This window comes from Kryptolebias marmoratus, linkage group LG5 (assembly GCF_001649575.2).
Source record: "Kryptolebias marmoratus isolate JLee-2015 linkage group LG5, ASM164957v2, whole genome shotgun sequence".
NCBI classification, from domain to species: Eukaryota; Metazoa; Chordata; class Actinopteri; order Cyprinodontiformes; family Rivulidae; genus Kryptolebias; species Kryptolebias marmoratus.
In genome coordinates, this window is record NC_051434.1 from 2,587,841 (window position 1) to 2,705,393 (window position 117,553).

The 117,553-nt window shown below is 36.7% G+C and overlaps 6 protein-coding genes and 3 long non-coding RNA genes across 14 annotated transcripts in view; 3 read left to right on the forward strand and 6 right to left on the reverse strand.

Annotated features, from left to right (window-relative positions):
- The window catches only part of col11a2 (collagen, type XI, alpha 2), a 39,539-nt gene extending 4,223 nt beyond the window's left edge, over window positions 1–35,316 (reverse strand). The window contains exons 1-54 of the mRNA XM_017427629.3: window positions 34,812–35,316; window positions 23,260–23,421; window positions 21,507–21,717; window positions 21,158–21,320; window positions 20,871–20,993; window positions 16,201–17,136; window positions 14,773–14,889; window positions 13,116–13,331; window positions 12,129–12,182; window positions 11,687–11,728; window positions 11,486–11,548; window positions 11,254–11,328; window positions 11,086–11,172; window positions 10,708–10,764; window positions 10,442–10,495; window positions 10,303–10,356; window positions 9,944–9,997; window positions 9,748–9,801; window positions 9,606–9,659; window positions 9,443–9,487; window positions 9,042–9,095; window positions 8,574–8,618; window positions 8,379–8,432; window positions 7,624–7,668; window positions 7,076–7,129; window positions 6,920–6,964; window positions 6,711–6,764; window positions 6,439–6,483; window positions 6,258–6,311; window positions 6,026–6,133; window positions 5,605–5,658; window positions 5,465–5,518; window positions 5,301–5,345; window positions 4,963–5,016; window positions 4,623–4,667; window positions 4,425–4,478; window positions 4,173–4,226; window positions 3,903–3,956; window positions 3,535–3,732; window positions 2,971–3,024; window positions 2,648–2,755; window positions 2,432–2,539; window positions 2,114–2,167; window positions 1,950–2,003; window positions 1,747–1,854; window positions 1,550–1,603; window positions 1,390–1,443; window positions 1,112–1,165; window positions 973–1,026; window positions 745–852; window positions 605–658; window positions 432–485; window positions 302–355; window positions 157–210 (exon numbers count right to left, since the gene is read on the reverse strand). Of these exons, the coding sequence (XP_017283118.1) occupies window positions 157–210; window positions 302–355; window positions 432–485; window positions 605–658; window positions 745–852; window positions 973–1,026; window positions 1,112–1,165; window positions 1,390–1,443; window positions 1,550–1,603; window positions 1,747–1,854; window positions 1,950–2,003; window positions 2,114–2,167; window positions 2,432–2,539; window positions 2,648–2,755; window positions 2,971–3,024; window positions 3,535–3,732; window positions 3,903–3,956; window positions 4,173–4,226; window positions 4,425–4,478; window positions 4,623–4,667; window positions 4,963–5,016; window positions 5,301–5,345; window positions 5,465–5,518; window positions 5,605–5,658; window positions 6,026–6,133; window positions 6,258–6,311; window positions 6,439–6,483; window positions 6,711–6,764; window positions 6,920–6,964; window positions 7,076–7,129; window positions 7,624–7,668; window positions 8,379–8,432; window positions 8,574–8,618; window positions 9,042–9,095; window positions 9,443–9,487; window positions 9,606–9,659; window positions 9,748–9,801; window positions 9,944–9,997; window positions 10,303–10,356; window positions 10,442–10,495; window positions 10,708–10,764; window positions 11,086–11,172; window positions 11,254–11,328; window positions 11,486–11,548; window positions 11,687–11,728; window positions 12,129–12,182; window positions 13,116–13,331; window positions 14,773–14,889; window positions 16,201–17,136; window positions 20,871–20,993; window positions 21,158–21,320; window positions 21,507–21,717; window positions 23,260–23,421; window positions 34,812–34,929 (4,935 nt within the window). The 5' untranslated portion in view covers window positions 34,930–35,316. The remainder of the gene's footprint in view (window positions 1–156; window positions 211–301; window positions 356–431; window positions 486–604; window positions 659–744; window positions 853–972; window positions 1,027–1,111; window positions 1,166–1,389; window positions 1,444–1,549; window positions 1,604–1,746; window positions 1,855–1,949; window positions 2,004–2,113; window positions 2,168–2,431; window positions 2,540–2,647; window positions 2,756–2,970; window positions 3,025–3,534; window positions 3,733–3,902; window positions 3,957–4,172; window positions 4,227–4,424; window positions 4,479–4,622; window positions 4,668–4,962; window positions 5,017–5,300; window positions 5,346–5,464; window positions 5,519–5,604; window positions 5,659–6,025; window positions 6,134–6,257; window positions 6,312–6,438; window positions 6,484–6,710; window positions 6,765–6,919; window positions 6,965–7,075; window positions 7,130–7,623; window positions 7,669–8,378; window positions 8,433–8,573; window positions 8,619–9,041; window positions 9,096–9,442; window positions 9,488–9,605; window positions 9,660–9,747; window positions 9,802–9,943; window positions 9,998–10,302; window positions 10,357–10,441; window positions 10,496–10,707; window positions 10,765–11,085; window positions 11,173–11,253; window positions 11,329–11,485; window positions 11,549–11,686; window positions 11,729–12,128; window positions 12,183–13,115; window positions 13,332–14,772; window positions 14,890–16,200; window positions 17,137–20,870; window positions 20,994–21,157; window positions 21,321–21,506; window positions 21,718–23,259; window positions 23,422–34,811) is intronic.
- A 12,920-nt stretch (window positions 35,317–48,236) lies between these two features.
- Window positions 48,237–67,013, reverse strand: rxrba (retinoid x receptor, beta a). 5 transcript variants are annotated; one of them, XM_017427633.3, is made up of 13 exons: window positions 66,743–67,012; window positions 65,700–65,850; window positions 64,337–64,569; window positions 63,762–63,915; window positions 63,469–63,648; window positions 61,463–61,483; window positions 59,416–59,576; window positions 59,053–59,182; window positions 58,318–58,450; window positions 56,142–56,177; window positions 54,475–54,566; window positions 54,224–54,329; window positions 48,237–54,101 (listed from the first exon to the last, which is right to left on the reverse strand). In XM_017427633.3, exons 2-13 carry the CDS (start codon window positions 65,713–65,715, stop codon window positions 53,954–53,956), a joined length of 1,410 nt encoding a protein of 469 aa, XP_017283122.1. In that variant the 5' UTR covers window positions 65,716–65,850; window positions 66,743–67,012; the 3' UTR covers window positions 48,237–53,953. The 5 variants fall into 5 exon arrangements, with proteins under 5 accessions (XP_017283122.1, XP_037831561.1, XP_017283126.1 ...); XM_037975633.1 differs by lacking the exon at window positions 66,743–67,012 and adding an exon at window positions 66,585–66,712; XM_017427637.3 differs by lacking the exon at window positions 56,142–56,177 and having other exon boundaries at window positions 66,743–67,013.
- Window positions 67,014–70,032: 3,019 nt separating this feature from the next.
- On the reverse strand, window positions 70,033–73,243 carry LOC119617009. Its single transcript, XR_005233149.1, has 2 exons — window positions 73,091–73,243; window positions 70,033–71,210 (listed from the first exon to the last, which is right to left on the reverse strand). It is a non-coding gene; the product is annotated as an uncharacterized LOC119617009 (long non-coding RNA).
- Window positions 73,244–81,740: 8,497 nt separating this feature from the next.
- LOC119617015 lies at window positions 81,741–82,917 on the forward strand. Its single transcript, XR_005233153.1, has 2 exons — window positions 81,741–82,035; window positions 82,233–82,917. It is a non-coding gene; the product is annotated as an uncharacterized LOC119617015 (long non-coding RNA).
- On the reverse strand, window positions 82,521–87,339 carry LOC108242653 (major histocompatibility complex class I-related gene protein-like). Of its 2 annotated transcripts, none has more exons than XM_037975627.1 (6): window positions 86,857–87,339; window positions 86,257–86,517; window positions 84,427–84,702; window positions 83,998–84,300; window positions 83,673–83,780; window positions 82,521–83,382 (listed from the first exon to the last, which is right to left on the reverse strand). In XM_037975627.1, exons 1-6 carry the CDS (start codon window positions 86,903–86,905, stop codon window positions 83,288–83,290), a joined length of 1,092 nt encoding a protein of 363 aa, XP_037831555.1. In that variant the 5' UTR covers window positions 86,906–87,339; the 3' UTR covers window positions 82,521–83,287. The 2 variants fall into 2 exon arrangements, with proteins under 2 accessions (XP_037831555.1, XP_037831556.1); XM_037975628.1 differs by having other exon boundaries at window positions 82,524–83,361; window positions 86,857–87,334.
- Window positions 87,340–88,613: 1,274 nt separating this feature from the next.
- LOC108242652 (major histocompatibility complex class I-related gene protein) lies at window positions 88,614–96,586 on the reverse strand. Its single transcript, XM_017427617.3, has 6 exons — window positions 96,380–96,586; window positions 95,780–96,040; window positions 91,481–91,759; window positions 91,045–91,347; window positions 89,948–90,055; window positions 88,614–89,697 (listed from the first exon to the last, which is right to left on the reverse strand). The coding sequence occupies exons 1-6, from the start codon at window positions 96,426–96,428 to the stop codon at window positions 89,624–89,626; spliced, it is 1,074 nt and encodes a 357-aa protein (XP_017283106.1). The 5' UTR covers window positions 96,429–96,586; the 3' UTR covers window positions 88,614–89,623.
- A 719-nt stretch (window positions 96,587–97,305) lies between these two features.
- On the reverse strand, window positions 97,306–101,484 carry LOC108242655 (major histocompatibility complex class I-related gene protein). The gene is made up of 7 exons (XM_017427623.3): window positions 101,370–101,484; window positions 100,140–100,406; window positions 99,607–99,885; window positions 99,170–99,472; window positions 98,432–98,539; window positions 98,311–98,328; window positions 97,306–98,225 (listed from the first exon to the last, which is right to left on the reverse strand). Exons 1-7 carry the CDS (start codon window positions 101,416–101,418, stop codon window positions 98,215–98,217), a joined length of 1,035 nt encoding a protein of 344 aa, XP_017283112.1. The 5' UTR covers window positions 101,419–101,484; the 3' UTR covers window positions 97,306–98,214.
- Window positions 101,485–102,187: 703 nt separating this feature from the next.
- Window positions 102,188–108,518, forward strand: slc39a7 (solute carrier family 39 member 7). Its single transcript, XM_017427621.3, has 8 exons — window positions 102,188–102,461; window positions 103,611–104,069; window positions 104,992–105,160; window positions 105,515–105,595; window positions 105,680–105,808; window positions 106,260–106,373; window positions 106,520–106,716; window positions 107,497–108,518. Exons 2-8 carry the CDS (start codon window positions 103,617–103,619, stop codon window positions 107,749–107,751), a joined length of 1,398 nt encoding a protein of 465 aa, XP_017283110.1. The 5' UTR covers window positions 102,188–102,461; window positions 103,611–103,616; the 3' UTR covers window positions 107,752–108,518.
- Window positions 108,519–112,326: 3,808 nt separating this feature from the next.
- LOC108242650 lies at window positions 112,327–113,411 on the forward strand. Its single transcript, XR_001808859.2, has 3 exons — window positions 112,327–112,532; window positions 112,867–112,976; window positions 113,241–113,411. It is a non-coding gene; the product is annotated as an uncharacterized LOC108242650 (long non-coding RNA).
- Window positions 113,412–117,553: the final 4,142 nt, after the last annotated feature.

The window sequence follows — 117,553 nt, forward strand, 5'->3', positions numbered from 1 at the left end:
AACAAGTTATTCTGAGGTTTGGGATCCTGTGTAATAACCACTATGACTAAAACAGATACCATCTCTATCACTGACCTGCTATGGAGCTGGCATGTATTTGTATATTTACAGCTTTGATTTGTTAGACGTAAAATGCACTAAAAGATCTGGACTCACTTTGGTTCCCTTCTCTCCTTGGCGTCCCTCTGGTCCTCTTGTTCCAGCGGGGCCCTGGCAAAAAAAAAAACAAAACATGAAAATATGTAAGAAGTATTAAACTCCATGGCAGGATTGGGTTATCGAACGCTCATGTTGAGCTTACCCGCTTTCCTGGTGGGCCAGGTGGGCCATTCTCACCAGGAGGTCCTGGGGAACCCTGCAGTTTGATAAATATTATGAGACTAAAACATTAAAATGCTGTGTTACAAAATGTGTTAAATTATTCTACTTACAGACTCTCCAGGTTCACCGTCCTCTCCTCTTTCTCCCTTGGCACCATCTTGACCCTGAAAGCAAAGTCAGTTTTGATTAGTATTATATCTGTAAAACCAGTTACAGCATAGATCTGAAGTCTAACAAATAAATCGCTAAATTATATATGTATATACATATAAAAGACACTTACTCTGGGTCCAACCTCACCAGGGGGACCAGGATCACCAGGGAAACCAACAGGACCCTGAAATGAGACAACAGATCTCAGAGATCAGAAGATGTGTAATCATTCATGTAAATGACAGTTTAACGTTTCATTCTGTGTCATACAGGGTTTCCTTTGGGTCCGTCGTCTCCAGGTCCTCCTCGCCCTCCTGCAGTTCCTGCAGTTCCAGGTTGTCCAGCCTCTCCCTTCTCTCCACGCTCTCCACGAGGACCCTGCCAACAGGGACATGTAGTTTTTTTTTAAGTTGAATTATAAATACCAATCAGAAAAGGAACATTTACTTAGAAGGCATATAAGTTCTCAGCGTTTGGGTCAGACACACAGGTACTCACCTTCTTTCCAGGCTCTCCTACGACTCCAGGTGGTCCAGCTTCACCGGGCTCTCCCTGTGGAGCAAACAATAAATATTTAAAATCAGGTTTTTATTGGAAATCAGTAAACTTGTGCAGAATTTTCCCTCCTGTGTTTCACCTTTTCCCCAATAGGTCCAGGATTACCCAAACCACCAGGACCACCTTGCGGACCCTGAAACACACAAAACAAATCAGACAAAAAAAATCTGATACTGATAACTTCAAATTCTAATAAATGGAGTAAAATAATTCATAGCAAAAGAAAAAACTAGAAATTGATTTTCTGTTTGGTAGAATATGAACTATAACTAAAACCTAAATTAATACTATTCTATTCAATTAATCTAATTGGACATAATATAAGCCACAACCAACTAAAAAGCTCTAAAAACTCACGTCAGCTCCGTTGGGTCCAGCAGGGCCGCGGGGTCCTGGAGGGCCTGGAGGACCCTGGAAACATAAAGAAGCTTTTGTTTTAATCAAATTTATTATTTTTATTGTCATAAAAACATTGCATCATCCATTGTTACAGTAATTATAAAGTTTTAAAACTCACCATTGGTCCAACGTCTCCTGTCTCTCCCTTCTCACCTGATGGTCCAGGCAGTCCCTGCAGAACAGAAGGACACATTTTGAAGAGTTTTGTTTTGTAGCTTAGCTGAGGAACTTAACACAAATGTGTAACTCAAGCTATAAAAACAACCAGTTTGATGTCTGGAATAAAAAGTTTTATTTCCTATTCGGACTGTTTACCTGAAGTCCGATTGGTCCTGGGGCACCTGGGAATCCTCGAGATCCATCATCACCTTTGGCTCCAAAAGGCCCCTGCTGCCCCCTTGGTCCAAGCTCCCCATCTGCTCCCTGCAACACAGAAGAAGAAAAATAAACACCCGGAGGTAAGAATACATGTCTATGAACTCAAAACCAGATTGGCATTGCAAACTGTTTCTACTCACAGCAGGACCAGGTTGACCAACAGGACCCATTGGGCCAGGTGGACCAGGAGGACCCTATTAATGAAAACAACAAACATTATGTAACAGAGAAACAAATACCTAATTTGAAACATTTTTGGATTCCTCCCATTTAAAAGAAAAAGTGCTAAATTTAAATCACTCACATGCTCTCCTTTTCCTCCTTTGGCGCCCTTCTGACCATGTTCTCCAACTTCACCCTGAAACCAAAAAATAAATTTATTTTGATTTATTTGATTTGTTTTTGACAAATCTGTAGCAACTTCTTTTCTTCAGGGTAATAAATATATTATACATAAGACTCATAAATAAGCTTATTTTATATGGAATAAGTACAGACTACCTAATTATAAATCTGTCAATAATTGGTAAATTCTAATTATAGATATAAAACAATCTTCCTAAAGCTTATTAAGATTAACATGGTAAATTCAGTGTTAGGACTGTCATAAGGAGTTACTGACCTTATCTCCATCCTCTCCAGGTACTCCAGGTGGTCCAGCAGGGCCAGGCAGACCCACTGGACCCTGAACTCCATCCCGACCTGCTGGGCCAATGGGGCCTTTTTCACCCTTAACAGGGAAAAGAAAAGAAAAAGTGAGATGTTTTTTATTTAGCTAGATACAAAAAATATGATGTGCAAAGTTTATTATTGCCAAAATAACTTCCAGAATACTTACAGGAACTCCCTTCTCTCCAGCTGGTCCAGGCGGGCCCTGAGGACCTGGTCTGCCAGGAGGTCCCACAGGTCCACCAGTTCCAGCAGATCCCCTCTCACCAGGAGAACCCTAAAAAATGCACAAAGGCAGTAAATCTACAGTAGGTGTTGACCAGATGATAAATAGTAAGATATACTATCATCACTGGCTGAAATATTCCACAAAACACAATATTATAATAAAAAAATAAATATAAAAATATATGCATTACTTTCACCAAAAACTAGCAAGAGATTACTGTTTTAAATGTTATAAATAAAAACTAAGATGGTTTTAAAACCTACAGCAGGTCCAGGAGGTCCAGCAGGTCCTTCACTTCCCTTCAGTCCTCCACCACCCTGAAAATAAACATTAAAAGGGTTAAATCAATTTTGCACATCAACTTAATACTATATTCAATGTTTTTTTTTTTAGCAAAACTGAAAACATAAAAAAGCAAAAAAAAAAAACCCCAAACCAAACCAAAAAAACTAATCCCGTAATAAAAACACTACTTATTTTTTTTAAATAAAAGGAAAAAGTCAAAACTTTACAACTCTCTTATTATGTGCAGTGCTTTAAAAATGTAGATCAGTGCCCATTTTTGTTTGGCTACTCACTTGCACCTCTACCATACCTTCAGTTCTTCTCATATTCTGTATAACTTCAAATGAATAAAATTTTTCCTGTATTTTATGCATCACTCTGTTCAAATTAGAGTCTGACAGCTCAAATAATAAATCACGTGTTATGTTATTAAACCTTTGGGAATGTGATTGTGTTGGGATTGGTGGCTTTGTGAGGGATGAAAGAACAAACATATTGGTAAAAGTTTGGTGTTGGATGCTGTATTTCTCAGAGATACTCACAGGGGTTCCAGGAAGTCCTCTCTCTCCAGGGAATCCTCTCAGACCTGGGGGCCCATCTTTCCCAAGGCCTCCTGGAGGTCCAGGATCTCCCTTAGTGCCCTCTTTCCCTGAGGGACCAGGAAGTCCCTGCTCTCCTGGTGGACCAGGGGGTCCGGGATGGCCACGCTCACCCATAGGACCTGTTTCTCCTGATGGACCCTGAAAGGATAGAGGTGAAAGGACGGAGAGAAAAAGATGTTACAGCAGAAATAAAGTGCAATACCAAAAAATATGAATTGTTAAACTGGTTACTTTGATATAAATTTTGTGAAAAATTGAATTCAAAGTATCAGTAATGAGAAAATGGTTATTATGATGAATCAACCTACCTGTGGTCCTACAACTCCAGGAGGTCCAGGTGGACCCATTTTACCTTGGAAACCCTGGGAGACAAAAACTCGGTCAACAGATAACTCGCAAAATATCAAACACACTCTGCTGTTCAAATGTATCATAATGGTTGTGACGAATCCCTTTAAAACAGTTCAACTTATAACTATCATCAGTTTCACTCAAACGGATTAAATACAACTGAAACATTTTATGTAAGTGACTGGATAACATACACCAGAACAAACAAACAACAAAATACAACTTACAACTTCTCCTCTCTGTCCAGGATGTCCAGGCAGTCCATCCTTTCCTGGTGGTCCCTGTAAAGTTATTTTGATATATATTAATAACATATAAACTAAACTTTTGCTTAGAAGAAAGCTCTTATAAAAACCAAAAAGAGAACATTAACCCTGAGACAGTAATGGAATGAAATACAATAAAAGCCAAGTGACAAAGCCTTGAAACTGTAAATCTATTATCATTTTATAAAAAATTAAATCAAAATATTTTCTTACAGGAGGTCCCTTCGGTCCGGGGAAACCATTGGCTCCCTGAGGTCCGGGTAATCCCTGGTGAGATCACATCATACGATATGTAATAAGAACATGTACTTGGAGAGAAATTAAAAGTCCTACAGTTGTTTATAATGATGCACAGACACAAGCTCTAATAAAAAGCTTGAAGGTTTATTGTAGTGATAAATAAGAACTCACTCTCTCTCCAGGAGGACCAGGAGGGCCATCACTTCCAGATGTTCCCTGACAGGAAACAACACGATAAATATCATTATACTTTATATTAAAAATAACTGCTTTTATTTATTATTTGTACTTCAGTCCAGTTCTAGGATATTTTAAGGGAAGAAGAAAGAAAATAAATATATAAATTATTTTAAATAAATCACATTTAAAAAAAAAAGGAACTGAAAATAAAATTCATGCTTTGAGAATCTGATTCAAATCATAAATTATTAACATTACCAGCAATAACAAGAAAATTGTTTACAACTGAAAAGCACATGTGTGGACAAAGTTCTTGTTTGTTTAGACAAACCTTTGCTCCTGATTTCCCAGTTGCTCCTCTTGGTCCCCTCTGACCCCTGGGACCCTGATGGGCACAAACAAATCAAATTTTATTAAATTATTATAATCAGTGTAGCTTAACACCCTTTAAATACATGCTGACAAAACCTCATCTCTGCTGACCCCCAGTGCTTTAATTTCTAAATGCTGCATTATCCATCAGGGATGCTGCATGAGGTCAGAGGTCAGACAGGCTTGCATAGAAATTTCTGATTTTTTAGCTTCTGTTTAGTTACGCTTTAATACCTTGATTTAACAAAAAGACAGAGCAGAGTGGCTTTTACAAGCTGAATGAATGAGAAAAGGTACCGTTGGTCCTCTTTGTCCTCTTGGTCCTTGTTTTCCAGAAACACCCTGATTAAGACAAGAAAAAAGTTACAAACGGAAGTGAAATACACACTAGACTTCTCTATGCAAGTTATTCTTAGCTTAACCTCAGTAAACTGAAATCTTTCACAGTATTAACAGCTTACCCTTGTTCCCTTCTCTCCATTAGAACCAGGGAATCCAGGGAATCCAAGAGATCCCTAAAATACAAGCAGAAAACTCAGTATCAGCAGTCATGTAAAATTAACTTGTTCATTAATTCATGCTGTAAAAATGTTTCTCTTACCTTGGGTCCTTGTCTTCCAGGATATCCAGGAAGTCCAGGAACACCAAGTTTACCCTGTAAAAACACGGCAATGACATCATTTTTCACAATTAGTTATGCTTGATGACCTGTTACACACAACAAATAAAACTTTATAACAAGGTTACTGATAGTTTAAATGTGCTACTTTTATTCTCTGGTGTGATGTAGTTATGTCACTATATCTTGCAGTAACATTGTTTAGTATGATGCAGCAACTAACATATACAAATCACCAGACTTTATACCAAATTTTATAAGAAAATAAAATGACTATGTGCCATTCAAACACAATACAAGCAAATTTAGAACTAATTACCATGAAAATATGTCACACCTGTTTTATTTAAATCACACATTCAACCTTAAGAGGGCAGAAAATTATTTTCTGAAAGGGTCATACCTTCTCCCCAGCAAGCCCAAGTGTTCCAATATCACCAGGAGGTCCAACTCGACCCTTTGGCCCCTCTGGACCATCCTCTCCTCTGGGTCCTGGTACTCCAATTTCACCCTACCAGTGAGAAACAAAACAAAGTTATAAAAAAAATAATATTCAGTGCATATGCAGCACAAATCTTTGCAACATAACGTGATACAACCAACAAACCAACCAGTTAATCTGTAATTTAATTTACCCGTTCTCCCTTGACACCAAAATCTCCCTTAATTCCAGGGAAACCATCTTCTCCCTAGACATAAAAACAAATGAGTACATCTTGTATCTTTATAAACATATTGCTATCATATGTCAACAAAAATATATGTCATCATTACTGTTGTATATTGAGAGGCATTAAACTGTAATGAACGAGTTACCTTCTCTCCTTTGTGGCCCTTTAGACCACGGATTCCTTGAGCTCCCTGCAATAAAGGAACTACATCATCAATACACTGATATATGAAAGAATGCAATCACACAAAAATCTTTTATTTGTTTAGTCTAAATAAACACGTCATATAAAATACCCTCCCTCCAAAAAAACAGAACTTGTAAAGTACTTTCATCTTCAGACAAAATAAGCAGTTACTTTCCATGAACACCTTGATATAAATATAGATTTTTTTTTAAATAAATTCAGAGTACTGACCTTGATGCCACGAGGGCCAGGATAGCCAATAGCGCCCTGAGGACCATTGGGACCCTGGAGAAAATCATAGAAAGAAAGTTGAGGTTAAAGTGCAAGATACAAGTAAAGCATGAAACTGAATGAATTGAGTTTCTGTAGATAAATAGAAAAATACTTTATTTATTTCCTAGGTGAAATGAAGAATATTGCTGTAATTGGGTTACACCTACCTGGTTTCCTTTAGTCCCAGAAGGCCCCTCCTTTCCTGGGTGACCCTGAGAAAAAAAAAACCAAGAGCTTGAGTCTCTAGAAAACTATGCAGTACTGGTGGAGTCTATTTTATTTCATTATAACTATATCATATAATTTAATAAAGACAAACTTACAGGAGGGCCATCAGCTCCAGGCATCCCTGGCAAACCTGGCTTTCCAGTGGGACCCTAGAAAAGAAGACAAGACGATCATGAGTTGATTATATCATGACATATACTGTATATTCCAAAACAATTCTTATTTTAAGCATCTCATATTTAAAATATGACACTATTCTGTTTGCTTCTCTTGAGAGATACTATAAGCATCTGTTTGTAGTCCAGTGGCATTTTGATGCATTCCAATTAAATTGAATTGGAAGTTTTTAAAGCAAAATAAATCCTCTATGTGGATAAAAAGCTGCAGAGATATCCTATTAGTAACTCTGTCTAGTTTCTTATGAAATTAGTCAAACACACATTGCTGTGAATATCTACCTGTGAACATACTGCCATTTATGCCCAAAATTAACTTTTAAAAGAAACAAGGTTAAATAATTCTAATTTTTTAGAAAGTTCTTGAGTATTAAAAGACTACAGAGTTTATAAAGGCTATTTTTTCTGAAGATTCACAACACTTTAGTATCTATAATCTACAAAATAATCTATAAGTCATAGTTTACTTTCTCTCCTGGGGGTCCAGTATGTCCTTGAGGTCCTGGCATTCCCTGCAGAAACAAACATGCAAAAAGACTTGTCACATTTTCTAAATTTTAATTGAATTTATTTACCTTTGTGTATGTGTGTATATAACAATGATGTGTAATTTCTTTAATTCTAAGATGCATTCTGATGCAAAGATAATGCCATCAGAATGTAAATGTAATATACAATCTTTAATTGGTGATTTTACAGCCTCAGAAGAATAATGAAGTTTCAGAAATATGTAACTGTAATATATTTCATAGTTCCAACCACAAACTTCATTTCATAAAACTGCTACACCTGCACTAAACAACTAAACTAAAGCCCAGGAAGAGGACTCTGAGTACAGCTTGTTTAATTGACATTACATGTGATTCATAGAATTAAGTAAAAACTAACTTGTTTGTAATATATTGTCAATGCTAAGATGGTAAAGACTAGAGGTGCTTTAAAAGAGCTGCTTTACTTTGCAGGCATATAGTGGAATCAGTGTGAAAACAACAATGATGCAGCATTTTAAATTAAAAACACTTCTGATTTAGAATAATTGCTTGTATATTAATGAAAATGTGTTGATGTCTGATTATATACTGATGAGAATAAATGATGCTGAGGTACATCAAATGATAATGGGTAAATAGCAATCAAATTAAATTGTGTACTTCCAACACATACCTATGTTTTAGCTAATACTGAAGAATAAAAATACAGTGCCACAGATAGGTTGGCTCACCTGAGTTCCTGGGGTTCCCTGCTGACCAGGAGGTCCTGGCTCACCTTGGGGACCCTAAGAGACAAGAAAAAAGTAAAGTGGTGACTGAAAGACACCAGAGGAAGAAAAAAAACACCTAGAAATACTGAATATATATACTATAATATATATATATATATACTTTAATTACATGATGGACTAGTAAATGTTACTGACCAAGTTTCCTTTGGGACCATAAGGTCCATCATTTCCTCGTACACCCTAAGGGGAGAAGATGCACATAAGACTCACCAAACAGACAATAGTTAAAAACATTAACTGTACAAATGAAGGATTAAGGACAATGCTTTTCTTGGTGCTGCTACAAAATATGGATACATAAAAAACAAGATTGAAACAAAAACAAAAAAATATACAATTTCACTCAAACACTAAACACTTAAGTAATGTACGGGTATCAAATCTATAGTTGAGACTTGGCTATCTGAACCTTTGTTGTCACCAAATATTGTTTTAAAAAAACAAAACAAAAACTGCTCATTTTTAGATTACTGGTTTAGTTGTTTGATTAGTTTACAGCATGTTGTTTCAAGTGTTTCTGTGGGTGTTCAGTGATCAGAGAAGGAAAACCTAATCCTGCTAAAATAAAGTAGAATAGTAGAGTTTGAAAAGCCTTTTACTCACAGGAGGTCCAGGGACTCCAGGAGGACCTTTAGGCCCAAGCAAACCACGGGGTCCCTAAAAAAAAACATAAAGACAACAACACAGATATGCGTTCAAGATAAGACAAAATTCAATAACAGAAAAACACAATAAATAAACAAGTAAGAAACGTGATGTTCCAAAACAAATTGCTGCAGTAACAACACCTACATTGGAAAAAGGTGATCTACCAATCAGGAATAATTCAGTGTTAGTGGATAGCAGGTTGTAAAACAATACTCCAAATGTAAGTGCCATAAAGCAACAGGTTCAGTATGTTTTGGTAAAACAAAGAATTGTATTTGTATACTAAATGTAAATGACAAAAACAAAGACAACAGGGAGAGTTGTAAAATCTGTTTGGTTGTCATGGAAACACTCACGGGTTCACCTGGGAGACCCCTGGGTCCAACGTCTCCATCGTCTCCCTATAATCACACAGAAACAGCATATCATGGATGAATGAATGAATGATTGATATGGAGTGACACAAGGTAAAAAAATCTTTGATATGATTTAGGATTCTTTTTTTTATTCTGCACGTACCCTCTCTCCATCCTCTCCTTGAGATCCTGATGGTCCCATTGGTCCTGGGTCACCCTGACAAGATGAAAGAGTAAAAGAAAGATTGATGATAATATTACACAAATAAACAAAGAAAAAAATATTTGACTATTGTTTGACCTACTCTGTGTCCTTTGTCACCAGGCAAACCAGGAAGACCATCAAATCCACGATCACCCTGAGACAAATACACATACTTGTGAGATACACTACTGCGTTGAAGAAGGTGGTTACGAAACAAAAATAATGTTGACACATTTATGCAAATTGACAAGAATTTAGATTATATCAAATACATAACATGAGAAAGATTACTTTACCTTGACTCCAAGCTCTCCTGGCATTCCCCTAGCACCATCAGCACCAGCACGACCCTGTTAGGAAGATAATAAGAAAAAATATATTAAAATGATACCGTGGCATAGTCTGTCTCATCTATAGATAGTTCTGTTAGGTGATATATGAAAAAACAGATGACTGAAACATTACCAAAAAGGAAGTTATGTACTGATAAACACCATTCTGGACTTATGGAAGTGCTAAAAACTACAGAGGACAGCTATGCCATCAATGTTTGCTAAATGCTATCAACTTTATGTAACAAGTGTTTTCTCCCAGTGTGTAAATTTAAATAGAACAAATAAAAGCTTAACAAAAATCACTAATTGTTTATACTTACTCTTCTTCCTGATTTGCCTGGAGGACCCAACAAACCCTGCGGTCCTCTAGGGCCCTAACAAAAAAAACAGATGTCTGTGATTTAGTGGCTGTAATAAATAAAAGGACAAATGACAAGTTTAGTAAAGTGACTGATTTACCTGAGGACCAGGGTCTCCACTTTCTCCCTTTAAACCAGGACTTCCTGGACCTCCCTAAAATAAACAATATCATCATCATCAGTACTGCTTGTAATGTCATGTATTTTAGGGATTATGGAATTAAAAGTGCAAAAATTTAATAAAGACAACAATTAACAAAGAAGAGTTCATAAAAGATCTGATGTTAAATTAAAATTTGTCAATGGTGACAGTTATCACCAACTCTTGATAAGAATTTACAGAGGTCCAAATGAGAAATAACCCACCAGGGGTCCCGGACGTCCAGTAAATCCCATTGCTCCAGGAGGTCCTTTCAGAGCCATCTAGAGAAAGAAAAATTTCAAAATCAACAATGATTGAGAAATATGACTGTTTATGATGTTTGTTAGAATTCTGTAGCAAAAGGTTATTCTTATTCTACATCATCTTTACGTCTGCGTTGCTATGACATCACAAAGATGTTTCACATTTTTTATTTAGTGTTATATTAGCTGCTAATTTTATATCAGCAGCCTTAGTAGATTTTGTCACATATTTCATTTTGTTTAGCATTACTTAATGACTTATTTGGTAAACTGTTTAAGTGCATCAGGAAAAACTAACTACATACAATGTTAAAATGTGAAACAAAAATAATAACTGACCCTGGCCTGAGACAAGATGGCTGCTGCCTGAGCCTCCTGTGCAGAAACAACAGGTCCCTTATCGCCTCCACTCTGACCAAAGCGGAACTGCAAAAAGAAAAAGAAGAGATTTTAAAACAATGAGGCAAAGCTGTACACCTAATCAATGTTGATCACCAATCAACTTACAGGCAGCATGACTGAGGTTCCAGGAGGTCCAGGAACTCCATTAGCTCCAGGCAGACCAGCCCTACCAGGAGGACCCTGCAAGAAGGAAACAAGGAGTGGTAAAGAAGACAGGTGTAAAGAAGATATAAACAAAATAGATCCCCTTGAAAGTGTAAATTGCAGTACCCTCTCATTTCTCAGAACTGTTGATGCACATAATCTGAACTTTAAAAAAGAAAGAAAACAAATTTACCCTCTCTCCAGGGTCACCAACAGAACCAGGAGGTCCTGAAGGGCCAGGAGGTCCGGAAGGCCCCTGACAAAGGAAGAAAAATAACATTATCATATGAGCATAAAGGATGAATACATCAAACTTAGGAACTAAGAAATATAAAGAAATGGCAAAATCATAAGAATTAACTTAATTTCAGAAAAAATGAATTTATTTACTTACAGCAGGTCCTTCAGGCCCTGGGGGACCTTCAATCAACATTCCCTGAAACAGGCAAAATAAAGTTAAAATGCTTTTACTGAGACAAAAAACAAACAAACAGCACATTCAATTCAGTGCAGTATCAATCTTCTATTAATAACAATCAGAAATATAACTACAGTGTAAAAGATTGTGACAAAAATATGCACTGAATAAATCAAGTATATATTATTTTTACTAAACCTGAGAAACATGTTTAGTGTTTTTGCTGCTCTTTAAGGACAAAAGGCTTTGAAGACTTTCATTTACATTAAATCCTCTTCATTGGCCTCTTCTAAAATCCAGAAATTACTTAACTTTTTGCTTTTTGACAGGCAAATTTTTTTTTAAAAAATTTCATAAAATTAGCCAAACTAAATATACCTGATTATAAAAAGTGGTTTAAACATTATTAGTAACTCACAGGCTCCAAGATAGCAGGTTCTCCTTTTTCTCCTTTCTGGCCGCTAATGGTGGCCTGAGGAAAACACACAAGTGTCCAGGAACAAAATGGAGTAATTATAAGTTTAACATTTAAACTGTAAACAAAAAAAAAAGTATGGCCACTGAAAGTAAATGACAACATGCGCAGAGAAAGCCAACAACGCAATTACCCACATTTTAGTAGTGTTGAAATCAAAGTGATAAAAATTACAACCTGTTTTGTTTGTGAAAGCTTCCAAACTTTCCTTTCCTTCTGATTTTGTGGCTCTCAACTGTGCCAGACCATTACTTTTATACACTTATTGCATAAATAAAAGCCATCTCTGATTAGCAAAACTAAACAAAGCCATACACTGAGAAAAATGGCATTAAAGACTGTTTAACTTCCAAATGCCCCTTTTTTCAATGTATGTAAGAGTTACTGCTTTCATTTATTAGGATATCTAACAGCTGCTAATAACTAAAGCAATCTCCTCAAGGGTCTAAGTTGCTTACTATGCATTTAAAAAATAAAATCGGTTTCAACCACCAATATGACTTATAGGTCTTGAATTGATCTACATACTTACATACTTGTTCCTCTTTGACTGATTGAGCTGGCTTAATACAGAACTAAAAATTACAAATGAACCTTTTAGTAGCAATTTTAAATTTAGTAGTATTAAACTAAAACTGATGTTTATGCCAGCACTGCTATACCAGCTTTTAGAAAAAAAAAAACAACCAATGTATATCAGCAATTATATTCACATTAATCACTTTAAATAGGAAAATTATTTGGTCTGAATTGTAAAAAACAAACAAACAAAAACAGAAAAACTAATAAAATCCCTCTCTGTATTGGTCTGTGATGAATGAAAAACTCAAACATGCTCTATATGAGGACTGAATACAATTAGGTGAAGTCTAGGATTCAGAGTTGGTTGAAACTGATTTTTATTTTTGCCTCTGAAGCAAAATTACTCACACCTCCCTCGTCCGTCACAGCGGACAAGGCGGGACCCATGTAGGCATCGATCTCTCCGGTCTCTGGTAAAGGGTCACTGTAGTCTCTGTAGGCATAGTCGTATTCCTTAAGGCCCACATCTCCAGTCACATACTCCTCAGTGAAGACTTCTTCATGCACACCGCCTGCTTTGGTGGCATCTACCTCCTCTCCCACCAAGGTTGGTTCCACCTGGGGCTACGATGGGTTCATTAAAGCCGCGACAGGATAGATACAGAAGCCCGAAAGAAAGATTCAAAGAAGGAAAAATAAGAGTGCAAAAGGAGGAAGGAATAATATGAAGATAAAAGGTATGGAAAAATGTTAGTAAGAAAAGTAAAAACAGGGGAGAGTGCAAGAAGGGAGCATATACAAAAAATAAGTCTTACCTTTTGCAAATATACAGTGACATTGGAATAAAACAGACATGTGGCAGACCTCAGACTCTGTGGGTCCTTAATGCTGTTGATCCAGTCTGATTTGTTTCAGGTGAGTTATGTTGAAGCAGATTTATTCTGCTACTCTAAATCTTCTGTTAATCATTTGACTTATACCTGCAGGTTTTTACCAAAGCATCTTATTATCAGATCTGTGTATAAGAAACTTTATTTTAAAAGCTGCACAATAAAAAAGCGACACTATGCTCAGGACATTTACTTTTAACATTTCTGAGCTCACAAAACTGATAATAACAAACTTTGTGAAAGACAAGCTTGTGCTATGTGCTGTACTATGCAAAGCAAATACTATAGTATCTTACTTGTGTACTTACCATGCATGTTATAAGAACAAATATGAATCCAAGGGGAATATATGTTGCCTTTTTTTTATAAAAGCCTGTAATGCTTGTATGTTTTTACATTATAAAAGGTTTCTCCAAAGTACCAAAACATTTTAACATAAACATTTGAAAACAAAGTTAATAAAGTCACCTAACATACGTTAATAGACAACAGAAGTTTGATGTTGTAATTCTAATTGAACAGATCAGAGCTATAACATACTCATTTTTAAATTCTGTCAATTAAAGGTTATGAAGTAACCCTCACTAATAACTGTAAGACACTTTTTTTCCAAACAAGAATGCATTATATTTATCTCCTTTTGTTTCTATGATTAAAACTGCATGTCAAATATTCCTATGTGGACCTGTTTTTCACAAGATTTTTGTTCTTATTCCAAGATGACTTTTTTTTTTTTATATATCAGCCAAGAATCTTGAGATGAGAACAAAATAGAAATCTTGTTGATAGGAAAAATAGAGCCACATAAAAATGTTTGATGATACAAGCAGATTAATATAATACATTCTTTATTGACAAGGTTTCCTCTTGTCTTGCTACATGGCATTGATGCAAAAGACACTGTAATGTGAGATTAGAAGCATATAAAGAAGGACACAGAGCTCTCACTACTTTGTTAAACTACAAAGACTGGGCTCACCATCATACAGGTATTATATAACTTTAGTTTGAAGATGGAAATCTCTTGAGTTTACTTCTAGGTTGTTGTATTTTATTGCACTAATCATTTTATCCAATCTAAGGAAATTAACAAATCTTCCAGATTTATCATATATGTATAAAAATATCCATCCATTTGGTCTTTTTTGACTTGATGTGTGTCATTTTCTTTTTACCTGTACAGGTATCTCTTCTTGTCCAATCACCTCACCATCTGGCTGTGGGACCTCCTCATAGTAATAATCGGTCTCTGTAGGGGTGTGGCCAGCCTCAGAATATTCAGTGTCTACATCCTGATTGGTCAGGTTGACAGGAAGTGGTGAGCAGGGAGAAAGTAAGCAGATTTGATTGGGAGAGCAGGGTTAGTTTACAGTCTGCTTGTAGATGATGATGAGTAAAAAGAAGAAAATGGAATACAAACCAAAATTGTGGTTGCAAGAGGCAAACTTTTTTTTCTCTGGCAACTCACAATTTTATACCTGTAAAGAACCATTTAGGAAAAGAAATTTCAAACAGTTGTAGAATATCAATGACTATAAATTTTGCCTGATGCAAGATTTGACGTCATTGAAACCTTTTTGCTGAGATTTCTTTTCATGATAGTGTTGAACCATTTTCGCTTTTTAAAGTTCACAAGTCAAGACTCAAAAGAGGGTGAAGTATGCTCTTATCTGAAGTTGGACTGAGAGCATCTATTCATCCCAAAAAATGGAAATATCAGTTTGATGCTTTGGGATGTCTAGTTTCACCCAAGAACAAAAAACAATGGCAACAATCAACAGCCCCACAGAATATGAATCAATTCATTTAATGTACCAAACAATGCATTTTTATTAAAAAATAACTTATGACCATAAATCTCACATTTTTTCTACTTTAAAAAAGGTTAGCATTATAACACAATGATATGAAGTCTGGCTTAAAGCTTGTTTCTATATTCTGTGAAGCTGTTTTATTCAAATTTGATAAAGAAATTACAAGAGACAAGGAGGCAGATGTCAGAAAGTAAAGACAGATACTTAAACAATGTCAGCTGGTGACTTAGTGACAGGCAATTTTTGTTTTGCTGCACATGTGTAAAGTGTGACAATATAGTTTCTTGGTTAAGCTTCTGAACCTTAGCAATCCATGCTCATTTATTTGACTCATACATTAACTGTTTCCATAAAAAAAAACAAAGAAACTGAGCTCAAGTTTTAAGATCCAGTTTCAGTATAAAGTTAAGTAAATATTAGCAAAACTGTACATTTAGCCATGCTTGAATTTGCACAGATTGAACATATCATATGAAGAGGTTTGGAAGCTCTCCAGAATGATATGATATAAGAAAGAGATGAGATGGCAGTAAGCTAGACAACTTAGTATGAATTAACTTCCATTCTGATGACCAGCTTGAGCATCATCAAGGACTTGCATCAAAATTTGAAAGACAGCCACCTAACTTAAGATTAAACAAATCATAACACAAAAGATTCAAAAAATAAAAGAAATTCACAAAGATTTTGTTGCAGATCTGGATGATGGACAAAGCTGGTAAAGAGACTGGAAAGGAGGGACATACATCTCTGGAGATTTTGAAACACACATGAACCCTCATGTTGTACCTGTTGAAAACTGTTGGTCCTCTCAGATGTGACCGCAGTTCCACTGAGTGCAGTCTTCCCAAACGGTGGGAAAAGTCTGTGTTCGGATTTAACATTTATGTCCATTATCTTGGATTTTGTGGGTCTGGGTGGAGTGGACTGGACGGGGGCACGTGTTGGAGTTACTTTTGTTGGAATAAAAGTTTTTTTGGTTGTTGGTTTGACCAGAGGAACTTTGTTGACTACAGTTTTAATTGTAGTCATCTTTTTGAACTCTGCTTTCCCATAGACTTTTGCTGTAGGTTTGGTGGCTGCAGCTTTTGGAATTTTTTTAGATTCTGGTTTTGATGACTTTGTGGGTTTAGGTGCTTTAGTAACTCCTACGGGTGACTTAGTTGCACTATTCACAGTCTTTGTAGTGGTTTTAGTTTTTGCTTTGTTTCCAGCTGTTTTATTGCCATTTGCTTTAGCCCCACCATTGACTTTATTCTCAGCTTTGTTATTAACTTCAGTGGTAGTTTTGCCATTTCCATTTGCTTTTTTCTCTGCTGTAGTTTTACCACTGCCATTTCCATTCACCTTAGACCCAACAGGGGCTTTTCCATTTCCATTGGCTTTCTTCTCTGTTGAGGATTTTCCGTTAACTTTCTTTTCAGGTACAACTTTTCCATTGCTGTTTGCTTTTGCTGCACCATTTGGTTTCTTGTTATTCTTAGCTGGAGCAGTTGTGGGTTTGGATTTTATTGCTGCTGTTGGTTTGATCTTAGACAAAAGGATTTCTGCTGCAGTGGGTTTTGCTTTAGATGGCTTGGTTGTAGAAGACTTGGAAGCTTTGGCGGGAATAGGTGGCTTGACAACCAGTTTGTATGGTCCATTCTTGACTGACCTAGCTGGAGTGGGTTTAGCTTTGACAAGAGTGGATTTAGTAGGAGCTGCTTTTCCATTAAGTGTCTTCTTCTAATATCCGCAATTATTATTTAGTTGAGATGTTTAGTATGTGGAAGTGCGTATTGGCAAAGACACACAGAGAGGGTAGAAGATGACAAAGATACACAAAGGGGTTGGGAAGGAGATAAAAAGCACAAACAAGGGATTGACAGAAAAAGAGAAAAAGACAAGAGTGGATGTTTTGAGACATAGTGACATAAAGATGGCTAAGGCTTAGACGATTTACTGAGACTGTGCAGGCATTACTGGATACAGCAGAAGATTTGGTTGAAAAAATACATCTAAAATAAACAATTACTTAAAAAACATTAAATTCACAAACACATTTTAAAAATTTGCCATTATATTTACTGGGATTTTGCCGTTTTCTCCAATAATGCCATTCCCATTATTACATGACAAAGCAGCATCTTTGTTCTAACAGGAACTGGAGGCCATGGTTTAGTAGAGGCACTGAGGAGTCAAGTAAAGCTGGCTGTTTAATATACACACAGAGGCTGTAGACAAAGTCACACAAACCCACAAAAACACACACATCACTATGCACTGACCTTTAGTATTATAATGCACTAAACAGTCCAACTATAAAACAAAAAAGTTTTTGTAGTTAAGCCATGCAAAGAAAATAGCTTAGATGTTAGGCTGGCATTCAAATTCATGTTAATCACAAAATATGAAAAAATATTATACATTTCTATTTCTTAGAAATCATGCTACTACATTTAAAATACATGCAGAAAAAAATGAAAAACTGTTTAAAAATATAACAAAGTATGAAATAAAAACAAGCCTCCAAGGAGAATAGACACTCCATAGATGCAATACAAAAATGCAATGGATCTTATTGAGTCAAACTGTAGCATACATGCATCCTATGTATGCTGTACAAACCTTATGTGTATAACCATGCACTGAAATTTGTTGAAACTGTACTTTAAAATATAACTGATGTTAAACAGATGATGCAAAAGTACAGCAATTGCATGCAGTGACTTTAATTCTCCAAAACAATTAAGTGATCATGCAAATGAGAGGACAATAAAAATATCTGATCAAACACTGGTGCAAATTTCACAAATGAGAACCCAATCAGGAGTTTATCTTCAAACAACATGCAAAGGGAGGTCAGTAAATTCAAGAAAATAACAACAACAAAAAAAAATCAAAATATTGAACTCTTCTTTCTTGGGATTACCAATTTTCTTATGTTTCCTAAGCTTACTTGCATTTGCATGTGCTCAAAAACAGTCAAAGATCAAACAACTAATCCTAATAATCTCTTGATATATTACTGTCAACAGATCTAGAAACAACACTGACTAATTTCAAATGTAAATACTTTGCACAGTCAATTCTGAAAAATATTTTGTCTTTTTTTTTATAAAAAAGGGTTTTTATTTAGAAGTGAATAAGAGAACAAGACAAACATTTGAAGTCGAAAAGAGAACTAAAATATACCAGAGACAATACTGAAAAGTAAAGGAAAGAAATGCATGTGTGTAGAACAACACAGCTGGACCTACTCTTCCCCCAGTGCCCCCACTTGGCCACATGTGAATTTACATACATACAGGACAACATGTAAATAACATAGACAAAAAAATCACAAGGAGCAAAGGTAATCCTGTGTGATACAGATGATGGACATAAATTGAATGTGTACGAGGTCATTCTCAATTAATAAAAAGGTGAGATGTAAAATTAAAAAATGGAGGTATAGAGTGATGAGAGATGAGGTTACAAATTAAAAAAAAAAAATATTCCTTTCTTTTAACAAATATGTAAATTTGGATTCTATTCAATGGCAATATTATATCATGCATTATACTTCTGTCACTGTTATTTCCTCTCTTTCTCTCATCCCCCTTTCCTTCCACTAAACCAACTCGCGTCTTCCCTCTCTCTTTCTCCCACTTTACCTTCTGGTTGTGGTCCCCAGGTTGGGGAGAAGTGGATGCAGAAGAGGAGGGAAGGCCTGTTTCCTCATAATAATATGGGTATTCAAGGTCATCCTGCTCCTCATCAAAGTACCAAAAGAAAAGAAATTTGGAAGGGATTGTTTGGTTGAAAGGAACAAAAAGGGATAGGTTAAAATGGGGCAGAAAGATAAATGAAAGCAAGAAAAAGAAGAATTATGGAGGGGTTACAGAGGCCAAACAGGAATAAAAAAGTAAAAGCACAAAATATACCATGTTGAAAGACTGCAATAGACAGCCATAGGAGATAATAACTAAATGCAAAACTTATATTTCTCAGCTCATCAGAGTCTGTGCAGGTTTGTTGTAATTAAAACTGTCTTCAAAAATACCCTGATGAATGAGAAAACCAACAAAAATAAAGGCAACTGAGAAAGCTAATGAATATAACCACAATGATTTATATTCATTCAAAAAGCAGTCATCTCAACAGTATCAGCATGGCAAGATATAGGACACAAAGAGTAGGATCTCTATACAGTGACTGAAAATTTTATACTGAGTTGGATCAAGCATCCAACCTTAAAAAAGATTATGTGCTTTAAACGAGTGAATGCAGATTAAATTTAATTATGCTTACAGGCTTGAGATAAAGCTGGTGTCAGAATTTCAACTCCCAAACAGTTGCAAAACCTGTTATGCATTTATTGTGCACAATCAGTCTCAGTAAGCAGAACGGTTCCCCCCTAAGCCAACCTTAAGCCAAAAACTTATGTCACAATTTAAGCAGAAAATCAATCAAAATTTAATTTTCTTGTTTTGTGTGCTTGACAGGTTCTCTTTATTTCAATCCCTTGAAACAAAACAGGGAAAGACATTCATGTTTTATTGTATCATCCTTTCCCCCCTACCTTTCTGTGTTCCATTACAGAAGAGATGAAAACAGTGACAAGTAACCCACTGCTGAAAGTGTTTACCATGACAAATCATGTTCATTTTAGAGGAGCAGTTCTGGGGGAATATGACAATTCCTCTGCCTTTCTACAGACCACTGGGACACACAGATTGTGAAGGTGAGGGAGAAATTGGATGGATACAGTCTGTTGCTGATGACAAAGATGCATGAGAAGGACAGAAAGGGATAGCAGGACTTTGATGACATTATTAGATAGCCCAATCTGAACCTGAGGACTTGATTTTCAGAACATTGATGCATTTGACTTGACTGTTTTATAACTGACCACATCCCATGTGCTGTAGTTTTTCTAATTAATGTCTACAATGATGGACTAAACGACACATAAAAGCACAATCAGTGCCCAAGATAAAAACTGACAGTGATAAATCTTGGGTGTACCCTGTGGTAATTTTGTTGCATTTTATTACACATTAAATATTTATCTCTCTTATATTTGGCTGACATCATAGCACAATATTTATCTGTTGATTAATGGACAATAAAAATATTTAAAAAAATAGATCCAATAAGCTAATCTAGTATTTTATTTTATATTTTTATATGAGAAGCATGTGAGCAAATTAAAAGAAAGTAAAACAAAGTCCACAGATTCTGATTGGGCCAGGATTATTGGAGCTACAGATGAACCTAAAATGTTGAATTTCAAGCATAAAAATTAGTGTAAGTCAAATGTTTTTCACTCTGTAGGACACATGAACTATTTGCCTTGCAAATTCTAATTTGATTTTTGTGTGGTTGTGCTATTTTTTGTAATAATTTGATAAAAAGTGGAAGAAGATGTAAAAAATGAAGGCTAGTTATTGTACCCTGCAAGAACTTTTATGAACTTGGTGTGTGGTGTTACTCACGTATGTGTTGGGGTCCTGAGCCTGGGTCTTGGGCAGAGGGGAGTCACAGTCTGGGCTGTAATGTTCACAGAAGTCATAGGCTGCCTGAGGGTTGGAGGCAATTAACAGCTGCTGGATGTCTCCCTGTGGATAAAAAGAAGACACAAGTAGAACTTTCATAAAACCTCATACACAAATATTCCAGAGCGTTCGTTTTTCCTGCTTAAACTTTGTAGAAGCAGGCTGCAACAGCAGAGGGAAAAACCAGTGGAAATATGATCAGTCATCTGCTTGATTACAATTCTGACCTGGAAAACCTCCTCATCAAGCAGACGAGCTCCAAACACTGTAATGCCATTGGTGTCAACCACAGCGTTATTGCCACGAGGCAGAGGACGGGTCATCTTCTTCTTGCAGTCCAGCAGCAGTGTCACATTTTTCTTGGAAACAGAGAAAGCAATGCGATGCCACCTAGAGATAAGAAGAAGGAAGCACAGGCAAACAGACATGTAAAAGACTATAGCCATAAATAATAATATATCACTGAAATCATAAATGATTTTCAACAAACATCCACACAAATGCTATTTCTAGCCACCCATATGACCACAATAATAATCTCAACCAGTCACAAACTGGTTGTTGCTGGTTACTGACTTGCCATCAGCCAGGTTGATGCCTTTGAAAAGTGGGTAGTCCTCAGGTGCCGGCTTGCCATTCTGGTCCTCATACAGAAAAACAGGTGAGCGTCCCAGTTCAATGCCCAGCTGCTGGATGCCCTGCTCGCTGTAGATAGAGAGGAGGAAGGCTTGGAGACCAGCCTGGGCCTTAATAAGGGCCATGACGGAGAAGTTTTCTGGGAAACGGCCTATAGGAGGAAGGAAAGACAATAAAACAACAGGACATTTATCTGATCAATATGTACCACTGACAGAATGATTTGTGTTTTTTTTTGTTTTTTATAAATAAGGCACAAATAAAGATAAATAGTAATACATAAACAGAGGGATTTAATTAAATCAAAGCGTGTACATATTTGTCCTGTGGTAAGAAAATGACCGTAGACTGACCCAAACATTCTTGCAAAACCTTTTTCTATCAAGGAAAACAAGAAAGGCAAGAAATTAAGAGGAACTGATGAAAATAAATATAAAGATACAAGTGTCAAATATGATAAATGGGAAAAAGTGGCGATTGGGAAACAAAAATAGAAGCTAATTTAAATGAAGGTAAAATCCACCAGGATTAACATACATTATCAGAGTTTGAAGCTAGAAGCAAGATGTAGACTCATAACAAGTAAGCACAGATAGACAAAGAATGCTAAACAAACAAACAGACAAAGGATGAAAATCAGACTGGGCTTAAAAGGATTTCTTTTTAACCACATAAGTGGTACTATGTGGTCTTCTTTCCTCACTCCGTGGTGTCAGACAAAACTCCCAAGTTAATGTGTTTAAACCCTTCAACGCAATTAAATCAATTATTGCACAGCAACACGGGATTATACCTTAAGCAATTTAGCAAAAAAACACAAACAGCCTCACTAAAATTTAAAACGCTTGGTTTAAAATACATCTAAGCTGTAATGATAGGTTTCACAAAGAATTCATAAATACACAATGTCCTTATCTGTGTTATACACAAATGTTAATATTTACTTTACGAGCCAATATAGCCATTAAAAATTTACATTAATGTTCATAAAAATGAAGACATTACAATTATAACAGCATCTGGTTGAGTCATCCAGGCAGAAAAACATTTAAGTAGCAATAACTTAAGCTAACTTTAGCATGTTAGCATTCTTGATTCATTAATTTGCGGCCAGCTTGCTTTAAAAATAACCCTTAAATGTTTGTATTTGCTCAGTTTTGTTACATCAAAACACGTCTACAAAGCACGAACCAAGTATTTACCAAAAAGGGCAGAGCAAAAAACAACGTGTTTTTCATTCTTTGATGAAGTTTAGTTCACCGTAGCTGTTTTCGTCGTCAGCTAAGATTAGCTTAGCCGGAAGTTGCCGTGGTTACCGGGCATTCTCTTCTTCGGTGGTTCATAAAAACTGTTAATGAAACTTTCCTGATTGGTTGGTTATAAGTTTGAAAAAAAAAACAACAACCCAGAAGCATATCCTATGTGAAATCATGCTCAAACAACCTTACTAGCAATATAAGCAATTATATATATATATATATATATATATATATATATATATATATAATTGCTTAGCTTTTTATTCATTCAACCCTATCATGTTTATTGATTTATTTATTTTCAGTTAAGTTCAGGGCATGTTTGAATAAGATCTAGAGACAAAAATTGGATCTGTTTTTTTAGAATGCCAAATAGATAATGTGGTCTCCATAAATGTTGATATACCCATACATTTAGTCAACCTGAGGCCTACCTGAGAAGAGCTGCTTGGTGGGGGCAGAGATCTGGGCCTTCTTGGTGATGCGGTAAGCATGATCGGGGCTGCTGGAGCGACGGGACGTGCAAAAGCCTGGGACTTTTTTCACACCTTCAGGGAGAGAGGGAACCTGCAGAGCTCGCAACACATCCACCGGATCTGACAAGGAGGAGAAACAAGTGAAGAAACTCATTATATTGCTTAACAAACAAGTCTTTTAAACAGAGGTTATTTACCTGAAACACAACACTTGTGTTGTATATAAATGTGCATTTTTTCACAAGGTACTGAACAGATTAAGAATATAATTTTATGATTTAATAACTATGCAGCAGCTGTCTCCAGTAAGTCATTGTTTGCTATTATGCTGATCTCGCTTTCAATAAAGTTGATCTTAAACATAATCTTAAATATTCTTGCAGTACTAAGGAAATACAGGATGGTAGAAAAGGTGCTCAATGTACATTTGGGTATACTGTAAGAAAGAAAGCACTGTGTCGGAGCAGATGGGCAACAGTCCAAGCAACATACAGTATATGAACCATCAGTTCAGGGTGGGTACAGCATAGCTCAGTTTACATCAGAACGGAGACTGTGCCCTCTGTTCTGCTCACATATTTTAAGCAGCTGGAACAAATGACTGTTGATGTGAAACTGCTGAGTCAAATGAATATTTATTTGACATCACATAATTGTTTCAAAACCTTGTTTCACATGTGTACACAATCAAAAACGCTGAAATCCTCACACACTCCAGTGGTGAAGTATACACCTTAACATAAAACAGATACACAAAGGAACAGAGTGAACAGCCAGACTAACATCCTGTCGTCACTTTCACACACTGAGGTCAACCAGTCTGTTTCTCTACCTTCAGTCTGAACTGTGGTTTAACCTTGTTGGCTTTCTCAGATTGCTCCAAGGCACTGCGGCTGTCTGTCACACTTCAGGTAAAAAAGAAAAACATACCTCTCAAACTCTGGAAAGAACAAATCAGTTGAATGCAACCTCATAACTTTTAATTAATGGTTTTGTTAGTGTTACTAAGAACAGCAGAGAGAAGCTAAACACATGGCAACAAGGTATCTGTAAATATTTCCTGCCTTTTGGGAACACTTAATTATTTTTAAACATACTTTGTTAAATTTAACTTCCATGTAAGGACTTAGGTATTTCTATGATCTTTAAAAAATAAGTCTACATTTACTCCCATTAGTTAACATAAGTCAAATAATTTCTTATTATCTAGATTATACACTATTTTATACATTTGCAAATCATGTTTATTTTTTTTCTTAATTGTTCATTAAAAAAACATAACATCTATAACAAACTGAGCCTCCTGCTGTCTAATTAAAGTTGGCATGGCAAAATCTGTCACACAAATTTTGTCAATAAATAAATAAATAATAAAAATAATGTTTAGCGATTTAAGAATTTAGATAAAATAAAAATATTTTGCTACAAGTCTGTCAGGTTCTAAAATGAAGCATCTACAAAGCTAAAACCGGAACCTATGTTTACATTTTCCTGAACTTATTATTCTCCTGAGTCTGTGTTTTAGTTGCACCAGAGAGCCAACTTTGTTGTTAACAGCCAATTAAATCCATTTACAGCCAACCCTGCTGTGGTTCTTCCCATAATAAACTTATAGGGTCAGTGATGCATTCCTCTGGTAAGATCTACATCACACCATGCAAAGATCAAACCCAAGCCATTTTCATTTTCATTCTCAAGCCACAATAATAAACATATTCAAGTACTATAAATATTTATGGAGAAATCATGTAATTACACACCTCTCAGGATGTTTAAAAGGCTAAGGAGCACCTGACCAGAGCACAGATCAGAAATTACCTCAAGTTGGCACATACAAGTGTTATAAAAACAAAAAGTGGATGAATGTATATTTTATAAGTGATAATGCTTTTACACTGCATTCTGAAACATTTCTAAAGGATTGTGTTTGTATCTAATGCAAGACTTCCTTGTTTTTGTTCTTAAGTTTCCCTGTTCCCAACAGAGGTGCTTATGTTTAGGTGACACCCAGTGTTTTAGAGTTAACAGTTCGTCAAATAGGCCCACAAACGGTAATATTTATTCAGAAGGGCTAAATGCTGTAATAATATTGCTTATGGGCGTCTAGACCACAGCATGTTAATGTCATCCTACACCAGAGAGGAAAAGGAAATAGAGAACAATCTTAAGAAGAAAAATATAAATGAGAAACAGGTAAAGAGAAAAGAAAAAAAAAAGGAAATGGTGTGTAAATGTAGAACAAAAACAGGTAGTAGGAATAAGGGTAATACAAGCATGTTAATGTGATGCTAAATGACCTCCCCTGCCACCCCCCGTGAGGAAACCTGAAAAAAATATGCTTAAAGGTGCAATTTAACAGAAAACTGGTCAGGAAAAAAAACAAACAGGTGACAGTTCAAACAAACATGATGTATACTTTAAAAGAGTGTCTTAACAGGACTAAGACTTAGTAGGAAAGAATATTTGTTAGCTATGAAACTCATGATCAGTGGGCAACAACAAAGTTTGATGTCTGTGTTTTCAATTCTGAAAATTTCAGTACTATTGCAGATCTGCATGTGAACGATGTGTTTGAAATGCAGAAGGAAGGAGAGCAATGTGAGGAAGAGGTTGAGAGGGAAAGGTTCATGCAAAGTTGGACTGTGTGTGTTTTAGGGGGGGCAGGCAGTGACAGTAGACAGCATGGTTCTGTGATGGCAGGATACTGGATCAGATTGCAGCCTGAGCTCCCCCAGCATGTCCAGTACAATGTGCTGCTCTGTTCCCTGTTCTCTGCCCAGCTCACATCTGCAGACGGGGCCCTTCCTGCCTGGAGGACCACAATCACGACAAAAACACACCCTTAAAAAAAACAAAAACACGCAACGGTGCAGACAGCACAGGCAGGGAAACGTGCACCTACACACCTCTCAGGATGAGGAGTGACACAAATGAACGTAGACGAGGTAGGAAAACAGACAGCTGAGAGGCACAAACTCACTTTCTTTACCTTTTTTCTTCTCTTCCTGCTCCCTCAATTTTATTGAGCATAAGCTCTCACAGATGGCTTCAATCTTTTGATGTAAGTGTGGCCCAATTACATTGCTGCTATTAGGACAGGAAACAGGCTTTCAGGCACATAATCAGGGCTGAATGTAAATATTCTGTACAGTTAAGCTTAATTACAACTGGATTGACTAAAGTCCAATAAAAAGACAATGTTCCCAGGAAAATTATTAAATTCCTGTGTTTTAATCTTGTTAGAACCACTTTTACACTATAAACCTCATTTATCTGTTTGTACAATTCTTAGTCCATAGGTTCTCATACAAGTCATAATATTTTTTAACATACAGATGATCAAAAGTTACAAGATGTGATTCAGCTTCTTCCCAAAAACAGTGAGAAATAAATCATCAACCTTTTTCTATCAGTAGACGATAGCCTTTCTTCCACTGAAGCTTCTTTTACTTATAATGATAATTCTTCTTCCTGTTTATCTTCCTGTTCAAACTTTTCATTATGAAGTCACTGGAAAAGTTTGAAGAAATCTCTATGGAACTTAGAAGCCAAAGAAGCAAACTATTGCCCCAGTATCAGTATATAAATTAAGTGAATTCATATTAAATTTTAATACATTCCAAATAATTTATTATCTGTGTGTATATACCAAAAATTGAGCAATAAATAAGTCATTTGAACTGTTTTAAAAGTAATCTAAGATATTATGTTCTTTAATATAAAATAAAACACTGTACTATAGGGTGGCTGAGACTTTAAGCAGATAGCCTGGGCTAAAACATACTATTATACTGTAACCCTTTCAGTCAGACAGAACCTCAAACTGACCAAACATGCATACTACAAGTTAAATATAACCTTACAGAAAATAAAATATATAACTGACCTTTGCACTGTAAAATAAGGGGTGCTGATAAAACTGCAGTACAGTTCGATCATGTGTTTTAAATCTGCAGTTACAGAAAGCTGCCACGAGATGGAGCTAAAACTGATTTAATTACCTTGGTCACAAACTCCAGTGTGAACAGTCAAAGCCTGTTGTAAGGCTGAAGCCACATGATATTACACACACACACACACACACACACACACACACACACACACAAAGTGTTCAAACACAATCAGATAGTCTTACAGGAATGAGAAATAATGACAAGTGTAATGACAAGAACGTGTTTCCGTGTTTTCCCTGTGCACATGTGGTAACTCTGAATTGTCCTTAGGTGTGAGTAAGAATATGAATGATTGTTTGTCTCATTTGTCTGGCCATGTGATGGACTCCCAACCTCTCCAAGGTTTATCTCACCTCTTGCACAATGACTGCTGGAGATAGGTACCAGCTTCCCCGCAACCCGGACAGGAAAAAGCGGGTAAAGAAACTAGATGGATGGTTCATTTTGTAAAAAAAAAACAGTTATTCTGTTTGAATACAAAGCAGATGCACAGATTTGATTTTGTGTGTAAATAATTTTAGGGCCCATCCTTTATGGAAGAAAATTGGAACAGTGAAGATATTTGGTAGCCCTCATAAACCCAACACGAGACCCAGAACACCCCAAAATGAATGATATAATGGGAAAAATGTAATGTAAAGGAAGATGTTTCATTGTTCTATTAATTAATTTTTTGGAGTATACAGATTGTTAGGGAACACCTGAAAACATCTAGTGAAGAAATGTCTGGCAATCAGGTAAATATTATGCATATTCCTTTATTGAAACCTTTGCATGGACACAGTCACACACAGAAATCACTCATTATTATTGCAAATTTGAAAGTTTACTTCAAAAGAAAAACTCCATATCTTCTAATGCTTCTAAGTTGCTAAATTTTTGTGTGATACATAGATGTTTGTGCATGCGTGTTTGCACATGCAGTCTTTCCTTTTCTGACACAACTTTGCCAAATACCAGACAGACACTCCAGCTGACACCCTGAACCCTCACCTCTCACCTTTACACAACAAGCACATTGTCAGACACACAGAGCAAGAGGAAAGTGTTATATTGACGACAGGTCAACACACACATGCAAACAAGTGGCACAAATTCATTTTTACACTCTGTCCCAACACTTCTCCTCCCACTAACATTTCCAAGACTAAACTGTTTAAAAAGGTTCATACAAGAAAAGGAAATAATGTCAGATGTCCAAAAAGCAAAAACAATCCACCATAAACATTTTTTATGAACAACTAAACTAAACTCCATTTGTTCCTCGATCACCAGCTGTTCCTTCATCCACCCAGCCAACCACATTGGTAAAAAGAATGAGCAGAACTCAAGCTGCAGGTTGTAATTTTCAACATGGACCTCTGTAGTTATGATTTATTTATAATGTCTAGTGTACACAGACAGAAAACCTATTCTGAGTATCTGCACTTTACAAAGGGAGGTATTAAAATTTACATGACTTTAATGTTGGAAGTTAAGGATGTGGTTTGTCAGTGTGGGTTTATTTTTCATGCAAATTATTTTATGTGACAATATCTAAGAAGGTGGCCAGAAAGAGAAGGAACTAAAATGCAAATTGTTGTTGTTATATGAAAGTGACTAACTCTAAACTGAATGCTTCTGGGACTTGTATAAAACATTTGGTTAGAAAACAGGGGGATAAAAAAAGCACAACTTATAGAAAACAGGAGAAAAATGACATCAGCTTTTATATTTATACTTTGAAAGGAAGTAAAAACCAAACTATGCTGCAAAAATGATCCGAATTGCAACAAAATAAAGAAGGCAGGTGTCTGACTACTTAATGATCATATAAGGACAAGGAAAGACATTTTCCACAGAATATTAGAAAACACTGTTGTCTCTGAGCTCGACACAATTATAAGTGCTTAAAAATATCTAAAGATGGCTGCAGTGTTTTTTTTTTACATGTTTAATTGTGATTATAGCTGAATGTGTCTCCCTGCATCAAGAGAACATTTCTTCAACTTTTACTCATTAAATTGTGATTTTTTTTGTTTGATTCTGTTTCTGTTTCCTCATTTAAAGCCGATTATTTAAACAGCTACAAGGAAAAGCATACTTTTTTAACAAGCATCTTTACCCAGGGTCTTAATAGCTTTAAATACCTGCCTCTATATACCTATTCAAATACTTTATCTAGGGGTTTTACTGATGAATTTGGTTGGTCTTGGCCAACAATTATAGCACTGCAGTTCCCTGTGTACCATTATGTGGTCTGTGCCAGTCTATATGTGCTCCACTGATGATGCCGATGTGTATCATAGTGGAGTCTTGTGCGGTTTTGGGAACGTAGGCCGCAGGCTCAGTTTGGAACCGAGGGTGGATACTGACACCACAATGCCCATATGGGATTGGAGCACCCTAACCAGCAGAGTCAGAGGTTCCCTGCACTGTACCATCACGTGCACCATTTATTTAGCAAAGGTACAAATTAGAAACTAGAATGACGATGACCAACGAGCACACAAAGCTCATTTCTCCTCTTTACAAACAGCTTACAGTCTCAGTTGCTTTTAAACCTTTTTATATAAAAATTACTAAAGCTGAACTTACAGAATTAGTTAAAAATTGCTGCTAAGATCTGAAATGCATGAAAAATAAATAAAAAATAAGAGCTCTATCAGGGGGAGTAAAAAGCTATTACTACATGTTTTCAAACTCCAAAAATAAGGACCATTTTTCCAATTCAGTGTTCTAATCTTACTAAAGAAACAGACTTAGATCTAAAAATATGCAGTTGATATGACTGTTTACATCAAACAAGCAGCTAAAAACGCACCAAAGAGGTAACAAGCCAGTCTAACTGTATGTTAAAGACAAGTATAAGATCAGAAAGCCAGCACTTTATGATAATCATAATCACAGTGGGACGTTTTAGTCTGGAAATCCCCCATCAGAAATATGTAGCATTCTGGGAGGTTTCTATGCATGATTTAGCTGCAATAACAAGTGTGCAGAGGTGGTGTACAAAGAGCATTACAGGAGGACTTTGAGGAGTTGTGACATGTTTGGTGGCCTTTATTGTTACAGTTTTTATATGGCTCCTTGAAGACAGCTAATTTCAAACTAATTCAGTTCAATTAACTTTACTTATGTAGTGCCGAATGTTATGTCAAGGCACCATGAAAAAAAGCAACCAGTTTCAGAAGGTGAGATATGCAAATCACTACAGTTTACCTGACAATCAATGTTACTGAAAACTAGAAAAAATGTTTCTTTTATTTGATTTTTTTGCTCTTAAACCAGCAAAAATGAATACCTGTTTATTTCTGTTGATAACTAAAACCCTTTAGACACATTCTGTCTTAAAGTTGATACATTTTTCCAAAGTTTAGTTAAGATGCTTCCACATTTAAAGAAGATCAGAAACATGTTTGGCATATTATATGTTGTCTCTCTGAATGTTTCAGGATGTTTATGTGTCGTTGACCCAGTGCATGCTGGGAAACTCTTAACTTGTACAATTTAGAAACTAATCGCTTCAGTTCTCTAACAATATTAAATACAGTTATCATTTTTTGTATCAGAATAATTAAGTACAAAGGTGGAAATCAGTTTTAAGCTTCACTACAGTCCTGGATTTTACAGAATAACACTTAACACTAAAGCCTGAAGAGATGCAGTAAAAGCCAGGATTTAATTCCAAATAAATAGACCGTACTGATGTCTGGAAAAAAGATATATATTAAGATTTCATATTAAAACATGCAGCTGGCCTCTGCGCCCTCCTACATAGACTTCCTACAAGCAGTAAAATAACAGTGACTACGAATAGCATCTTATACAGACAGTCTATCATTATAATGTTGGCACGCTCGCATGCCATCGCTGTACATCTTCTACTAAATCAGACAGTCTAGGAGGAATAACTATCTTCTCAAACAGACCACTAAATCATCACCCATAAAACTAAGGAAAAGGGAAAAACTACTTATTCTGTTCCTTCATGTTTGCATTGCTAATGTGGTTTTGTCAAAAAGATGCTTCTCAAAGTTTACATTTTGAGGGAATGTCATGGCTTAAAGCTGAGGCCTAGAGGTGTTAAATCATATTTCAGTTTTGACTTCTGTGTGTTTTCTTCTTACAACCACCGTCTGAGTTTTAACTCGATGGTTGGAGCCGCAAAATGATTGAGTGAAACTAAATATGTAGAGCAAAGTCACAGTTACTGAGCTGAAAAGAGACTTCGACAGCCCTGAATGGGGCTTTGAAAAAGAGCAATGTTTTTTATATTTAAAACTTAACTTTATGCCAGAGACAGTTACACAGAGAGGAAATCTAAGATGAAAAGAAAATCCCATAATGATTTAATTGAGTCAACATTCAGTCATGCTGGCAGTTACGCATTCAGCTTTCCATTTTGTTAAAGTGTGTAGACTGGCGGACATTAATTGGCAACAAAAAACCAAACTTTGTATTCCATTCAGCCTGTTTTCCCAGGTTGTTTCACAACCAACACACCCTTCTTGAATTAAGCTTTGTTAAATTCAGAGTTGAGCTTTTCATTTTGCATTCAGAAGCTTTTTTTGTTTTAATGAAGCAGTAGTTGTCATTAAACACTTCATTTGGGGATGTGTGAATGGCCAGATGACCTGTAGATCTACAAAATACTGAAAGGGACACCCTACCATTGTGTCAGGAATCCTGACCTAGAATGAAAAAAACCAGGGCCACAGTGTAAGTCCTACAGCAAATTAAAGGAATATGGATAAGACCTTAAATCTAGCTAACAAGGTGGGTAAGAAAACTTAAAACGTGATGAATGTGAATCACTGAAGCCACAGGATTCCCTGGGAAAATGATGATGAAGCAGTGGAAAACCAAGGGTACAAGGTTAAAGATATCAGTGTGAGACACATGTCACTAACAGAAGACTAAAATATCACATATTTCCATACACTCACAGGAACAAGTTGAAGTGCTGCTCTGCCTCCACATATAGTAGCTCTATTCACCAGCACCGACACACAGAATAAAAGGGACGGCAGGGTTGTGTTATGTTATGTTTAGCCAGACTGAGACAGACTGCCCTTTGAGAACCCCCTGCTTTGAAATGAGGTTAAGGAACATCCATGTCAAGAAAATATTGCCCTCTGATTTTCTCCTCATTGGAATAAAACCCAGTTTTCATGCCCTTCTGGGCCCACAGCGTACCTCATCCTTTCCTCTTCCTTTTTCTTCATTCTCTCAGAGAAGAATGAATAAACATATGAGATTCTGACCACTTTTTTTTTCTAAATAGGGCTTTCACTGCCTGGGTGGGGTGCTGTCACAATTCACACCCACATCTGCTTTTGCACCACAGTGCATGCTCACACCGTGGAAGCATTTGTCCAGTTCACTGGATCAATGCAGGAACAGAGATTAGACACACATTTACAGATAATGGGTGTTTAAACGCCGTTTTCTCCAAGCACTACTTCTTTAAGCATCCTTTAAGTTAAGAGATGCAGTCTGCCTGACGGGCTGCATACAGAGGCACATTCACACAGATGAAGCATACATTTCCACACCCGGGCTGCGAGAAAACATCCATAGCTTATATATACACAAACACAACTGTACAAAGCACACATAGATATGGAGACACTATAAGCTTTCACTCCTGAGCCCCTGCCACTGAGGTGCTCTGCTTCATAGCAACCTATTCATAAAAAGTAAAAGTGTCTCTGGCTTTCACCTCCAAAATACACACAGGAGACCACGGAGAGGTGCAATACTCCAATCTGAAACTGAAAATGTGGCCAAAATGTGCCAGAAGAAAACAATTTACACTTTACAAACAAACTTAATTGTGCAAGCTACAGCAAATGTCTCTGCAAGCTGTCCAAACAAAAACTTTTGTAACTTCTAAAGAAAATATTGTACATTCCTCAAGAAAGTTGTGGTGAACTAAAATGAGGTTTATGTTTAAAACTGTCATGACATGTCTTTGCCACACATCCATTACAGCCATAGATCAAGAAATATCCTAAAATTGTCTAAAAGAGTTTCTATAGAGGGATGAAAATCATTTTTTCAGAATGTGCTGAAAAAGTGACCAGCTACGTTTGAACTGATGTGGACTCAGGTGGATAAATGGGTTCTCTGTGTCAAAAAAGAGCTCAAAGACAACTAGTGGTGTGACAGAGAATTACTCTGCATACAGATCATTCCAGGGCTGACTAATCTACAGCCTGTGAGAAGTAAAAGGACAGGAGGTGTGTGAAACTGGATAAAAAAAGATATGCAAAACCCTAAATTAAATTAATTTTGATTGTTTTTAATCACACATTAAGTCCACAATCCTCTGCAGCTTTAGAAAATTATATTATCACTTGGAACTGATCATATTAATCCTTTTAGTTTACAATACAAGCAAAACCTGATGTTCAAAAGTTGTTAAAATGAGTCAGTATAGCGCTAATGGGATCCCTCTCCAGGAGGCAGTGATGAATAAACTGGTGCACAGGCTGAACTGGTAAACAGTCAACCTCACAGAGTCCAGCTGGCAACCTGTATCCATGATTCAAAATGCACATAATCACGTGTAATACAAAAAAATACTAACTACAAATATTACAAATGGGAGGTTAAAGGGACAATCCTGCACTAAAGCAACAAAAGCAAGAGTTTGCATCATCCTATCCCATGTCCCTGTCCAGAGAAGGAAGGGCGAAAAGGTATAATATAAGCTTTTCCTTCTAAAAGAGATTTTTGATAATAAATTAAAGCAAAAAATTGAGACAAAATAAAGAGTTAAAACCATAAAAACTAAAACAATGTAAAAATGTTGTACTGAGAACTTTGAACTAAGCATCTTACTGCAAATTCATCTGGATGACACCTGTCAGCAGTCTGGATGAACACTCAAACAGGAAAAGAAAGTCAAGTGACAGAAACAAAAAAAGAATTTATTCAAAAATAAAAGTTATTTGAATAATTTTAGCAGGAAATATGTTTAACGCATCAGTAACCCGTTTTGTGACCACTATCACTAACCTTAATATGTATATTTAACAATCAAAAGGTTAAAACTGTCAAAACAGCAACCAAAAACAGCATTTTCACCATTATTTTATTTGTTTTTGAAACTAAAAGTTTTCAAACTCTCACACATTTTCTCTGATAAGGTAATCAAAATGGACAAAAGACACAGTCCAGTCAGAAAGCTTACTAACAAAACTCAAGTTACCCTGGCAGATTGTCGGAATTTGACACAAAGTGCACAAAGCATAAACTTCTAGCCCTAAATAGGCAGGTCTCCATGCAACAAATACCAAAGAGGTTTACATATTTGGATACCGTGGGGCCCACTGTTACGGGGTATTATTTACCACATTCTTTGAGGAAAACCTAAAGAGGCAAGTCAGGTGCGTCTGTGTCCGATAATGGATGATGCGCATAATCATTATGCACACATTTAATCCGATTAGACACGATAACAATGATGAAGAAGTTTTCTGCAAAAATTGAAGATGTAGCTGATTGACATGTGCAAGTCTCGTTGAAAAAGTACGATATATTTTATCAGTATTAATTAGAGTGTCTTACCTGCACGAGCCGAAGTCGTTTGGCACAAGGCGAGCGCCACGGTAACCAGGACAAAGGATGAAAAATCCATGCGCCACGGTCTCCGTTTCTTCCGGAAGGCACAATCTCGAATATCCATAGTGTTGCAGTAGTTTGTCGGCCTGGTTGAGCTGTTACTGTAGGATCTGGAGGGTGTTATCCTCTCACAGAAAGCCAGCCGTGAAGGGGAGTCCGACTGAACCTTCTGTGAGGCAGCAGACAAAAAGGCACGCCTCTGGAGACGTCTTCACCTCTCTCCAGGAGACCTTCCTTGATGAGTTACCAAAATATGTGTTAATACATAAAACCTAAGCACTAAAAGGGGTATGGGGTTAATAAATGTCTTTAATTTTAACGTTTAACCCCTTAGTGCTAAAGCCCCATTGAGTCAGACTGGGTACGAGTACCCAAAGTGGAGAGAGCAGCAGAGAGAGACCTGGATTCACTCTCTCTCCTTCCCTCTCCCCTTCTTTGCTTTCTTACCCGGAGAGTGAAAGCGTGTGTGTGTGTGTGTGTGTGTGCGTGTGTGTGTGGCGTAAGAGAGCGTAAATGGCAAGGAGGTAGAGAAAGAAAAGAGAGGGCGTGCGTAATTGCGCGCTCGGCGCACGCAGATGTACATGAAAGAGTTTACGGGTGCGAACCGAACATGTTAATGACAGGCATTTACAAATATTTCAGCTGACTCACACAACAATGATGTCTTTCTTTCACATGTGTATTTGTGGTTTGATGTTGGTCAGAGGATCGGCAGGGAGGAAAAGAAAATGTCTACTCGATTTTGATTCACTCAAAAATCTGAATTCACTGAAAAGGGCTGCAAATGTGTTTCCTCTTATTTTATCTACAGCTGTTTTCTGTTTCTGTCTGCTTCTGCAAATCGAGCAGAATTGTTCAAATAAACTGTAAACTGTAGATCTCTGGACCGAGTTGAGCAACAGAACTGAGTGAGGGCTTTGCCAACCAATCAGACTTCTGTCCGCACCACAGACCACGCCCCTTTCATCAAGTCCCGGAGATCCTTCGATCTGATTGCTCAGTTTTATGTCACCCGTTAGCGCATCTGCTCAGGTGTTGAAACTGGAAGAGAGGAAAAAAGTTTTGAAGTTAAATAGAGCATAATGTCTTTTATTTTGCCGTTGATAACACCCCATAATTCATCTGTTACTTATTCAGGGTCAACCTCACCCACACACAAACACTGATATCATCCATCCTGCAAGAAATGAGAAGCAGAGGCTGTTTTTATGATGCACTGTTTGACAAACTATCTGCATATTTACCAGAACATACAAAAGGAACAAATCACATCAACTGATGTTGTGTCTCACAGTAATATTTAGCATTTGTGTCTGCAGCAAACAACTATATGGTCTTTACTGAAGACACAAAATACAGAAAGCCTTTTTGTATTTGAATTTGAACAAGCACAAAATTTCATTCAAACACATTAAATTGAGTAAGAAGTAATTTTTCTATGTTGTGAATTGAGCAAAAGTGAGGTATGATTTGTTTTGTAATAAAGGAATATGCCACCCTGTTGAGCACTGTTAACAACTTTTTAAAACATATCAAAATAGTATATCAGATCTGGCAGCACATGAAAGAAGGTTTCAAAATGTGTTGCAAAAGTTAAATACAGAGAAATTCCTTTTCACAATTTCAAAGTGGCTTTTATTCCCATACAAGTCGTAAACACTTAAAAGCATCTTCTGTCTGTCATGTTCAAAGTTCTTCAGTGTGCCCAGCCGTCTGGCTTTTAAACGTTTCTGCCTTTCCAAAGCCCATAGTCACTTTCTTTGAATGCAGACTTCACAACCAGAGAGCAGTAATTAACCGTAATTATCCCTTGATGCTCTTTACCACTCACTCTTTCTTACCACCTTTTCATTTCTTCCCCCATTTGTGTTTTATATTCTGACGGGTGTGTTTGGAATCTGTGGTACTTTCCAAGATAACTCCCCCATTATAATTCTTTCTGGGGGCTTAGTAATGAAAGCAAAAAATGTAAAATTACGTTTGTTTACCCAAATTCTGGTTACAGAAAGATTAGTAGCTGTGAGCTACTTCAAATGAGCTCAGATTAAAAATCTGTGTCTACATGGTTTTCTTTTCTTGTGGATATTAGCTTTAAAATAATAAAAGGTCTTTACACTGAAGCACCCAGTCTATTTTGAATATTGCTTTTTGACAAAGTAAGCACTGTTGCAACCATATTTCAGATGATGTTTAGACGAAAAACTTGCAATATGTTCACTTAAATGTAAGGTCATGTGTTTCATGAATCAGTATCAGCTAAAGATGCAAATCATTCTTTTTAATAAATTTCTTTTTTAAAACTTTCTGTTATTGTCTGGAGTCTCCAAGCAGATTGTGACCTGCTGCTTGCAAAAAATTATAGTTCACTTTTTCCTTTTTGGAGGACATTAAAAATGTTAAATGCAACACCAAAATCATTGCACTTCACTCACTGCAAAAATAACATGGCTGCAGGTGTTCTTGAGGCTTTTTGGAGTCTCTGGAAGAAAAAAAAGGAAACAGAGTTCTTTTAACCATCAAGCTCTTTTGGCTGTTTTTATAATTAGGGACATAAAGACGTGAAACGGCTGCTCTATAACATTTATCCCCTTTGGATTACTGCAGTAATTAGGCAGTGCAGCATGGCAGAGGGCAAGGAGGTCGACCCTTAAGGATTTGGATTTATTATTCTAAAGAAATGTCAACTTAAATTGAAACATCATTTATTGCATTTCTGTCAGTAGATCATCTGGAATGTTTCACACAGGAACTTTGATATTTTCCAACATTCCCTAACATTTCCATTAGAGCTGAAATTCATACAGGGTTAAAATAAGATGTAGCAGTGACTTTGTTGTTTCTATACAGTACATTCATACAAAGAAATTATGAGAAAGGAAAACAGAACTTCATATCCTGCAAACTGAAGACAAATACTGCCATTGTTTCTTATTTCTGCAATGTTTGATAATCCCACTTCTCATCTAGGTTTAGCTTTTGTTCACTGATAATGTGCTATGAGCTTGATGACTGAAGGAAATGTGCTGCTCAGTCATAAGAGCCTAAATTGGTTGTCCACTGGAAAAAAGGTCACTGCAGTGGACAACATTCCTCGGGGTTGCTGCACCCAGGAAACATAAGGAAAACAAACACAGACAACCTTCATAAATCTGCAGGTAACTAAGATGGAAAGAACTATATCTTAGATGTAAAGAAAAACACAATAAAACAAATCAGGTGATTTGTGGAGGTCAACGGAGCAGCTGCATAACAAATATTGGTGCAATTATTTCAATATAAATATATATATATATATATATATATATATATATATATATAAAGGACATGTTGTAATACAGCATTATTATGATCCACCTTATCGGGTTCCTCTATTTGCAGACACTGTATCTTTACTCAGATGTTATTTTCTCTGCAAGAGTATTTGTTCTAAATCAGAAAGTCCAGGAAACACTTCCTCATTGTGGCAGCTCTGGGCTTTATTTTGGCTTTCTCGATACACTGGTCCAAGTGTTTCCTTTTTGAGGACAGGTTGTTTGGTTCAGGCCTCTATTTGCTCTGAAAGAAGATACCATGGGCTGTAAAAAGAGGCACCCCAAGAGACATTTGTGGTTTATGTTTGTGCTGGACTTTGCATGCAAGTGTGTGGGCATGCTTTTATTCATCTGGCCTGAAGCATTCAATTTGACTTTTATCTAAGAACATGACAGAAGAACAGTTCTTCTTTTAAAACAGGAAAATAAAAACAACTGGTTTTTATATAAACAGCAACTCTGAAGACTCTTGATGACATGCGTTTATTAAATATTGTTTAGTTTGAAACTTCTATTAGTTATAGGGCTTTCAGTGGACAAGAAAGAAAATGTGACCTTATATTTTAGTCGTAGGAGGCAGTAAATCAGATTGAAGTTCTTCTTTGTCCTGACAAAAGCAAACTCGATTGTTTTCAGACTGAGCTTTCAGTTTCCCAGGAGACTTTTCAGTCAGCGACAGCATTTCAGAGTGAAAACGAGGTTTATCAGGAACAAATCTAACCTCAGGTGGTGTTGTGTTTAATTACCATTAATGCAAAAGTCTTGCTAACTGTCTATTTACTTTACCTTCCTTATTTTACTACCATAGACAACCTTTACCATGTGTCCTCCCCCATTTTCAAGGAAAACAAAAATCAACCTTAGCCACTTAAACTTGGACAATATTGGCACAAGATGATAGAAGATAGAAAAATAGAAAATTATGAACAGAAATACCCCAGCAGAGATTTAAACTGGCAAACTCCTCGCTGTGAGTTAACAGATCTAATCACCATATAATCCAGACCTAAACATGAGGAAGAACAAGTGGCTAATGGAAAATTCAAACACGTGTTATCACAACCACAGAGCTGTGAATTTAAGAGTGGCAAATAATGAACTGGAGCCACAGTTAATTGGTCAACTACGATTGGCAGATGGGTGTTGCCAAATGTTGTTTTTGTGGTTAACAAGCACTACTTGACAGAGACTTCATTTGTTATTTTGCATGATTAAAACATGTATTTCCCCACATTCATTTGAGTTTAATGATGTAACTTAATCTATGACATCTCATTAATATTTTGCTGTCACAGCAAGTAAAAAAAAAAAAGGCTCTTAAAATTGACTAACGCAGTTTCAGTCTGTTTCCTCAATGTGCCCACACCCTTTTCCAAACGCAGAATAAGATAGCTCTTCATCTCAACAGTATAATTCACTAACTGCTGAACAACCACATTATGGAACTTCCATAAATTCCAAAGTACAAGGACGACTCGAATGTCCCCCAGCCGCATGACTTCATCATCTGGAAACAAAAATGTGGCTTTATCAAATGGTGAAGCTGCTACAAGAGCCTACGATCTAAATCCAGGTGCTCCTATCAGTGAAGACCTGGTAGAAATCTGTGCAGTGGGTCAAGATTAACCCTCCAATTAAAGAACTAAGCTCCAGTGTTATCTACATCTGAATTATTAATACCTTGTAATTAACTGGGATGATATTTAAAGGGATATAGGAGCCAGAGACCACAAGGTTTCCTTGAAAAAAAAACACACAACCTGAATCAGATGTTGCCACATGAAGCTGAATTCTCACAAGTCATCCAGACAGATGCAATGTCTCACAGACTGTAATATTAAAGGGTGATTAGTGTGCAGCTGACAGAACCGCCTGGTGTGGCCAACATCTGGGTCAACACAAGCGAGGGAAACTTCAAGGATGGATGAGACCAAGACAAGAGTGTCTGCAACGGCAGAGCCAGAGATGGCATCAACTCTGCAAGATGGACCAAGTGCCTGTGGGTAGCTCTCTCTCTGTGCTATTTCCAAAAGGAGAACCTTATAATTACAATAAAGCGACCATATTATACAGCTGACATCCCTGAAAAGTCTGTATTTTACAGGGCAGGGCCACAAACGCACACACACCCTGCTAGCCACAACACACTGAAATAGATCAGAGCAGGGGCTCGCCAGGGAGGAAACGGAGAAAGGCAGTGATACACTCAGCAGTGATGGGGAGGGTCAAAGAGTATGCATATCAATGTGTGATGAATACACACTCTGCTTGGAGGGGTGAAGCTTGTAGAAGGTGTGCTGAGCCAGGTAAAAAAGGGTGTTTTGTCAGGGAATGGGTCAGTGATTTTTGAATATGGGCAGTGCACACACCCAGCTGACCACATACCTCAAAATAGGCGGGAGGGGAGGATGAGGGGTGAGGACTGGGCAGAGTGAGGGAGAAGGAGGTACAGTGAGGGTGCACACGAGTGGGTGTGTGTTTTTTTGAGAGGGGTGAGCTTTCATGTGCTCTGAAGTTTGCATTCCAACCGATGTATAACAGACTGTGACAGAGATAGAGTTGTATATATGAGCAAAATGTATATTTTGCTAAAATAAATAAGTACTCTGAGGAGGTTTGATGCACTGAATGCAATCTGTGTTCCCTCCCTTTTCAGGATTTCTTTCTATTTAGTCTTTGTCTTTCAACAAAAAGCAATTATTTTCTGTGAGTTTCAAGGCAGCTTCCTTCGTCTTAAATTTAGCAGTAGGTGAACTCCAAGATTTGCTCAATTTAGCACAATTACCTACAACTAGAAGGTAATTTGCCCAGATGGTGCATAATGGTGAGACTAATAAAAGGCAGTTAGAGGGACTGAATATGCTGCACTGAGCCACAAAGTAAGTTATTTTAGCACATATACAAAGATTGAGTTTCATATGCAGTACAATAATTTGTTAGAAACAAATTCACTTCACTAAAAGCCACATTGTGTAATGGAGGCAGTAGCATAAAAGATCAATATCTAACAATACCAAAAAACATGGCACTGACAGAAAGGTGCCCACATGTAATGCAATCCTATTTTTTTCCTGATTTATACTGTACATGCCAATGAATATTGCTTAGGCTTTTAAAGAAAACACATGTAGATTTGCATCTGAGTGCTCAAACCCTGAAATAAAACCAAGCCAGAGATGGAGGAGAGCGATAGGACCCACATGAGGCAAGTGCTGCCTGGGAGGGGACTTTCAGGGCCGTGGAAAGGTACAGGCAGGAAAAATCACAGGAATGAATAGAGAGGGGGAGGAGGGGAGAAAGCTGGTGGTGGAGGGCACACAGGCATGCAGAGGGTGAGAGGGAATGAATGAGGGCCATTGATGAAGGAGAGTCTGAACAGAAGTAAAGGGCTGGAGAGAGCAGGAGGGATGGGGGGAGGGATCAACAGATATTTACACATAGAGATTCCAGAATAAAACGAAGGTGTGGAGGGAGAGGATGGATGGATCTCTGCCTGACCTAATAAATACAACTTAAGATGGAACTGCAGTGACTTGGACACAATATAATACATGGCTAATCAGATGATAGTTGTCTTTTTATTCTACAATTTTCTACCATTTAATGTAGTTTAGAGCAAAACAGTTCAAAAGGTAAAAAAAGACACCTTCTAGAATTTGTACACCCCAACACAAAAAGGACCTTGAACATGTCAATTAATATACTTTTTTTATTAATAAAAAAAATATTTACGATAGGATTTCTATACACCCAACACAACCAAGCAACATCAGGCATGCCTTAAAGCTAAAACACCTTCTCAGGTGCAGCCAGTTCACAGCTGATGAGCCAGACTGTTGCAATATGTCTGCAAGGCCAGTGAAGCTGCAGAGGAGCACATTTACCTTTATTGTACAGCTAATTATGGCAGGAAACAGTCACAGAGAGAAAAGGGGACCTTCAAAAGTCAAATTGTGGTTATAAAATAATTTTGACCATTATGTGCCCAAATGTTTTGTCATCTTTATAAACAAAGAATCCAACAAGACTCCAGTTTTGTGCTGCTTCTTCACAGTCGGTCAGATTACTCAAAAAGCCATGATAAGTGCAAACTAAAACTAAAGTTTAAAGTTCAGCAATAAGAAAACCTGATGTAAAATCACCCAAGGACCTTGTTCCATAAATCTAGATTTGTCTGGAGATATTACAACTTGAGACTTTGGATAAGATTTTGTTTCAAAGCAAAAAAATTGTACATAAAGCAGCTGAGGCCTGCTTGTTAAGTTAGCTCCTAATATAATTTAATGCTTCCCAAATCTCAAACCTAAGCTCTATATGTCCCTATTTTATTCCCAAATAAACCATAAATCATTTTGTAATAAAGAAAAAAAAAAATCTTTCCCCTTCTTCATAATTATATAATTAAATCTGCATAAGTGTCTGACAGATTCATTACTGACACCACAACTCTTCCCAGAGCGGAGCCCGGCTCAGCAGCTGGAGGCTTTTAAGTTTTTATCAGCTGCTCTCTCTCCTCCAGTTTCTTCTCATAGGTTCACCGAAGTGTCACTCCAACACCAAACAGATCCACCTGACCTTCACCTCGACCCCCCAGTGTTCAATGAAGAGTCACGGTTACAGCCGGGCTTTGCTGCCCTCTGTCCCTTCATCATTCAACCGACCAAATACTTGTGATGCTTCACATTCTTGGTGCTTCTCTTCTTTCATCCTTAACAATTAGGAAAACCACAGTGTAAGCTTGGTTCTCATTCCTAATCATCTCTTTCTTATGTCGAAACAGAATCAATTAAGAAATTCTTTCAAGTTATTTCACAGGGAACCACAGCTTGCATTGTGTAAGAAGTATTACACCTCACTAAGTTGTTTTTGCTGTCAAGACCCTCCCAGCTAATTTTATTCTGCTTTTTTGCTATAAAATTTGCAACAGATAAAAACTACTAATTAAACTTAAACTTTGGGAGCATTCTGGGTTAGGAAAGGTTAATTACTTGCATCTTAGCCTGGTGTTTTTATCATCTTTCAGAGTTAGACCTGTTTTTTACAGCTCTGGTTTTCAGGTAAGAAAAGCATCAGTCTGTAAAGATTGACCTTGTGTGGTAGTTAAGGTCTTTTGCTGTGTTTTTTCTTTTTGAGATCCAAACAAACTTAATTCTTCCAATTAGACAATAAGTGATAATAATTCACCAAAGAGACATGTATTTTTATTCCCATTTTATTTTCTATTCTGGTAAACAGCATTGTCTCTTGTCAGATTTCCAGTTGATCAGATATATTTTATTATTGTGAAATATTTAAATTATCAGGCATCTAAGTCTTATCAGTCTTTCTGTCAATCTAATCTTTCTCATATCCCTGGTTTCCCTTTGTTCCACTGCCAACCACTATAAAAACTCAAGTCATGCTTTAAGGCAAACTAACTAAACTGAAAATCTAACGACTTCTTTCCCAGATCAGAGAAGGCCCAGTTCCACCGTCGCTGAGCCCGCTGACAGAGGGACTCCTCAGCCCGTCGAGGTCAATGAGGAATGCACCAGGAAAGAGGGAGGGAATGTACCACAGGGGTGTTGAGGAAGGGGGTAGGGTGGCAGCAAAGGAAACACAGAGGGGGGAAACAGTAGAGCCTTTTGTGAGACAGGAAGCTGCTGAGAGCAGGGCCCTCGTTCTGAGTACAGCAGTGAAGAGGAGAGAAACCTGGAGAAAGATGGGGAGGAAGAAAGAGGAGACTGAGGGAAAGAATCAGGAAGGAGGAGAACTTCGAGAGCAAAGGGTGAACGAATAAAAGAACTGGTGGAGGTCAAAAAGGGTTTAAAGACAAAAAGATGCAAGAATATTAGGGATGATTTATGATTGAAGACTTAAGAATATTTGATTAATGATATCAAAGCACTTTAAGCTTTAACAGTTTTGTACAGAAGGCAAATCCATTTAAAATGTCATTTTAAATTGTGAGTAATAACAGACAAAAGAAGAATTTAAATAGAAAATATTAAATAATTTTTTAGCAGTTTGTAAAGTCTTAGTTTCAAATGTGTTTCGATAGAATTTCTTTGATTGCATGATAAAGCAACAAAAATACCTCCATGAGAAAGAATTATTTAACAAATATAAAAAGAATACAGTGTTTAAAAATAGATGAATGTGGAAGGAGTAAAGAGGAGGATGAGGACAGAATCTGGACCCTCATCATGGCTGTCCTGAAAACAGATGCAGAAAAGTTCAAGAAAAGAAAAACTAATTGTTATTAACTTACAAAGGGCTGAACACACAGACGTACAGTAGTCGTACAGAGGCAGTGGAGCCACTTAATGAGGTCAGGGAAAACCAGCAATAAAAACAATCCAACTGTAATTGTCATGAGCTCATTCCAGTCTGTCAGCCCTTTGAAAAACCTTCAAAGAGCTTTTCATCTGTGTCTTTAGTTCAGTTTCATTCGGGCCATTACTGTATGAACAAAACATACACATGCCAAGGCGGCAGCATTAATAAGTGAGGATGCAGAACGAAAACACTACCCTCCCTCTTCCTTTTTTGTCTTCCCCCTCTGTGACACATTTCGTCCCTCTCACGTTCAGTCCTGGCAAACAAACAAAAACCTCATTAATCCTCCTACATCATACAGCTTGGCCTCCCGTCATAACAGTGAAATTAGGTGAAGCTTTGAAATCGTCCATTCTTTATATGGGCACGGTTTCTTTTTTTGAAACAACAAAATAAGCACACAAAAAGTTAATGTAATGAAATATCTGATGCTAGTCATACTTCTTTAAAATTAAGAGAGATTTTGGAGTTGAAGAGATTCTGGGAACAGAAATCATCATTTTGACTGATTTATAGACCACTTTTTTATTTTAGGAGGAGAAATTCAAAGGATGTGACATAGAGGACATATACTGTATGTCATATGTTTACAGTGCATAAAAGGAAGGACATGATGCAAACAATACACTATAAAAATTGCTGGGTCTTCTTATGACGCTCTTTACTGTGGTAATAATGACGCCACATGTATCAAAAGTAACAACAACAGTAAGAAGTAACTGGAGGACAACAGTGACAACAAACCGCATGCTCGCTTGCAGTAAATGCTCCGGAAGATTTGCTGCTGTGTTTGGATGTTGTCTCAGCCACTGATGTTCCAGATAATTTACTGAGGGGCTGGGTGGAAAATATCCACAAGAAGTCCTGAGTGACATTTGTGTTTTTACGTGCCGCCCCTCTGAAAAACAAGTGTTTGAAAATTTCAAAACTGCAATGGAAGTGTGAAAAGTTTTATTATTTTAATGTTAAACTATAGGGAATTATCCTTGGTTCTTGACTGTTAGCCATTTATTTTTAAATCTGCAACCAACATCTATTCTTGAACGTTTTTTAAGCATGGCCTGTTTAGTCAACAAGGAAGCTGTTAAGTCTTAAGTCTTAACTCTTCTATTGCAAAATGTTGAGTTAAACTGCTGTTGAGAAAATTAAAACAGGTTTAAGGAGTAATTGTTATTCACTTAATTTTATATATATATATATATATATATATATATTAAACTTATAGTTTGGATTCAGCATAAGTAAAAAGAAAATAGAATGCAATTTTTACTATAAAAATGTGTCAGAAAGTCATAAACGGTTTAAAAAAGTGACTTTATATTGTGATGAACTGTTTGCATTCTCTACAAAATGCGGAATTAACTGCAGTTTATTTGTTTGCAGGCGTTACAAGTTTGCTGACTGAGCACCCTCACTTACAAGTGGAACAGTTTTCCTCAGATTTTGAATTTTGTATCTCTGTTTGTCTGCCATGTTACCTTGATTATAAAGACCATCTGTCCACAAATGTAGAATTATAGATTTTGTGTTTCACCCACATTTAGCTGCCCTCAGTAGGAGCTCTCAGTCATCTAAGTGTACCTTGGCTCAGATTTGTCTGTGTATACCCAAAAAAGACATAGCATGTGATTACAGCTGCAGGAACACGGGACAGTGGCTGACCAGTAATTTGGTTTTGCTAAATGTTGCCGTTAGTCATTTCATTTTTTTTTTCTGTCTGTCTGGACTTTTGAGATTCAGGAATCTCTAAACTGTGCAAACTTGTTTCAATTTTTGTCATCAAATGTAGTGTAACAAATGGAGGTGCCATCTTACAAATAGAAAAGTTTGATTCAACACACACGTTAAGGCAAGTAAATTGTCTGACAAATAATTAAAGTCATACGGAATTTGATTCTTGTATTTTGATGAATTTTGTGCAAATATATTTGTACCTGTAGTCATAAAACTGTTCACACACATCCTTCAAGCATAAATATATACAAGAAAATACAAACATTTTTAAAAGCAAATGTGTAAAAACCTCAACCTCTGAGTTCAAACAAGGATTATGGTGTTTATTTTACTGTGTAGGTTTATTTGACAGAACGGAAAATAGCAGTGAGCAGCAAACCCAGCTGACATATTGCCCTGTCTCCAAAATAAGCAGCCTCAATTAAGCCCCGCTTTCTACAGGTGCGTGTAAGTGTGTGTGTGCGTGCAGTGTGTGGGGTACCTTCACCACACAGGATTCAGCAAACTGCCGCTGCCAAGTGACTTCAAACACGGCTCGTTTATTTAGTACATAGCAATAACATTTACCTGGTGAAAAGGGTCATCTCTGTAGTAGAAATTAAGAAGAATTTGATCCCTGGTATAAGAGGTGTCTTTCTACGGCATCCAGCCTCACATACCACAGCAGAGGGGAGGGAGGAGCAGAGAGCAAAAAAGGAAAATGAGAAGACATAGTAAGAACATAATGGCAAGGTCAATAGGCAAATTGAGTCAGAATTAGAGAGGGGGGAATTAAAGAGAAGATGAACAGAATTCAAAAAGAAGCAGGTGAGAGAAAGTTGTGACGAGGAGGTCGAAACAAGGATGGATAGGAGTGGACAAAAAAGTTGGAAAATGCAAACATAGACAAAAATCGAGTCATTCAAAGACACTACTAAAAGTTAAAAAGATCTGTAAATAGCTGTATGGATTTTAAACCACTTTAAAGTAAAAAAGGAAAGAAGAACTTAAGGTGGACACATGGTTATCTCCACCTGGTAACAACCTTACTTTGGAAAGTCACACAGTCAACTTGATGTTTAAGCAACTAGTTTCCTCAACCAAAATGGGCAACCTTACTAAGTTTAAGTGCTTACACTGTCTTTTCTAAATATGCTGCTGCTGACTTGGCTGAAAGCTCCTTGTGCTTCTGAACTGAGAGCTCATTGTGGCTGCTCCCTCTGCTGGAAGCTGACGGTACTACAGGAGCAGATCCCAAACTGGCACCTGCAACTCTGACTTAAACTAATTCTAGTTGTTTTAGTTGACGTAAAGTCAGGACAGTGATGATTAGTTCATGACTGATAGCTCATTTGAAACCACTCTTTGAGAATAATCTTAAACTAAAGTAAGCTCATTCATTAATCATCCTAACAGAAAAATATTGTGCAGCAGTTTCAGTTCAGCTCTTGAGATCAAATATAAGTTGAAAATATAAGTATGAGTGAAAGAGAATCACTAAACTATATGGTTAAAAAAAGATTAAACTAAATATTTCCTAATGTGTGGGAGAGGGGACAGTGCCACCATTCTGGGGTGAAAACTTTCAAGAAAGAATGCTCTGATCTTAGTTGTCCTGCATCTCATTGGCCAAGGTGGGTAAAATAGGTGGTGCAGCAATACAGAGCAATTCACCCCTCAAGAGCACTAACCTAGAGAAGAGGTATAAGGAGGTGGAGCGAAGTCAGCAGACCAGAGATGTTGGAAGTTTGTCAGGACAAAAGGTCAGTGCTCCCTCTAGAGGTTCAAAGATGAGAGTGCAGAGCCAGTGGTCAGCTGGGGCCCTGGGGTCCTGCTGGACTGAGGCGAGCATCAGTTCTCCAGGAAACAGTCAGAGCCGAGACGGTGTGGAAACCTGAAATGAGTGCACTCGAGGGTTGTTGATTTTTAAGTGTTACTACTGTAAAACAGTCATTTCCACCTATATGTTCTAAGGTTTACTAATGAAACTGTTTTGTTTTATTTAATAATAAATAAAAAACACGCCACATACAGTATTAAAACTTTTACTTGGACATGATACAACAAACAGAAACAAGATTCAGAATTAATGACTGAAAAAAAAAAATATTTTTTTTTTTCTTTCAATCCCCAAAGCACACAATAGTCAATCAGCTCCACATGTAAAATGGAGTAGAATACAAACAGAACAAAGAACAGACACAAGAGAAAGAGACAAATTAAACAGAAGAGTGACAGATTTCATTCTGATTTTACAGTTCTTGCATTTGTTTAATACTTTGTAACAAAGAAAAGGTGAATAGCATAGTTGGAAACAAGGGAGATATGAAACAAAAAGAAACAGTGTGAAACTTTTTAAGGTGAAGAGTAAATGATTAAGGAATATCCTAGATCTACTGGAAAATAGTTTCTGTTTTTCCTCTTGATCAACAACTGAACATCTGTTTCAAGATATTAAAGCCCCTGCCCTTCTTTTTCTCCAACTTTTTATAAATCAAACCTTACGCAACATCAACCACCTTCTCTTTCAAGAGAGCTGTGATATTTAATTAGTCCTCCCTGTTTTCTTTTACTGTAGCCAGATTTTAGTCAAAGGTTTCTTCAACCAACCAGAACTTGGAGCCACAGTTTCTCTGAAGGGTTTCCACTTCTTTAGTTTCCAACTCTAGTCACATAAGGACCATCACAGTTAAAAACCTAACAAAGAAGAGCAGGTCCAGGGTTATTCTTGCCCTGTCTTATAATTCCTTATTTGCATTTCACTTGGATGTATATTGTCAGGTTGCAGGGCCCAATGAAAAGCACCAATGCACAGCTTGAGCACCCAGAGGGGTTCACACACTGGTCTAATTCTCTTTCCAGTGACCAGGCCTGCCCTCTCCAGTCAAGCTGTCATTTCCATTCCTATAAGGGCCCTTGTTTAGAACAAATTACACAGGCCAATAGTTGCACACTGTCTTTACTGTGCTGCAAAATAATCACAATATACATAACAGACAAGGACTGAGTGGCCCTACATTTAAGATGGCTGCAAACAGCTTGGCAGTGATTAAAAACTGTGAGGGTGGTGCTTTCAAGGCTGCATAGCACACACTGAACCTCTTTGATTAAAACAGCACGGGCCCCGGCTCATAGGTACATGTAACAACGCCACCCTCACCTCTAATCTACACACGATGATCAAGTCTTCAAAGCTTGCAATCCATTTTAAAAAAGCCTTTTTTTTTAAAATCAATTTCTTTTCTCTTAAAACACAAGAAATTTCATAATGTAACAAAGATGGCGACAACAATACTGCTACACAGTCAAAAGGTCACAGCATGCGTCTGCCTTGAGTGCACACTTGCAATGACAAACATTTGTGGGCGGTGCGGTGCGATTCAGCGGTCTCCTGTGGTGATCGCAGATCGCCGCAGCTCTGCCGTCAAGTAAAGTAAGCAAAGAGGGACACACGGCTCTGATTCCCCTTCTCTATAGTTTTTCAACAAGCTTGTCCCGTGTGAAAGCTTCACATCCTCATACAGTCCAAGAATCATACGTTTAATTTACAACTCAGTTCCAACGCGAAGTAATTTTGAGCCCAGGTGGGTGAGTTTATAAGCTGTCAGGTTTTAGGTGCAGCAGTTGAGATGGAGTAAAACAATGGAAGGAAGGAGGCCAGGTTGTGCCGATAAAGCTTTAATTCAAAATACCAGCTTATCGTGCCTCCTTTTCTTGCACCCTTCTAATATTTCACTCAACCTCTTCAACAACACTCAGCAAGTCACAGCCAAAGTTAAAGTTTCTGCCAGTTAAAAAGTGTAGCTGCAGATTCTGTGAACATGTGCATAAAAACATGGCCACACATACTAAATGTTAAAAAAACTAAAATACCCAACCACCAGCTTTTGCGAAAAGGTCTGCCTGCTCAGCAAAGCTAGAAGTGGCTTAGCTTAAGAACCTGCACTGAGACTATAGCTTGTTTTCACTGTATGTTTGTCATTATTCAACGCCAAGCTTGTAGCAAAAATCATAAAAAAATAGACACGCTTTAGCAAAACTTAAATATGTCTTTGTTGTATGAAGGGATGGGAAGTTTAATTTATTTCACTGCCAATTATCATGTAACAGACTAAGATCAACTTTACAATTGCCAGAAACACATTTTAAATATTGCAAAAGAACCATTAAACCATGCTACCAGAAAATAATATGTAAGCACATAAACATTTTTAAGCATTACTAACAGACTGGCATCTGCTCAGTCAGTTCTTTATGTGACTTGTATTTAACGTCAACTAGTTTCACCTTTAGCTCATAAATGACTATATTCATTCCCATCCCCCGTTATAAACATGGTGCAGTAGGAGTAGGCTCAAACATTCAACATAGGAAGCACTAAAATGGAAAAACAAAATCCTGCAAAGAAAGTTTCACCCAACCAGAGATTATTCATGCAAGCACATATCCTAAAGTCAGCAAACCGTAAAGGTACAAAAAAAAAAAAGAAAAAAGCTCATTTTGGGTTGCACTCTCACTTTTCTCCTCAACCTGTTTCACAATCGAAGCAAAACAGCTAAAGAATCATTCTCACTCAAGTCTCAAAACTGTATTAGCTCATATGAACCAACACACGCCATTAACGCATTTAGACTACGCAGTCAAAATGCTGGCAGTTGTCGGTGCATCGCCGCCATTTTGCTTTTCTTTGCCAACAAACAGCCAGCAATATTGTATAAGAAGCTGACCAAACTTAAGCAGAGAAAACAATCCTGAACTCTAAGGTTATGACGACTTTCTTACACGTTTAAAAGAAATCACCTGTTTCACAGGTCGACTGAAAGCCTCCGTGTCTACATTGCGTGGGGGAGTTCAAGGATTCTCTCTGAGAAATTTTAGGACAATGTGCTGGGCACGATGCTCGTTGCTCCTTTTGGTCAAAGGAGCTGGGAGAACTCAACAACTTCCCACAATGTTTTCACCAGCTATTATTCTATTTAAAATAACGGTATTAAAATAGACGGGCTCTGTCTGAAAAGGCACAGACTTATCAGCCACAGCCAGAATCTACTAGAACTAAGCTGGTAATAAGTTCCTACAATTAAAAGTCTACACTAAAGATGGTGGGTCATAAAATAATAAAGAAACAAAAGAGGTCTAAACAAGTGTGGAGAATGGCTGATTTGTCTGTGTAATTGCATACTCTGTTTGCATTGATGTAAATGTGCAAGTTTTTAATTAAAACACCACATGAAGGATTTAGCACCTGGAAGAAGACTGCTGTACCTCTTCGCTGTAGAATGATTCTGCAAAATTTGTTTCTAATTTCTATTAAATGTGGTGACTAAGCAGGTGGCTAAATATACTTTAGAATATCAACATTCTTAAATAAAATCACTGCCAAAAATGGAAGTAAATCTCTGTGTGCCCCAGTATTGCTCTCTTTTCAGTGTGTGTTGATGGTTTAATTCGTAGTTTGCATTGTCTTCTGATTATGTGGTAGCTGTATTTGACTTTTCACTGCAATACTCAGACTTGGGTTCTTACAAATTTCAATCACAGTAAATGTCAAGTGCTAATGTCAACAAAATCCAGCCAATCAGTTACCAGGAACAACAGGAAACATTGGCAGAAGCTGGTGCAAAAGCAGCAATGAAATGTGGTTTGGCCCTGGGCTCAACAACTGTTTCATGGTGATTGTAAGATGAATTTACTGATAACTGAACAGCAAAAAATAGAACTTTATATTTTGTTTGCTGGAGCCACATAGGTCACTCACTAAAGAGTAGGCAGGCCTTTTATTTCTGCATGACTCCTTTGTTTTTTGGTGTTATTTACATCTATTGTACAAAAATCTCAAGCACTAAGCAAACGCAGTCAAAGTTTCCAAATCTGCAGGTAGTAGGTGTAGGATTTCCATTATTCTGTCTAGCATAAATGGATTTCATCACTGGATTTACAGCAATACAATGCACAAAAGGTCCTTTGTATTTAAAACATGGTCTCACTGTCACCCAATAAACATCTACAATCAGTGATCCAACAGTGATCTGTGGGCAACAAAATTATTGCAAACATGCCAAATTTGATGTTGTCTACCAGTTAAATGAAAATTTTGGCTTACATATACATTTTCCACCTCTGCTGCCGTTTCTGTGCCAAGGAAAAACAATCAGCTTTTAGCACATTATTTTAAAGAGAGGACAGAGTAGACTGGAGCAATGCCTCTCAAACATCTCAAGCATACAGTTAAAGGACACTTCAATAACTGCTGGTAGAAAAGTCAAATGTCAGATTAATTTATTTACTCAACAGACTCACTGACCAGAAGGCCACACACTCAGATACAATCTGTCCAATTATACGCATTATTCTGATTATTCAGAGAGCACAGAAAATTATTTCCTCTTTAATGGCCAGATGATAAAAGCTGTGCTGGATGTTAAACTGTTGCCAGTCTTAATGTTTAACCACAGGACTGGTAGTTAAGAATAATACTCCGTATGGTTGACATCTGCACAGAAACTAATCGATTGTTTACTAAGTTAAACAACAAGTCATAGGATTTAAAAAATGTTGCAATAATAAGAGAACCCTACACTTAGTACCTTCAAGTTCAACTTAGGTGTCTGAAAAAAGGTGGTCATTTAAAAAAAAACAAAAAAAAAACAGGAACATTTACACAGTTACAACTCACAAAAGTGCATTAATGACCACCAGAAAAAGGAGGATTTTGGGGAATAGAAATAAAATAAAAATGAAAAAAATACTTTTTCCTTGCATGAAACTTTACTTCCTGTAAGCTTCAAGCTGTTTAAAATGCCAAACATTTGCCAAAGAAGAGATAAAATCTAAACCTTTAAAAAAAAAAAAAAAAATTCAAGTCATTCTTCTTGTCTTACAAAGCCCGCTGTGCGCATCAGGGTGGGAGGGCCTTCGTTTGTTCAACAAAGCACTCCCAACCCCCTTTTTCCTGGATTTCAATGCCTTAGAAAAAGCTCTCATTTCATGAGTACAGTACTTCAAAATAGAAACTCAAACAAGTTTCAGCATGAACAAAAACAAAACAAAAAAAAAATTCAATGTTTTCCAGATTGAACAAATTCACTGGGATGATGTGGTTCCATGTCCTTAATAGATTTTGTTTTGATGGTGGACAGGTAATTCAAATGCTTCGCACCTGATTTTAAGCTGAAATTAAACATAAATAACTAACCAGGTAGTTATGAATATAATATACAGAGGTGCAGCTAGCAATAACTGTAAGTAACCGAAGTAAAAGAAGAGAAAAGTTATGCAGAAGCAAAAACCCAATGTGAGATGAAGATGTGAAAATTTAAATTTAACTTGACTTAATTAAGACATTTACTGTAATGTGTGAAATAAAAATATATTTCTTGAGTAATTACCCTTGTACTGGGAAACTGAGTAAAGGAAAAAAGGTGAAAATGCATGCCTGTGCACACGTGTGGAAGTGTGAGTATTAGCAAATGTTAATATCAAGCAAATTTACCTGTGTATTAGTTAGATTTTATCTCAATTAACGTACACAATTTCAGGGATGTGTGTGTGTGCATGTGTCCATGGATGAAAATACAGTTAAGCGTGGTGACAGGGAATATGTGTTTGTGTAAAAGCTGGTACAATAAAACCAGCAGGTGCTGGAGTTAAGCAAAACCCAACAAGAAGAGCCAGCGACCAAACACAGAAGGCTGTGTTGATAATCCTGATGTGCATCGGATCCTGACCGGTCTGAACGTGGCTCCCTTAGGTCAGCTGGTGAGGCGCCTCAAGCATCTCCATCAGAAAGGTGTCAATAGGTGTGTCACCAATCAGTTTAAAGAAGAACAAATGCTCCAGGCACTTTAGACCGATGGAGCGCAGTGCTGGGAGTCGAAGGAGGAGCTTTGCAAACCTAGATGATCGAGAATTGGGTCAGAAGAGAGAATACCCAAATATCAGAAAATCAAGAAACTGATCTGAAGCTAACAAAAAGAACAACTACACCTGCTTGTATGTTATTCTGTTATACTCTACCTGCCCTGCTGATCGGGGTATTTCTGTTTGCAGTAAGCCTCAAGAGATGCATAGACCCTCTCTCTCAGAAGCTCCACCTCACTGGGGTTGGACAAACCCTTGGCATCTTAAAAAACAAACAAACAAATAAAAATCATTTACCATTTCTTTCTATTTTTATTATTCTTTCAGATTTCTAAATACGTCAGTTTTAATTTAATGTTCCAGAAAATGTTTACACATGCATTAACCCACATTCCAACAGCATTTACCTGGGTTAAAAAGAATAATTGCACGAAGGCAGCCCAGCTCCGTTTTGTCCATTTGCATGTCTCTCATTTTGCTTACAAGCTCGGTCAAAACCCTGAAGAGATAAGAGATATGTTCCATACAGAGAAAATATGACATTTAATAAATTATAGAAGAGAAAAAGAAGCAAAAAGTAGATGGAGGAACAAGACAAAAAAAAGTGTAGGACATAAATAAAGCAAAAACTAGATGAGGAACAAAGTGATAAGAAAAATGAAACGTAAGGAAAACAAACTTCATTGTAATTTATAGTTACATCTCAAAGTGATGACTTTTTAAAAAAATCTAACTAGTTCTGGTGTGGCTGAACTGCTGGTTCTGCAAACAAAGAGGGAAGACAACAGAACTGACCAGAGCAGCAAACTGCTAATTTTGTAGCCAACTTAGTGTTTGTGTATTTTAATAGACACTAGAAAATTAAAAAAGATTTTAAAAATGGCTGCTAAATGTTGACACTAACCTTGGCTGGAAAAACAAAACAAAAAATAAAGTAACAGGCTTTAACTCTGACTTCCCCTCAACAGATGATTCTGAGGTGGTAAGAGTATTTTGCACGGAGGGTTCATGGGATAAGGTTATATTTTAAATTTCCTTAGACACGGTCGTATTTCTGATAAAAGATCTGCTCAAAGAAAAAAACTGAGTCTAATTTGACAGTTTCTAAATGTCATTCTTAATTAAATTTGTTGAACTCATCGACTATAATTAAATGAGTTTTGCAGCAGAAGAAACTGAGCACATTTGGCGACAGTCACTGGTGTTTCAGAATTAACGTTTCCTCTTTCTGAGGTGTCACATCTGTAACACTGACTGACAACTACACAAACGTCGATACAGCGTTCTAATCAAAGACACAGCAGAAAACAAACAAAAAACACAAGAACAAATGGTTAAAGGTGATTTGAGGAGAGACCCTGCAGGGGAGATGTCACTATCAACAACCTCTGTAATGCTTCACTTAAAGAACAGAATAACAATACTCATGCATCAAAACCTTTGGCATGCAAAGAACCAAATTCTTGTATAAACAGAACTGTGTGTGCATCAACAAAGTGCAGATCAGTTTGTAGACAAAGTTACCATGAATATCTGTTTATGATGGACTTTTACAGGCACAACCCGAGCACACAATCCAGTGGGTTGTTATATCCAAACTTTTATCCGTGACAAAAGCATATTAAAGTTTTACCAAATTTGATAGAGAAAGAAGAAAGAGTAACTCTGGTTCATATAATGCAAATTCAGGTCCCACAACCCTAATCTCATACTACCATACAGACACTGCAAACACTAGTTTTACAAATCCAATCCACACATTTTCTTTGCTCTTTGGTTCGACAAGCACTTTGTTGTAAAAAGGCAACAGAGGATTCTGCAAAAAACACAAAATGGGGTCAAAAACAAATACCTATAGATACCTAAGTGACAAACTATTTTCAAGGATATTTTTGTTCAGGCTCAAACTATGCAGCAAAACAAAAAAAAAAGGTTTAATTAAATTAAAAGCTACAAATAAAAATGAAAAGATAAAGTGAAAAGGCTTAAAAACCTTAGATTTTGTTTTGTTTATTTTACTGTTAGCTCAAAGAGGAGGGGTTTAAGAAAAGTGTTTGTGTAGTGGCGTAATTACCTGTCAAATATGGCCCCAACCTCAGCATTGTTCGCCCTGTGTGTCAATCACAATGTGTTATTACAATGTCATTACACAAGTAGATTGTCATTAAAAGTAATCTGTTTACTGAGCACTTCAACTGTACATATAGTTCATGCTTGGATATGAGTTTGGAATATTAAAACTGTACCTTCAGATACATTAGGAACTGATTTTTATTTTAATGTCTGGACTTTTTGTCCCCAAATGTTGCACTTGCACTAAAACACCGGTATTTACAGTATTAGGTTTTATAACATAAACACGTATAATCCCATGTATTTACATAAACAGAGAAGAGTTTATGATAAATCTGCATGGATTCATAGATAAGTGAAAAAACACTCAATAAGAACGAATCAGTTTTCCTTGCTATGAAGTTTCTTCACAATAAAATCTAATTTAAAAATTATACTAAGCTGTGGTTAACTTAAGCAAAAGATTAAAAGTTCAAATGCAATGTACAACATTTAGTAGCAAAACAACATTTTGGACAAATCCCAAATTAGAAAAAAATTAGAGTTGCCTTCTATCTTTATCATTCTTGTAACTGATATAAAAAATAGGGTGTGCTTCTTTCTTCCTTCCTTATTTTTTATTTTTTGCCTTTTTAATGGTTGAAGCAGATTTGAACAAAGGGGAAAGTACCAAATAAGTGTGCACAATGTTTTGTAGTTTAAAATTCATATGTTGCATGTCAACAAAAGTCAAAGCTCAATGTTGAAGACTTCAAAACACCACCAACAGTTTTTTTTAATATAAACATCTGTGGCTTACACTTTCTTTATACCATTAAACAACAACAGACCTCCACCTCATAATGACACAAGTAGCAGGTGGACCCTGTCCAGTCTGTAAAACGTTGCATTTAATTTTCTGGATCTGTGCAGAAAGATGAAAGGTGTACTGCACCCAACAAGGAAATGGTCTACACCAATAACATCATAAAAATACAATCAGATAAATTGTTTGCATCTTTCCAAATAAAAAATACAGTTTAAATTTTCAAACAAATGTTGATTTTAAACTGTTATGAACCTGCTGCGAAAGGAGAGCAGAGATATGAGGGAATAATTAGATAAAAATTAAAGAGCAATTTGCCAAAATCTCAGTTAGCTTGATTTAAAACCAACAGAATTTGTAGGCAAAATTGACCCTTTATAATCATATAATTACTGTGTAATTAACAATGAATTAACACGTTGTGATGTGATTGAGATTCAGAATGAACCAAGGCAAATAAAACTGTTATGCATATGTGAATTAACGTACATCAAGCTGATATTTATATAAAATTACATAATGTGCATATGGTCTTAAATGAGTTTGCCTAAATCCTACTGATTGCAGATAATTATCCACATCTTTGTGAAGTTAGAAATAATCATATAAAAACATATTACTGCCTTTTGCCACAAGAGCAAATGCCCCTAGATTAAAGTGATAAAACAAAAACCCAAAACTTCAAAACATATAAGCATGCTCCAAAACATTCACAATAGTGGAATGTCAACTAACACATCAAGAAATAATTGATTATTAATATTTAAATGTTAGTATTATACACTCTTCAGCCATTATCACAGCATTAAATGCTGTTATGAGTGCTATGCAACTAAATCAGGGTGGGTGTGCATGCATTTTTATGAATAAGCATTAATCACCAGCCTCCCTTGCATGCACTAACATCTTACAGCCAGAACTAAAAAAGCAAAGTCTCAGCCAATACCAGCCAATGCAGAACACAGCAGTTGCAGCCAACCAAAGATGAGGAATTACTACTCTAAATTCTTAGCCCAGTCATTAAACCAGCTAAACCTAAATGAGTATGAATTAATGCCTAAAAACATAGTAAGTATAAGCCATCAGTGAATAATTATTTTATGTGGGTTTCTTTCTTTAGCTTTGAGAAGGTAAAATCAAAAGGGAACTTTGGATTTTATCTGTCTTTTCAATATAAATTTCTTTTAGGTTAACAGACATTAAAGCTTTTAAGTCTTAAAGTCAAAAGAAATACAAAGCATCTGAAAAGACAGTTTAATAACATGTCAAATCCCCTCAGTAAAACAGCATTTTTACACTAGTATGTCTGCAGAATGATGTGAAAAACTAATAAATGTTATACTAGTTATGTATGCATGCATCTGTGAATTACCTGTCAAAGATAGCTCCAACCCCTGCACTGTGGGCGCTGTTTCTGTGGACATGGAGACCTGTGGCCAGTAAAATCCCATCCTTCACCGAGATGGAGCGATGGGAGAATGATGCAATCAGGAGCTCATTCCAACCTGTTGGAAAGTTGGCGTCTGAGTGTTCGAACCGAATCTGAATACCTTCATATTCTAAGACTGAGTCGTTGCTTCTTTATGGATGTTCATTTTATCATTAAGATTAATTATTTGTCTTAAAAACTCCCTAGTCCTTTTTTGCAACAGTTTAATCTTACTAAGATCTATTACCTCAAAAACTGAAGTTAAATACACATCACACAGACCTAAATTTACACAAGTCTTGTGTAATGTTTTACCATTTCAAAATAGTTGGAAGGCTCTCAAAAAATGGCCGTGTCTAATGCTTTATGAAACAAAATGTGGCCCAATAATATGGACATGAAGTCAAAGCAGCAAAGTGAACGTATGAGATCACAGATCTTCCCTTTTTCCTACTTTTCAATAATTTATCACCAGAGAGCATCACACCCAAAACCTAGATTCAGTAAACTTATAAGCAGCATTTGCATCTAACCAATCTGTTAAATGTTTTAAGTGTAAGTGTCCATTTGTATAATAAAAAGACAACAGAGTCAAATTATCAGTGCAGGACAGTGGTTGTGTCTAATTAACAGGCAACTACAGACTTAATAAACCATTTTGGTGTCAGAAAGACAGACCTGCACGCAGCAGGATGACCTGATCATCCAGGGGCAGCTCAGAGAAGTGAGGGATCCTCTTGGCCCACTCCACCAGGGTGAAGAGCTGCTTATCTGCTGCCTGACAGATGTTGGTGACTGGATCGTTGGGCTGAAATAAACAGAAAAAAATGCATTAGGAGACATTTGCTTTATTATTCATGGCAACAGCTTGTCAGACACATAAAAAACCTGCAGGTGGGTGACAGAATTTTTTTGGAAATTTATATAAATCTGTCCTATTTGTTTAAACACCATGCTACCTCAATATAGTAATTATTTAATTTAAATGAACAAAGTTTGGAAATAAAGCAGAAATAAATTTCTATCATCTTGTGAACTCACAGAGCTGCCGCCTGAGCTTCCATCTGCATGGAGCTCCGTCTTTTGCTCTACAGCCATCTCAGCTTCCAAAATCTTCTCCACTGGCATCTCCTCGTTCACTGCACTGGTGGACTCGACCTCTCCTTCTCGCTCCTTGTTCCTCTGACGCTCCTCCTGGACAGCTGCAGAATGAGAAATAAGAGAGGGAAGGGAGGAAAACAGAATAAACAATAAACAATAAAGGACAAGAAATAAATGGATAAAGAGTAAAGCAAGAAGAGAAGAAGCAATGAAGGTAGGTAGGTTAGGTATTTGAATGACAATGTAAAAAAACAGATAAGAAAGAAAACAAACAAAAATGAAAGTGTAAGGTGTAAGCAATAATATAGAATGGGTAGATGAATAGAATGAATGTGCCAAAAGAAAAGAAAAAGAACCAAGAGTGTGTGGACAAAAAAAGGAAAAATAAGAGATGTTAGAGGAGGTTGGCATTCACAAACAAAAAAAAGCGCAGGAAAACAATAAATTAATGTGAAAATGATTAAAAACCATGAAAACAAACACATTTCTGCTCAGTTTGACTGAGGGTAGAGCATTATTCATTCATATGGCACAATTTAACTTATGTGATTTAATCACATAAACACATAAATATATGATCATTTCAAGGAATTGTTAGGCATAAACTATGCAAGTTAAGAACATGCTTTTATGGTTTCTTAAACATTTGACCCATTAACCTCTTCAACATTTAACAAAGATTATAGTTGAGACATGCAACAGAAAATGTCACTAAGCAACTAAGTTCAATCTCATCAAATCTACTCAGACAAAATGGAAATTAGATTAGGTTTGTTAAATACGGATATTATTCAAACAGCAACAAACAAAGCTTGAGCAGCAGCAGAAAAACATGTAATGCCATTAAAAAATGTAAGTTTCAAATACTCAATTTAAAAAAAAATTGAGAATATCAATTGTTTAAGAAAAAGGATTTTGAAAAGTATTATTAGCTGATCTTTGCTGCTGCTCAAAGTATAAATTCTGAGCAAACCAAGACGTGCTTTTAAAACCTATTTGCATTTAACTATGTTTGATGTACGCATGATGTACAATGATGCATACATCAGCCGAGACATCGTTTTGCTATTGGGGTGTGATTTATGAACAAGCTGGGGTGTCATTAGGGGTGCTGAAGTCAATCAGCTGCTTTTACGCCTCTGATCCAGCAAGTAAAGTAGCAACAAAGCCTCACAGTTAATATATGAAAGGGTAAGCCAAGCATTATGGCTCAGCGGTGTGATGTAGTGATGACAGACGGTCTGTGCAACCAGCCATCTGCAGATTTTAAAATGGGAGATGCCTGACACATATTTTATACAGAATGATCCACGTCAACCTGGCTGAGTTAAACCTCCACACCTCGTTTGGTTCTGCAAAGCTGGCTTCATTTATGAGAGCTCCTATCATCATGGAACGTGGTCGACTCGATTAGAGGCAGCCTAAAGGGGGCTCGTCTTTGCAGCCATATTGTAAAACTGTTTAATAAAAGGGGCTTACAGTATGAATGTTGCATTCATCCCTATTTATCAATTGTTAAACAATCTTAAACTTTTCAACACTCTTATTCAATACAGAAAAAGGCATATTGTGCATGTAGACATGTAATAAAAACAGGGCTGAATATAAAGAAAATCTGTGCTTATAGTACACTTCCTGTACTACAAGCATCAAAGCCTCGTTTAACCTCTGAGCAGATGTGGAACTGCTCTGTGGTTGGCAGCAGCAATTGTGACCTTAATGTGCAGCCCTCAGATTGAAGTAAACAATAAATAACTTTTCAATTTCGGGAATGATTAAAGGAAACGTGTATATTTAGCTAACTTTACATAACTAAGGTTAAAAACACATGAGGAAGTAATTCAATGCTTGCTCTGTTCCACCACTGAGTTCTGGCAAAAACACAATGGAAAAGTATTTTAAATTAGCTCCATCTATGTGACAGAAAAAGTCATATTTCTTTATGCCTCGATACAGTCAGACACCCCTCCCTCCCTCTTCTCCTTACATCTGTCGTTCATCTTGGCCACTACAGAAGGAGGGAGGGGGAGAGAGAGAACGAGAGGAAACAAAAAAGGAAGAGAGGGGCAAGGGGTTAGTGTTTACAAGACTTACCCACCCCCACATCCTTCTCTACAACCCTTTACTCGTTCTTTCCATCCTCCACTGTACACATATTGACCTCCTTTCAGACATGGAATATCACCACTACTGTTTTAACAGAACTGACTACAAGCTGCACTCGGACATGTCAAGACTTTTGTAAACATCAATATGTGATCTTTCATGCTGAATATGCAAGATTAGGTAGTCTAATGAAGTTACACATTATCCAAAAGGTCTACTTAAACTGCCAGATTAACTCATAATCTGCAAGGAATCAGAGCAGCTTTTAATGTCGGTGACAGACCAATCCGTTTTGTTTACGAGGAGTAATGTGAGATTATCACTGCAGCTTTTCAAGAATTACTCGATTCTTGTGGCTGCTATGAAAACTATATGTAAAAACAACTGAATAGGTCATAATTATCTAAATGGCTTTCAATGTTTAACCATTATTGTAATGTGGTGAAATTGTTACAGAAGTCTGTGCAGGAAATTAAATCCTAATCAGAGACAGAGAGACTGACTGGTTTTAACTTCAGGAAGAAAATGTGCCACAGTCAGAGAATTATATATTTAAGCAGTTTAAATTATTCTGGTTCTTGTTATTTTAAATTGGACACTGGATTCTCTATCATTATATAGTAATTTTGTTAAGTGGCAAAATTTAATCATAAGCATGGGCTAATATTTGCCAAATTATGCCATAAAGGTTCATGTACTTGCCACAAAAAGCAGCTACCCTGAATGTGCATTTTATCTGGTTTAATTTCACATGGACCCAGTGATGATTAAAGAGATCACATTTACTTTTAACATTCATTTGGGTACAACAAACCTAAAGCAAATATTTCTGTCTTAAAATAGTATCAGGACACAAGAAAGCCCAGCAACAATATGATTAGCTCTTACACTTTTCAACTCTAAGAGACTTGGCAGCAGATAATCCCGGATGTACTGGCTTAAAATGGGCCCAGACTGGATTTTCAGTGATGAGACTCTTGTACAACATGCTCTGCACATCACTCATCACCTCTCATATTTGGACTTTAATTCACACTGAAAACTACACGGGTGAAAGTAGTAGAATTACATTTTTGGCACTATCACTGTTACAAACAAACAAACAAAAACAAAAAATCAAATGATGTGGAATTTAAATGCTGTTAACTCAGGCAATTCCATAGTAGCAGCAGAAGTTTCAAAATTGATCTGTAAGTGAATCTTACAATTAATTAAAACAAGATCAGGAAGTTTCATTATTCTTAACAAGAATAGTCGGAGGTGTTAACGTTTCACTGCTGTCCTTTTGTCTTTCTTTTGTTCAACTTATAAGATGTGTTTAAAAAATAATAAAACATGAAAAAAACAGGACTTTATGTTTATGACATGGATATGTGACAAACAAAGACAACAAAAACTGCAAATTTTTATGAGCCTTCCTAAAAGCACTATTAATGACTTTTTTCATTGCTTTAATACACCAGTTTATTGTAATAAGGATGCAAAAAACATCTGAAACTGATAAACAGTAAAAAAATACCTGTAAGGATAATGAGTACTATTCGGCTTATGTAAAATTTGCTGGTGTGCAAAAGATTGTAGGACGCTGTTTAGTGGAAAAAAATTAATAAAATGTGTTTTCTCTTACTGTAGAGTAACATCCACTTTTCAAATGATCTTTCAGAGCCTTTGGATAAGAATAACAGTGGAAATTGAATGTGGCTGCTCCTGATATTTGTGATAGTCGCTGTGTTTGTCATTCCTAAATTGTCAAAATAATTTTGAACTATTCTGAAACATTAAAAGCAAACAAAAAAAATCTGAATGGAAATTTACCATGTGGGTTGTTTTTAGTTTTTATGCACAAAGAAAACAAAAAAAAATCTACATAATGTATTTATTTCTCACCTTCTCTCTTCATGCCCATGGCCAGGCACTTCTGATAGCGGCAGTACTGGCAGCGGTTCCTCTGTCTCTTATCCACTATACAGTCTTTATTGTCTCGACAGGTGTAGGTTAGGTCCTTTCGCACTGTTCTCTTGAAGAAGCCTTTACATCCCTCACAGCTGTAGACACCATAATGTTTACCTAAAAAGTGAAAAGCATTAAAAATAGTGAAAGTTAATACAAGGAAGGCAAGAATCTAAACAATGCTTGAGCAATTTTTCATTTTAACCGTAGCATTGGAGGCTTTTACTCACCAGAGGATCTATCTCCGCAGATGGAACAAAGGCGTTTCTGGGAAAGCATCGGACCTGGGCTGTGGGCTGACAGCTGCTTCAAGCCCAGAGGAGGTTTCACATCATCTGAGCTGCTCACTGCATGGAGCCCGGACATGGTCACTGTTGAGTTGATCTAACATTTAAAAAAAAAAAAAAAAAAAAACAACAGGAAGACTTTTTATGTGAATGTTAGAATTATCCCTATACTTTAAACAATTCACATTTAATTTAATCACTAAGGCCAGAAAAAACAAGCAAGAATGAGCACAGAGGAAGCTGTTAGGTGTTTTTCTCCCTTTTTATCTTTCTTCATCTATCCTTTGGTCATATTTTACCCTGACAATCTGATAAAAATGGAGAGCGAGACAAGGATTTAAACCAAATTTGAGTTCATTTGTTTATAACAGGACAAACAAAAACAAAAAAGTAAGGACAATAAAAATGGACAAACAAACACTACATAATGTAAATCTAATGTAACTGTGGCTGTCTCTTACAGTCGTGCTAAAAATGGAACAGAAAACAGACTATGACTTATTTCCAACGTTCCTTACCTGAGGGCTGCTAATCGGGCCATATCCCACTGATGGAGTGCCAGGTAGGCAGGGTGAGTCCAGTGATGAGCTAATAACGGAAAATGGGGAACCGATGCTACTGATAGGGCTGTTGACTCCAGCTGTGGTGATGGGTGGCAGGGAGGTCATGGAAGCTGCTGAGGGGACCAGTGGGGGTGATCGTTGGCCCGAAGGTGGGGAGGACACAGACGAGCTGTCTGGACTGCGAGAATCTGAAAGGAGACAATTTTTGGTATTATTTCAAAATAGACTTTGGTAATAAGCATACAGTGAGAAAATAAAAAAATAAATCAACTTCTGACAGATATACATCTTTAAATTTTCTAGAATTTCACTCAGCACCAGGGCTAGTGTTAACCTCAAATAATCAGCTGTTCTGTTTGACTGGCATTTAATTAAGAAGAAAATGTAATGCAAAACATTTTATGCCTATTTTATAGTTTGTGGTGTGAATAATAGTGGGTGGGGTTCAGATTTCTTGAATTAAGAAGCCACAGAGTATATATAAAACAACAGTAATGAGTATTACCATGATCCCTCATAAAATAGACACTTTTCTGCAGCTGGCTGGATCATATTGTTTCTGCTTCAGGATGTGTACTTGTATTTCATCTAACCTAGTTCATTTTCCTAATTAAAAAAAAAAAAAGTTGCTGATGTTCTCTGCCAAATGATCTAATGTAACCAAAAAATGACAATGCTCACAATAGCCGTCAAATTCACAAAGAGGAACAAAATGCTTTTAATTAGTTAGACACAACTTTGTCATAAGTCTGTCAATTACCACCAAAATGCACTGAACTAAGTTCAGTGTTGCACAGGCAATGTTTGTCAATATTTTCTTGCCATATCAGCAGTGGATTAGAAAGTTGAAATGTTTTAAAAAAAGAGTAAAGTCAATAAACTGTCTATAAGTTTTTGTGTCACAAAAAACTGAATTTTAAAGCGAAACAATAGTCTTGGGACCTGACAAAACTGTGAGATAGTCATTTATTAAACGAAAGACTTGTGTGTGAATAATTTGTTTGTTTATCATTACATGCTTCATTACAATACAATTATCTTACTTAAAAACTTCAGGCAATTAAACGACACCTGTTTATGTAATGCATAACCACTATCTCATATTAAAATGATAATTTGGTTTAGTTACACTAATTTAGTGTTACATGTTGTTCATTATAAACACGTTTAAGGTGTTTCTGATTTTATTACAACTACATATGTTTATATAATACAAATTATAAAGTTTCAGCAATTACGCAAGAGTGTAAAATAGTGTGTCATGGACAAACATGTTGGTTTCTACTAATGAAAAAAAAATCTGCTCCGTTTTGCTTACCTCTGCTGTCTCCCATTATGGTGGTTTTGGGCACACGGGCTAGTTGGCAGCGGGTAGGCCGATGTGCTTTCGTCTTTAGCAGCCCTCTATCAAACTCAAGACCGCGGACTGAGGCCCGGGCCGGAGCTGGTTACGGAAACCAAAAACCGGTCTGAAAATTCCGACACAAATCAAAACACAACATATAATTGCATGGCAGAGAGCGGCCATTTGGTCATAAAAATACTAAATAAAATCAAGAATCACACGGCAGTTTTTTAGGATTGCGATGTAGTTATTTGCTTGTCAAGAGGTTTGACAGCAGATTTGTGGTGCGACTTTGAGGAGCCGAATGCTCAACTGTTGCCAAGAAATATGTTTTCCGGATATAACAGAATAATTAAACTCTTTAATAATTGATCATTTACCTAGCAAATACTGCGTTGATCGCACCAACATAGCATAGACGGAGCCTTGACAGATGGCAACAAACCACTGCTCCTTAAAGCCAGCTAACATTAGCGATTACAAGGCCCGTCAACTAACCAAGTTAATGTTAGCGATTACACGGCCCGTAAACTAACTAAACTTACGTTGGCCATTACAAAGCTCGGGAATTAGCCAAGCTAAAGTAAGCCATCACTAGGCTCCAAAACTAACCAAGCCAGCGTTAGCGATTACAGGGCTCGTAAACTAGCCAAGCTAACATTATTAGCAAACTTAAAATGCTACTAAGTGCGATCCGTTTTTGTTACGTTTGTACATTCAATTGCAAGTACACCAATCGGCACTTTGTTTAAAGAAAGCATTATTTTTCCTGGTCACAATTTGAATACATTTATATGCATCTGATTGGAGTTGTCAAAACATGCCAAAAGCTTTAGCTAACTAGGTTTAGCCACCTACCCCAGCTAGCAAACCTGATAGTCGGAGTGGATCGGAAGGGAGCCAAGAACAGACCAGATTAAAGCTGTCTGTTCCGTTTCTACGCAATTTCCCCGTGTGCTACGATAGATTAATTATTTAATAACGTATTTTTAAGCAAATAAAAACGAGTTACTGACGTTTTAGCGGAGCAGCTTCTTCTCATGAAAAGATGTGGCAACTAGGCCCCGTCTGCTGTTTGTCTCTCCCCCCGCTTTGCTTCGTAGTCAGCCCTCCCTCCCTTCCTCGCTTCCTCCCCCTGCGACGATGAAAACACGATGATGGGGAAGGATTTGGCTTAGTGCTCTCATACTGCTGAACATTGACCCCGAAATCTCTGCAACATCGGTACGGCTTGGTTTCTGAAGGCAGGAGGAGGGTTCGTGAGGTCGTGCTGCGCCTCATGTGTGTCTGGGCAAGGGAGACGCATCTAGTGCAGGAGGTCAGAGGTCAAGACGAGTTCAGCTTTGCACGTCAGTAGCTGAAAAGGTTATTAGGGGACACTGGAGAACTCAAGAGCTTGGACACATTTTTAACTTTTTGACACATTGTGCACGTCCTCTTTTGCATATTGCTGAGTTTTAAGACGCCAATAATTCTCAAAAATCCCTGCTGAGTCAACTCAGAGAAGATTTAATATCCTCGTTGGGTCTTTTGTTTTGTGGCAGCTTAAGAAACATTTTGTGCTTTTAATCATTTTTGAACGTTGCAACACTTTGCGCATTTTCTATTATTATTTGAAGCTGACAATAAAACACATGTAGTGTAGATAAGACACTTAAAACACACAATTATATATCTGTAAAAATATTGGCACAGATGGAAATGTTTGAAATTATTGTAGAAAAGGGGGAACCATTGTGTAAGTGCATTTAATGTGTGTGTTTTGGAAGGGTTGATAAGATGTACAAAGGATCCAAATGAGTTACTAATTCAGATTACTGTCAAATACATTTTTGGAGCACTTTCTCAAAACAAATCTCCTGAGGCACTTTTTTTTTCAACTCCTCTTTCTTGTTTGTTGTATTGATTGTCCAGGAAACCCTTAACTCTGAAATGCAAAAATAAAAGCCTAACTTTTTTAAAGCCACAAATCATACCAGGAAAATTAAAATATTAAATGCATTGTTATAAATAAGTATACATTTAAATAAATATATTAGTTTAAAAAATTGTTTTATTTTATTTTATGGAGTCCTATAATAGTCATATAATCCAACAAACAAGGGTTTTGATCACATAACATTTCCCTTAATGTAGATGCACTGAATTCACTCTATACTTGCTAATATGCCACTGGCAGAATATTTTTCTTTCTTTTGTAGATAGTTTTTGTTTCAACATAAGCATATTTTATTCTGATCATTTCTGGAGGATGTTTTCTGATAATACATGTCTTCAACAAATATGGCTTACTGAAGTATTTTATAACATAATTTTCATGATGAATTGTTTTTTCCTCTTTTCCTCTAAAACTTGGTAGTGTTCAACAGCTTTTCAAGCATACTTTATCACCCCCAAGGGGACTGAAATGATATTGCAAATAAATAAATCCTACCACAACTTCTCCCTTAAAATGTCTTTATCATGTTCTTTGCATTTTATCCATTTGGTGACAATGGTAGAAAAAAAGAAGTTTATTACGCCGTTTTTATTTTTATTTAATGACAAATGACTAAATACGACTTTTTTTTAAAATAAAAGCTGCTTAACAGGAGCCAGTAGGTCACAAGCGCGCCCCCTGTAGGCTGGCTCCAGTATAGGTTTACCTCAATGTAAACGAATAGGACTAAAAAAATAAAAAAAATACACCTCAGATAATTTTTCCAGGTGTTAACTTCTATTGATGTATGCAGTTCCTACCTTGATGTCCTATTCTCAAATATTCGTTTTTAAATAGGTTTATTTGTTATTTAAAAACACCATCATTGTGTGCGGGGAAGTGGGCGGGGCTTACATCTCCATATCCCAACATGTCAGCGCCCATAAACCGGATATTATTAGCTACAATTTTGAACAGCTGGAGGGGGCGGAGTCGCTTCGTCCATCTTTTTTATATTGATATTGCGAACGGTTCGTGCATTTATATACAATATTCTCGCCGGCAGAAAACAAACAAAAATCAAGTAAACAAACAAACAAAAACATAAAAATAAAAACTGACTCGCATCCCACGCGTGACGTCACATCCATGATGCCACTGAAGGGAAAGTAAGGCAACACCAAGGAGCTGCCCCACTGGCTGATGTGGCCAGGAAGCACCACTGGAGGAATGGACACCTGGGCACATTGGCAGGATCTTTACCAAATAAACCTTTTATGACAAGATTTATGACAGAAAAGAACAAAACCATGAAGATCCAGCTTATGCAGCAGTCAAGTTACCAAAAACTATGAGATCTATCTGCTAACTGGTGGGTAGGAAGTGTTTGGAACTTTTGTTTGGAATAAATATTGCACAAAATCTATATAAATAATGTCCTTTATAAGTGAATGGGCACTTTCCTCCCATTTATTGAAACAAATTTCTTCTCATTGTGGAACATTTCATCCAATTTTTTCCTTTTTTTCTTTCAGTATTCTTCTCTCTCTTTTTTGCATTGGCTTTAACTTTTCTTCTGTGTACAGCCTGAAGGTGATGATGATGACACAGATGATGATGATGACTATGGTAATAATGATCAGTCAGCAGAGGACCAAGCAAGAAAGGGATGTCTGTGATGGAGATAACACACAGTTTCTACTAAATATGCGTTTATCCTTAAGATAATAACTTTGCAACATGACACCAAATTCCTCTCAATAGAAAATCTTAATATTCACATAATGTTGTGATTGTGTTGCAGATGTTGCAGCGGGTGAACAACCTGATCTCAAACATCAAGACCCCAACAAAGAGTCAGAAACTTCTGCAGGCATTTGGAGTCTGAGCAGCTTAGAGTACCTGAATCTTCATGAGATGATGGCAGCTTCATCACATTGAACACAGTCAAGGAGTTCAAGCAACAGGCTCTGCAACAGCAGTTCTTCCACAATTTTGAGACTAACTATTCTTCAACAGTTGCAGAAAAATGAGACACTAAGGTTGTCTATCTCTCATTTTTTTGCGGGGTCATTTTCTGAATTTTTTTTCTGTTGCAATGTAATTTTAACAGAAACATAATGCAGACAAGTCAATGATTGGGGTACAAACACAGAAAAATGCCTAATTAAATGCATACTAACTGGTATATTCAACTATTTTATAATGATTTCTGAGTAATAAAATACAATTAATACAGTACTCATTAGCCTCAGTCATTGGTGATCATAAATACTGACAAATTTCCACAATTTTAATGCAACCTAGATTTTACTTTTTATTTTTTTAAATGCAACAGTCTTTGTGTGTTTTCTCCAAAGGGGGAAAAAAAACTCAATAAAGCAAAACAAACTTTGACACACTGGTTTTATTACTTGTATTCTGCAGACATTCTGATAACAGTACAGAAAATGTTAACGTTTAACACATTAGATTAAAAAAGGCCCACAAGGTGCATAAGAAACAACTTTTGGAAAACATCAGTTAAGACTTTATGTCTGAGTAACTTTCACCTGTTTTTGTGAATTAAACAAATTGAATTCAGTCTGCAATAAGGGGAAAACAATTCACTTATTTGACTGACAGAAGAAATCAAGAAACTTTTACCTTTTTATTTGCTTTTATGTTAGGAATCATTCTAATATTACAACATTTAATCTTAGTTTCATAAAGGAATGTAACTTCCACTAATCACCAGACAATTCCTCCATACATGCCCTGAAATTAAACCAGAAAGAAAACTGGAGTTTCATTTTAAACCTGTGCTGGACACTAATCAAGTCAAAAGATGCCACTATCCAAATATTTCAACCTGTGCTGAATGTGCATGTGTGCTGGGATACATGTGTGTGTCAGCGCTGCATGAGGGATTAGCCCCAGTGTGTGTCCACTAGTGATTAGCCTGGTCAGTGGGCCTGTTGTGCATTCACTCAGGACATTAGCATATTAATGCTGCCTCGCTCTTGATCTCCCTCCCGCTCTCTAACTCTCCCGCTCTGTCCCTCTCTCGCGCTCTCTTTCTCTATACATATTTCCCAGACTGAGTTGTCGCTTCCTGCAGCTTCAATCTATAAATCTCACCAATTTACACTCCTCGTGCTGTGAAGCAGCGGACAATCTGGCCACACAAACTTCAAGGTGCTTGGTCTTCTTTTCCCTCCAAAAACCTGTCTCTCCCCCTCTCCTTCTGCTCCTCATTCAAATCCTTCACTTGCTCTCATTTTCCCCTTTCTTTCTCCAAGTCTGCCCCCCTGAACTTTGTCAAACACAGGAAAACACACACTGAAGCAAATTCAGAAAGGGTGAACACACACTCACACACACAGACCCCCACCCTTCATTCATCCTGCTTTTCTGTCATTCTCAACCCCTCCAGTCCAATTTTAGAAAGACCTGTTCTGGACTCCGGTGCTCAAGTGTGAACTGGACGCATTCAACTCGTCAACCTTTTTCTTGCAGACTTGTTTCCAAAATGGTATGGCTGTGATCTGCAGAGCCAGACTCGTAGAAGCGTTTAGACTTTGCACCTGAACAAAACAAACAAATAAAAAAAAACCATTATTAGTAAATATTAGTTAGTTTTTGTCCTCATCCAACTGAAAATTTCTTATCATACATAATAAATTATGTAAAAGTTATAGTTTTACACAGTTGTGTCAGTGAATTGCCTATTATTAAAGTCAATTAACTGGCTTCCTCTTTACTTCTCATCTTGGCTGATAGAAAAACATAGTTTAGACAAAACTGTATGTTTCTTATTATTTAATTTTGTCAAAAATATAAACTTTAAAGAATTTTTTTGCAGGCCCAACAAATGTCGTTAGAGTTTTTCTTTTAGAGGGTTTACATTTACATAAACCCACGCTCCTCCTCATTCAATAGGCTTTTCCCTCCCTCTGTTTGTCTTTCTGTGTCTCTCACTCATCCACCCTGAGAGCCACAGACTTTGATCCCATCCACGGTGGTCTGTTCCTCGCTGATTTTAGGAGGTCAGGGGCGTGATGTCCATCCACAACTCCTGGTTTCACAAAGGCAGACGCAAGAATTGCGTTTGGACAATCAACTCCGGACCTCCATCGCTTTCTGGTGGATTCCCACTAAAGAGACAGGTGCATAGCTTGGATGTCGGGACGTTGGTGCAGGGCTTCTTGAGTTAATTAAGTTTTCAAATTCTGAGGCAGGTTGTTGTAATTTCATCCAAATAGCACGTCCTTCACTGTCTGAGGCAAAGTTGTAAAGCAGTATAAAGTGGATGAACAAAAATAAAAAGGACCTGAAAAGAGAAATAAGCGGGAACATGGCTAAGAGAGGGAAAAAGCTTTAACTCATGCTCGTATTCTGTGCCGGTGACACCATGATAAACGAAGGGGTCACCACCCGGGGGCAGGCCCGTCCTATAAGAGCCAGAGCTGTGACCTTGTACAAAAGAAGAAATGGGTCCCCCAACGGTCACACGGATCAAAAAGGACAAAAGCCTGAGATGATAACTCAGCACAGCAGTGGAGCACCTTATTATCAAACACGTGAGCAACAGTGGTAGTAAATTTCACTGAGTTAGAGACAGCTATGGTGGAGTAATGAGGTGCTCGAGAACTAAAAAGTAAAGCTGTGAGTGTCTCTAATCTGATTTGCCGAATGCAACATTTCTCTTTATCCAATTCACTCCGTTAGGCGTTCTCTCTTTCTGTGGGACTCTGTCTTTATCCAAATAATGTGGTCTTTGGTGAGGCCTGGCCTATTCTTCTGAACCCCATGTGCTGTGTGCCCACCATTGAGGTGCAGAGTAGCATGGTCACAAAAGATGGCAGCAATTCAGAGTTTGCTCCTTATAGTTTAAGCCTGTGTTCAGAATAAAGTTTGGAGTTAAACAGTTGAGCCAGAAAATCTACCACACAGTTTAAAAAGTTCAAATAAAAATCCTTTGAGTCTTAGTTAAAATTCTGCAATATGCAAATAGTATGTTTTGTATTTTAAGTTCCAGTAACCTGCTAACATCTGAGGTTGCTTTTCTTCTTGCAATGAACAAATGCATGAAGCCTTTTTCAGAAATAGTTGCCTCTCATATGAGTTCACCATTTTGAAAATGACCTTAGTATTTATTTAAATCAAATATTTTGAGCTTCATTTTCCTACTCCATACCAAGTTGCGATCATGCTGGAATTAACAGAGGGCTGAAAGCCTAAACTTTTCTGCTTTACAGTTGTCTATAGATACTAAAACCACACCGAGCTTCAAAACCTAATCAGTTTGAAAGTGACAAAAAAAGATGTGTTACCCCCCCCCCCCCAAAAAAAAAGGCTAGTAATGCCAGGTATTAAGAGCCTTTGGGGCCTAAAATCTGGATCACGAATTATTGCAAAAAGCCCAGAATAAAGTCCCTCCCAACCACAGATCTTTCATCCTTACATGAGCGACAGACGTCCTCGCCTTTCATCCATCCTCCCTCCGTTCTAGGTCGAATTTTAGCTGCATTGCTGTCGATGACTGACCGCACTTGTCCCACTTCTCCATCTTTCACTCTTTCTGCCTTTGCCTCTTCTGATCCTGCATCCTTCTCCCTCTCCTTCTTCAACCCCTTTTTGTTGGGCCCACCCTCCGCCTTTACATTTCCTCTCAATTTCCCCGCCCTCCCTCTCTCCCTTCTTTCACATATTCCTTGTCTCTCACTCTCTCCCCATCCTCATTTCATGCAGCGCTGGGGTTACCTAAGAGACTGGGCCTCAATGGAGAAAATCTCCTTTGGTACAATGAACTGGGCGAGAGGCAGAGGGGAGGGAGAGAAATAAGGGGGGCAGGGTAAAATCAGGGGGTGCTGGACACAGGAAGGGAGGTGGGGTGGGGTGAAAGTAAATGGAAAGATAGTGGGATGCAGATGCATGCAGGGATGGAAGGGGGATACGAAAAATTGAATAATAAGTGGCTTCGCTTGTGTGATTTTGCTTCAGTGGTCAGTCTTTTGATGGTTGCTCATGGTGTTCCCCCCCCCATCCTCCCTCAAACTTGCCAGTTAGACCAGTTAGTTTTACTAATTAAGCAAGAACTTATTTGAATATAAAAAATGACAATTACAAAGAAGTTCTGTCTTTTTATCACAGAAAATAAGTTTCACTTCAGTTAATTTAATGCAAAATGATGACGTTCAAGATCTTTGTTACCAGTAAAATAGGAGACCTCAGATTCTGTGTTTGCCTTTTGTTTGTTTGTTTGTTTGTTTGTTTGCTCTTGGTGGGAAGGACAAGATGACACCCAAAGAATCAGTGTTTTACATAACCCCCCCCTATTCAGAACAAGTAATTACACAATCTCCCTTTATTCTTTTCACTGTCCCAATTTGGGAGATGTGCCCCCCCCCAAAAGAAAAAAAAAAGAAAATGGATGGGCAGGACACACACAACCTTGTTTAGAGGTTAGTTACTGATTAGCACAAAAGTGTTGCAGTTCATTTTCTTGGTGCACCTTATTGAGCTCCTCTGCTATTCTATTAACTTTGTCATTTGTCTCTGAGTTGGCAAACAGATCCCCTGCTGCTCAGTTTTGTGTCTTTACAACTCTCCCCCAAACCCCCCATCTCATCTGAGGATGTGAGAAAACAATGAAGCTAATAAAAGAAGCAGAGAGATAATTACAGCACGACTAAGATGTTAGCCCACGCCCTAAACCATAAATAGCAGCAGTGTAAAATGGGATACAGGGGCGACTATGGGGTGTCTTTTAATGCGCTTTTCATTGCCAGTGTTGGGAACTTATTCTTATTCCTATGTATGTGCTGTGTAAATGCCAGGATGAATCTGGGATCTCTGTGTTAATGACTCTATCAGGCCCAGATATCCTGAGGCTCCTGCTGAGGAAAGAGATCCGAAGGGATTGCGGTGTTAGAATGTAGCGCAGGAGGTGTCAAAGTTGGGTTTGGGGCGCTCTGTGTGTGTTTTTGTGTGTGTGTAAGTATGTGTTTAAGACTGGGGACTGGAGGGGGGAGCGGGCAGATTGTCCATGGTTCGCTCCCTTCCGCTGAATGAAGTTATTTCCAGGCCCCTGTCCATCTGTTACCGTGGCAGCAGCGGTGACCAAGGTGTTGCCATGGTGAGGTGGACACAAAAAGGCGTGGCGTGGGAACGGGTCCAGGGGTCAGGAGTGAGGGTCAGGGGGTCAGGGGTCACAGCCAGCTGGACAGCACACAAGAGGAGGCCAGGGTGAGAAAAGAAGGAGGGAAAGTTTCATTTTCTTTCTCTTTTTTTGCCTTTTCTTCTCCAGGTTTTTCTGCTCTGGAGGGAGACGTCCGAAGAGTGGACACTACTGGACATTAACATTGAACTGGGGCGGTGAGATGAAAAAAAGGGGGTGAAGGGAGTGAGAGGGGCCATGGGTTTCACAGAGCAGGGCCCCCACAATGTCCAGGCTTTAGGAGACTTCCCTCTATTAGACCTTATACCTTACTGATGTCTAATCGCGCAAAGCATTTGACAGGCAATTGACTTTGGTCAATGTACGCGCATATGTGACTATTGAAAAGACGTGGACGGCAGTGCATGTCTGTCTGTGTGGTCACAGAGCGCATTTAAACCCAGAAAAATGATACCCAGACCACACAAAAGCCTGTCTGACAGCATTTTATTTTGGTCATTTTGAGCTCAAAACCTCTTGGAGACAATAAGACAAACTGGAGGAGGTAATGAATCAAAAAAAAAGCAATCAAGGCAGGAAAAACATTTCTAATATTTTTACAAAGAGCAACAATAGTCACAGACTTTCTTGAAATGGTCACCAGATTTTACCTATTGCTTCATGATTATTGTGCATATACCACACAAGGAAATTTTATGTTTTTAAATTGCACATTAATAAGCAATATGGCCAATGTGCCAAAATGAGCTCAAAGGCTATTTTTCATTTGTTGTCATTATGTTTTATCACAAGCCCACAAGTTTAGCTTTAATTTTGGAGCAGATTATAATATCATAGATGTGTTTTCAACTTCTAACACAATCTACAAAATAAACACAAGTTATAAGCACTTAAATTTGAAATACTGAGTTTGACCTTATGTTTAAAGGACCTGACACACTGTGATGAAAAAATACGGAGAAAAATATCATGTATAAAGCAATCTATAAAAAGGTGAGATGTGGCCCTAATGGACAGGTGTATATTGGCTGTTAGGACAAACTTTAGCCTCCTCTGACCCTAAACAGAATAAAATAGGTTCAAAAAATTAGTATAAAGTGTATTTCATTGGTGTTTCTGTGGGGAATCTGATAAGATCAGTAGGTAGAATACATTTTCATAAGGATGTTGTTGCAGATGTGATGTCAGTCATTTAAAATGCAACGCATTATGAAGCAAAATAATGCTTGAAGTATGACTCAGTCCTGTCCTAAGAGTCCCAGCCTGCAGGGATATCAGGCTGATAAACAAATTGTTTTTGTATAAATTCCAGCTATGAAGAAAAATGCTTGTTTCATAAACACATATTGTAAAAATGAAAATGAAGCTTCAGTGGGAAAAAATAAAACACATTAAGTTGTGTTGATCTGTGGAAGCAGTGAGCAGCTAGAAAATTGAAATGTCCACCTGCTCCGTATCAAAACGAAGAGACAGAGAACCTCGAGCCGCATCAGTGGATAACACTTTATGACAACGTGGATAAGGAGGCGCTTACAATGCAATTACACCCACGAGAACACACACACATGCACAGAGTGAACACATTGGTCCCCCTCAGACTTTAATAGTTGCAGGGATGAAGGGAGTGCAGGATCCATACCCCTCCAAAGACCACATTAATAGGATTAGGAGCAGCCTCAGGAGGACATGGCAGTCCAAGTCCAACGCTCCGTTTGACACCTTTTGTCCAGAAGCCCTGAGACGCAGCTCACAGCAATAGGATGAGGGACAAAGGCTTTTGAACATTGTGTTGTAACTACAAATATATCCCGATGGGGGAACGAGAAACCTCAAGTTCCACAGCAGATAAAATGACAACTCAATCAGATTTTTTTAAAAGATGAATCCGAGAAAACCTGACTTTTTTCTGGGCATTTAAAATGAAAACCTTGCTGATCTGTGGATAAAATAATAATAATAAAAAAAAGCTTTTCAAAGTTCACTGTAATTTTGTCCACATTTCTCTTGATAAATAAAAAAGTAGTATTTAAAAATGATTTGTCTACTGGTTAATGAAATATTTTGCTAACAAGCACACACATGCACAATTATGAGCATTTACATGATCACCTGCCTTGGATTGATGGTGGGTGGCTAAATTGTATAACTTCGAAACAAAGACTAACCAGTGCTGGAAAGGTCATCTCAGACCCAACTGTATCATGAAAATGGTTTTATATCAAATGGTTTTTATTTTTTCATTATTATTTTTACAGATATAACTTTTAAACATTTTGTTTCAATGTAGGGGACAAAGTTGAACACAGACATTTGATTAATATTTAATTAAAACGGGAACCATTTTGAACCCTTTACTGCTCTGAGTAAAAAATATCTTCATAAGCATCTTTATTTGGGATAAGTCATATGGTTGTATTTTATTTGGTCATTTCCTGTTTATTTAGTTGGTTCTGCTGCGCTGAGAACGGGCTGCAGCTCGTCCTGGGTTTGAGCGATTCTTGACATTCTCAGCGATCTCCTCACATCCCATGCCATCACGAGGTGACACAGAGATTCTCTGTCCTCTCTCCTGCCACAGCACTCCGGGAGCGCGACCAGAAGCAGTTTTACGACCAAGAGCTGCTGACACTCACTTCCTGCCAAGAACAAGAAATCAGAGGTTTAAAGTCATCAGAGGCACACATATGAACAGGCTAGCAACAAATAAACACATGCAGGTTCTCCACAATGACACAAACATTGATGGATGAAATATTTTGTTTATTAGTACACATCTAAATGATGATTTCTACTTAAATTCTCAGAGTCTTTGATTTTTTTCCATGTTTAAGCACCTTTGGCAGATGCTGCAGCATCAAGTCTTCTTGGGAAGGATCTTAAAAGATCACCACATCTTAGTTTTGAAAGTCGAGCACATGCTTCTTGCCAGAAAAGTTCAAGTTTACCCTCACTGTATGGTTTTGAAGGTGCATTGCCATTTCCATGGTCAACCAGAGATTGGTTCTGTTATGAAACAAACTCCTTTAAATTTTCCTCTTCTGTTTCCTTCTTCATGTTTGGAGCTGTTGCTCGTTTTAAAACTAAACCTTTAGCCAATGTTAAAATGAGTAAAGTTTTTTTCAGGATTGCTTTTTTAACATCTTGTTTTTGGTGTGACTTCTTTGGTTTTGCACCATTGCTTGTGGAATGAGAATCAGCGTCTGCTTTCTTATAGATGCAACTATGAATTGTTGCCAAATAGTTCTTATTTTGGTTTGTTGGTTTATAAGCCATTCAGGCTTGTTTTAGTGACCCTTTTATGTCATGTGCCTTTTAGTGAGAAATTACTTCTCCTTGGTGAATAAAAGACAGGTTACCACTTGTTCCAGTCTTTTTGATAAACAAGATGAAAAAACAAATTAAATCTAACTTTTGCTGTAAAATGTTTTATACAATAACTATATCTGATGCTATATCATAGAAAAAAAGATGCATTTAACTTAGTGCACAAACATAGCTTGTTGTAAATTCAAACCAATGAAAACCTTTTAAACCAGCAGGTTTGTAAAACACCCCCACAACTTTAGCTGTCTCAAGTAGAAAGATGTAACTTTAGTTGTTCAAATAGCCTACATTCATGTATCGTCATTCAGACAATCATTCAGACATACCACCTACCACTGGATGTATTTTATAATGTCGAGGCCAAAAACGGCAAATGAAACTGAAGTGTTGTGTTTATCAATGTTTTCAAGGCTGCAGTGTCCCAGAGAAACCTACTTACAGTCAGAAAGTCTACCAGTGTTATAAAAACATGCTCATCTGTAAAAATAATGTCTGTTTGAGTGTTATCCTGTGTCCTACTACGGCCATAAATATAACTAAGAAATATAATTATGACTGCTGCTACTCTCTCAGAGAAAGACCCAGATTGCAAGGCTGTCCGAACTATATAATACTGTATTATGATTGTTGAGTAAATCTCCCAGCTGTCAGTTTTTGAGTCCTTTGTTTAATTATGAAGTAAAAAAACCCACAACAATAAATACAGTAAAAATCTCTGAGAAGGATGATAAAGACTGAAATAAAAAACATTTAAAAAGTTCCAGCACACTTAAATCTTTCTTAAATGTTTAATTTAAATGATAATGCAGCATTTTAGGATCAAATATATTGATTGTTTTTTTTTTATTATTTCTTGTGAGTTTTGCCTTTTATAAAATGTGCATCACAGCTCAACTTTGTATTTTGTGTGGCCAGACATGTTCCTTTAAACTTCTTGACATGCTTGCTGTCTTTTTCAAACGTTGAAAAGAAATTCTGATGAAGCAATAAAGAGCAGTTTGAAAAAAGGAGGGAAATCATCTGAGTGGCAAAGATTTTTGAATGAGAACCACTTACAATGGAGACGCTACAAAGAAAGGAAAACCTTTATTTTCCAGGGAGGCCATTAAGACATTTCCTTTTTAAAAAAGTTGTGAAAAAACATTTTGAGCGTCTGTCTGTCTGTTTGGGCGAAAAAAAAAAAGTGAAAAAAAAAAAGAGCGGTGCATGTGATTAGTGGCCAGGGGCTGGACAGGGGCCAAGCCGGGCAGACGGACGCAGAAAAAGGAACATTTACCTTGAACTCCACTCGTCTCGTCTCTGGGGCGGGGTCAGGTATTGTAGCCGGGTCTGACAGGGTCAGGAGGGGACGACAAGGGGCGACAAGGGGAGGTGGGTGTGGAGCAGGGACAGAGGGCTGCCCCTGGGGTCATGGGGTGCTTACCCCACTGGGGGCCAGTGGGGGGATGGAGGGTAGATATTGGCAGATTTTTGTTGTGTGCAGATGCTCAATATGCAGATGTCTAATCGAATTGTGCGACGATGAATTGGTTCCCCCTCCTGATTTGCATCAGGACAATCCCTGGCTGTGGCTCAGGGGTCAGTGGAGTTCCCCCGGACAAAATGAGCAGCCGGCTGCAGACGCCCCTGAGAACGTGTGAACTTGAAGGAGACTTTACTTAATGACAAGGATATTGATTGATTCAAATGTCTGCCTGTCTGGGAGAGCGTCTGACATCTGTCTTTCCTGTGAGGATGTTGTTTTTCAAAATCTCAAAGAAAAAAAAAAGCATTTATTGCTTTTTAGTGTTTAGACTGAGCTCTGATTCAGACTAAAATTTAACAGGATATTTGTAGGAGGCCTCACTGATGCAGTAACTGCAAAATAATTTACCGTGTTGTATAAAAAAGGTGGAATGAGGCTCAAATCGAACCACAAGCTCAACTGAACCAAAATATTTCAAATATTTACTGTCTTCAACAATTACTGAAACAAATATATGGAGTTTAAACTCGACATATCTGTGTCTTAGTGCTCAAAAATCATTTCACATTAGCCAAGGAAATGGCTGAAGTATGGTGACACTATCCAGTTCTGCAGCCAAAACAAGTATACGTTCTACTTTTTACCTAAATTAATTTCATGAGAAGTCAGATAAAGAAGATTTTACTATAAAAGTATTCAAACACAGCAGAGACAGGTTTCTGATCAAAAATATGTTGTAAAAATTTGAAGTGAAAAATTGAAACACCACAAATGTAAAGCTTCATAATTAATTTATTATCCAAATATAAACAATATAGTTCATTTTAATAACCAGAAGCTTCAACATTTAATACAAGGACTATTTTTTCAATGTTTATTACAGTTTCTCTTGGGTAAAAGATAGATGTTGCACAAAAAAATGTGATTTTCAGCTCTGATGCAGACTGACCAACCAGCACAGAAAAGCATGCATGTTTGTGTTTTTATTTGTTTATTGAGGCAGTTTCTTAGTTTAAAAACATGATGCATAGAGGGACTTACCCTCTTTATTTTTCTACATTAAACCTGTCATTATTTGAAGTACTAAATGGAAAGTGATTATTAGTAATCTGATCAGGACATTTTAGCTCTTTTTCCTGATGTGAAAAGGAGCTAAAAGTTGTCTTTTTATGACTGATGCAAACACTATCTTGAAATTAAAATAGATAAAAAACTGGATTTTATAAACCACCAGTGTGTGTCGAATCTCCAATAATTCAAACATCAGAAGAAGCATCTCTTTAGGTGTGAAAAATGTTCTTCTCCAGCCAAGAAGCTTCAGAATAATACCGCCCTCTAGTAGTAAAACACGAGAATACACACTTTGAGCTAAAGAAACAAGTTCTTTTTTAATATATTAAAGGTAATGTTTTTGACCGTGTTTAAATTTCAGATGCTTTTAGAGGAGAATCCTCACTCAACACGTGCTTATAAGATTAATTGTTATTAAGGCACCCTACACAAAGAAAATTATTTTAAAAGGTCCATTGGTATTATGTGTGCTGTTTCATTCCTGAAATGTTATGGAAGTTGAGTTGTTTATTGTGCTCTGAGAAGCCTTTTAAAAGGTCTTGACTTTCCTGGCTTTAACATTTTGCTTTTGATTAGTAAACACCCGGAAGAGAGATGTTCATTCCTCAGACGGCTTTGTCTAAAGATAAAAAATATGATCAAATTAATTCTGTTGCTCCTCTTCTGTCGCGTTTCATCAACCGGTGAGAACACACAACTTCCCTCTTTTTCTTTGGCTCATGTGTCAGAGCTGTCTTCTAGAGATGTTTATGCTTTCATTCACTTTCTCGTTTGCATATAAATGTTTTGTGTCTTCAAAGAGAAACACGCTCTGCAGTTTGGGTGTACTGGATCTTCAGGATTCCCGAACCAACCAGAGTCAGAAATGCTTGTTATGGTCGATGACACTCCAATCGGTTACTGCGATGGTACCAGCAGGTTAATCCATCTAAAGCATGACTGGGTGACGGGATTACTTGATGACAACCCTGGTTTACTTCAGTGGATCCGCAGTGGTTTTGTGCATCAAAAACCATTTAATTTTAATGTAGTATTATTGAAATAGGTACACTGTGGTCTGCTCCCAAACAAAAGTTGATTTTTACTCTGTTTATACATACTGTATTTACAAAACATAGAGGAGCAGAACAGTCAGTCTTAGTTAACACTGAGATACTTGCATGGATAAATAAGCTTATGAAAGTAATGATGATGGAACAGATGAATGCCCTTCTGGTGTAACCGGTTTTGTCTCAGTTGTTTATTTTTTTTCTCACTCTTATTTCAACAGGGAAACTCACTAACATAACCATTCCGGTCATAAGTGCAGTGTTTGTGTTTGCCCTTGTTATCATGGCTGCTGCATATTTGATTCTTAAAAAGAAAAAAGGTGAGAAACTTTAAATGAAGTGTCCAACAGCAGGTCTCAGAGCCACAAAGGACATGAGTTTAATGTAGAAAGAGAAAAGGAAATAAGTTTTTCCAGTTGAGAGGATAAAAAAGTGTCACGCTTTCAGCGGTACTTTAATGAAACATGGTTTTTTTGTTACACCAAAAACTAAAACTTGTTCATATTTTGATTTTCAGCAAGCCACCCTTCACCCTGTGAGTAAAACCCATTTTATTCTGTTTCAGCTGAACAACAACATTATATTGATGCTTTTTAAAATCAGTTTCTGAATTTTCTGTGAGGGGATTTTAGATGGTCTGTTTATGATTTTACAGCTCCTGATCAAGGCTTAGATGTCTGTGAGACGATGGATCCAGAAACATTACAGATAAACTCAACTTAAGGAAATGCCTGATTTTTAAATTACTCTTCATGTGATTACATTTGTGTATTTATAATCAATTGAATACAAATGTTTGAGATTGTGCCTTTATTTGAATGTACACACAGCGTAAAAAAGGTGCTAAAACATTTGACAGTGCATTAAACCATTATCTTTTTTAAGATCTGGGTAACACAGCAGAAGGAAACAAGTCTAAAATTGATTTCCACTAATGATAGTTTCTTTTTGACACAGATCAAACTATTTACATGCAGTTACCTCAGAAGGAAGTTATGTTGCTTAACCAGTTCAGTCTAAGCAAACACACTTTATATATATATCAAAGCCAGTTTAAACATATAAGGGTAAAACATGTGACTACCATCTTTTTATTAATATTTAAAAATATCTGAATATGAGATAAGTTGACAATATAACTACAACTACAGCAACAGACTATCACTAATGTGGCAACACTCTAGATGCTCTAAAACACAATGTAAATATAACAAAAATGTGAATCTAAATGCAAATGAAGTGTTGAATCTTCAAGGATAATAACTTATTGATAAGGGTGGTGGAGAATGACAGGGCTAAGATACTGTGGACTGACAAACAGGTGATGGCTAACACTGGACATTGTGGTTATAGATAAGATACATTAGAAAGCAGTGGTGATAGATGTAGCAGTCCCAAGCGTCTGTAACATCAGGAGGAAGGGGCGAAAAGCTTGAGAAATACTAAGGGCTGAAAGAGGAAATAGAGAAGCTGTGGAGAATCAAAGCCTCCTTGGTACCAGTGGTCATCGGAGCGCTCAGTGCTGTGACCCCCAGACTGGAGGAGAGGCTCCAACAGATCCCAGGAACAACCTCAGACATCTCCATCCGGAAGCGTAGTCCTAGAAACAGTTAAGATAGTCCCAACCCTCTGGTAGAAGAACCGAGCTTGAAGTAAATTGGTACCGCCCATGTGGAAAAAAAAAGGGAAAGATGAGAGTTTTATATATATATCCATCCATGCATCCATTCATCCATTTTCTTTTACCCGCTTCTCTGTTTTTGGGTCGCGGGGGGCTGGTGCCTTATGTATATATATATTTATATATATATAATTTATAAACACACACACATCTTTGCCACTTGCCCTCTGTGCTTCCATTGTTTAAGTTTTATAGCCGTATTTTATAAAAATATTAAAGCATTGATATGAGTATTCATTTGAAACTTTATGATTAAGTAAAACAGTTTTTCCTCACCTCCTTTATTGTTTTTTATCCAGAAGAAGACACCAGCGATGAATACCAGAACAAAAATTCCAACAACAGCTCCAACAACAGGACCAACTGGGAACTCTGATGGAGAAATTGTGAAGGATCAAAAGTCAAATAAATAAAATAATAAATTGAAACTCAAGTTGTGTAGTTCTGAAGTGGTTTCCATGTAGGTCTTGTTTTATATGATACATATTTTTGGCTTTAATGGTTGAGAATGCAACATTTAGGCAACATTTTGCTCTAAAAACTTAATGTATGTCTTTGCATCAGTGTTACATCACAGAAATGTAAATGAAGTGTATCTCACCCCTATTTGTACGAATTAGTGCTTTATTTAGTTTGATGATTAAGTCGTCTTTGATGCCAGAGAGCTGAAACACACAGTCATATCTCTTCCAGTCTTCAAATTTGATTGATGATATATTTAACTCAACACTCATCTGGAAGGTCTCATCATTGTTTGGTAGGATGTCACCTTTTTCCACGCCCTCATGAATCTCCTCTCCATCCTTCCTCCAGAACATTTCAGCTCTATCAGGGTAGAAGTGTGTAGCGAAGCAGCTGATTGGAGAGGATGGAGTCCTCTGGAGGAGAGACACTGAAGGCTTTTCTGCAGAGGAAATTATTAACTCAAAACTGAAACATATTGTGTTTTTATTTTTGTGGATTAGAAATAGAAAGGGTGTAATACAGTTTTGTGGCTATAACAAAAGCCAGTGCAGGTCATTGAACTTACTAGTTCTCTGCAGAAATCTCCCATGGTGGACATACATCTTCAGCCAGTCAGGATACTGGTAGTTCAAAAATTTTTTATTTTCTTCTAATAGACCTATATTTGCATCCCAGTTCAGTTTTGTGTTGACAGCTTTTGGTGTTAAAGCAATCCATGTGAATGTCTTCAGGTCCAAGGATATAAAATCTTCTCCATCATAACCAAACTGATCAAAACCTTTGGTTTCTCCAGTTTCATCATCCCACTCACAACCAGTCAGTCTCTGTAAGACGTGGGGACCTTAAAGATAAACGGATACAAACAAAAGTAACAAATTCTAGAAACCCCAAGTATCAGTTTGCAGAGTTTATTAGAATACAAGGTCAAGATAAATCAATATTTCAGAATATGTTTATTTTCTGAATCTTTGTGTTTTTTTCATGAAGTAACACTGAATCAAACTGATTTGTATTTTTGCAGAAAAACCCTCGCAATTGATTTTTAAAATGTTTTTCATTTATAATTAATTGAAGAAACAATAAGATAAAAGGTAAAGACATTATGTCACAGTTATTAGCCAGAACAAACCAGTATGGGAATTTGTTTTGACTTTTATACAACAAACTAGAGAAATAAAGTATTTAGAAAACTGACAGATTACAAGGAATGTCTAATAATTACTAAAAGTCTGAAAGAATTACTTCTGGGGTTAATAACATCACTAAAAGGGGTTTGATTTCAACTTGGCTGCTATGTTAAGTTTGGAATAAGGGACTTGATCTTTTTAACTACTTGATTTTAAGGGAATGTTAAATTACTATAACAGGATGGACAAAGTAGGAACAAGCACGAATGTCTGGATATGTTACTGCAGACACCACCTGCTATTTATCTGAAATCCAATAATTCCAATAATCCAATAATTTGATTGGTTTTTGTAATGTTTTTTTCCTTCTTTGGTTTGAAATCTATTTTGCTAAAGAAGGTCCTGCAGTGCAGCGTTTGTGTCTTTTTAGCAGGGAAATTCCATGCAAAGCAGAACTCCATAAATACAGTTAGCTCACAGTTTCCCTAAAGGAAGAAAAAGCACTATTGTATACCTATGCAAGTGACAAATCAATATACTTTATGAACACTACAAAAGCACATCAGGTTAAGATGAACGAGCTTATTCTTACAGAGCTTGTCTGAATTTTCAGAAAAATGTTGCTATTTGAGCTGCTGTTTTATAAATGTGTCTAATTCTGGGCAATACCATAAAAATTTGTTTGAAGCATAAACTACAAAAAATATGAGACAGAATTAAATAGACTAATAAGAAGCTCAAGTCAAATTTATAAAAAACTTGATCTTGGTATGGCATTAAGCTGAGAGAAGTGAATGATTAAGACTATAAAACTGTGGAAATGACAGCTAAACACTGAGTGCTAGGGAGAAGAGTGTCTTAAAATCTGTAGTATTTAGTTTTAGTTTCACATTGTTTACTTTTGATTGTTAGTGTCACTTGTGTTTGAAAGTTGGGGTGAAAAAGACTTTCTGACCCATGTATTGTGCTGACTGGGAGGCCATCTCTATTTCTGGATGTCTGGGAGATAGTTGAAGGACTTGAAGACATATCCCGCACTCAAAGTCAGAAAATGCAAATTCCATCAAAAAGCCGAGTGAGTTTTAAACTAGGAATACTCTTTTTGCGAAGCAACACTTCTCAAAACAGATCTAGTTCTAATCTGTTCATAAGTAAATGCATTTTTTTAAACCACAGAGATTTCCAACAGTTTTTACTTTAAAATGAATTTACACTCAGAGTTAAATATTTTAGAACAAAATAAAATGGCATATAAAAGGACATATTACCCTCAGTGTCGGAACCTTGCTTCAAATTATCCATGCTTAGTCTGAAGGCCTGCTGATGTAAAAGACACCTTTCAGAGTACCAGTCAAGGTGCCCTGAGTCGTTTTTAACCAGTTCCTTTGCCCACTCCTGTTTGGGTTCAGCTTTCTTGTTGCTGTCACAGTAACCCACCTGAACTTCATCTACTGTTGCAGTTGCCATAAACTCCGGAAAGTCTGGGAGTCCAGAAGTGCCAATAAGTAAATATTTCAGAGAATGTCTCACTGCAGAGAAAAGATTTGGATTTGTTTATTAATTTTACAAAGAGTAATTCAGAATATGTAAAAAAGAAGTTACAATAAAAACTTTAAATACAGAAAAACAAATTAACCACTTTTTTTCCCTCTACTATATACCCTGCATATTGATTTTACAGCAAGGGATTGTGCACTCATAGCTGATTTAAATACTTTAGGACTGTCTACTTTAGAAATGATAAATGTTTTCGTAAACACACACAACATCTGACACTAACGTTTAACAGTATTTACGGAATGAGAATAAGGTGTTACTCGGCGGAAAACAAACCGCTTCAACTAAAATAAAATATTTAGCATTTTTACCTGCGAATGCAACGTTGCAGAAAAAGAGCAAAACAAATAATTTCCTCATCTTGTTTTGGTAGAGCTCACGATTTGATTCAGGAACGATGTGTGGAGTTTGAGTCAGGAACAAGAGAAAACAAAATACTGAAACCAACTAAAATCTGCAGGACCGGAGTGTGTTTAATAGTGTTGGCAAAATCGAAACTTTATGGAACAAAACATTGTTACAATCTAATGGTTCTGAGGAGCGCATGTCACGTGAGTTTTCATTTCCGCGTTCCATTAAATCACTAAATGTTCCACAACAACAGGATTTAAATTCAGTGAAACTCAAACAAAAACGCGGTGATCTTATTTTGTTTAAAAATAAAACGGAATACTACAATTACACAAAATAAAAATAAATGTATATTTTATGTGTAAATGATTATATCTCATGTCCTGACTGATGGTTGATTAACCTTCTAACAATAAAAAACATTTCAAAGTTTTTCTAAACAATCTCCGTCCTCTTCCTCCCGTGAATCACGCGGACAGACACAGTTGTGTCGCAAGGTGCGCGTTTGGCAATGGGTGGTCCAAATGCGCTGTTGTCTGTGCGCCATGCGCATCGCGCTCAGGTGACCTGGATTTGTGTGGGTCAGGTGCATTGTGCTGGATAGTCAGTCTTAATTAACACTGAGATACTAGCGTGGATAAATTAGCTCATGAAAAGTAATGGAGGAACAGATTATTGCCTTTCTGGTGAAACCGGTTCTCTCTCAGTTGATTTTTTTTCAACAGGGAAACTCAGTAACATAACCATTCCAGTCAGTGTTTGTGTTGGCCCCTATTGTCATGGCTGCTGAATATATGAACGTTAAAAAGAAAAAAGGTGAGAAACTTTGAATTAATCCAACAGTAAGTCTCAGAGCCACAAAGAACATAAGTTTTTCTGTGAGGGGATTTTAGATGGTCTGTTTCTGATCTTGCAGCTCCTGATCAAGGCTTAGATGTCTGTGAGACGATGGATCCAAAAACATTACAGATAAACTCAACTTAAGGAGATTCCTGATTTTTAAATTACTCTTCATGTAATTACATTTAAAAGTATATTTATAATCAATTGAGAACAAATGTTTTAGATTGTGGCTTTACTTGAATGTACACACAGCATAAAAAGGTGCTAAAACATTTGACAGTGCATTAAACATTTATCTTTTTAAAGATCTGTGAAGGAGGAAACAAGTTGAAACCTGATTTGCACTGATGATAGTTTCTTATCAGATCAAACTATTACCACAAAGTTACCTTAGAAGGAAGTTATGCTGCTTAATCAGTTCAGTCTAAGCAGAGGGAAAAACCAGAGAATCTGATATATATTTGAAAAAAAAAAAAATTTAAAGCCAGTTTAAACATAATTATGTTGAAAACATGCGACTACCATCTTTTTATTATTATTATTATTATTATTTAAAAGTATCTGAAGATAAACTGACAACAAAACTACAACTACAGGAACAGGCTGTCACTAATGTGGCACCACTCTAGATACTTAAACATTATGTGAATATAACAAAAATATGATTCTTATTGCAAGTTATGCATTTGATCTTTAATAATAAAAATGTATTGACAGATTAATTGCAAACATTTCTTTCTGTTTTAGTTTTTAAGACACAGTTGACAATTCCAGAGCTTTATTTAATCTTTTTGTTAAGTTTAATATCATAAACTGAAGGAAACACCGCTGATTCTGTAAACTCTTAAATAAATAAAAAACAAGCCACCCAAACTTATGTGTTTGTGTTTATTTTATTGTCATTTCCATCAACATTTTTTAATATGCTCAAACAATTCATTACATAAACTTTGTAGAAAAACAACATATTTTAAAAACTGAATAAGTGTACATCAAAAAGGAGTCGATATGTCTGTGAGTTAATCGTTTGTGTAATTTAGGGTGTAGTGCTGTTTTAATATGAAATTACACTTGTTTGTAAAAAAAATAAAAAGCTTAGGCCAGGAACATTTAGCCTTGCTTTTTGTTTCTTTTTTGCCAAATAGATTGTGTCTTTGAAGGACATGAAATTCAGCTGCATCTACTGATGGCTAACATTATTCAGCTACAGTATATCATTGCATAAAATGTAACAAGAGTAAAAATAAAATAAATATAAAAATTAATTTAAGAAGTAAGATTTAGATGATAATTAATTTTTTATACCCCCCCACCAAGAAGAATAAAATATTCTTTGACTCAGGTGAGAGAAATAGATTCATGAAAGCTGTTCAGTCTGATGACACTGGAGATTTTCGAGGTACTGGCTCTGCAAAGATGCCTCAAAGACAGGTTAACACATAACAGCAGGATGTAAGATGCAGGCAGGCAAAGTGTACATGGAACGCCATAACCCAGCAGCTGGAATAGTGTGCAGGAACATCTGTACTATGGACTGGAAGTCCCACAGTCAAAGTGGGAGACTCCACCTGAGGTAGTGGAGAACGGCAGAGCTAAGATATTGTGGGACTTCCAGATCCAGAAAGATAAACAGGTGATGGCTAACACTGGACATTGTGGTTATAGATAAGATACATTAGAAAGCAGTGGTGATAGATGTAGCAGTCCCAAGCGACTGTAACATCAGGAAGAAGGAGCGAGAAGCTTGAGAAATACTAAGGGCTGAAAGAGGAAAAAGAGAAGCTGTGGAGAATCAAGGCCTCCTTGGTACCAGTGGTCATCGGAGCGCTCGGTGCTGTGACCCCCAGACTGGAGGAGAGGCTCCAACAGATCCCAGGAACAACCTCAGACATCTCCATCCGGAAGCGTAGTGCTAGAAACAGTTAAGATAGTCCCAACCCTCTGGTATAAGAACCAAGCTTGAAGTAAATCAGGTCCGTCCATGTGAAAAAACAAAAAACAGGGCGAAATGAGAGTTTTATATATATATATATATATATATATATATATATATATATATATTATTTTATAAACACACACACATCTTTGCCACTTGCCCTCTGTGCTTCCATTGTTTAAGTTTTATAGACATATTTTATAAAAATATTAAAGCATTGATATGAGTATTCATTTGAAACTTTATGATTGAGTAAAACAGTTTTTCCTCACCACCATTACTGTATTTTATCCAGAAGAAGACACCAGCGACGAATACCAGAACAACAATTCCAACAACTGCTCCAACAACAGGACCAACTGGGAACTCTGATGGAGAAACTGTGAAGGATCAAAAGTCAAATAAATAAAACAATAAATTGTAACTCAAGTTGTGTACATATCAAGTGGTTTTCATGTAGGTCTTGTTCTATATGAAACATATTTTTGGCTTTAATCGTTGAGAATGTTCCTCAAAAACAGTTTTAAATGAAATACACTGTTCCTGTGAAAGTCAGATTATAAAGACCTTAAACCCAAAGATATTAGCAATTTCCCCCAGAGGGTTGTCTAAAGACTTCCTGATTTGTTAAAAGATATAAAAATTGAAATTGTCAAAAGTTGATTCAACACATTACAACTTTTGTAATAAGCTTACTATTTCCCCTGAATTTTTTTTATGATATATCAATTTCATAATTGCATTCCATTTGTATAAAACAATCTAAAGTTCTGAAAGTGAATTAACAAAATTAAAGAGGTGGTTTTGCAAAAAAACTCATAAATTTACCAAGTTTACACTAACATGTCTTTCAACTTGGATTATTTGTTGAATCCTGTTTGACTGTGGTCTTGAAGTCTAAAGAAAAAGGTTTTTTTTGTTTATTTGTGAGTCAACCCCTCTACAGATGTGGGTAAGTTTTAGACTTCCTGTAACAGGTATTTATACTTTAACAGGTTTGCAAATCAAGAATGCTCCTTGGAATGTGTTAATTATTTCTATTTTTGTTAACTGTGCTTTGACGTGAAAATGCTTATGTTTTTCATAAGAAAATAAAACAAGAAATTTTACAACAATTCATTTAAAGAGCAGCTGAGCTGAAGTATAGTAGGAAGTCTGACCATAACCACTGTTTATTATATAATTCTCTTTATATTCTTCCCTTTAGACAAGTTAAGATTTCAGGGAGGCAAGTCCAGCAGCCTTTACAAAAACGCCTTAACAAACATGGAAAAAATATGGTCTTGAAGGCAGCACTTTGCTCTAAAAACTTAAAGTATTTTCCTGCATCAGTGTTACATCACAGAAATGTAAATGAAGTGTATCTCACCCCTATTTGTACGAATTAGTGCTTTATTTAGTTTGATGATTAAGTCGTCTTTGATGCCAGAGAGCTGAAACACACAGTCATATCTCTTCCAGTCTTCAAGTTTGATTGATGATATATTTAACTCAACACTCATCTGGAAGGTCTCGTCATTGTTTGGTAGGATCTCGCCTTTTTCCACGCCCTCATGAATCTCCTCTCCATCCTTCCTCCAGAACATTTCAGCTCTATCAGGGTAGAAGTGTGTAGCGAAGCAGCTGATTGGAGAGGATGGAGTCCTCTGGAGGAGAGACACTGAAGGCTTTTCTGCAGAGGAAATTATTAACTCAAAACTGAAACATATTGTGTTTTTATTCATATTTTCTGTGAATTAGGAATATAAAGGGTGTATTATAGTTTTGTGGCTATAACAAAATCCAGTGCAGGTCATTTAACTTACCTGTTCTCTGCAGAAAACTTCTCCAATGGTGGACATACCTCTTCAGCAAGTCAGGACAATTGTTGATGTAATAGTTTTTATTGTCTTGTATTTGACCTTTAATTGCATTCCAGTTCACTTTTGTGTTGACAGCTTCTGATTTTAAAGCAATCCACAAGAATGTCTTCAGGTCCAAGGCCATAAAATCTTCTCCATCATAACCAAACTGATCAAAACCTTTGGTTTCTCCAGTCTCATCATCCCACTCACAACCAGTCAGTCTCTGTAAGACGTGGGGAGCTTAAAGATAAACGGATACAAGCAAAAGTAGCAAATTTTAGCAACCTCAAGTATCAGTTTGCAGAGTTTATTTGAATATTAGGTCAAGATGAATCAATATTTTGACTGATGCATCAGAATATGTTTATTTTCTGAATCTTTGTGTTTTTTTTTCATGAAGTAACACTGAATCAAACTGAGTTGTTATATTGCAGAAAAAAACTCCACAACTGAATTTTTAAAAATGTTTTTCATTTTTAATTAATTGAAGAAACAATAAGATATAAGGTAAAGACATTATGTGACAGTTATTAGCAAGACCAAACCAGTATGGGAATTTGTTTTGACTTTTATATACCAAACTAGAGAAATAAAGTATTTAGAAAACTAACAGATTACAAGGAATATCTGATAATTATTGAAAGTCAGAATGAATTACTTCTGCGGTTATTAACATCACTGAAAGAGGTTCGATTTCAGCTTGGCTGCTATGTTAAGTTTGTATCTAGAAAGTTCCTGGAGAAACTTTGAAGGGGCCTGAATCACTTTGTGCATTTACTGAAGGAGGATGACTCCAAAAGTTGATTAGTTGTAGACAGGCATTATAAAAGGGCTGATCGTTGACACAGGAAGTGTCCATCTTTGAAATATGACCTTCCTATTGTACACCGTTGCAGATTTAGCGCTCATGGGCTCTTGTGACCTTGACCTTTGATCTCAAAATTCATTGGGGCTGATCCCTGACCCATGAGGAGTCCATCCATGTGTTGAGTTTGACCTTTCTACTGTACACCGTTGCAGAGTTAGAGTGCGCAAGCTCTTGTGACCTTGAGACTTTGAAATCCTTAGCACTGATCCCTGATCCATGAGGGTTCTAGCTGTGCAGTTTGACTTTCTTACGTTACACGGTTGTCAAGTTATAGCATGCCCAAATTTTGATCTAGATTTTAACCTCACTAGCTTTGGAGGCCATCTTGATATTTTTATTTAGCATTCAATATGTGATAGAGCTCTGTTTCACCTAGTACCACACCAAATTTCAACTCCATATGTTTAAAGATGACTGAGTTGAAGCTGAAAGAAACTTTAAGGAGCACAAAATGGCCGAAATTAGCATTAGCAAGGACTGAGTAGCATTCAATGACTTATATACTATATAGTATATAAGTCATTGGTAGCATTAGCAGGATGACTTAGCAAAAAGCAGGGCTGATTTAGCAAAGAGAACAAGAGCTGAAAATACACACAGAAACCCACACAGGCTCTACATCATCTCACACCTGAACATTCTAAGTTCTATCACCACGGCAAAGGCTCAGAGCTAAATTTTCACCTTTTTAAACTGAGATTATAAAACACTATACAAGATTGCCTTAAATAAGATAAAAATGCCTATGTATTTATATGTAATTTGTCTATGTATCATGAAAGATGTGGGTGTAGGAAGAGGTTGCTTGTTTCGATCGTTTTTGTGGAAAAGACTGACTAAAAAACTGTCATGCTGGCCCTTTATGGGGTGGAGCTTAGACCACCGGTGAGCAGCATGCAGAAAAAAGAAGAGCAGAGATGAGAGAAACTGCTATAATTATAAGTTTGTGTAGTTTTACTCGCTGTTTACAGTTTGTTTGCCACCTCGTTTTGATCTGTGTGCATGGAATGAAAATATGTAATGTTGACAGTCAAGAATACAACTTATTTTGTAGAATATCGGTTTTCACTCTTAACTGATATCACGCTCCTTTCATGTGAGCATTTAAGGAGAGCTACCGACATGGGTTTTTGTGTTGCATTTATTTAGAAATGCCATATTTAAAAACATTAATATTGCAGTCATTAAGAGTGTATTTGTGTTAGTATTTGTCACAGTTATTTTGGCATTATTTAGACACTGATGTTGTATTATCATTTAACTGTTCTAGAACCACATAGTTTCTTCAAAGGGGAAAATAAACCATACTGTAATGATCCATTATGAACTATTGCTAGGTGTTGTTGCATGGCTACTGTTTCTTTAAGTTAGGTTGTTTTGGGGATATAACAAAAGGAACAGTGTTGCCAGGTGAGAGAAGGTTTATCGTACCAGAGACATAAAATTATCGTATTTTGAGGGAAATTATTGTACATCCGTCATAACCAAAATAACAAGTCTATTGATGCACTTTAGTCACTCTAGTGTTGAATAGCATCTAGCAGGCACTCAGCACTTCTTCTTCCATACCGGCTCTGTTTTTTTTTTTTTCATTTTGTTTTTTTCTTTTCCTCACTCATGGCGCAGCGGACTATTCAGCCAATCATGGCCGTTGTTCTGAGGCAAAGGCATACACGTCACTCATAGCTCACTTTAGAAAATCACATGCATCCGTTTCTGGAAACAGATGCCTCTGACAGACAGTTGCGACAGGCTGATTACAACCGATTACAACCACACATTCACGGAATGGTCAAATTATTGTGTATTTGGCCTTTTTTGGGATTATTGATTGTACATTGTACAGAGGGCAAAATTATCGTACAAATACGATAATTATTGTACACCTGGCAACACTAGTTGGGTTGCTTCCGAAGAGGATGGGGCGTTTGCCGGAGAACTGGAGCGTTGCTGGTATTCTGTGAGAGCTGTCCTGTGATGTTTGACTTAAATAAATCAGTGTTAGTAGCAAAACCTCTGTTTGGTACTTGGGTCTCATCATGGAACATTACAATACATTCAAGTTCATTGAAATCCACTGGAGTGCGAGCAACTTTTCTTTGGAGTTCTAACCGGACTCACAATAGTGATTTTAATCTTTCAACCAGCAAGATACAGTCCCTGTCTTTTAGTTTTGATATATAATTTGTGTGGGTACACTGTTCCGTTCTGGCCGCCTTAAAGTTGATGGAAGAATAAAAACTATAGAGACACTTTTAGAGGTAGATAACAATAGGTGCCTGCATAGGAATGATAGGATGCACTGAGTGCATGGCGACTATCTTTTTAACTACTTGATTTTAAGGGAATGTTATTTTAGTATAATAGGATGGAAAAAGTTAGTAGGCACAAGCAGATGTCTGGATATGTTACTGCAGACACCCCCTGCTATTTATCTGAAATCCAATAATTCGGCATAATTTGGTTAGTTTTTGTAATAGTTTTTTCATACTTTGGTTTGAAATCTCTCTTGCTAAAGAAGGGCCTGCAGTGCAGTGTTTGTCTTTTTAGTAGGGAAATTCCATGCAAAGCAGAACTGCATGAATACAGTTATCTCACAGCTTCCCTAAAGGAAGAAAAAGCACTAATAGATAGTGACAAGTGACAAGTCAATATACTTTATGAACACTACAAAAACACATCAGGTTAAGATGAAAGAGCGTTTACTTATAGAGCTCACCTGACTCGAATTTTCAGAAATATTTTGCTATTTGAGCTGCTGTTTTATAAATGTGTCCAATTCTGGACAATGCCATAAATATTTGTTTGAAGCATTAATTACAGAAAATATGAGACAGGATTAAATAGACTAATAAGAAGCTCAAGACAAATTTATAAAAAACTTGATCTTGGTACGGCATTAAGCTGAGAGAAATGAATGATTAAGACAATAATTTACAACTGTGGAAATGACAGATAAACACTGAGTGCTAGGGAAAAAGGTATGTTAAAATCTGTAATATTTTTAGTTCCCCATTGTTTCCTTTTACCAATTAGTTTCACTTTTGGTTGAAAATTGGGGTGAAAAAGACTTTTTGACCCATGTATTGTGCTGACTGGGAGGCCATCTCTATTTCTGGATGTCTGGGAGATAGTTGAAGGACTTGAAGACATATCCCGCACTCAAAGTCAGAAAATGCAAATTCCATCAAAAAGCCGAGTGAGTTTTAAACTAGGAATACTCTTTTTGCGAAGCAACACTTCTCAAAACAGATCTAGTTCTAATCTGTTCATAAGTAAATGCATTTTTTTAAACCACAGAGATTTCCAACAGTTTTTACTTTAAAATGAATTTACACTCAGAGTTAAATATTTTAGAACAAAATAAAATGGCATATAAAAGGACATATTACCCTCAGTGTCGGAACCTTGCTTCAAATTATCCATGCTTAGTCTGAAGGCCTGCTGATGTAAAAGACACCTTTCAGAGTACCAGTCAAGGTGCCCTGAGTCGTTTTTAACCAGTTCCTTTGCCCACTCCTGTTTGGGTTCAGCTTTCTTGTTGCTGTCACAGTAACCCACCTGAACTTCATCTACTGTTGCAGTTGCCATAAACTCCGGAAAGTCTGGGAGTCCAGAAGTGCCAATAAGTAAATATTTCAGAGAATGTCTCACTGCAGAGAAAAGATTTGGATTTGTTTATTAATTTTACAAAGAGTAATTCAGAATATGTAAAAAAGAAGTTACAATAAAAACTTTAAATACAGAAAAACAAATTAACCACTTTTTTTCCCTCTACTATATACCCTGCATATTGATTTTACAGCAAGGGATTGTGCACTCATAGCTGATTTAAATACTTTAGGACTGTCTACTTTAGAAATGATAAATGTTTTCGTAAACACACACAACATCTGACACTAACGTTTAACAGTATTTACGGAATGAGAATAAGGTGTTACTCGGCGGAAAACAAACCGCTTCAACTAAAATAAAATATTTAGCATTTTTACCTGCGAATGCAACGTTGCAGAAAAAGAGCAAAACAAATAATTTCCTCATCTTGTTTTGGTAGAGCTCACGATTTGATTCAGGAACGATGTGTGGAGTTTGAGTCAGGAACAAGAGAAAACAAAATACTGAAACCAACTAAAATCTGCAGGACCGGAGTGTGTTTAATAGTGTTGGCAAAATCGAAACTTTATGGAACAAAACATTGTTACAATCTAATGGTTCTGAGGAGCGCATGTCACGTGAGTTTTCATTTCCGCGTTCCATTAAATCACTAAATGTTCCACAACAACAGGATTTAAATTCAGTGAAACTCAAACAAAAACGCGGTGATCTTATTTTGTTTAAAAATAAAACGGAATACTACAATTACACAAAATAAAAATAAATGTATATTTTATGTGTAAATGATTATATCTCATGTCCTGACTGATGGTTGATTAACCTTCTAACAATAAAAAACATTTCAAAGTTTTTCTAAACAATCTCCGTCCTCTTCCTCCCGTGAATCACGCGGACAGACACAGTTGTGTCGCAAGGTGCGCGTTTGGCAATGGGTGGTCCAAATGCGCTGTTGTCTGTGCGCCATGCGCATCGCGCTCAGGTGACCTGGATTTGTGTGGGTCAGGTGCATTGTGCTGGATAGTCAGTCTTAATTAACACTGAGATACTAGCGTGGATAAATTAGCTCATGAAAAGTAATGGAGGAACAGATTATTGCCTTTCTGGTGAAACCGGTTCTCTCTCAGTTGATTTTTTTTCAACAGGGAAACTCAGTAACATAACCATTCCAGTCAGTGTTTGTGTTGGCCCCTATTGTCATGGCTGCTGAATATATGAACGTTAAAAAGAAAAAAGGTGAGAGACTTTTAATTAATCCAACAGTAGGTCTAAGAGCCACAAAGAACATAAGTTTTTCTGTGAGGGGATTTTAGATGGTCTGTTTCTGATCTTACTGCTCCGGTCAAGGCTTAGACGTCTGTGAGACGCTGAATCCAAAAACAATACACATAAACTCAACTTAAGGAAATTTATAAGTGTATTTCTAGTCAATTGAGAACAAATGTTTTAGATTGTGGCTTTATTTGAATTTACATACAGCATAAAAAAGGTGCTAAAACCTTTAACAGTGTATTAAACCAATATCTTTGTAACACAGCAGAAGGAAACAAGTCGAAACCTGATTTGCACTGATGATAGTTTCTTTTTGATGTAGGTCAAACTATTTACTTGAAGTTACATCAGAAGGAAGTTATGCTGCTTAATCAGTTTAGTCTAAGCAGACACACCTTAGAGGGAAAAACAGAGTATCTGATATATATTTGAATTTTTTTAAAGCCATTTTAAACATAATTAGGTTAAAAACATGTGACTTCCATCTTTTTATTATTATTTAAAAGTATCTGAAGATAAGTTGACAACATAACTACAGCAACAGGAACAGGCTGTCACTAATGTGGCACCACTCTAGATGCTAAAACATTATGTAAATATAACAAAAATATGATTCTCATAGCAAATTATGCATTTAATCTTTATGAATAATAATTTATTGACAGGATAATTGCAAACATTTCTTTCCGTTTTAGTTTCCAAGACACAGTTGACAACTCCGGAGCTTTATTTAATCTTTTTGTTATAGGCTACCTGTATTTTCAGAAAGTGTTCAGTTGTTGCCATCTAGTGGCAACAACTGAACACTTCAGTGTGGAAACATTGCTTCAACAACTGAACAACTGTACATTTTCCCATCCCACTCAGCAACATTAGACTTCTTCAGATGTTTATTCAAAGTCTGTTCACTGATTCTCCACTAATGTATTTTCAGGCTCTTTCTTTATTTTTCTCCTGTTAAATAAAGGAAAAAAATTAAATATTACTCAAAATTATTAAATAAAACTACATTAATTGTACTTAAAAAGAGAATAAATACCATCAGCAAGCTGGAATCCTGTAAAAAAAGCAATATATGGTTGAAAATGGGCATGAAGATATGGCATTGATATGAGTATTTGTATGAAACTTTATGATTAAGTAAAACAGTTTTTCCTCACCATTATTATTGTTTTTTATCCAGAAGAAGACACCGGCGATGATTAACAGGAAAAGAATTCCAACAACAGCTCCAACAACAGGACCAACTGGGAACTCTGATGGAGAAACTGTGAAGAATGAAAAGTCAAATAAATAAAACAATGAATCGTAACTCAAGTTGTGCAGTTCTGAAGTGGTTTCAATGTAGGTCTTGTTTTATATGATGCATATTTTTGGCTTTAATCGTTGAGAATGTTCCTCAAAACAGGTTTAAATAAAATACACTGTTCCTGTGAAAGTCAGGAAATTATAAAGACCTTAAACCCAAACATACTAGCAATTTTCCCCAGAGAGTTTCCTAAGGACTTCCTGATTTGTCAAAAGGCATAAAAATTCAAAAGTTGATTCAACCCATAACAACCTTTGTAATAATCTTACTTTTTCCCCTGTGAAATTATACATTATATCAAATTAATAACAGCATTAGATCTATACAAAATAAACTCTAAAAAAGTAAAATAACAAAACTAAAGAAGCTTTTTGCATAAAATTCAATTGGATTATTTGTTGAATCCTGGTTTGGAAGTCTAAAGAAAAAGTTTACTAGTTTATTTGCGATTCAGCCTTGTCTTGTTGAACAATGCCTCAACGTTTATGGAAAAAATATGGTCTTGAAGGCAGCATTTTGCTCTAAAAACTCAAAGTATTTTCCGGCATCAGTGTTACCATCACAGAAATGTAAATGAAGTGTATCTCACCCCAATTTGTACGAATCAGTGCTTTATTTAGTTTGATGATTGTGTCGTCTTTGACACCCGAGAGCTGAAACACACAGTCATATCTCTTCCAGTCTTCAAGTTTGATTGATGAAATATCTAACTCAACACTCATCTGGAAGGTCCCGTCATTGTTTGGTAGGATCTCGCCTTTTTCCACGCCCTCATGAATCTCCTCTCCATCCTTCCTCCAGAACATTTCAGCTCTATCAGGGTAGAAGTGTGTAGCGAAGCAGCTGATTGGAGAGGATGGAGTCCTCTGGAGGAGAGACACTGAAGGCTTTTCTGCAGAAGAAATTTTTAAACTCAAAACTGAAACATATTGTGTTTTTATTCATATTTTCTGTGAATTAGGAATAGAAAGGGTATATTATAGTTTTGTGGCAAAAACAAAAGCCAGTGCAGGTCATTTAACTTACTTTTTCTCTGCAGAACACTCCTCCCATGGTGGACATACATCTTCAGCCAGTCGGGACACTTGTAGATGTAATAGTTTTTATTATGTTCTAATCGAGCTTTTTCTGTATCCCATTTCAGTTTGGTGATGACAGCCTGAGATTTTGGAGCAATCCATGTCAATGTCTTCAAGTCCAAGGCTATAAAATCTTCTCCATCATAACCATACTGATTAAAACCTTTGATTTCTCCAGTCTCATCATCCCACTCACAGCCATTCATTCTCTGTAAGACGTGAGGACCTTAAAGATAAACGGACACAGCAAAATTCCAGTAAGCTCAAGCATCAATTTGCAGAGGTATTTGAATTTTAGGTCAAGATAAATCAGTGTTTTGACTGATGCATCAGAATATGCCTTCGGTATATCTTCTCAATCTTAATGTTTCCAACAGTTTTTGATCGACACGACTTTAACCTGAATTTACACTCAGAGCTAAATATTTTAGTAGAATTAATTTAAACGTCAAATTTTGGGAACAAAAAAAGACATATTACCTTCAGTGTGGTTTAAACGTTGCTTCAAACCATCCATGTTAGCTCTGAAGACCTGCTGATTTCCAAGACACTTGAGAGAGTACCACTCAAGATGTTGGAGGTCATTTTTAATCAGTTCTTTCATCCACTCCTGTTTGGGTTCAGCTGTCCTAATGTTGCTGTCACAGTAACCCTCCTGAACTTCATCTACTGTTGCAGAACCCACAAACTCTGGAAAGTCGGGGAGTCCGGAAGTGGCAGTAAGGAAATATTTCAGAGAATGTCTCACTGCGGGAACAAAATTAATCGTTGATAAATTGGTTATTTTTTCCTAAAAGTAATTAAAAATACTTATTTACTAAAATATGAGTTATTGCAAATACTTTAAATAACAAAGGAATCAAACAAATTTACTACAAATCTTTATTTTTTTGCTAAAGTTATAACTTGCATATTGGTTTATAGCAAGGGATTTAGCCACCAGACCCCCCTACCCTGATGATGTTCCCCAAAAACAAAAACAAACATGACATTAAATATTTTCCATAGATTGCATCATTCACTCAGGACAGTGTTGTGCTTCTTCTCTATTTCTGTTGAGTTTGCAAATATTAGTCAACTAATAAAAAAGTGAATGAAGTTAGTTAACACTCCCACATCAATAAATCGGCTCCTAATATTTGTTGTAATGTATATTTCATAGCACATTTAAATTTACAACCATACTCAGTCTGCCATACCTTAGTTTTCCACTATGTAGTTTATTTTTATTTATGCAGCTTTAAAACATTTATAAGATTTGCAAAAGTTACATTACAAATTCTTTATTTTGCTGTAGTAAATGAATTGCCTATTTGATGACAAATTGGTGTTTACGTGATTGCAATAGGTGATTTATTACTGAAGAACCACTCCACTTCAGAAACGATAAAAGTTAAGTGTTTTATTAACAATGCTCTAAATTTGGTCTACTAATCCTCCTTTATAGGTTTGCATCTTGTAGCTTAACAGCTTCAGTTATGACATAAACCAAACCTTTAGTTAGGCTACAGCTGCATGTCACATAAGTTTTGATGGTAAAAACTGCAAGTTATATAATAACTCCAGTGACAAAATAATGTGTCTGTTTTCACAAATATCCAGGCCTGAGGCAAACACTGACGTTCAACAGTAAAAATGAAACTAGAATATGGCGCTACTCAGCAGAAAACACACTGACTACAACTAAAATAAAAGAAACAGCGTTTTTACCTGCGAATGTAACGTTGCAGAAAAAGAGCAAAGCCAATAAATTATTCATCTTGTCTGGTAGATGTGGAGTCTGAGTCTCAAACAAGAGAAATAAAAACAAAACTAAAACCTGCAAGACGAGGGCGTGTTTATCACCGAGGGAAACACAGACGCCCTCTCTCTTACAGCGAATAGCTGCGGTAGTGTCAGTATTTATATATATATATATGTATATATATATATATATATATGCATTTTATATGCAATTTCTACACATTTTGTAGATGCATTTTTTGCAACGCACATTTTGATGTAAGACTTAAAAGTGTTTGGTTTCAGCAAAAATAAAATCGAAACATCTCATGGCATTCAGAACAACAGTTAATAATTAAAATACTTTTTTTTTAGAAAATATTTTTATTGTGTGAATATTATACGGCGTTCCCACAATCAAAGTAGATATAACTGCTGATCTCCCTGACCCTAATTTACTTTCTTCAGCTACTGAAACCTTTTAACCTTATGTTTTTTGTGTATGTGGGTCACAGCTGTTTGCTTGATTGTTATGAAATGTTTTTTTTTTCCATTTTAAGAGACATATTTGTGTGATTGTAGCTCAGTCGAAAGCTTAAAGCTGTCGACCATTTCATAGAAACACAGCACAAACCCTAAAATAAAATAACAAAACTATAATGAATAATAATAACATCATCAAACAATACAAACAAGTAAACAAACAGTTAAACGGATGTTTCTCGCCGCTCAGACGAACACGTCAAAGATTGGATAAAATTAATCTCGCGATATTTCTTTTGGTCCATCATCATCCTTCTTTTGTCTAGTTTACATCACACGTAAGATTGTGTACCTTGCATTAGTGTAAACCTTTTTTATATATAAATTGCATATACGGTTACAGAGAATGTTTATTTCTGGATGATCATATATGTGGTCGCAGAAGGAAACGTGTTCTCGCGAGATTTCCCGGAGTTAGGTTGATTGAATGCCACGTCTGACTGGAAGCATCAACGTTGACAGAAATATTAGCACTTTTGCACGGTGGACAGAAAGTTGATTATTGGTGCAACAAGCCGTGATATCTGACACTATCCGGTAAGATTAAATAATTTGTTTTTTTAACCATATCCCGCTTTTATAGTGGTGATCGTGAGATCAACAAGCTAGCTCTTGGGCTGTTAGCTTGCTAGCAGGAGCCTGTTAGTGTTTGGCGAGCGGCTTTTTCTGTTTACTGTGAGATAAAAGTTGATTCTTTTCAAAGAAAGTCAGAAGGATTATCTGCTTTAGCTCTACTTTCTGCATGTGAAGCCGTCAGTAGATAAACAATCAAAACACAAAGCGAGACACATCGGATTCTCATGCCATTAATGTCCAAACATAAAAACAAAAGATACTCAGAAAATAAAGCCTGTGTTCACATCAGCTGTTTTTTTTTAACCAGAGTGTTTATTACAGTGTTGTACAGCATTAGAGTTTGTTTGCGACTCACCTAATAAACAACTTTATTGCAGCAAAGGTTTCTAAATGCTGCACAAACTTTTGTTTTTAAAGAAAAGCACCAATCAGAGTTGCTTGGTGATCTAATTGCAGTTCAGTTTTAATAATTAACAATAAAGAAAGCTCCCTGAACGAATAAAAAATGGATAGTCACATGATTGAGACAAGTTTGAAAATGCATGTAGTGACTGCTGCATTTATTCATCCTGTTAAGATTGGAAGAAAAATAAAGTTTTGGACACATTTCCAATCATTTCCAGAGAGTTTTCTTTGGGAAATGTTCCCATGAAAAGACAGTCACATTATTTCCTGACTGATACAAATACAAGAAAGCCAACAGCAAAGGTGGAGATATCAGTAAAACCTGTGAGCACTTGTCACCACTTAAGCACAATTAAACTTGTCTTCTGTAGCTTTGTTTGCTTTTGTGTCTCACTTGAACCGCGGTGAAAACAAAATAACTCAAATTGAAACTGGCACATTTAAACAATGACTCCTACCATTAGTGTGAGTTAATAAATGCTCTTTACCTTATATCGCAACCTTTCCTTGCATATCAGGCAATAAAATTTAAATATGCAAATAAAGTTTGCATGTTTAATATGTCAAATGCTCCATAAATACACATGATTAAGAAAATAAAAATACCTACTGTATACCAAGTAGTAAGATGCATACATTTCTTTTGTACCTTAGAGTTCAGATATCTAGATTTTTTTCATTTTTTTGTCTCTTTTTTTGTTACAGAGTAATATGGGATGTCTACGTGTGCTGGCACTGACACTGGTCACATCTGCAGTACTGCTGTTAGCCTGTCAATCATCCTCCGCTCACAGCCACTCCCATGGTGACCACGGACACAGCCACTCACACGGCCACTCCCACGGACAGGACGATCACCATGGACACGCTCATGGCCATGAGGGGAAGATGTTCCACGGAGCGAGCAAGTGGAGCGCTGAGGCCAACCTACCTCATCAGGAAGAGGAGCATCACGGACACGATCACGGACACGATCACGGACATGCTCACGGACACGATCACGGACACGATCACGGACATGCTCACTCTCATGATCACGGACACGCTCACTCTCATGATCACGGACACGCCCACTCCCAGGATCACGGACACTCACATGGAGCTGGGAGGATAAAGAGAGATGCTAATGGAGAGAAGAGGGATACGGTGGAGCTCTGGACACAGGTGTGCTCAGAAGAACAGGAGTATCAGTATAAATGAGTTTATCTGTCATCTCGTCTCATAAATCTTTATTTTTCATGTTTAATTTGAGAACAAAACATCAAAACATTAAAAGTTGTGACAGCTTTATTTCTTGCAGCTATATTTAGGAGGACTGATGTTCTTATTTGCAGATAATAATCCAGAATCTTACAGCATCTGTTCAGAAGACAATCTGACAAATAAACCTGCATAACATTATAATTTGTTATGCATTTAGGTTTTATATGGAAATAAATGGCATCATAATTATTTTGTTATATAGTTTTTTTAAGAACTACAAAACAAGTTTAGAAATGTTTTCCACAACTTTTTAGCTGCATTATGTGGCTTTTAGAAGCAGTTTTTGGAACCAATTAAGATAAAGCCTTTAAGATAAAATGCCATTGATAGAATTAGAGACAAAACTAAAGTAGTGAGCATATTTTTCTCACCAGTAATCATAAATGTGAACATTTGCATTTTAGTTGATCATAAGCAGTCAATCTGTTTGGCCATAATGCTACCAACGCAGCTGCCCCAAAACAGTTCTTTATATAAATGCATAATTATTTTAGAACATCTTGTAGTGGGTTTGGATAAAATATAAGCTAATCTGTTTTGACAGCTAAACTTGTGCTGCCAAACCCACATATAAATATAGCACAGCAGAGGAACTTCTTGAAACTAGCTCAAACACAAGGTTACTTTTCAGTCTTTCTATCAGGACTAGATTGTTTAGGTATTTACGTATTGCATTGTGTGGTTATTGATGCCGATTGTGACATTTTCCCATAAACGGTCTCCTCCAGCACTTGTTTTGTCTTAATACTTTATATTAACTTCATTTGACATTTTCTCCCTGCAGGAAAACGGCACAGTAGTAAACTTTTATGACTGTCTGCAGGCTATTGGAGCCACTGTGCTGATCAGTGCGGCTCCTTTCCTCATCCTGTTCCTGATCCCAGTTCAGTCCAACAGCGACCAACACCAGAACCTGCTGAAGGTGCTGTTGAGTTTTGCCTCAGGTGGTCTGCTGGGTGATGCTTTCCTCCACCTCATACCACATGCTCTCGGTAGGAACTTTACTGCTCCTTAAGATATTGATACATAATTTTTATAGGTAACAATAAAAAAAAATGTCATTTAGAAACAACTGAATGTGAACAAAGTATAAAATAACTTAACTTTCTCCCTATTTTAAAACTCTACATGGTTCTGGTCTTGTCTTCATTGAAGTGTAATCAGATAAAAATAATTTATTTTGTTCTTATAAAAGTTCAAGCACACATGTTAGTCCTTGTTGACCGTTTTATTGAATATAGATGCTCAGTCTCTGTGCATTTCAACATTTGTTTTAAATATTTGAAAGGGCACAACATCTTCAGTTTGTCTGTTTGACATTTAATTGTTGTTTTTTTCCTGCATAGAGCCCCACTCCCATCATGGTGATGGAGATCATGAACACTCACATGCAAATGAAGCCTCGGATGACCACGGCCACTCCCATGGTATTCAATCAATACTTTTTATCTCAGTGATTTGAAACATGTATCGTGCTTCCAACCAGTTCTCCCTGTCCTCTGCCTGCACAGGAGCGGCCCACGGTCACATGATGTCTGTGGGTTTGTGGGTTCTTGGTGGGATCATCGCCTTCCTGGTTGTTGAAAAATTTGTGCGTCTGCTGAAAGGAGGACATGGCCACGGGCATTCCCACTCTCACAGTACGCTGAATGAATTCATGATCAAAAATGTTCTTTTTTTGTATTCTTTTCTAGCTATTTCTCTGCTGCAGATATTTTTTTTATTCTAGTTCCAGTGGTTAACACTTAGAAGGATCTGCTGACAGACGTTTTTGGTTTAGAATTAAAATAAAAACATTATTAAAGATTTTTTCATGTCTAAAATTGGCCACCCTTCTTATACCTCACATCATTGTGTTACAATGATAATCTGGAGAAGACAAACCAATCAGCTGCTCCATGGAGAAATAATTTTTTTGTAAGAGGTCCTCATGTTGCTGCAATATGGAATTTGATCAGTAGATGTCACTAGATTCAACACATTGAACTTTTAAAGTCTGGTTACCAGCAGCATTATAAGTTATGATATTTAGCAGATGTGACTTTGCAACTTTAAAGTATTTTTGTGGTATGTTTTTTTTTTATGTAACAGCTTCTCCCAAAGAAAAAGACAGTGATGGAGAAGATGAGAAAGAAAAGAAGAAGAAGGAAGCGGCAGGAAACAAAGATGCAAAAGGGCGAAAGAAAGTGGAGAACAAGAACACAGGTGAGCCAGTCTTTGACGTTTAGTCTGATCTGATGCCAGGAAGCAGAATAAACTCAGGAGATTAAAAGAGAAAGTGTTACATCGTTGCATAATAATCTCTCTTGTTGTAATTTTTTTTATTGTTTGATTTCTATTTTTAAAAACAGATATCAAGGTGTCAGGTTATCTGAACCTGGCGGCCGACTTCACACATAATTTCACTGATGGCCTGGCGATCGGAGCATCGTTTCTGGTCAGTCCAGCTGTGGGCGCTGTCACCACCGTGACGATCCTGCTGCATGAGGTCCCACATGAGATCGGAGACTTTGCCATCCTTGTTCAGTCTGGCTGCACTAAAAGGAAGGTAGTTAACTGCTTAGACTACACCATACCACTTTATTTATGAAGCTCTTACAGTGAGGCTTACCAAAGTGCCGTACAATAAAACAAACAAGATATATAAGAATATAATAATCAAATGAGAAAATGAAAGTATTTGCTTTGATAAAATTGGGCTAAGCAAATATTGAAGAAACCAAATGGTACCTTTTGTTTTTAGTAATCTCTGCAAAGAACAAAACTCTCATATACATTTAGTTTAAAGTCATTAAAAGCTTAAAGACAATCCAGTAATTACAGTATTTTAGATTTTGGTGAATTTTCATTTTATAACCAATCTTGACTTCTTCCCTTTTCATCAATGAGTCTACTCTTCCAGAACAAGCTCACTGAAATGTTTTGCAAATGTTGGTTTATTGTTGGCATAAAACTTTAGATTTGTTTAAACTTTTTGTCTGGTGAAGTTGATCAGTTAGGATAGTGTCTGATGTGTAATCATATTTGTATTTAAGATGGTAAAATAAAAAATGTATTAATAACTGTTTAAGAAAATCTTTGGTGCTTTTTAATAAACTTTCCCTCTAAAAGGAAATACTTTTTATGTTGAAACTTATGCAGTAGTAAACGATGTAAATGCAATTTTTTAGTCAACATTAAAAAGCTTTTATTCCCTAACGTTCTCTTTTATAATATTGGTCTTAGTTAAATGAAAATAAAATTACTCTTACAATTACAAAAAAAAGCATAGAATACATGTATATAACCACCATAAAAGCAGACTAATGCTGTTCCTCTTGCTTGTCAGGCGATGTGTCTCCAGCTGCTGACAGCTGTGGGGGCTCTGACCGGGACAGCTTGCTCCCTTCTGGCTGAAGGCGTCGGCGCAGCGGCGACCGCCTGGATCCTGCCCTTCACGGCTGGTGGCTTTGTTTACATCGCCACGGTGACGGTGCTCCCGGAGCTGCTGGCGGGCCGCTCCAGTTTCGGTCAGTCTCTGATGGAGATTCTGGCCCTGCTGTTCGGAGTCGGCATGATGGTGCTGATCGCTGAATACGAGTGAGACGCTGCAGAGCGGACAGAAACTTTTACAGCACAAAAAGAGGGGGAGAGAACAGAAACTGACAGGGAAAAGATGGTTTGAGGTTAAATATGTGGAGGTTTATTTTAAAAATTGGTCACCTGTGTTGTTTTCTTTCTTTTTTTATAAAGCTGTATTTTGGAAAGACTTGTTGTGTTTTAAGCGGTTTATGGGCATTTCCCTGTTTTGTGTTTGTTTCTTGCTAAGAAAAGTGTCAGACACTTCAACAGTCTCTTCAGTGAGGACGAGAGCTGGAAAACAATAAAAACACAGATGCAGTTAATGACGTGGGTTGAATTTTTTTTTGGACATTTGTTCGGAAATTTACTCACAACTTTCACTCAACAGACGACCCACCTGAATGTGACAACTTGTTCTCTCAAATGTTTCTGCAACACTTTCCAGCCAAAACACCAAATTTTCTCTCTTTTTTTAAGTGACTGCTTTTTACTACTACATTTTTGAGTCAGAGAAGAAGTGACCTGTCCAGATGTTTCAGATTTTTGTTTGTCAATACTGAATGTCAACATTTTTTACATTCCACATTAAATGAAAGGTTGTGGCTTCTGTAGATGTGGTCAAATTGTGCATTTTGTTTACTTTCAAAAAGTTAAATTCTCCCAATTTCTATGTTTTACATTCCTACTCAAATTGTTTCTTTCTTTTTTTTCTGTTTTCCTGAGATAACTATAGAAAACACAGCTGTGCTAAACATCCCCAATAAAGGTTGATTATTTTCTAAATAAAAACACTTCTCAGTATTTTCTATGGTTTAAAGAGAACAAGAAATATATTTTTTGATGGACATGTTTCCTGGCTGTATTCCTAGAAAGGATCTCACCCACAGTTTGCACAGATACAGTACTTCAGAAGAATGAAGTGCTTTTTTTAAAGATATTACCACATTCATGCTGATATTTATGTGTGTGTTCAACTGCCTGTTACCAACCTTGAGCTATAATTCTGCAGGAATTATTTCTGTATTGATTTTTAAATTCTGTCTGAAGGAGAAAGTTGGAATCGTTTGATTTGTTTCTCATATAAGATGTCACAGATGAATCTATAAAAACACAGTACCAAGGATTTTACTGTGTTGGGAAACATGAAAAGCAACTTTTCTACTGTGTAGAAAAACAGCAAATAACGTAATTATTTTTTAAATCTTGTTAACTTTTGTTTTAACAAATTGTCTCCCATTCACACAGTATATTCTAGCAGTTCATAGCCAATAAAACACAATAATCTAGAGCAAAACAGATACACATACAGATTTTAAAATGCAACATGGCCAAGATGTTATAAAACATTACCTCTACTTTTGCAGCAACACTTGAAAGAACTTGGCTGCCCTCCGTGTCTCGAGGCCATCTTTGGGCTTTATGACAAAGTTACGAGACAGAATCCTCTCCTCAGAGCAAAAGATGAAGAAAGGATGACAGCCAAGCACATCCATCCGCAAGAATTTATTTATTTGAGAGAAAATTTAACTTTTAAAGGGGAAGAATAAACACAAGTACAGCCTTTAAATTAATATGCTTTTATATTTTCTGTCACAGAAATGTTTATTTTACAGCTGCGACAAGAAACTTTTTGGAAAAATTCTAACAATTCTTTTGAAAATGATCATATGTTAAACAAGTATTCTTTGCTAAAATTCAACATTACATATAATTTTTATTTTGAAAGACTTATAATAAATAAATGTAAAATATTAGAGCCTTAAGAAAACTTCAGGTTTTAGGTACAGAAAACTTTTTGTTTATTGCGCTGATAAAGTTATATAAAAAAGCTGTTGTTTTTTTGCAAACTCATTCACATCTAAGAAAGTTTAAAGTTTAAAATATCAACTGAATGTTTATGTATTTGTGAATGTTTCCCTTTTTTTGGGGGAGCACTTAAAGGATATTAAAAATTTAACAAAAATAAACATTGCATACTGCTGTTTACAACATTATATTTTAAAACTAAAATGTTTTTCATAGAAAGTGATTGAATGCATGTTTGTCTCTGCATTTGTATCGTTTGAACTGATGCACCTCTGAAAAGGCTTGTATAAGTTTTCAGTGAAATCAGTCCCACCCAGGTGATCCAGTTGGACCAGCTGCTTTGAATTCATGCCCCCAGTACTCACAGACACATTGTTATGCAGCCAGGTTGCAGCCTGCTCATGTTAAGATTCTTTGTGCACGTGTTTAAATACTTTGTTGTCCATTATTCACTGGTGAGCATGAGCATAAACATCCGAGTAAGCATACAGCAAGCCTTTTAAAAAAATATTTATTCAATATTCCTGATATCAAATGTCTTTTTCACCCACTAATTTACAACTTAACTGCACTAGTTGCACATTTGGTCATGATAGTTCAACATTTTCGTGCACAAGTTCAATCAACGCTCAAGTAGAACAAATTTTTTCACACTGCTGTGTCTGTAAACACAATTCTGTGTTTCTTCTATTAAAACTATGAATTTGAGCCTCATGAAGGAATCAGGCAAAGATGACAATCATGAAACTGATGAGCAGCTGAGTGTAACATGTATAATGGAGACATTATTATTCTAAATTAATGTTGCATGGCAAAATTGAAAAAAATATCACTGATTGTTGTACTTTTGAACATTCACAAATACTTGGTTGAACTTGAAATAAACTCTGAATGAAACGAATGAGTCCTCTGTAGTCTCTTACATTTGATGTGGCTCAGGACTCTCTTCCTTCTTCTCATCTCCCTGTATTTACTTCCTCTTGGGAAAATCAACAATCTGTGAACCAACTCCTAGAAAGCACTGCAGAAATCAAGGCATGGATAATGCTGAACTGAGGTATTGTTGTTTAAGCCCAGTGCTGCTTCCAAAGTCCATGCTGATCTGGATCCTTTAACACAATATCTGATTCAGACAGCAACAAACCTGGTTGTGAGACTGGATAAGGATCTTAAACTTGATGCTCAGATTAAATCAGTTGTCAAGTCCAGCTTTTCTCGCTTAAGACAACTGGTCAAGGTCAAGGCATTTCTTTCTCGGCATCCCTTTGAGATTTTAATCCATGCTTTACCCGACTTGTTTAGATTAATGCACTGCACTTTATCTTGGGCTGAACCGGTTGGTAATTACTCCACTTCAGCTGGTTTATCAGGTACCAGAAAACGAGAGCACATTACCCATTTTAGCATCACTACATCGGCTTCCTGTTTGCTTCCAGATTTATTTTGAAGTTCTTTTGTTTGTTTTTAAATCTCTTCATGGTCTCGCCCCACAGTATCTGTGCGACCTGCTCCAGCCCTACGTTCCCTCACGCTCTCTCAGGTCAGCAGATCAGTTTCTGTCGGTGGTCCCAAAGTCAAACAGGAGGTTCAGGGAAGACCGAGTGTTTTTAGTTGCTGCGCCAAAACTGTGGAATGAGCAGCTATTACACATCACTTCCTGTTTTTAAATCTTCTTAAAACACATTTTTTCCACTTGGCTTTTAACTCAGTCTGAGATTTTGGCTTTTATTGTTTTTATTATTTTAATTGTGCATTTTTTTTTACTGTTTTCATTGCTTTTATTGTTTTTTATTCTTGTTTAGAAATTATATATTTTGGAATTTTTGTTTCACTTTGATCTTTTATCAGTGTACAAAACCTTGGAAAATGTGTTGACTTTTTAAGTGCTTTACAAATAAAGTTGCAACAACAGAAACATTACATAACAAATAGTGAAACATACATTTTATTTTATTCTGCTTTTTTTATATATCGTGCCACATTCATATTAAAACTAAAAGTGAAAAGAAATGTCAAAGAAATTAAGAATGTAAAAATAAATTAAATAATAAATAAATTTTCATGCTGCTTTCAATTTATCACAGAAATGAGAAAGAGAAAACTACTCTCTTCATTTTGCTATTTTCTGTTCATCATTATATAAATTAAATATTTGACTTCACTTTAGAAAAAAAATAGCACATTATGCTCTACCAGTGCTTTGTCAAAATCTTTAAATGCCAGTCAGGAAATCCAATTTTTTTTTAAACTGTTTTTCCTAGAAATCAAAAATTTAATTTAATTAAATTTATTTATCATTAAGCTCAGACCCCCAAACAAACTTTTTGGAGCACATGAGTTCAGTACAGACAGCCAGTGGGAAACAAAAATGAATCTAATTAAAATATATATATATTTAAACAATAAGCACTACCATAATCTAAGGTTTATGTATTTAGCGTGAACTAACATAGTACTTTGGCAAATACTTCTATTTAGCAGTGTCTCTGTGTTATTACATTAAAAAAATACATGGGATTTTAAAACTAAAATAGGTTTTGATAGAAGATTATTGAATGCTATGATTATTATAACTGTATTATGTTCTTTTTTTTTCTAAACTGATGTTATAACTTTTCAGAAGCTTGTATAACGTTCCAGTGAAACCAGTCCCACCCAGGTGATCCAGTGTGACCAGCTACCTTGAATTTACATAATAATGCCCCAGAAACTCACATAAGCATTACGTGTAACCAGTTTTCTTCTATATATATAAGGGTTATCCTCCATGTTAATGTAGGACACAAGCATCACAGATCAAGACCTTGTTCGTTTCTTAAAGTACTTTATTTTCTTGGTCCTTCAAGGTGGATCTGAAGACCTCTACTTCTCTAATTCCAGCATCAGAGATTGAAGCCATGCATGGAGTTTAACATGGATGAAAGTCCTCTTCCTTAAGGGATATTTTGAGAAGTGAAGCCATTTTCTTCAAGGGGATAAGATCAACAAACAAGTGAGGTCAGTATTTTTATTCTGAGTGTCGTTGGAGTTAAAAATCACTCTGAGGGTAGGAATCTAGAGTATAAAACTGAGTGCGCAGTAGGAGAAATAGTTGCTGAGGATTTTCCATAAAGTTCATAATAATAAGTGTGCAAGTAATTTTAACAACAACATAAATGTCCTTAAAGAATGAAAAACAAAATTAAAAACAACAATAAACCAATAAAATAAATAAATAAACCCCAACAATTTAACAGTTATGTTACAGAATGAGAATGGGAGAAATGTTTTTAACTGTTGTTGTTTCATATTGTTTTTTCTTCACACTTTGGTAATCTTTGTCTTTATTCAGCCAGCTCTTGAAAAACTGAAGAGACCACCTGGAAAATGATGAAACTACAAAGGATCCTCTCTTTGCTGGCAGTGGTCATCTTTGTTTTTGGATTGGCAGTATGTAGCAAGGTTAGCCTCCTTTGGTACTTTTTGTTAAGGTATATTTTTACACATAATTCCCAGCAATGATGTGAGTATAACTGAAGCTTGAATACAGTGTAGAAAGCCATTTCACAGTAAATTTATCAACTTAAACAATTTCTGAATTGCTCAAATCTCTCCTATTTAAGAATATTTATTTTTGGAATTCTAAATATAAAACACTTATGTCACTTTGTACAGAGAAGATGATGATTAACCCTAAAAATGTGTTCTTTATCTTTTAATTTCCAGACCTCTTTCCTTCTCCTCATCACCTTGACTCATGAAGGTACAAAGGCCCTCCTTCCAGAGCAGAAACCTCTTGCTCTGCTGTGTATTGGCTGCTCTCTCATTGCACCAAGTGTCCTTGTGCTGCTCAAAAGCTGCTGGAAAACAGGCGATAAAACAACAAAGCTGCCCAGGNAGATTTCAAAAAAGTTAAAAAACAAAAACAACTGGACTTCTATTCTGTAGTTGAAGACGTTTCGCTTCTCATCCGAGGAGCTTTCTCAATTCAGAAATAGAGAGTGTGGAGTTGAGCTTTTAAAGCTGAGATGTGATATAAGCTGGATTGCTTGTATGAATGTTGAGCCTGTTTGTTCTGTTAAAACCATGAAGGTGACATTTTTATTTTCTCTGATGTTATTTCTGCAGGACAACATCAGATGCCATCCTGCGTGACTTAACTGCATGGCTTCATAGAGACGATGTGAGCTTCACTAACTCGCCTGACATTCAGATCTGCCTCCTGGTGAAAATGTTTGGAGCGTCATGAAGAGGAGAATCAAATGACGACAAAGACGACCACGGATTGTTGAGCAGCTGAAATCTAGAATTCAGCAAGCAAGGAAACAGATCCTTCTTGTAAAATGGTTTCTATGCTCTGTTTTAAACTGATAAATGAAAGTGTAGGGAAAAAGAAAGGATGAAAAATAAAGATCTGTTTCTCTCAACTCTTTTTTTGTGAGTGCTGCAAGGATCACATTGTAAATTTGTCTCTATTTTCAAAATATAATGTAGATAATCACTAAAATCTATAAAGACCTCTGAAGAAAATGCTCAACAAGCAGATTTTTTTTTCTATTTGTATCTAAACTTAGATTTGTAGTTGCAGAAATCAGTTCTGAATGTTTGTGCACTGTTCCCAGCTGCTTTAAACACAGGGGCAGTGTGTGAATGTGCAATAAATGTAATGTGCCGAATAGAAACCTTCATATTTTGAAGTAATGTTGCATAGCAAAATGTAAAATAGACAAAACTCAGTTTGCAAAAACTGAGTTGTGTTGCTGTTGACAAATTTAATTGAAAAATGTGAAAAACTGATACCAATATTGTTGTAATTTCTTGTTTTATCTTGCATTTGTATTTGTATTTATAGTTACTTTGTACGTGTAGTTAACATGTTTGAATATTTAAAAATGACAGAAACAACTAAATAAAATAATAAAAAAAAATTATGCTTATATTGTTTGACCTTGAAACAAGTGCACATTAGAACATGAATGGAGACAGATAAAATTAAATCATTTCGGCTTTTCTTAAATATCATGTCACATGCATAATGAAACTAAAAGTAAAAAAAAAGTTGCAGAAATCACAACTTCTTATTATGCTGTCTTCATTTTTTTACAGAGAGAAGAAGTCAAATCTTTTTATCCTACTCTTTAGTTTGCTATTGTCATAGAGTGAAAGTGATTTATGGCATTTTTTTTTAATTTTCATTTTTATTTACTGTATGCTTTTTGTATAGCTGGTTTAATTTACATAAAGCCAGTGGTGACAGTGGCTCAGGAGGTAGGGATTGGTCCTGTAACCGGTGAGTTACCTGTTTGAGCCCCCGCTCCATCCGTCTTAGCCATTGTGTCCTTGGCTGCCTTTAAAGTCTATTCTTTGGCTGATTGGGAGGCAGTATAAAGACTTTAAAACTACAGTAGTAGTGATGTAGTATTTTGCAAATACCTTGTATAACTTTCCAATGAAGCCATTCACACCCAGGTGATCTAGTGTGAACAGCTATCTTGAATTCAAACAATGTTTATGTCCCCAAAACTCACATAATCGTTTTCGTGTATAACCAGTTTTCAGTCTGCTCAGATTAATATGCAAGGAATCCTATTGTTCTTATGAGGATCTGAAGTTTGCCCCGCCCTGTGGGTGGTGCCTCTAACTTCCCTCTCCCCAACTGTTGCTGAAGCCCGTTGACGAGCAATACCTGCATTTAAGCCTCCGTCTGGTTCCAGATGTTCGCTGGAGCAACTCGTCTTCTGGGTTAGAATCTTAGCCACCAGGTTCTAACACTAAGTTCTCAAGTACGTTAACTTTGGTCTTTGTGCTTTGCCCTTCGCCTCAGGTTGTTGCTGCTCGACTTTTTTGGATCCACCGCCTACCTGGACTTACCTGTTGTACAGTTTGGATGAACTTACCTGTTTGCTGGATCTCTGAACTCTTTACCTCCTGGACTGCTTTCGAACAAACCCTGCTTTGCCTTCAGGCCACGATCATTCCTCGAACCTGTAAGAAACGAACAATTACACTCTGCTCTTCACAAGACTTACGGACAAACAAATCCAGTACCCGAGACTTACTAAAAAAAATTACTTACCTTTTTATTCTGTTTCGGTGTCTGGTTTTTGGCTCCGCTCACACGACTAAACTCTGGTTCATGTCAATTCTTTCTTGTGTTTAACCCTCCAGAAGCCTGTCATAAGTGAAGAGAGGACAATTAAATGCTCTGATTGTTATATAGACTGATGAGCAAGAGGAAGCACGATTGCTTCCATTTATAAGGGTTGCCTTCTATGTTAATGTAGGACACAAGAATCACAGATCAAGACCTTGTTCATTTTTTGAATATCTAATTTTTCTAACATAACTTGTTCCTTCAAGGTGGATCTGAAGACCTATACTTCTCTTTTTCCAGCATCAGAGATCAAAGCCATGCATGGAGTTGAACCTAGATGAAAGTCATCGTCCAGAAAAGAGATTTTAAAAAGTGACTGGGACGAGAACAACAACAACAAAAAAGTGAGGTCAGTATTTTTATTCTGAGTATTTTTGTTGGAGTTAAAAGCACTCTGAGGGTAGGAATCTTGAGTGTAACACTGAGATACAGTAGGAAAAATAGTTGCTGAAAAACAAAATCAAAAACAACAATAAACCAATAAAATAATAAAACCCAACAATTTACCAGTTTTGTTACAGAATGGACCTCATTATTCTGATAGAAATGCTTTTAACTGTTGTTTCATACTGGTTTTTTTCACACTTTGGTAATCTTTGTCTTTATTCAGCCAGCTCTTAAAAAACTGAAGAGACCACCTGGAAAATGATGAAACTACAAAGGATTTTCTCTTTGCTGGCAGTGGTTATCTTTGTTTTTGGATTGACAGTATGTAGCAAGGTTAGCCTTCTTTGGTACTTTTTGTTAAGGTATATTTTTACACATATTTGCCAACAATGATGTGAGTATGACTGAAGCTTGAATACAGTGTAGAAAGCCATTTCACAGTAACTTTGTCAACTTAAACAATTTCTGAATTGCTCAAATCTCCACAGCAGACACAAAACAAAATGCCACACGTTTAATGAGGCATTTAAAGTAACAAAACAATAAACATTTCGACAACCTTTCTGTCCAGTTGCATTAATCTTATCAAAGATTTTCTATCAATGATGCTTGCATAGGACCACTGCTGTTTCCTCCAATATAAAAAAAATCCCCAGTGGAATTTTACTATCTGAATTCTGAATTGAACAATTCATTTGTAAATGTAGTGTTCCTAGAACCCATCTTTTGGAATTGCTGGCCTTTTTATGTTTTGTGAAATGGTCCTTTAACAACCACCTTCCAAGATTGTTAAATGATTGGGAAACATCTTGAGGCTAAAACCTGCAGGTGATGAAAACACATCAGTCATCCAAGTACTTTTCCAGTGTTATGCTCCAATTTGTTTGGTTTAAATACTGTTAGGGAGACTTTTATATTAGGATAGTCCTATGTAAGATGATTTATTTTTGGAATTCTACATATAAACACTTATGTCACTTTGTACAGAGAAGATGATGATTAACCCTAAAAATGTGTTCTTTATCTTTTAATTTCCAGACCTCTTTCCTTCTCCTCATCACCTTGACTCATGAAGGTACAAAGGCCCTCCTTCCAGAGCAGAAACCTCTTGCTCTGCTGTGTATTGGCTGCTCTCTCATTGCACCAAGTGTCCTTGTGCTGCTCAAAAGCTGCTGGAAAACAGGCGATAAAACAACAAAGCTGCCCAGGAAAACGACTACAGCCCTAGTAAGACCCAAGACAACATTTATTTTTATCTTATTTCTGACTGATAAAAACAAAACATGTCAGTTTCATTGATTCATTTCTTTGGCATTTTTCTTACAAGTGTTCTCATCTGTTTCATTTTCAGGTTTTGTTCTTTGATTTTAGTGTTTCTGTGGGTGTAGCTGGTCTTGCCATCGTTGTAATGCCACATTTGGACATTATAACCAATGTTACAGTCCTGAATAGTGTAGCGGTTCTCTCTGTGCTTCTGCAAGTGGTCACTCAGTGCATT

Bases quoted from the DNA above. Each gene is read 5' to 3' on its own strand.
- slc39a7 (XM_017427621.3), top strand. From the start codon at position 103,617: ATGGGATGTCTACGTGTGCTGGCACTGACACTGGTCACATCTGCAGTA. The intron at 105,596-105,679 runs GTATTCAATCAA...CTGCCTGCACAG, and splicing joins TGACCACGGCCACTCCCATG to GAGCGGCCCACGGTCACATG. The intron at 106,374-106,519 runs GTGAGCCAGTCT...TTTTAAAAACAG, and splicing joins AGTGGAGAACAAGAACACAG to ATATCAAGGTGTCAGGTTAT.
- rxrba (XM_017427633.3), bottom strand. The intron at 63,916-64,336 runs GTAAGGAACGTT...TTTAAATGTTAG, and splicing joins GCCCGATTAGCAGCCCTCAG to ATCAACTCAACAGTGACCAT. The intron at 58,451-59,052 runs GTCTGTCTTTCT...ACTTTCCAACAG, and splicing joins GGTCATCCTGCTGCGTGCAG to GTTGGAATGAGCTCCTGATT.
- LOC108242652 (XM_017427617.3), bottom strand. From the start codon at position 96,428: ATGAGGAAATTATTTGTTTTGCTCTTTTTCTGCAACGTTGCATTCGCA. The intron at 91,760-95,779 runs GTAATATGTCCT...TTTATCTTTAAG, and splicing joins GCAAGGTTCCGACACTGAGG to CTCCCCACGTCTTACAGAGA. The intron at 90,056-91,044 runs GTGAGATACACT...GATCCTTCACAG, and splicing joins ACTAATTCGTACAAATAGGG to TTTCTCCATCAGAGTTCCCA.
- LOC108242653 (XM_037975627.1), bottom strand. From the start codon at position 86,905: ATGAGGAAATTATTTGTTTTGCTCTTTTTCTGCAACGTTGCATTCGCA. The intron at 86,518-86,856 runs GTAAAAATGCTA...TTTTCTCTGCAG, and splicing joins CTGCAACGTTGCATTCGCAG to TGAGACATTCTCTGAAATAT. The intron at 83,383-83,672 runs GTGAGGAAAAAC...TTTTCCACATGG, and splicing joins GATAAAAAACAATAAAGGAG to GCGGTACCAATTTACTTCAA.
- LOC108242655 (XM_017427623.3), bottom strand. From the start codon at position 101,418: ATGAATAATTTATTGGCTTTGCTCTTTTTCTGCAACGTTACATTCGCA. The intron at 100,407-101,369 runs GTAAAAACGCTG...TTGTTCCCGCAG, and splicing joins CTGCAACGTTACATTCGCAG to TGAGACATTCTCTGAAATAT. The intron at 98,540-99,169 runs GTGAGATACACT...CATTCTTCACAG, and splicing joins ACTGATTCGTACAAATTGGG to TTTCTCCATCAGAGTTCCCA.